The sequence below is a fragment of the Anas acuta genome, chromosome 3 (assembly GCF_963932015.1).
Source record: "Anas acuta chromosome 3, bAnaAcu1.1, whole genome shotgun sequence".
Lineage (NCBI taxonomy): Eukaryota > Metazoa > Chordata > Aves > Anseriformes > Anatidae > Anas > Anas acuta.
Window position 1 is genome coordinate 111,549,316 of NC_088981.1, and position 144,179 is coordinate 111,693,494.

The 144,179-nt window shown below is 38.3% G+C and overlaps 1 long non-coding RNA gene across 2 annotated transcripts; it reads right to left on the reverse strand.

Annotated features, from left to right (window-relative positions):
* Positions 1 to 103,617: 103,617 nt before the first annotated feature.
* On the reverse strand, positions 103,618 to 107,169 carry LOC137853111 (uncharacterized). Of its 2 annotated transcripts, none has more exons than XR_011094248.1 (3): positions 107,086 to 107,169; positions 106,602 to 106,759; positions 103,618 to 104,512 (listed from the first exon to the last, which is right to left on the reverse strand). It is a non-coding gene; the product is annotated as an uncharacterized lncRNA (long non-coding RNA). The 2 variants fall into 2 exon arrangements; XR_011094249.1 differs by lacking the exon at positions 107,086 to 107,169 and adding an exon at positions 106,873 to 107,066.
* Between the last annotated feature and the right edge of the window lie 37,010 nt (positions 107,170 to 144,179).

Below are 144,179 nucleotides of genomic sequence, written 5' to 3' on the forward strand. Positions count from 1 at the left end.
TTGTCATTATCCTTGAAAAACAATACCAAGAGTAGGACTGGAGACTGAGCCTGGGAAATACTAATCCATAAATACCAGGCCAGAATTCTGTTGTAGCCTAGAAAAGCAGATATTGTCATCCTCTTCTGCTTACCTGTTTAATAGGTGTAAACAGCTGGGCCCATGTATCCAGAGAGAAACTCTGTTCTGTGTATATATATTTCCAGGATGTGCTTATCACTATTAGGAGAACATGTCCAAGGATTATCTTAAAAACATTTGCTTTCAGCCATTACTAGTGATAGGAGTCATTTCTTTCATGAAGAAGACATTTGTGCAAGTAGTTCTTGATTTTAGGTTTCTTGGAGGTTCTCCGTGCCATCTACCAATGCAGACGCTTTGATCTGTAGGCTCATTTTGACCTCAGCTCTTTCCGGTCTGTGACCCATCGTTTTAATTCCTGAGGCTGAAATTTTTGCATGACTAGGACATTTAGTACAGATGATAGGGAGCCTGGGAGATGCTTAGCAGCAAACAGCAAGTCCGACTGGTTGGCCCACTGGTCTCTTTGGACCTCAGTTGCTATAAAACCTGTAAAACTTCCTGCACTTACACTGGGATGTTGTGAAGACAGTCACTTTGCACTTGGAAGGAGTCTTAGGATAGACTCCTTTGTGCCCCTCCTCCAGAGTTATGCTGCTCTTCCACAAAGTTGACTTTTATTTATCACAAAAGAATGGGATCCATCAACTTCAGTTACAGTCCAGAGCTTCTTGGTGGTGTCAGGTAACATGTTTTCTCTCAGTTAGAAGAGTGAAGGTGGCCATTTACCTTGATGAAGCTGACAAGCTGTAAGTCGTTAAACTGCAGAAACTCTATTTCTGTCACTCATATGTCAGAAGTGATAGATTCACTGGGCACAGACCTCCAAGCACTTTGAAACTGAGGGCTTGGCTGAGCCCAAATGCTGTATCGTGTTAGCTATCCCTGCTAGTGTGAACATATTTGCTCCTTTAAGTGCTTCTATACCAAAGTATTCACTTTCCTCCCAGGTACTGGGTCATCCTGGTGAATACCACCTTATTATCACCTGATTGTGGTTTAACTGCATAAATGAGTAAGGTACTGGCAAAGCCTATGTTGACAATAAGAAAAATATAAAAAAATAAGAAGCTGAAGACATAGAGTTATAAACAAACAAACAAGCAAACAAAAAAACATCAAGGATCATTGAGTCCAACTCCTGGCCCCAAAATATCAAACCATATGTCTAAAGGTTGAATATTTATTAACTAGAAGTATTTATTATTTGTTAATTTAATTCTTTCAGTACTTCTCTGGAGGAAGATCGACCCATACCTGACAAATCTTGAGCAAACTAACCTTTTTGACTTGATATTCCTTGAAATCTAATACAATCAAATTCATAGAATCATGGAATATCCTGAGTTGGAAGGGACCTACAAGGGTCATTGGGTCCAACTCCTGGCTCCACACAGGACCACCCAAAAATCAGACCCCATGTATGAGAGCATTGTCCAAACACTTGAACTCTGGCAGCTCGGTGCTGTGACCACTGCCTTGGGGAGCCTGTCCCAGTGCCTGACAACTCTCTTGGTGAAGAGCATTTTCCTAATATTCAGTTAGGAAAATCTGGTCTATCCAATTCTGATAGACCAGAAGAATACAGAAAGAGGAAGATCCTGTAACTCTGCTATAAAAATATCTGTGTGTTCATGGATTCTGAGTGTTCCTTGTTTCTCTGTCCCAGAGACACTGGGAGACTCCTCCATTCACACAGGCTTCATTTTCCTACTTGTTTTCCACAACAAAAAAATGCAAGGGTGTCACCCAGAAAGGGATTTCAGTGGATTTTAACCATGGCCCCATCAGGACAATGGGGAGGATGAGGTTGTGGGGACTGAAGGGAGGATACCTGACTATCATCACCTGCAGGCATGCTAGAAGCACACACTAGAGAAGGGTCCTCTCTTATGTAGGATTAGCTAGCATTTGAGGGGAGAAGGTAGCTGTTTAGCTCAAAATCTCCTCTTCAGATATGCTCAAAAGATTTTTCTGATCTTTGTTGGCTTGTTTAGGGAACTCCTGTTTGTTTTGTTGTTGTTGTTTGTTTGTTTACTGGTTTGTTTGTTTTCTTTGACTGTATGAGTTAGTTTCTACACATCCTTGCTTGTATTTCTAGAGAAGATTTTATTTAGCATACATCCAAACTGCTGCTGCTGTGGAGCCTGTGGGAATTACACTGCATTTTCCTCTCTAGTTTTTAAAAGAACTCTAGTCTGCATATTACTGATTCATCTTTTACATTAGGCAATTCAAGAGCAAGAGGTGTTGGGAAGAGTGGATTAGATATGCTCTCAAACAGGCCTTGGGGAATTTTGCAAGAAAAAGGGAACTAAAATTAGTTAGGTTGTGGTTCTCATCACAGGTAGCTCTCATGGATGGACAGCTTTCATTATTGGTTTGTATATGCTTTACAACGATGAATACTTGGTTGAACCCCTTCTGCAAAGTGATTATTCTGTGTCTCCCTCAATAATAAAATAATAATAATAATAATAAATAATAATAATAAAGTGAAAGAAATAAGACATTTTACACTGCTAGATGGTGAGTCTGAAGCAGCATCCAGAATAGGTAACCCTGCAGTAAGAAGGAAATAAGGCCACATTTTCTCTTTTTGTTTTACCTACAAGTCCTCTTAAATCTGTGCTATGCTTGCAATGCATTTCTTCCTCTGCCAAGAAGACAAAAACTGGCTCATTCACACTAGTGTCAGTGAAATAGTGCAACTAACGTCAAACTTCAGTTTTTCACTAACTTCTCTATCCAGCCATTGTTCCTTTTGTACCAGTGACACCAGCTATTCTAACCCTTGCCTGTCTAGACAGAAGAACTTGCATGCAAACCTTGCTGAGGATTTAGTCACTAAAGATGCTTTTTGTGGGTGTATATCATCTTGCTTATTCCATAGTATTAAGAATGGAAAATAAAGGGTAATAACATGGTAGTACAAGAACTGGAGAAACTGGTGCAATCATGTTTTTGTTCATAGTGTCCTAAGCCTACACTGAGGTTAAGTGAATATTTGAGGTGGCTTCTTGACTTGAATGGATTAGTAAGATTTGTTCCATTCTTAGTGACTAGTGTGGCCCTTAGGGCTTATATACCAAGGAAATGAGTTTCCAGTATGCTTGGGTTTACAGCTATCAGTGTGGGCTGTCTTACTTTTATTTGACACTCATGTATGATCTTGAAGTGAATAAGCTGTTAAAGGTCCAAATCTGTGGACAATAAAAATTATATTCATTATCTTTGTGAAATGTTTTATTACAGCGGGGACCTCTATAAGGACCTGACAAAAATGGGTCAGAAAGGTGGCAGATGAGCTCCGCTATGAATAAATGTGCAGTGGTTCATCCGGAGAAAAAAAATCTAAACCATGCCTCCATGATACTGACAGTCACAGTCATTTCAGAAAGGAGATCCTGGCATCACTGTTGGCAGGTCTTGAAATCAGTGTTTTAATGTGCAGTGACAGCCAAAAAGCCAACAGAAAGTGAGGCATTATCAGGGAGAGTACTGAGGAAGAGATCCTTTGCTGCTGTTCAAAACTTTGGTTGCACATACACTATGAGCACTTCTGGTCTCCACATCTCAGGAAGGATGGGATGGGGTTACAGAAAACAGAGAAAAGGGCAACGACGAATTAAAGCTAATAAAATCATGAAGAATAAACTAAATACAGAACTCTTATTCACAAAAACGCACAAACAATATTCACAAACAATAAAGCATTCATTGAAATTTGTAGGACATCAATTTAGACCATTTTATTACATTTGTTTTTCTTTTTACACAGTGAGTAGTGAAATTCAGAAATTTGTTTCCAGTAGAGTGAGGATGTCTGTGGTCTGCTCCTAGCAGACAAAAGAATTGCACAAGCAGTACAAAAGAAGGCTTTCCATCAGCTGTAGACAGTTTGTAGCTATGGGATGCAGCGACATTGTACCTTTCAGCATATAGTATATTTTGTAGCCAAACAGCAGTTGTTTTGCTTAATTTAGCCAATCTATACCAGTAAATCAAACGGTGCTTGGTGGTTTCCTGGGTTCCAAAACTCAACCATCTATACTATCAAGCTGTTAGCATGGATCTTGACACATCTTTAGTGTGGTCCAATTAGCAGACTCCAAAATATTTTTGGTTGTATTTTGGGAGTTAGTATGCACCAGGGACCATTTACAATGGCATTTTGGATACAGTCACCTTGGTGTGTGATAGGAGAGTCTAACTATATGGATATGACCAGATAGCTCCACTTAGTCTCGCAGTAACTCAAGGAGCAAGCACTGGCCCTGTATAATTTACTGGAATAGGTGTAACCAGAGTGTTGAAGATCTATGGTTTAAATATTATTTCTGCCATTTGACTATGGGTATTATGGGTCTAAGAACAAGAATCATGATAGAGCTGTACCAAGTGTACATACTCTGCTGAAGCTGTCATACAATGTATGTGTAGCAAGTCGGGGTAGTGAGGCTGATGTGAGAATGAGCTGCTTATTTCATGTAATGGCATTGATTTTTGAACTCTGCCCTTGGTTTTAATATTGAAGGACTTGGGAACAAATGCTGTTGCTGGCCGAAGCCATGTTTGCCCATTGTGTAACCTCATCCATGCATATCACTTGCATAACTAATTTTTGCATCAACACCTTGCCAAGCCAGCTGTCCCATTTTTCGTCTGTATTTACTCACTGAGGGTAGTTTTGGACAGCATTGGCTCAGTGATCTTGTAGAGTAATCAGTTACTAGGCTCATGGATTTTCATTGTACTGCTTCTGGGAAATGCCCAAAGATTTCTTTGCAGAGTCCTATACACCCATCTCTGATTCCTTCTGTAGCCATGAGTGAACAGCTGCTTCCAAGTCTGTGTAACCTACAGAGCATGACTGTACCATTTGTGCAGGATGACAATTTAAGTGAGGAAACCTCTTTGATGGGTCAGCAGGGGGAAAGCAATATTTGAATAAAGCTATAAATGACTGTCTGAGACAAAGGCACTGTAAGAAATTCTGGAAGTGTTTCAAACAAGGAAATAAAAAGATTTTGAATTTTAAATTTGTCTCCTGATGGTTGTTTGCAAGGTGAATGCACATCCAATAATGAAGGAGCCATCCACTGTGAAATCTGGTGTACATAAGTTGGGTGCTGACATCCTTTGTTTATCTCCACTAAAATTACTTATATAAATCAATTTACAGAGATTATATTGTGATGGGTGGAACCTAACAGAGTTTTCAGATGTCAGGCTAAATCTTAGCCTATCAGAGGGACTAGAGCACCATGTGTACAGCAGAAGATGATGAGCAATTATTCAGAGCAGAGCTTTCACCTTTAAGTATCTTTGAAACATATGTGTTACTTTTCCCTTTTGGGTAACTCAAGAAATATCATGAAAGATTTTAGTCTTGGATCTGATCCACACTTAGAATTGCTGCACCGAGTCAGATCCGAGGATTATTTGGATTGGTTTCCAGTTGCTGTCCATGGGCAGCATTAAATCCTGCAAAGGGATGCCAAACAACCTCACTCTTTCCAGCAGTCAGACATGGAATAGTCTCCATCCATATTCAACAAACACTGATAAATTTAAGACCTGGAAAACCTTTCCAAAATGCTCGGTGTCACCCAGGAATGATTCAAGATAGCCTTAGAGTAAAAAATGTCATGTCTTTTTTTATGTCTGTTGAATTCCCTCCTTCAAGAAATATTCTTGCCTTCAGAAACCAACATGAAATTTATAGGTATGTTGCAATCAGTTCTAACAGTGTAGGTGGGGATGCACTGAAGCATGTCACAAACACACATGAAATGACATCTCTTAACTACAGTGTGAACAGATCTGACTGTATAACAGGACCCACAACCCTCCCATTCACCAGGTTTATTACCAATCCTGGTGTGTTATCGCATTGTTTTTGTCACTTCCCAATTAACAGCAGTTTCTAGGGCTGCAGAACGCATTGCTCTGACCATTAAGAATCACAAATTCTCTGAAGATGCATTTATATATTTAGTTATTTTGCAGTGGACTAAACACAATTTTGAATTTTCCAGGTCACAAAATGGATTATATCAGTAATTCTATTGCTTGAAAATATTAATATAGAAATTATTTCTGATATCTTTCCATATATTGTGCATGCTACTCCCATGGGAAAGCCTAACAATGCACATATACAACAATTATTTTCTCACACAGCAGACAAGCACCCTTGTGATTTAAAGTTGTTCTTTCTAGCAAGAGAAATGACATTGCTGTAAGTGTGGCGATACGTATTTCCATGAATTTTGGACGATGGCACTTCTGGTAAGTCCTGAACCAGCTTGGAAGATACCTAAATACATGAAATCAATTCATGTATAAGGAATTAGGTCTTTTACATGATTAACCTACACAGTTTCACAACAAGCTTTCAGGTCAGCACCTCCTACAGATCTAATTCAATAGATCTCAGGATTGGCAGAGCTGCACTCTGTCCTGGTTATCCCCGTGGGAGCTCAACAAATTGAATTATGCTAGATGCTGGAGACTGAGCCTTCTGCTGCAGAAATATCTGCACTGAAAGATTCTATGCTAATGCACAGCAGATTGGATCCATCCAGGCTGAAATTTTGGGTTAGGGCAGAGGCATGTAACTGCAAGCAGTTGTGTTGTTGCATCTTAATTAGTTACTGCTCCCCAGGTGAACCACAGTAAATGGGAAGGTGCTCTCTGCTGCTCCTTTCCATTCCAGCAGAAAATGCATTGGCATTAGTTACCAAAACACCAAGAAGTTTTGCCTCATAACTGCAGCAGACTAACAACATAGGTCTTGAAAATGTTAACTTGATTGCTCTCAGCCTGTATTCCTCTTAAAACTTCAATCTAATTGAAAATCTGAATGAAAAGCTGGCAAAGACTGAGTCTCTGTGCACCACCTTGGCTGTTTTCTCAAACCAATGGTCTATAAAGCGTGTTGTTTTTTTTTTGTGTGTGTGTGTATTTTTTTATTTTATTTTATTTTTGACTAAACCAGACCTTACAGTAATTTTTACTGTTCTGTGAAGGTAAAATAAAAAGTACTAAAAAGATGTATGCCTCCCATATCTGACCTCTGCTAGAATTCAACTGGGCATTTTTCTGAAGCATTTACTAGCATTTCCTTAGATGACTTCAAAGAAAAACTTAAGATAGCCTAGAAATAACAGGAGTGTGAAAATGCTGTCCTTTGAAAAGGGTAGCTTTACAAATTCAGAAAAAATTACCTTTGATTCCCATAAAGCTAGGTTTCAAAATGCTGCAAAACTTTGGTTGTGCCTGCCATACAGCTAACTGTTCTCTTATTTGAACTCTGAAACAAAACACAGATCCTGGATAATTAAGCTGTGTATGAGTGGAACCACAACATACTGAAGTGCAGTCTGATGGGTCTGAATATTATTCCATATCTTTTTCACCTGCACCCAAATTAGTTGTCTTAGCTTTCAAGGAATATCAAGGCAAAATGTTTAGTTTACTCAGGATTTGTCAGGTGTGGGCTGATCTTCCAGAGGAGTACTGAAAGACTTGCATTAAACAGTAATAAATACTTCCACATAATAATTATCTCTCTTGTTGTCCTGGATTTTTCTTATGTCTCTTTTTGGTGTGGTCTGAGTAAGATCCACAAGGCTCTAGGTCTACTCCAAACAGGGATGCTGTAAATGGTGTTCTTTACTCCCTGTAACAGTATGTACACAATCTGTTTGTTTTTTTTTTTTTTGTTTCCTTGTTTGTTTGTTTGGTGTTTTTTTTTTTTTTTTTTTTTTTTTTTTTTTTTTTTTAAGTCTGAATATTCTTCACTTACTGATTTGAGTAGAAATTCCTATGTATTTGCTAAATTTCCAAGTATGAACCATTTCTGTACTTGAAGAGAGAATTCTAAGATGCTATAAGTAAATTGTGGATTTTATACTTAAACCATTAATTTACCTCATATCCATAAGTATTAAGCAAGAGTTCGCTTCTGAGGCTGTTCTAGATGTATGTAACTCTTTTTATTATTTTTATTTTTTTCCCAGGTATAAGCTATTTAAGGCCAAATATTACCTACTTCTTTTTATGCATTGAAAAGACAGAAATAACTGCTCTGGCTATCCTTGCTTGCAGTTTGAGGAGACGCAGGAAGACAGCCTTTGCTTCACTCCCTGCAACTCTGCTGGTGCAGCGGTGTTCAGCAGCCCTGGGGAGCTGCAAAGGGAAAAGTCATTCATCTAGTTCTGATCACAGGAGAAGCAGGTAAGAAAAACGAACAAGTAAACAACAAACCAACCTAACCCAAAACTTCTAAACTCCAGGGAGTTTCATAACAAAACCTGCCTTGAGCTCATTTTCACTTTCATTTCAGGAATTTGACCCCAAGCTGGATGGCAAGAAAGGCTTTTTTTTTGCTGTGGCAGGATGCTTGGTGATGTGAAATCTCAGCAGACTAGCTTACTTGGGTCAAAATGGTTTGGGCATTGAAAATGAGCATTTAAAGCTCTCATGATCTGGGGAAAATAGACCCTTGGGTTTCAGATCAAAGAGCCCTACAGAGAAGGAGATGTACCAGGAGGTCAAAGCTGGATAGGGGTTCCTCTGTGCCATGAATTCACAACACTTTCAGTAACTGCAAACTTTACGGAATTGAATATCCTTGAAATCCTCGGTGTTCCTCAGCCTTCTTCTCTCCCCTTTCCCCACATCTCTCTGTGTTCACAGTCCTATGTTTACCCCTGCCCCGTTTGTCTATTTTTCTCTTCTCCCTTATGCCCTCACTGTGAGGTGTAGCTGCTGCTCTCTGAACCATGGCTGTCTGCAGCGAAGGGATGAGCATTCACCTTTGTCTGTCTCTCCTGCCAAAAAAGTCTTTGTTTCCTCTGTAGTGAAGGTTTAAAATTCATATGCATAGGCAGGAACTGAGGGCAGTTTTTAAGAAAAAGATAAAGCAGTCCTTGATTGTGTGTTTTCTTAGGAAGAAATGCCAACAGGTCTTGGACAAAGCATGAAATCTGACATTAAAGAAGGCCTGGCTGGATCTCTGAAATGATCTGCTGCTAAACACCGCTCAGAAATCCAAGGGATATCTGTGGTGGAGGAGGATGTGGATGAGGTAGTGCATCTCTCTCAGGAAGCCATCCAAACCACTATAAAAGACTTTGTAGTGTCTGAGATTCTAGCACACTCCTCAGTAATTTCTTTCATTGCTTAATTGAGCTTGCAGTTCAAAACAAAAAACAAACAAACAAAACAAAAAAAGCGGTGTGTTCTCAGGCTGAATTGTCTAACTTAATGGAATCAAAGCATAGCTGAAGTGGCAGGGAACCATGGCTGCCCCTGTCCCTCCCCTGTCCCAGCAGGGTGCCCAGCCCCACGGCCCTGGGCTCGGGGATCTCTCCCAGGAGCAGCCCCCAGCCCCTCTTGGGGCAGCCTGTGCCAGGGCTCCGGCACCCCTGGGCCCAGCAGTGCTGCCTGAGGGGCAGGGGGAGCCGCCGGGGCTCCAGGCTGGGCCCAGGGCCTCTGGGCCTGGGCACCGCTGAGCAGAGCCCGGCTCCGGCCTCTCCACACATTCCTGTGGGTACTGACTGCCATGGGGGAGCTCCCCTGGAGCCTCCTCTGCTTCAGGATGAGCAGCCCCAGTTCTCACAGCCTTTCTTCACAGAAGAGCTCCCATCCTTTCAACATCTTCTTGGCCCTTTGTTGGACCTTCTCTAATATGTCAATGTCTCTCGTACCATGGATCCCACGTATGGCCTCACCAGTGCTGTAAACACAACTTCTGTTGAAACATTTAATGCCACTAAGGTCGCCTTACTGATAAAAATGTCATCTCCATCTAAGTGTGTACAGCAATGAAAGTGTTCTCTTAACTTGGTTCATCTGGTGAAGTTTCTTCAGTGCCTCAGTAAGTAACTGCAAAACTCTGTGTAAAGACATACATAAGCTGAAAAGTAATTAGAAGAATTATTGTGGAAAAAAATGTCTTCAAAATGGACAATAAATGTGTTTAGCAATAGCATTTAGCACTGACAGTCCCTAAACTGCAGCTTGCTAGAAACTGCAAGTCTATATCAGGGGAAGGACTATTTTATTCTCCCTTGCTTTCTTGTTCCCTTTTCTGGTGCTCATGCAAAAAGTCTTGATAGAAACATTGCTAAATGAAGGAGCAGTTTGCTTTGACATGGTATGACCATGCTTGTGTGTCTTTGCCTGTGATGTACTGTTGATGTGCTGCTATTGTCTATGTACGATTGATGTGATTCCTAGGACTATGGCTATTTTCAGTGTCCTCCATCTCAAAAAGAATCTATGCTTCAAAGGGAGAAGACAAGTGAGGGTGTAGAAATAAGGCAATTACACAAGAAATAACAACAGTGAAGAAAATTAAAAATAACTAGGACTATTTTAAGGGCATGTATACCACAGGGTAGGATGTTATTGTGATGGGCAAATCAAACGGAGAGGAGCAGGGGGAAGGGGACAGTATAAGCAGCAGTGTTTTTCTCTTCTTAAGGACAATGTGTTGTATCTGAAGGTGAAATGCAGGATACCAATATTAAGTATTAAGGATAAATTTGTTTTGAAGAAACACCAGATGCTTATTAAGTTTCAGTGGAGAGAATGTACATAAGATAAAAGAACATTACTAGCGACGACAATAAAGAAACAGAAGTAGGATGTAAAAATGCAAATAAAAAACTCTTTTTGCAGAGTATATGGTTTATTACAAATAGAGAATCAACCCATATCTGAGTGAATTGTTAGCAAAGGATGCCTTGCAATAACATCCTACAGATCTAAATTAATGAGACCACTATTAGAAACAGTAGTAGAGAAATGTTAATGTTGCAATGAACATTTAAGCTAAGAATATTTTTTTCTTCAAGCTGTACTTTGTCTGAAATGTGTCCCTCCCTTCCTCTCTAAGTTTAAGGAACATGTTATAAACCAAAGAGTCTATTTTATGTCTACACATCTAAAATGTAAAACACCATACCTAGCACTGACTTATAGCTCACTTTTCTGCTATTCAAAGAAAACATAGTCAAGCAGCAATAATGAGGTAAAATGGCATCTCCATTTCAAGTGAGATGTACTCTTCCTGGGCTGTTAACAGAGAAGACACCCCTGACCCTGTGAAAGGCTGAAATCAAGAAGACCTTTAGCTGAATGTGCTGCTTCTTTCATAATAGTGCCTGAATTGTAGCTAAAGTCTGCAGCCATTAAAACTTCCCCTTGTTTGATCACCTTGCTGGTATGTGTTAATGCACTCATTATTTTTTTCACCTTGGTAAAAATGCAAAAAATTCTTGAACTGGAAACTTCTCCTGACTGAAAGCTAAGCATCACATTCAGGTATGTTTGACTAGCACTGCATTAATATTATGGTATCCAGCAATAATGCAAAAACATACTTAAGATTTTTTACACCTGTACTGTTTTGATGCTTTCTCCTACTCAGGATGTTCTCGTGTGACCAAGAGGTATAGCAGGTCATGGAGACCCACTCACACAGGAAATGTGTTCAAGAATTTGCTAACTTCAGATCTGCTTTGATGTCAGCTGGACTGGTAACTAAAAGAAGAGTATATATCTGCTGCATGTAGTGCTTCATGATGCTCTAAAAGCACAGGAATAGCTGCCCTGCTGTGTTTCTCCCTTGGCCTTAGTCAAATGGTTGTTTTGAGCTTCTACTTCCCTGCATTTTTCAAGCCCCTATAAGTGTCTTTCAGCCTTTGAAGTATTTCTAAGTCCTTGAATGTTCTCACATCAAGTGCTACAGAAATGCAAAGCATTGCTAGCATATGGTAGCATGCTCTTGATTCTTGAAGGATGCAAAAGTCTGCATAGCAGAGAAGGAAGAGCTGGGAGGAGAGGAGTTACAGAGGGTATAAAAAGCAGCCTCCTAAAAATGAATTCTGATGAACTATGTCCATGTACTATTCTTGACTGTGCCTACACTTGAGGCTTTATACCTCACACTTTCAAGTACAGTGCTTCGGGAAAGGGGGACCCACAGTTCTGTGAAACTGATCTCGTGACTTGCCTGAATCAAGCAGCATGCCCTGTCCTACTGCATCTCAGATTGCAGTCCCTGCTTGCACTGCAAGGAGTTGTGATCTCTAACAAGACCTGCAGTCAGAAGCACCAGAGCTGTGCATCATCTTGTTTCATGGTAGACTGGGGTTTATTTCAGGGGAGAAGCAGAACCAGAAGAGGCAAACAAAATGTTCCAACTTTGGAGAAACTAGATTGCTTAAACACTTCTAGAATTAGAGCAGTTCTATAGTAGGAAACGTGCACAAGCAAATTTATTTTTTTTCAATCCAAAATATTATCAAATATTCCATTTCTTGTGTTTTGTTGTTGTTGTTGTTTGTTTCATTTTTGTAACCAGAGCTGTGCTGAAAGAGGTTCGTTGCTTATAGATATGGCTGAATAAACAACTAAAACTGTTGCCTGCAGTTGTAAAGCATAAAGGACTATATTGCTATCTCCCACTATCTCCAATAGACTGGCACCCAGAATGAGCATTGAGACATTATCAGTTTCTTTTTTTTTTTTTAAAAAAAGCGTGTTTTACAGTTTAGCTCCTCTTAGAACATTTATATTTCCTATTTGTCTTTATAGTGCTAGAATTAAGCTGGAAAAAAATAGTTTGAGACCCTTCAAACTCCAGATAACAGCTCTGATGTGAGCCCAGCAAAGAGCTGTTTTTTCTTGGTGACAGTGGCAGATTCAGACCTTCATTTTGAAAAGGTCAAAATGAAGGCTTCTCTTCTTGCCTTTGGTGTACTAACATATAATTTCTCCTTGGTATTTCTCCTCTGATTCAAAGCAGCAAACTCTTTCTCCTTTTCCTGGCTTCAAGAGGTGATCAAAAATCAGAAATAATGTCTATTTCCATGGGAAAGGGTGCGCCATATGGGACTCCATCAGGTTTTACAGTTACATCCCTGGCAGATCAGTACACTTCATTAAATCAGATTAATTTCTCCTTTCACAGGGCTGACAAGGTAAAAAATTCATTTTTTATGAAGAACAGAGTCTCTGCTAGTGTGGGTAATTTTTTCCTCCAGCAGGGATGTGAGTAACACAGGCTTAGGGACTACAGCTGCACTGGGGTCTGCAAGTCAGGTGCAATGGGCTACAAAAATCAGCCTTGCTGATCATAGCTGGCTGTTGAATCGAGCTTGCTAAGAATCATTGTTATCTCCAGAGCAAGAATGCATCCTTCCTGCAATGCTACAACAACACAGAGTTGCACAGTATGAACATTGTGAAGAAAGATTGAATGAAAGGAAGGGCTGTTTGGGACCAACATAGTGGTCCCAAACCACTATGGTGGTTTTCACCGCATAGTGGTGAACCACTGTGTTCACCACATAGGTCAACATAGTTCCTCCGACTCTACTACATTTGGCGACTTTCAGACTATGAAGTCTAGAGATAATTATGCTTTTGTTCATCAAATTCATCTTTAAAGAGAAGGGCAATGCACTTTTCAGGCATTACTGTGAGGTGGTAAAAAGGCACCCTACTTGTAAGGTGTACAGTAAGTCACTGTGGGCTCCTATACAAACATGACAGTTATCTGCTACCTGCTGATATTTCTTTGTAACTGTAGCTCTCACCCTGCTCCTTAGGCAAAGATATATTGCTGTCTCTGCTTACCTGTTTGCAAAGCCCTGGGAAACAAAAAGCTTCCTCTTCACAATGTGCTAATGGCTCACTAACTCTCAAATCACTGCAGTTCTTTAACAAAGAATAGCACAATCCAGCAATAAAGGAAAGTAAGTTTATAGACAAAGTGTAATTAGAACTGGCAAAGCTGCTCTTTGCTATTCAGCAGCATACTTGACTCTGTTTTCTCGTTGTTTACTTGTAGTCTTTATTTGTCTGGAAGAATAAATCTGAAAGGGAAGAGGCACAGCATTTTATTCAGAAAAAAATGACCCCATGTTGACATGTAGAAATAAAAAGAACAGAAATTGTTGAACACTGGAGATCTGGACTGGGGTAAGATAATGCAACCCCTTGGCTTTATCATTATTTTACTGATCGATACTCACAAGATAGACTCCCAGGTATACCCAAGCTTTGTGTTGATGCCCCCCCCACAACTTTTTTTTTTTTTTTTTTTTTTTTTTTGCCAGGTTTGGTGATAGCTTGTCCTCCAGGGTGTGAGACACTGGTGTCCATGTGTCCCCAGCAGCTGTGTCTTGCAGATGAGCAGAGACTACTAGGTGGGAGTGTGCTGTTGCCTTCCAGCCATGGAGCCACCCCCTGGACAGCTGACCCGAGTAAGGTTGCTAAGGCTAGCTACTGCTTGTGAAGTTGGTTGCAGACAGACTTGTGGATCCTGACCATAATATATGTTGTTTGTATCAGGGGAACAGAGATGGAGGGGGAGAAAAAGAGGAGATTGTAAAGCAGAATTCTAAGTCCTTCTCAGGTCCACTACAGTTTATATACAATGTTTGCTCTGATAATTTTGAGATCCACATTTCCCTTTGAAGCAATACTAAAACCTTTTCATTTTTCCTGCCTCATCCTTGGTTTCTAATCTTCTCCATTCTAGTTCAAGAGTAACAAACCCTTTCACTGGTTTGCCCATTTGCCTCCTCCAGCTTCTTTGCTGCATTTCTGTGCCTGTCATTTGCAGCTTTAAATTTTCTGCCTCTTGTGAAGTGTGTTATTTCATCTTAGCTAATTTGTTTTTCAGGCATTTGGTGTATCATTTTTCTTAAACCAATGATTATGTAGCTTTTTCTCCCTCCCTCCTTCAGTCTCTGCTTCCCTCCTATAATCCCCATCTTCCTGGGATAAAGGCTATTTTAGTCTGAACGCCAGCTGAAACCAATCCTTTCACCTACCACCAGCAGATGCATCTGCTATCTTATGTGCTCTTTCAATCTCTTCTTCAAACTCTATTGGTATCTAAAACTGGGAACACTTTTCATTTGCAAATGGCTTCAGTTCTCATGTTTTTTATTTGAATCAACGGCTTGCTTTCTATAATTTACCATAGCATTCTGATAGAGATGTGGCTACAGAACACTTCCATTGACTCACCAGAGGAAGCCTCTGAATTTTAAGCTCTTTGAGGCAAAGGGAATGATTTTATGTCCTAGTTCTGCAAAGCGCCATATGTAGTGAAATGCACAAGATGGAGAAAAATACTCTTGGAAAATGAGTGAGAAAGTATTTGAGTGGAAATAGCATAGTGGATGTTTAAGACCACCTGGGAAATCAGTGACCACTTAGCTTGACTCCAGTAGGCTAGAATGAGTAACAGGGAATTGTAAGAATAAGTATTTTTGGGGAAATGAACTTGCTGAGCAGTAAGCACCATGAATTTGAGACATTAATCATGTCTGACAAAAACAGTGGGTTCTTTTTATATTACAGGGTGGGTGGGTGAAATGCATGTGGTGGATATTATCCATCTTTTTTGAATAAAGTGTTGCATACACTGCAATCTAAAACATTCTATGGAAAGATGATTGTGTGATTAACATTACTTAACAGGAAAATTACAAGAGGTAGCAGTATCTGGATCACAACCAGAAGTCATCTATGACACAGTCTCAAGAATAAATATGGGATCAAGATTTTTTCAGGTTATTTCTTCTCAGAATTCAACTCTGATTAACATTGCAAATCGTACCATGGTGGGAAGTGTTACAAATGGCAGCCAGAAAGAAGATCAAAATAGCTACTAAATACCCAAGTGAGAGCAGAAAGGAGGAACTCCTAAGTGACATGAAATTCTAAAATAGAAACAAGGAATGTGATATATATAAATGCTCTAGAAAGATGACAACTAAGTTTTTTTTTTATTTTTTTTTCCTAAAAATCTTTAGAAAATACTGAATTACAGACATTATTTGAAATAGTGTTCTTTTAAGAAAATTAAGTACTCTGCAATCACAAGAAGATTGCTTCAGAGCAGGAAGTGACCTAGTTATAGTTTTGTTTCTGAAAGTCAGAGATCCTTCAGCTGATTAATATTTCAGCATTAAATAATGTTCATGCTGCAACATTTAATGTTCTTGTATCTCTGAGGCTGTTTTCAGAATTCTTTGGTTTGCAAGTACACTTGGGGAAAAAATCAACATGAAAAAAAGTTTTAAAAAATGAGTTGTTTAGAAGTCATTAATTTACCTTAATTTAAGGTTTTTACACATAAAAGAACTGAAAAAAATGTACAAGCCTAATTTAGCTGGGATTCCTCTTAATACGGGACATGTGAATTTGGTCATCAAAATCTGAACTAGATACTCAGTTCTCATTACAGTCTCTGGAGATGAACAGATATCATTGATGTCTACAAATTACTCCATATATCTGAGGTAGGTATCTGAAAAGAATTATCATTGGATGAGATGATTTAAGTTTAATAACTGCTGTTCTTCAACAGGATGGTGGAAGTAGGCTGCTTGATTTCAAATCTGTGGGATGAAACGCTTTCCTTTAGTGCCTTATCACTCTATGTTTTCTTAAATTTATCAGAAACATTAGTTCACTATCTTCATAGCTAATCATGATCTATCTTTTCTCACAGCATTTTTTAAGTGTTGTTGTTGATTTTGGTTTTGGTTTGTGATGAAATAAAAGTAACTGGTGACATCCTGGACGTTTTGCGGAATCCAAGTGTGATGTTAAGCGTTTCAAGTCAAGATCAGCAATATCTTGAGCCCTTAAAATAGCAATCTAAAGACAAGCATCCAGATTTGCACACTTACATTTAGATCTCTTGAAAGTGTGTATGTACATGTGTGCTAGGTGTCTAATGTCCCATAACAGTCAGTAGAAATGAGATGCCTGAGGAGATAAATCTGTTTTTACACCTCCCACAGTGTCATTACTTTCAGCTACAGCTGGATCAGGGAGCTATTAATGACCTGTGAAACCATCAGAATCTAAGTTTAATTTGGAAAGGTACTGTCCAAGGGCTTGATGCCCTAGTTGAACAACTGGATTTGAGGAGGGAGTTTAGATATCTATCATTTGTAATGAGCAGATCCTTCCCATATGTTAGCAAGCTGGGTATTATGGGTACCCAGATCATCCAGAAGAGCTGTACAAATGCATTCATAAGGATGTAAAGTGGGCATCAAGCACTTTCCTTGGAAGTTGCTCTTCTTCCTGGTGTATAACAACAAAAAACAAACAAACAAACAAACAAACAAAAACCACAATATAAAAATCATCACCCAGAACCACCTGCTTACAGAAGAGAGTGGAAGACGCGGACTATTTTGCACACTGAGAACTGCTTCATATTCTGGGTTGGAAGGTGGTATAAAAATCTTTCAAGGAAAAGGTTTAGATAGACTAGATTTAATTACAATTGAAAGGCAGTAGGGAGGGAATTCATAATCAAGAAAATATAGTGTTTCCATATAGTGTGCAACTAAAACCAAAAATGCAACAAATTAAAAAACGAACTGGTGTTACAGGGATAACAAGAATACTTCTCAAATTGCATTAAAGAACTAGAAAATGATATCAAACATCATGCTGCAGCATTATTAACATCTAGCAATAACTAGCTCAGAAGCCTTATTTGAAGGATACAGTGGCTCATCTCAGTCTGAGGGATTCTGTACTCATGTCCTTTTCAGTCCCTGGCTCTGACTGTTGTCAGAGATGGCATTTGGGATAAGGTGTGCCTTATCTTGATGCAGAATAGCGATTTCTGTTTTCTTAGATCATGCAGGAACCAAGGTCATTTTCACATCCTTCTTGAATGTTGTTTAGATACCGAGAATAATTCTTGAATGGGGAGAATGTTTTGACTGCAGATTAGGTGTAGAAATGGTAGACGTTCTGTCAAATTGGCAGTAGATGAGAACTGAATAAAGCGTTGCAGAAGGTGAAGAAAAACTGAGTGCTAAACTGATGAGGAAGGGTTTGTTTGGCCAAGCAGATATTTTCATTTCTCTTGTAACTTTTGCACATTTCCCTCACCTTGTCTTGTTCTTTAGCATTAAAAGAAAGAACATTTTTCCTATTTTACATGCAGCCATCATAGTTTTAGTGCTCCACCCCCCCCAAAAGGGCAGACTGATTAAACCCTTCTGAGGTGATATTCTGAGTTGTGTGAGATACAATTTCATCAGTTCTCATTGTATCTGTGTTGTATTCCTGCTCTTTATTGTTTTAGCATTTTCTTTGAACTGAGGTTATTCACTGCATGGTAATAAACTAATCTTTCCCTGGTTTGTACAGTCACTGTCATGAAAAGTAAAGTCCTGTGCTATTGCATTGTACCAGCTTCATTTCATCAGGCCAGCTCAGTCACTGGGTATTTTCTTCTGTGCACCCTGGTGTGGGTCGTAGCTGTGGCAATGGCAGTGATGATGCCATCGATGATGCCAGTGTGGCAATCATAACTCAAACTTCCATGGTATTCATGTATCAGTCATAACTAAAACATCATGTCATATAGAAAAGGGGCAAGCTTATGTAGATCAGAGCTGAAGGAACTTCTTTCATTAACGATGGGTGTTTTAAGCAACAGCTTCCCAGGACCTTATGAACTGTGATATATTTTATTGGATAAATACACTTTTTTTTTTTTTTTTGTAAGGTTCTTGTTGTTTTCTGATCTCTGGCACTACTGGTTTGAGTTGCACTGTATTCTATAACTTTGAGATTAGTAAGAAAGTTTTTCTGTTTTTAAAAATGGTTATTTCCCCACAAGGGCAGGGAAGAACATTTCAGGGTTGAAAAAGAGCAGAAATATATTCTTCAGCAATCTGTGCAACTCAATGGTTAACAAAAACTCTCTTGCAACTAGTTTTAAATTTATAAGGTGCTCTGGATAAGGTAAAAGTAGAGAATATACAATTGTTCTTCCAGTGCTGTAAGCCTATGGGAAAAATACTGTGCTCTGATGACCTACAACTCACAAACTTGGGTAGATTCAATAAGGGAAGAAATATATGAGTTTTCTCTTTTTGGTGTTGTTTTGCAGCAGAAAAAAAATAACATAAATGTTTGTATTTCTTTGACAGGTTTAGTCAAAAGCCCAAGGGACAAGCTTTCAACTGGCATAGTGTTATAAAAGATAAAAAAGCAGACATATTTTCTATGGAAAAACAAACTCATCTACAGACAACAACAGGAGACCTAGCCTTCTTATTTCCCCAAAATCTGTTTAGCGCAGAAGCATGTGAAGCAGTTTATAGACATCTCATAAAGGACAGATATACTGAGAGAGAAAGCTCCTCTGTTTACATTTCTGGCTTGAAGGGTATTACTGCCAATGCTACTTAGTGCTATCTCCAGATACTGTCAATATCCTGTATCTATCTGAGAGCCTTTTGATCATAAAGACAGAGGCAACAGACAGGACATGGGCTTTATGATAGAGTGTGAAACTTGATGCTACGTGGAAGTGGAGACCACCCAAACTTCAGTTCAGAGAGTTAGGCAGTAATTACCCGCCACCTTTAGAAACTAGGAACTGGTGGTTTTAAAAATAACAAGAAAAACAGAACAGAACGAAACAAAAACCAACCAAAAATTTACCAACCAACAAAAAATTTACCAACCAACATCTCAGTCAACCAATTCAGGAAAGTTATACAGGTGACATTAATGAGCCACTGAAGGTGGTGTGCCCACTTGTTTGATTTTGACCTAGGAGGAGTTTGCACTGTTCATATCATCCCCTGCAGCTTGCAGGCACCTCTCAGTTTTCCATCACCTCTCCTGCCTGGGGTACAGTGACCATGGCGTGGGAGGCCCTCGGTGGTTCCAGGGTAAAGAAAGACAGGCAAGGGTGGGTTGCAGATGAAAAAAAAAACGTTTGATTTCCACTGTGATTGATGAGAAGCCTTCACATCACCAATTGTATTTATCTGAAACATTTCAAGCACTTACTTCTTTCTCAACTGGGAGTTGTCCAAACTACAACAACAACAACAAAACGAAAAACAACAAAACAAAACATGAGTAATGAATAAAACCACATGGGTGAATAGAACCACAAATGGAATGGAACCACATTAGCAGACAGGCCATGGAGCTGTGAGGATCAAGAACTCGGTCCCTCAGCTCATATTCTAAGTCAGTTCTACTCTGGCTATCCTCTGTGTCCTTGGGGATTTGGTATAGTCTTCTGTATAAATTCCTCATCTGTAAAATAAGTACATTAACAAGGCTGTTATCTACATATATTGTAACTACTTTGAGGCAAACATTGTCTCTTGCTATTTGAATATACAATGCTTTGCATAATGGAGCTTAATCTAAGTTCCTTTAACGTATCTCTGCTGAATAATAATGATTAATAAAATTGAGTAAATAATATTTAGAAAAGATAAAATGAGTGCACTGATTTACCTTTTTCTTCATAGGAAATGAAGTGAAGAAATAATTGGAACTGAATAGCAGCACCTATTTAAAAGTGATTAGGGAAACCTGTTATATACTACAACATTAAACTTCAGATTTTCTTATCAAAAGCTTTTAATAGGGTTTGTATTTCAGCTAAATAAAAGAAATTATTCTCAATGGAAATTATTTTTTTCTTCTTCTTTTTTTTTTTTTTTTCCCTAAATGCATACCAATATTCTGAATGCTCACCCTGTAAATGAATTCTCATCACAAAGACATACATAGGATTACTCATAAATATGTGCAACGCAACCCTTTTATCTGTCTTCTCACAAGATGTCCTCTCACAGAAAGAAGGTTGAATAGTGTATTAATAACAATATACATGGGCAATTTTGAAGGAATAAGGAAAGGTGAGTGATTCAGATCCTACAGATGTGTTTGTATGACAACATAGTCACTGTGGGGTAGGATTCATCTCTGGTCTAAGCAGTCATCTGGGCACCCTCAGTACCCAGTGGCACCCCCACAGTAAGATTCCATTTCTTTTTGGCAACCCACCAGTTTTAGGGTGCTCTCCTTCTCATTGGACTAGGACAACATGTCTGTAATAGTTAAAGTATACAAGAAGCAATTTTTCAAAGCTGTCACTAAGGGAATTTTCTGTCTTCATATGGCATAGACACAAGAGAACCTTACACTGTGTAGTTCAGGTATTTCTGTGGTGGCACAGAGTTAGACATGTATTGATCTGGCTTGTGGGGTGTCCTTGGTATTTATGTGCACATGTAGCAGCAGCTATATCATTGTCTTTCCTTGATAAGGCTGCTTTAAAACTAACACATGCCTACATATCATGCGCTCACACAGCTTTTGGTAGCATGGTCATATGCTGTGGATTTCTGAGAAAACCCTCTCAGCAGTTCTGAAGTTGTCCTCCCAGCATGATTTTTCAACAGCAAGCACTGCTTTGCTTTTTTACAGAAAGCTGAAAAATGAAGTATCCGATCCTGCTTTGTCATCTTCTGCCATACCAAAAAAGCACCCAAGTAACAAAAAGTAGGAATTCCCTTCATTTGCATTCTCTCTCCATTATATATGCATTTTTGCCTTTATATTCCCTTGCATAACTAGGAAAAAAGATCAGTATGGGAACAAATTCAGCAATTCATTTGCAGGTTTGTGACATTATGGTTGAACACAGCCTATAAAAATGGCAGAAGGTGTGCTGAACCATTCAGAGACACCTGCTGTCCCGACTGCTAAAAACAGCCCTAAAGAGCCAAAGACTATTATGGTTCTTGAGTAGGAAAAATGCTCCTGACTTGGCCTCCTGCTGCCTAGCCACATCTGTTCTCTTCTAAATGCTGGAAGCAAAAGAAAAGTCAATGTGATACAGGAGGATTTTGAGTTCTGTGTATGAGATGGTAACGTGTCAGTGAGATGACACCTTCACCTTCCTCTTGTTTAGAGTACAAAATCTGTAGATGCAGGGACTGTTTCTAATTACGTTTGTACACTGTTGAGGAAAATGGGGTCTTGTGCTAGTCTGAATGTAGCTCATCATGAAAATGAGGGATGACAACTATTGGGGATTTGGTTTCAGCAGTTGAACTTTGGTATTGGATCGAATGCACAGATCTTGAATAGTGGAGGCTACAGAAAAGCTCTCTGCAGGAAGAGAGGGGAAACAATAAAGAGTTTCATGAGAGGCAATGCTGAAGGTCACTGGAGCAGCAAAAGAAAGGTTTCCTTGTTCAGGTGAGTAAGGGAGAGCCAGAGGCTGGGCCAGGGGCACACTCTGAGTTCAGTTTTGACTCCAAAAAGTGCTAAAATCTATTCAACTTTCATTGCTCTCATTTCAGACATTCTGTAAGCGCAGAAAAGGACAAAATCAGGGTTATAAAGTAGATTGAAAATTTAATCTCCTAGTTCTAATGAATGAGGGGCTGATGTTCAGATGACATGAATCAACTGAATTACTCTTTTGCATCAACTGCTTTAGAGATCAGATCTGACCCTTATACATTTTGCTTAGAAATGAGGCATGATTATTCATAAAGATTTTTTTTAAGATACAACTTGAGTTTACAACTGTCTTTATTTAAAAAATGTTGGTTTGAGTTCAAAAATTCTGTAAATATGTAAGTATACTTAATACCACAACTGTAAATATGATTAAAACCACAGTATTCTTAAATTACATGGGTGACTATGAAAGTCCACTTGGGAGGGTTTGAAATTCCCTCTTTAGCCAACTATAGGCCGTGGACAGGTAGCAAATGATTCTTAAAGTTGTGTTCACAGTGGTCTTTTAATGCACAGTTTTTGTGCCTTCCTGAATGCATCATTAGTGCATTTTGAGTCTAAAAGCATCAAAGAATGCTCTTGATTCATTGGCATTACAGCTAGATGCAAGCAGTGTCACAGCCTCATGCTAGACGTATCTGAGCTGTGTTTATACATAGTCCTTTATCATGGGTATCCATTTATGTTTGTGCAGAATGCAAGACAAATTGGAACCATAGCGCTTAAGAGTCATTTCTCAAAATGACTGCCCCAGGTATGCTAAAGGGGAGAATTGTTCCTCTCCTTTGTTTCTTATGAACCTGCAAGTGCACATAAAATTTTCTGGGCTGTGATCTTCTGGGAGTGATCACAATAGCAGCAAATTTATGGGGTATGGAAAGACCCTGCTCAAGGAGTTTCCTTTTGGGACAGTCAGTGCAGCAAAAGCAGGACTGAGAGGCTGAAATGATAGCTCACTTTCCACCTAGGTGTTGTTAAGCAGTGACCCTTAGGTCCAAGTGTGTTTCCCCATATCTATTTTTAAGGGTGATTAGCAAAACCAAAAAGGGACATGGGGGAATTGGATGATTTACTTTCGAGGAAATTAGTCAGATTGGAAAAAACATCTGTTCTGAAATGGGAGTGAAATATCACTACAGCAAAACCGCTTAGATTCCTCATCTCAAGATTGAAACTTGGAAAAAGGTAAATTTCAGACATTTACAATTGTTTTAATAATGCTGAAATTTTTTATTCTGATTTTAGGCTTTAACAAACATCCATTATGAATTATGACATCCAAAAAATTAAAAAGTAAGTTATTTGAAAATGGAAGTTCAGAAACTCTCAAAATGTACTATATCTTTATTTAATCAAAAAGACTTTTTATTATTTTTTTTTTTATTATTATTTTTTTAATGATGAAATACTTTATTTGGAAAGAAAAAATGCTCTGCTGAAAAATATTGGTATGGCTCCAAAAATAACGTGCACTTTCAGGGTTTTCTTAGAATGGCTAAACTTAGAGCTACACAGTTCTTCAATGCTGTTAATAATTGTACTGATAACTGTGCTGATGGAGTGTTTGCAGACGGGCACACACAGAGCTTTGGCTCTGGACGGATGTAAATAAGGGGAAATGAAGCTGGGTGAGGCTGAGGTCCAACTCTAGCTGTGATTCTCAAGGTAGGAGGAGATTCCATCCATTCTGTTCTTCTGGCACTGGGTGAAGCTTGCAGGCCATTAATTTTAGAAAGACTATGACCACCATTTCCAGCCCACCACAGTTTGTGCAATGTAGCATCTGTATCTGCTTTCATTTACATATGCATATGAATTTCATCCCTGACTCCTTCAATTAGACCAGTACTGTGATTTTCAAATTCAGAGCTTCACTCAGGAGGTGCAGATCATAAAAGTGATTTTTTTCCCCCTGCTCCTTTTGTTATATTCATTTCAGTCACTGTATTACACTTTGGTTTTTGGCTAGTGGCATGTAACAGTTTGCTCTTAAAGATGCTTTCTCCCCACAGCTTTGTTACCTGGGAAGGCAAGTTTAGTCCTGTGATAAACAACTCATAAATTTTCAAGAGCAAAGATCATCATTTGTTTTCAGTCTTAAATTCCCAAAATGTAGAACCAAGATGAGACTTATAATCATTATGCCACAGAATAGTTCTTCTTTGGCCTGTGACTGTAAATCCTGATTAAGGGTAATATGAATCTAGATGCTGTAATTACAAAGAGTCTATGCCACTCTATTGCATGTTATCCAAGAAACTGCAAGGAAAATAAATCAATCTTACTTTTCTCTGCATAAGGTTCATTTATTTTTTTTTTTCCTTCTTGTTATGTCAGAAAGTGAGATGTTTGCTATAGAAAGGGATATGAAAGGGAGATACCTGTGCTAACTTTAGTTTCCCAGGCCTCTCATTGATGGCTAGAGAAGTACTGAGGTGTTTATGCCATCTTTGCTACACAAAAACTAGGTGTCGTGGATGAAATGAACAACTATTTGGACCACTGAACCACTGCAGTTTATAGCCTGGCAAAACTGTATCAGTCCTGGGTTTTGGTTTCTGAGAATTTTAGTTTATTTTTCAATGTTAGAAAACACCTTAGAATTTAGGTGTTTCATTGGCTGCTGTTCTACTTTCTGAAATAAATTGGTAGTTCTCAGTAATATCAGGATAAAAACACCAAACTATTTTGCAAGGCATTCATCAATGGAGAATCATAGTCAAATAGGAGTGTTTCTCATGGGGAAAAACACTCTATTATTATTCCTAATGATCTCCATATACCTATAAAATTCTGGTAGATAACAACTGAGGCTGACTTACACACTCTGAGGCAGCTGCAATTACTATGATGAAAAGTGATGTATGGTACCCTATATCAGCTTCTTACACTATGCCAACTCAGACAGCATGTGTTTTAATACGGTGAGACAAAATTAAACTTCTTTGGAACAGTGCAATGAAGCTGCATACAGCATACAGAAGACTGCATCTGAGGATCGACTGCTTGAAATTAAAGTTGGAGTAATGCAAATTATAAATCAACACTGTATATGAAGTGAGACTGATTGACCACTAGAATGGGTTACTAAAACAAGTAGAGGTTTCTTCATAAAGTCATTGACTGAATGTGAACAACTTTGTAGAACGTGCTCTGCAGGCAATCAAAAGTCTTCAATGATACATGCAAGGTAATCTGGATCGCCTGTAGTTTTTTTTTTTCTATGGGTCAGACCTATGAGCCTCTAAAGTTTTTCCTAACATGACAGCCTTTTCAGCTGAAACACTGGAATAAATTGTTGAAATCTGTGCTATGCATACTTGCATTGTTTGATTTTGGAACAGTTTTATCTTTTTCTTTTCTTTTCTTTTCTTTTCTTTTCTTTTCTTTTCTTTTCTTTTCTTTTCTTTTCTTTTCTTTTCTTTTCTTTTCTTTTCTTTTCTTTTCTTCTTTTCTTTTCTTTTCTTTTCTTTTCTTTTCTTTTCTTTTCTTTTCTTTTCTTTTCTTTTCTTTTCTTTTCTTTTCTTTTCTTTTCTTTTCTTTTCTTTTCTTTTCTTTTCTTTTCTTTTCTTTTCTTTCTTTTCTTTTCTTTTCTTTTCTTTTCTTTTCTTCTTTTCTTTCTTTTCTTTTCTTTTCTTTTCTTTTCTTTTCTTTTCTTTTCTTTTCTTTTCTTTTCTTTTCTTTTCTTTTCTTTTCTTTTCTTTTCTTTTCTTTTCTTTTCTTTTCTTTTCTTTTTTCTTTTCTTTTCTTTTCTTTTCTTTTCTTTTCTTTTCTTTTCTTTTCTTTTCTTTTCTTTTCTTTTCTTTTCTTTTCTTTTCTTTTCTTTTCTTTTCTTTCCTTTCCTTTCCTTTCCTTTCCTTTCCTTTCCTTTCCTTTCCTTTCCTTTCCTTTCCTTTCCTTTCCTTTCCTTTCCTTTCCTTTCCTTTCCTTTCCTTTCCTTTCCTTTCCTTTCCTTTCCTTTCCTTTCCTTTCCTTTCCTTTCCTTTCCTTTCCTTTCCTTTCCTTTCCTTTCCTTTCCTTTCCTTTCCTTTCCTTTCCTTTCCTTTCCTTTCCTTTCCTTTCCTTTTTTTTTTTTTTTTTCTTTTCTGGTTATATAAAAATAAAAGTAAATAAAATATTAAAATTCCAAACTAACACAAACACATCAATTATTTATTATTTATTATTCTTTTACATCTATGTGAAGAACAGATACTGAGTGAATGATTTTATATGAAGATGCTTGAAGTTAATTTAAGAATAACTTTAGTATTCGTTTTACTGAGATTCTTTACAGGAGACATCACAGTTTGCTGAATTATTAAAGATACAAAGAATTGTCAACACAACACAAATTATGCTTGAGCTGTCTGATTCCTCAAGAACTGGAAGAAGTATTCAGCTCCAGATTAGACATTTTAATGTAGGTGTCTACATGTCTAAGCTCTCATTAAAGCCACTGAAGAACTAACTTTTATAGTCAATTGTAACTGCTATAAACAAATGATCAGAGAGATGGATTATATGCTTCTTGAAGCTGGTATTTACCTTTGGTCAGATAAATCACATTTTATATGTAATTAACTGTACTGATTAAGAACATGATTCACTTGCTGAAGGAGACTGCTAGAAGCATTTGAGAAACTGCCAAATCTTCTCTTGCCACTCCAGAAGAGCATGCATCCCTGAGAGGTCCTGTATTTGCCCCTCTTCTGTAGATGCCTGGGAACCCCTTGGGTACCTGAAATCACTGTAGATACCTAAGTTTGGGTAGTTGACTAGAGAACTATTTTGTAGACACAACTACATCTAAGTGATTGAGACTGGAGCTGAACCCAGATGTAGTAAGGGCTAGATCCAGGTTAAGTGAAATGACTGGGTTTTACTTTTCAGTACAAAGGGTATTTGTACATTAGTAGCTCTTTGTGTCTCACCTTAAAATAACACTTTCCCAGTTTCCCAGCACACAAACAACAGCACGCACATCACCTATGCTTAGAGATGGCCATGGCCATGAGTGAATTGAAAAGTGGAGGCTTACAAGCTTGGATGTGCTTTTCACCTATGTCTTTCCTGGTGGCATCTGCAGATCTGAAAATGAGAAGAGTTCATTATGGCCACTCAGCTTAGTCTCCTGAATATCACAGGCCATAAACTTTAACTTTTGACCAGGGGGAGGTAGGCTGCTAGACTAAATGAATTAGTCTTTGCTTTTGTCATTCTATTTAGCCTGTTCAAAGACAGTTATACAGTGAATTACAGTTACCTGAAGTTGGCTTTAGGTAGTTTTTCTGCCCCTTTTCCCACAGAGAGGTTAATTGTCCCATTTTACTCTAGTTTTTCATCTTTTTCTCATTGTTGCTGTATGTACCATCTAAAGCAAATCTGTGTACACTTCAGAAAGTGTCTAGCTTCTTTTTTAACTACTCTGATAGTGTCCTTCATTATTATCATACTCCCAGGAATTCAGTGTGTAAAGACCTGACCAGAAAGCAAGTACAATTCATAGACAGCTAAGCTATAGTTTTGTTTATTATTATTTTTTTTCATTTAAAGACAGAATTCAATTTATTTATGTATTCATTCAACAAATTATTCACTACCTGAGAAAATTCAGATACATAAAGGGTACTTAAAAAAATGTGTATCATATATATCTGTAAAACTTCAGTGAGATTTTTCTTGCAGATCATTCTGAAGTTGCTATTTATATATATATATATATATTTAAATCTGTTTATTACTAACCCCTATTAAACAGAAACTGTTGCCACAATTGGGTACAGAACCAGATGTAATGATACATCAGTTTTATTGTCTGTACCAACAGTTTTATTATCTGTACCAACAATATCAAATGATTTTTTTTCATAACTCCATTGGGCACATATTTGTTTTTAATCTACTTTTGTTCATGTTCAGGTCTTTAAACTATGTTTTGTTTGCTGTAGTATTTCCACCAAGGAAGTAGGATAGATTTCTTTACCATGACCTTGGAAGTTAGTCATTTTAATTGTTCAGCATAGAAATACATAGTCTGAGAAAATGGTGATGATTCAAAAAGATTGGCAATGTTAATGGATTTTCAAGAGGAAGCCACAAGCAGCAATGTGGCAGGGTCATTTTGACCTCATCTCTGTCTGTTATCAGGATATGTTATCAGCGAGGTCAGTAATGAAGGGAATTGCACTACCTCTCTGTTGTACACAATGTAAATTAATCAAGGAGAACTTCCACTTTTGATAGCTGGCAAGCACTCTGAAAAATGCAACCTCATTTCCTTTAGGGCAACAAGCAAGGAGGATTGCTATTCCTCATTGCCTATATTCCTTGTCATCTTTATTAACTTGCAGCTCAGCCCCCAGAGGCCCTATCCAAAATGGGAACCTTGTCATTAAAAATAACATCTGAATATATTCAGATAAATACACATCCTGCCTTGCAGTGATTGCAATCCAAATGCATAAAGCAGAAAAAAATAGGGGGAAAATATAGGAAAGCCCCCTGAAAATTCCAAGTGCAGTAACAATACAATGAGTACCAAGAAGGAAGAAAACCTATATAAGCAAAAAACCAACATGGAACATAAATATTAAATGAGATGAGGCTGGAATATAACAAATGAATGTGTTATCAAAGGAATAAGATCCTAGAATAATGTCTAAAACCTCCAGATCACAGATTGTATGGTTGACAAAATACATGTCAGATTGTTACAGCAACAAATCTTCAACTCTCAGGACAGGAAAACTCATTGGAACTGAAGTAGCAGGAGCACCAGAATGGCTACAAGCACTCTGAGATTAGGAAGGACAATATTAGCAATTGTTTTTTAAAAATGAGGTAATCCGAACCATGTAGAAATCTAGTATCGCAAAGAGGTGGTGGAATATTCCAGATCAAGTTCTGTTCATACTTCCAGATGCTCTTTATTTGTTAACTTTGCTAAAAAGGACAACAAAACCCCACAGTTTTCTGCTGAGGTCTAGCACAGTAAAAGCACTGGTTAGCAAAAGGTGAACTTTTTCCTTGGGGAAAATCCCTGCTAGCTCAATACAAATATACTGCTTGAATTTTAGGGATTGCTTCCACCTAATACATTGCAATTGCATGTGCACATACTCCCACACACAAGAATGCAGCAAGTCAAATTGAATACATAGTTCTAAAATCTATAGACAACAAAAACAAACAAATCTTTCTTTTCTTATATTTTTATTTATTCAAAGCTGTGTCCCATACCAGGTTCTTTCCCATAGGCCAGAAAAAGTTGTCCCCAGCAATCTCTTGAGCTGTTCTGACCAGGGAAGGTAATACCTGTTCATAGCGTGCACAGGAAGATGGATTAGAAACTGCTGAATCTGCACTGCATAAAGTAGCAGTACCTAAACTGGAGTCTTGCAGGCTCTTGCATGGCATATGGATGTTTCCTCATTTTCAGGTAAGTCTCTGTGTTCTCTGAACTGAGAGCTCCTTGGAGTGCTGTTTATGCCTTTGGATTAGCAAGAGTAGGATAGGATCCCTTATGCAAGATAGCCCTGGGTTTGCTTCTCATATAACAACTCAATGAGGGCACTTTTGGAAAATAATTTCTCTTTAAATTAGATGGAGTGCTCCAACTTAGATATATGAAATGATGCTTTAATTGCTCAAATAACTCTGGTCTCATCTGATTACCTTTTACCTTCTGGAAATAATGTGAGATGCTTTGAGGCTCAAGTCTCTTACATACCCTCCTAACTTGCAGTTAATTGGTGGGCTGTGTCATAATTGCTCTTGAATTAAAATACCTTTTAAAAGAACATTTCAGTTCCAATGTCACCCGTTCCAGTATGGTTACACAGCAACAGCAGTAAGTATAGCAATGTAGTTATTTTCTAATGAGTTTTTACAGTCATAGAATTGAACAGCTTTAGGTGTATGCTTAATTTCATACTTTTTATTTATTTATTTGTTTCTGTCTGATTTTACATGAGGATTCTAGTTGTTAAAAAAAAAAAAAAGCTGGCAAAGTTCTTAGCACTGAATATATGCAGATGGCAGTTTCAATTTTCCTCATGCTTCTTTACTCATCTATTTGTTGTAATAGACCTTGCTTCTGCATTATTGACTTAGAATGCAATTTTAGAAGTATATATGAAAACTAATAACATCATTATATTTTCAGCTGCCATTGAAGAAATTTCATGCCTCCTCTTTGGAGCAATATTAAGACTGAAAATACAGCACAATTACTATGACTCTGAAGGGCACAATGGTAGAAAGATTCGTAAATTGTAAGAAATTCAAAGAAAAAAGAAAATTACTATATGATCTTGGTACTGCCGGCTACTGAAGGGTTTAAAGACCTCCGGGGAAATGGGAATTTCATTTGTTTTTACTTGTGTACAAGCCTTGTGGGTAAAAAGAGAGAAAAATAACTCTAAATATCTGAAAGGTGCAAGTTTAAAGGAGGAAAAAGCTCTAAAGCCTTTATTAAACAACATGAAAGAATAACTTGTTCTTTGTGCAGTGAATCCACCCCAGGAGCTGTTTTCCTTTGCATGTGTCCTGCTGCTGTGAATGGTTAGGTGCCAGCCAACGTACAGATTGGCAGTGGAAAATTAGTGTAAAAGGCAGTTTGAGGGGATATCTGCAAAACATAGGTTGGCTCAGAACAGTGTGCGCTTACCAGGACTCCTGTCTGCCTCTTCATCAGCTACATTTGGTTTAAGGCACACCAGGGTATGAGGTGAGATAAAAGCTATATGGTCAACTCTCCTTCACATTCACATTGAGTCAATATGATTCTAAAAATAAATAAATAAATAAATAAATAAATACAAAGAAATTATTAAAAAAGACTAGGTTGCCTGCTAGAATAGGTCTGTTGCTTTCCTTTTCACTCTTTTCTAGAGTTGTGTATCTTTTTTCTCCCAACAGTGTGGAAAAAGTCACAGCCCTAATGATAATGGTAATGATGGGGTTACATCAGGCTGGTGGCCAGTCGCTAGTGGGGTTCTGCAGGGCTCCATTTTAGGGATAGTTCACTTTGATGTTTTCATCATTTTCTATTCGTCACTCTGACTTGGAGGCAGAACTTGAAGGTAAATTAAATAAGTCTGTGGATTAAAAACAAAACAAAACAAAACAAAGCACAATAAATACTGCTGAATCAGCAGTGTGCCCTGGTAGCCAAAAGGGCCAGCTGTACCCTGGGGTGCATCAGGCATGGCATTGCTGGCTGGTCAAGGGAAGGGATTGTCCTGCTCTGCTCTGCGCTGGTGCAGCCTCACCTCAAGTGTTGCGTGCAGTTTTGGGCACCACAGTATTAAAAATATGTAAAACTATTAGAGAGTGTCCAAACTCTCTAATAGAATGATGTTATGAATATGGTGAAGGGTCTGGAGGGCAAGATGTATGAGGAGCAACTGAGGTGCTTTGGTCTGTTCAGCCCAGAGCAGAGCAGGCCGAGGGGAGGCCTCATGGCGGCCTGCAGCTCCCTCACGAGGGGAGCGGGGGGGCAGGCGCTGAGCTCTGCTCTCTGGGGACAGCGACAGGACCCGAGGGAACGGCATGGAGCTGGGACAGGGGAGGGTCAGGCTGGGGGTTAGGGAAAGGTTCTGCACCCAGAAGTGGTCGGGCACTGGGACAGGCTCCACAGGGCAGTGGTCACAGCACCGAGATGCTGGAGTTCAAGAAGTGTCAGGACAGCACTCTCAGACATAAGGTCTGGTTTTGGGTGGTCCTGTGGTGGAGCTGGGAGTTGGACTCCATGATCCTAGTGGGTCCTTTCCAACTCAGGATATTCTATGATTCTATGATTTTATGAAAAACTATGAGAAAAAAAAATCCAAAACAAAGAAAAAAAGCAAAAGGTACAAACACGAAATAAATAGTGAGCATAGTATAGAACAATTTTATTTTGCTTCATGATAGTCAAATTAATATTCAGGTTTACATTAGAAAACAAAACAAGGCAAAACAATTCTGGAGAAAATGTCTCTGTTGGGATTTCTACAGCAATTGTCATTATTTTATGTGCTTATTAGCAAACATTTTATTGCAACATCATGAGAAGGAGAAACAAGCATTAATATATTTAGAATTTTTTTCTAAAAGTATAGATTTAAGATGCTCCCATAGTATCACATCTTCCCAAATCAGATTGCTTTAAAACCACATTTTAGAGTACAACTTACTGTTTTATGTTCATAGCTCAGTAAAACCTTGTACCGGGTCTGGCTGGAATGTTAACTTTCCCTGCAGCAGCCCATACAGTGCTGTAGTCTGCACTTGTAGCTGGAACAGCAGTGCTATCACACCAGTGTTGTGTCTACTGCTGAGCAGTGCTGGCACAGCATCGGGCCTCTCTCTAACCCTCGTAGGGGGTGGGCAAAAAGTGAGAAGAGAAACATCACCAGGGCAGCTGACCTAAACCAACCAAAGGGATATTCCATACCATGTGATGTCACACTCAGCAAGAAAAGGTGGAAACAGGAAGAAGAGGGGAGGGGTGGGCTCTTGTTGTGAAAACCTCGGTCCTCCTCCTGAACACCGGCTATGTGCATTGAGGCCCTGTTTCAAGGACGTGGTCAATCATCGCTCATTTGTGGGAAGCAGAGAGGAATTTCTTTCCTCTGCACTTCCACATAGCCTTCATTTATTTTATTTGTTTGTTTTCCTCCCTTCTTTTTATTTTCCCTCTCCCTTTTCCCCTTTCCCTTTTTATTTCCCTTTAGTTAAATTGTTTAGTTCATAATAATCTTTATTTAATTATGATTATTATTTCCCTTTAATTAAATTATCCTTATCTCAACCCGTGAGTTGTTCTTTGCTTTACTTCTCCCCCTCCTCATCTAAAAAGAGGGGGAATGCGAGAGCGGTTGTGGGGTTTAGCTGCCCAGCATGGTAAAAACACCACAAACCTAGAATATGAACTTACAAAAGCATAGTGTTTGCTTTTTAAATTAGAAGCAAAAATCCTCAAAACTAAATACAAATTGAGAACAATTGTTCAGAGACTAATTAGATCAATTAATCACTTATATTATTTGAGAACAAAAGTACCTGGTATGCAGAACGTTATTTGTGGTAGAGTGATTGCTTTAAAAGGAAAGAGAAGGAATATTTTCAAGTGCAAAATAAAGAGAGTCTACCAGGGAATTATGTTATATCAAAACAAATATTTTTAATTAGTATGTGCAATGCTGCAAAGCTGTAGGTTTTGGTCTTAAGGTTGTAATTTAAAGGGTTTTGTACCTCTCCTTGAAGGATGAGGACTGAGAGGACAGAGACTTCATGACTGCCTTACAAGAAATGTTCCTTTTCCCAGCTCTTTCTATTATTTATCTGTTCTCAGAGTGAGCTCATTCTAGTACAAGTAGTCTTTTTGCTTCACCTATGTGTCTTCCATAAAAACATCTGATGCACCTTGGAGGTATGATTGCAAGACCTGTTGGTTCTCTGATGGTCTGTATTCTACTGAATGAGTTTTGTAGATGAGCTGGTCAGTTTTACATTTTTTACCCATGTAGTGTCAGCTTGTTCAATATACATGTAGATATAGTTCTACAGGTAGCTGGCTTCTGTTGGTTAGTTTATTGCTACCAGAATGCTGATTAAAAGCTTGGAGGGAAAATTCTGAGAAATATTATTTCAGGACAGGATCTTATTCATTGAAGGTATATTTACATAGTGATTCCTGCCCTTAGCATGGTGATACAACCATCAGTGGGATCTTCCAGCACTTACATGATATTGGGTGATTGTTTTGGTTTTATAATAGATTTCATTACAGTGAAAGGTAACATTCTTCTTGAGGTGATTGAGGTGGGTGTCCTGTATTCTGGCAGGAAAATGTAGTGGTGTCTAAAGGTCTGCCTGTATGCCAGAAATATCTGAGCACTGACTTTGCAGAGCATTTACATGTATGTTGGTCTGACTGCTTAGACTTGGCCTCAGAATAACCCTGTATATAATACCTTCCCTTTAATTGGGCACCCAACTTATAGTCCCCTTGAATATTTGACACCTGGAAGATTAGGCAATCACTCTGCTACCAGTGGAGAGGGGTAGGTACTCTGGAAGATCTGCAGCGTAACTTATTTTTTCTCTGCCTCTTAAATTAGTAATGCAGAGACCCAATGGTACATGTTAGGTACCTGAATCTATTGAGCTTCACATATTTATAAAGGCAGTTGCCTGCTTGGCCAAAGCAAACATAGCTTCTACTGCTAAGGAAGCAAGAATTTTAAGTTCTACTCATCTAGAAAGGATTAAATTCATATCTAGATACCTCAGGGTATCCTGCATAAATATCTCTTTCCTTCTTCTCTTGAAATTAGACCCCTTGTATGTCCAGGAATAGGGCCAGAAGAACAGCAAATAGGAGGTGCCTACCTCTCCTGTGGTTGGTAGGTCACTTTCTGGTGAGAGGACACATTTGGGGTTTAGTACTCAGCTCCTGGTTTTACCCCGTACATACACGTATCACCAAGTAAGACTAGACTGTCCCCTCAAATTTTGTCCCCTCTGCAGGGTTCCTTAACTAACAGGCTAAGATCAGACTACTTCCAGCTTGGACTTTTTCTGATCATTCTTTTTCTGATGTTTCTGCTCTTGTCTCAGCACCAAATTGCATTGGAGAATATGTTCATATTTATCATACTAAATTCTACTTCTTCATCCTCTCCTCCAGACTTTAGTAGTCAATTCCCCATCAGGGCAAGGCCTTCCATGTTATGCCTGAGTGCACAAAAAGGTAGGTGACTGTGCAGAAGAATTACAAGATGCTAGCAGAAGTTGTGAGACTAACACTTCTTCTGATATTTAGCACCTGCAGATTCTCTGAGGAATTCAGGCAAAGTCCTGCTTCCTGGTGGTCTAGGTTGGATGTTTCTGGATCTCTGGGACAAAGGCAGAACCCAACATAAACACAAACATACCCAAGGGCCTGTAGATGTAGCTATTATGTGCCCTGGGAAGTTTCAATCTGAGCAGGAGGATGCTCACCATTTTTAGGTGTCTCCAACTAGATTCAGCAGCTTTGAAAAATAGTTGGGATTAAATCCCACTCTGCAAATCAGATGGGACTGAGATATTTTCGTCCTGGCTTATGTGGAATTTAGGTGGCTTCCTTTCTATTTTTTCTGACATAGACTTGTGTGTGTGTGAATACACAGATGAGGTATGTCATGAGAGGTCTAGTGGCTTCTGCTGCAGAAAACAAAAATGCTGCTGAACAGTACAAATCCTAAAAAGGGATATTATCCAGTCAAAATAAAATACAGAAGTGGATGAATAGTCAGTGATGAAAATTGATAACAGCATAAGTATTTCCAATCTGTTTTTTTTTTTTTTTTTTTTTCAAATGCCACTAAAATGTTTGAAATGGTTAACTAGTAATATTTCATAGTTATAATTTTTAAATTGACACATTTTTCTGCTCTAGAAAGCCCATGATTTCTACCCTCAATTTACCACTAAAATGTAGCCTTAATCAACAGTTTCATAACTGTAGCAATTCTGGGGAAAAAAAAATAAAAATCTCTCTATCACACTACAGATATTTTACTTCCTGGCTTTGGATGAAGACTACAAATATGGATTTCATGTCAGTTGTACAGACATTGTCAGCACTATGTTTTGAACTTGCCTGCTTGCTCATCACATTTTAATTAATGAGGGCATGAGCCGAAACAGGTGTTGGTAACAGAATAGGCAGCAGCTGGCAAACAATTTTTAGATCTGCAATTAACTCATTTATACTATTGTTCCAGAACACAGAGTTCATATAATTTTACAGAGGAGATTATTACAGGACCTAGCTGTGAAGGCACATTAATTTTTCTTTCCTTTTTTTTTTTTTTTTTTAATAACATTTTCCCAGGCTTGTTCTCATGTTAAAACTGATTGAAAAGTTTAGGCTATTCTTTTTCCAGCAGTAGGCAATTTATATTACTAAAACAATCTAATCAAGGAACTAAATGGCCTTTGAATAGAGAACACTGAATTCACTTCATTATCATCTCTGTTTCTAGAGTGAAAGCGGCATAAATTGCTTTGGAACTAGAGCTCAGCAAAACCCGTCTCCAAATCTGTATCTCTATAAATTGCCTCAAAATGAAAGTTGTACAAGTTCAGCAAAACCTACAGTACATTAAGAATCTAGTTAAACTTTAAACTTGCTGATTGAAGTGTCCCAGGATCTTTAAAGAGTATAACTGATTTTACATGCCCTTGTTGCTACCCATTCCAAGACATTTCAAATACAGCTTTTCTATTATTTTTGGTAAAAAAAAAAATTCATTTAAAATGTGAACCTTTGGCATTATATGGAGTGCTTGCCATTCCTCACTGGCTTAGAGACAGCTGTCTAAAATTAACCAGCAAAAACTCCATTAATCCATTAAATTATAAAGGGTAATAACTTGGTATTACTTTGCTGTCTGTACGTGATGTGTGTATCATGAAACCAAAATCCATGAAGACACCCGAGAGAGACAAAAGTCTGAGGCACACCAAAGTTCAAGCCGTGTTGGGGTGGAGTCAACTTTATTCATAGCTGCCCACATGATGCTTTGTTTTGCATCTGAGGCTAGAAGCTTGATGTGTCATCATCATTATTTTAGCTATGGCTGAGCACTGCTTGCACAGCATCAACAGCATCAAGGCTTTCTCTTCTCACACTTCAGTGAATAGGCAGGGAGTGTACAAGAAACTGGCCAAATGGATATTCCATGCCATGTACATCATGGTCAGCAATAAAAACTGGTGGTGGAAGGTGTTATATCTCTGCAGGGTAGCCATTCCTTAGAGACTGGCTGGGTCAGTCTTAGAGACAGTCTGCTTGTGGGAGCTGGCAACTGATTACCTTGGCATCACCTGCATTTTATGTTTTTTTTTTTTTTTTTTTTCCTTTTGCATTTCCTACACAGTCACCCATCCTACCTTGTCTCAATCCTATTGGATTCAACAATAGAATTAAACTGCATGCTCCAAGGCTTTTCAACTTATACGTAAAACTTCTCAACTTGTACATAAAGTCGAGTACTTGACTTATATATAAAAATACTGTAAGCATAACTACTTCTGCCCTCAGGACAATTAAAACATCAACTACATCAGCACCACAAAATCATTGTCAGCTGTTTCCTGGTAATTCTGTGAGAGCTGTGTGGGCTTCCCCTTCCTTATGAGCCCTGGAGAGGCAAAAACAAACCTTGGCATCCTTCAGGCTGGTCAGCTTGCTTGTCAGAGAAGTAAAACATCTTGATGTTGGTATTGATGATTGCTATAAGGCAACCATGGGAATTAGGAATTTGTGGAGCGCTGAGACATTGCTCTTTGCCTGCAGGTAGTTTCCTTATTACTTTGTTTTGCTACCAGCCAAGATCCAGCCTCAGTGGTGTTGCAGCTAAGATCAGCCAGCGAATGAACCAATGTCAGAACACAGTCTCAGGCACCAACTTCCAAATATCCGCATTGTTTAATCATTAGCACAGTTCCTGGCATGCTTTCTATGAGTGCTAATTAGCAGAACCCTGGACAGTAGCCTGGCATTGTTTGGGGATCACATTTCTCAGAAATTATTTCTGCTGATAATTTGAATTTAGATACTTTGTTTCAGGAAAAAGAGAGTTTAGATATGTGAACATCAGTAAAACCTTGTCATTTGACCTCGGAAAAATATCCCTAATCATTTTACTTAATGGTACAGGCAGCATAGCTTGGAGGATCAATGAAAAGTGAAAGCATCATGTGAAATTGAAGGTTAAAGCTGTGAGTTATTGTATGAACACCACAGCATAGTGTAGCACAATTTTTAAACATGAAGAATTTATATGCTGGATGACCCAAGAGGCCAAACAAGTATTAGCTGTTGTAAGTAATATTATTCTGTGCACACAATCTGACTGGAATAATTAACAGAGTAATGGATTTATGTTGTCATAACACGTTTCCATTTCCAATTTTAATTTTAATACATTCACATATCTTTGAAATTATGATAGCAGCTGTAAAATTAGTGCATTTCTTTATTAAAAATGCCTAGATAATGTAGTTCAAAGAAGAGTCAAGGACAAGATTTGTTGGGTAGTTAGATATGTAAAGAAACACATAGTCGTTGACTGGCATTTCCAGTATGCTTTGGAAAGCTCTCCAGGTACCATCAGTCATTTAGGATTACAAAAAACTTGAAAAATCTGCACTTAAAGTTATAACAATACTGTTCTCCCAAGTGCTTAAAAAAGAAGAGGCATATGCCTAAAAAGAGAAAGGGAGGAGTCTGTGTTCAGGTAAGTGAACCCAGGGTTTAATCCCACTGTCCTCCCATAGGTTGCCACACACATACTTACAAATGGAGACCTTAATGCATAAGCAGGGTCACTGAGTTTGCCTGGGGTGACTCCCATCCCTTAAGTTTACTGCAACAGTCTGTAACTCTAAATGTTTTAAACTGTTAAACCCCAAACCCTGCATTATGCTGATATAGAAAATTATTAATTTGTCTTTGGAAGAGAGCAATGACATGTTTTCATCCACTGCAATACTGATGGATTTTTTTTTTCCTTTTAGTATCTTTCAGTGAATATTATCTTCTAATGTTAAAACATTACCAAAGCTATTAGTTTGTACTACTCATAGTTACATTTGTAAGTGAGGAAAGATTTGAATAAATCATCTGTGTAATATTTTAGACATTTGAAGAGATTCTAAATGCTAAAAGACTTTAAATAAATTAGAATATTCACAAGAAATTCTGAGCCCTGAGTTTAATATAACAACAACAAAAAAAATTAATAGTTCACTTAAAATTCTAGAAACAAAATTTAGAAATTAAAAATATAATTGACAATAGTAAATTGATAATTGTCAACATGATATCAAAGAACACCTCGTAAGAGTTGTAAAGAGTTGGACTTGCAGAGTTGTTAAGAGTTGGACTTGACGATCCTTAAGGGTCCCTTCCAACTCAGGATATTCTCTGATTCTAAATTTCTGTAAGATCTCTGGCTGAATATGAGGGGGCTCTTTATTGTGAGGATGAAAGCACTGGAACAGGTTGTCCAGAGATGTTGTGGAGTCTCCTTCTCTGGAGATATTGAAAACCTGCCTGGATGCCATCCTGCACAATGTGCTCTAGGTGATCCTGCTCAGCAGGGGGGTTGGACTAGGTGGTTTTAGAGGTCCCTTCCAACCTCGACCATTCTGTGATACTGTGAAAAAATATATGTTTTTTCTACTGGGATTATAGCTATAACTGATAAAAGAAACAAGATGGAAATAAATTTCCTCTAACTAGAGAAGCCCTAGTTTTACTGTTTTGGTAGAAAATCTTTTCGTTAATTATTCAGGTATTAAATACACTAAAAACTGGCTCAATGATATATCTCAAACCGGTTTTATTTATTAACTAGTATCTGTATGACAGCTTAGATAATTGTTAAACTGCAAATAATAGTTTTATTAATAATTTAAAAAATATGGCAGAATCCTTACTAAAAGGCTTACTGCAATCTGACAGAACAGTAAATGTTGAAAGTAAGTTATATATACTGAATTATTTGAATGGCTTGGTTTCAAGCCTGGAGAATTCAGCTTTCCCCACAGCAAATCTACATTTGATTAACTGAATAACTTTCTTGACTTGAATGACTGTATTGACTGGATCTCCATTGTTTACAGTGGAAGCGTTGACATTTAACATTTCAGTGCAGATAAACAGAAGTAATGCAACAGGGAAAGATAAAGACAGGCTTTGTCTTGGCATGTGGATGCTGGCTGAGATCATGAGGAGTCGAGGGAGATTTTGGTGTCCATTGAGTTCACCACAGCAAGCAGGTTGTCATGCATAAGAAAGTGATCTTTCCTGTGGATTTCATAAGACTATTGCAAGCTGTTTCTAGTTACGGGCCCCCTGTATTAACATAGATATGGAGGTAATATTAAAGAGAATTTAGGGGAGGATCCAAGGGTTGGAAATCAGCCTTACAGTATAAGCTTTGTGGAGCTTATCTAATTCACATTATATCAAGAAAAAAAAAAAAAGAAAAAAAGAAAAAACAAAGGAGGTCAATTAATCTCTATGTACAGTTTTTTATAGAGATGCATGGAAGTAGTTGGCTTCCAAGCTTATGGACAAGAGCTTAACAGTAACCATGGGCTGCAAACCAAAGTTAAAGAAAATTGATTTCAGATAATCCACTCTTGTACTTTGTGTAGTGAGGACGGATAAACACAGGGGAAGCTTACTGGGGGATGTAACTGAAGGTACTGAAATTGGAAAGACTTTAAATAAGACTGGGATCTTTTGAGAGAAATTATTTACTCCCTGAGCACAGTAATCAGGTGAGAGGTTTGTGCTGGTTCACTGGATTTTATCAAGTCTTTCTGGGATGTAAATACTTCTAATACTTGAAATACTTCAGATAATGTATGCAATTACTTAGCATACATCAGGGCTTTCAATAGTCAAGAGAAGCAGAGCTGAATTAATGCTTGAAAACATAAGCAGTTCAAGTGACAGCACAATGTACTCTATTTCTGTGAAGTATATTATGGTAGCCATTAATTTGTGACACAAGAGTGGTATAAAGCAAATATTCTGAAAAGTCGCATTTTTTAAAGTTGAATTTGAAACAGATGCCTTGGAACTCAGCAACAGTTTTTGTTTTGAATTGATGCCTTGATGTGTTATTATTTAGTCTTTCTAAGAGCTGAAATGAGGAGGCATATTATGCTGACAAGGAAGAAAACTTTCACTTGCTATTGATGTGTGATTTTTAAAGCACAAACATAATTCTGGTACAAATTTATGGAAAAGCATTTTGAATAGCAATAATGGAAAAAAAAATAGTTCTTTCTCTACTACCATATATTTTCATTGTGGAAAATTTAAGATACAGAAAATGCCAACATGCTTTGATGTAAAACCTCCTATGAAATGTAATGAATATCCTGATGAACCTCTGGTCTACACCACTATATGCAACATCTCCTAACGCTATAATAGCAATTACTTAACAAATAGTTAAAACCACTACTGCAGTTGGAATATAGTGACCTTGTTGCATATATCAAGTGTGGGCTCTAGCAGTAGTTTAGTGTCCTTGAGTTAATTTTGCTCATTTGTTACATGGTTTAGTGCAAGGTGGGGGTTGGTTTTTAATTGTGTTAAAACCCTATTCTATCACTATCACTAATTCCGCTGGCACACATTTATTTTCACTTTATTCAGGTTCAGTTGTTCTGACAAACCCACTTTGTCAAGTTGTTTTACAGCTTTGCCAGCGATGTAAAGTAATGCCTGCTTATGTCAGCAACAGTGGGGCTGCCTTGTTTGGGGTAATGTGGTAGCACAATGAAAAGGTAATCTTCTTTCCTTTTGCCAGTTGCTGAGTTCCTAAATTACAGTACGTAGTTACAGCTCTCTTTAAGAAGCATTTTCCTCTGGATCCCACACATCCCCTTGTCACAATGAGAGCTATTCTGGACAAAGCACTGCAAACTCCTGAGAGCAAACTGCAGTGCCTAGGAGCCCTAATAGGTCTCTTGAATCTACATTTTCTGTAATTAGTTTCTTTTAGTACTAATAACCTGAAATGTTTCCTAGAGAGCTTTCATCCAAACATCTGGGGGTACTACAGGAAATCAGCATGGGGTACGAGAGTTCCCGACTGGCTGTGTCTGCTTATCAGTGTCTATGTCCCCTCCAGCTTGGGTACAGCAAACTGGTTCCTCTTGCAAGAAATTAGACTGTGGAGGTGAACAGATGCTCAGAATGTGCTTGTGAAGTTTAAGTTGTTATCAGTAACAAAATGATAAAAGGATTTGCTAGACTGTGTTTTCTGTGTTTGCCCCATTGTTGTGAATGGTAATTCCCTCATTAAGAAGCTTTAGTAACTAGAGGTAATGTGGCACTTACCAGTATAATAGAAACCACGGTCAATGAGACAAATATAACACAGTGGGACTCTTAATTGGTTAGTGGGTAAGAAGAAATAGGAAGAAAGAAGAGATTCTATTTATTTCCTTCACTCTTGTGTATCCATCCCCTGCTTTCATTTCCATAATCTGGAATAAAAAAAAAAAAAAAAAAAAAAAAGGCAGCACAAATGTGTTTCTATAATGGGACAATAAGGGAAGAGAATTTATGGTCCCATTATATATATAAGGTGTGTATATAAAATATAAGGTACCAATTTGTAGTGGGTTTACATGGCAAGGTTTTGGTAGCAGGGGGCTGTAGGGGTGGTTTCTGTGAGAAGGATCTAGAAGCTGCCCCATGTTTGGGAAGGGCCCCACTGTTTTCCATAGCTGAGCCAATAAGCGATGTTGTTTTGCATCTCTGTGAGATCATATTTAAGACAGGGAAAAAAACACTGCGCCACACAGCAGCTGGGAGAGTGAAGGGAGTGAGGAACGGCACCAAGGTCAGTGTAGAAGGAGGGGGAGAGGTGCTCCAGGCGCCGGAGCAGAAGTCCCCTGCGGCCTGTGGTGAGGACCATGGTGAAGCAGGATGTCCCCCTGCAGCCCATGGAGTACCACGGTGGAGCAGAGTTCCATGCTGCAGCCCGTGGAGGAGACCACGGTGGAGCAGGTGGCCCTGCACCGACGGAGGCTGCCGCCTGTGGAAGACCCCTGCCGGAGCAGATTCCGGGCCGGACCTGTGGCCCGTGGAGAGGAGCCCACGCAGGAGCAGGTGACCTGGCAGGAGCTGCTGCCCGTAGGGGAGCCAGGTTGGAGCAGTTTTCTCCTGAGGGATGGACCCCGTGGTATGGACCCATATCTGGAGCAGCTCTGGAAGAGCTGCTGCCTGTGGGAAGCCCACGCCGGATCAGTTCGTTCACTGCATTAAACAGTTCTTGAATACTACAGTTAAAGGACCTTGGGTGGGACCCCACAGCACAGGGGACGAGAGTGACCGAGAAGGAGCGGCAGAGAAGAAGTGCTGTAGACTGACCATAACCCCCATTCCCCCGTTCCCCTGCGCCGCTCGGGGGGAGGAGGTGGAAGAGGGTGGATGGGGGGAGAAGGTGCTTTTGGTTTCTTTCCTTTGTTTCTCACTTCTCTAGCTTGTTAGTAATGAGCAATAAATCTTACTATCTGTCTCCTTATGCCGAGTCTGTTTTGCCCGTTACAATAATTACTGCGTGATTTTCTCATCCTTATCTCAACCTTTGAGCCCTTTTCACATATTTTCTCCCCATTCCTCTTTGAGGAAGGGGAGTGAGAGAGCAGCTGTGGTGGAGTTCGGCTGCCCACTCGAGCGGAACCACGACACAAGTTAGTCCTCTGTCTTCTCTGTGTTGGGCCTGACATGTAGATCCACAAGCGAGCAGTGATGGTGATTTTTCCAAATAGATTTTCTATTATTCAACTCCCTCCTCCAAAAAAAAAAAAAAAAAATCAATTGGCCATTGTTTGTTTGTTTGTTTGTTTTCCTTTCCCTGGTGGTTCTGCTGTTTTGGTAAACTAATAAATACCCCAGAAAGTAATAATTGCTTCTGTGCAAGAAAATTCATGTCAAAACCTCCTCTTTCTAATCTCGTCCCACCCTTAGGTGGGCTGCCTCTCTTCTCCACAATAACATGTACAAGCTGACTCTCTTTGAGAGTCATTCTGCTTCTCATAATTTGTCTGTCTACAACAGCTTCTTATTTACTACTAGCTCCTCCACTTCTGGACTGTGCCATTTCAGTTGCCAAGTGCTCAAATGTCCTCTATAACTCTGTTAACATAATAAAATCTTCCAGAGAAGCTCTCCCACATCCAGGTGGTGGTCTGCTTTTAATGTCCAAAGTAAATGAGCTCACTGCAGGCTGCTCTGTGGCACACCGAGGCGCTGACTCAAACGTGAGATTTGTCTATCCCAGGTGTCATACAGCTACGATGTGGGAACTGTTTGCTGTCCCCTACAGCAGATGGCCAACATAAGTCAGAGCAGTTGCAAGGATACAAGTGCCTAATTCACCAAGAGGGGAGGCAGTTTGAGATGAAGGGATCAGTTCAAGGTCCTTTAACTGTAGTATTCAAGAACTGTTTAATGCAGCCTTGGGTGTTCTCCACACCAGGGAATTTCTTGACCCATCCTCTGGCTATGAACTCTCAGGCATAGTCTGATGTGTCTATATTATTGAACTGTCAAGGCTCTCAAGACACGCCAGTAAATATAATAGCAATGTTACTGTGGAAGCTAAGTTAGCTCCACTTCTCTTCCACTGGTCACTTCTCTTTTTTTCTCTCATTCTTTTCTGTTCTCCTTCATAAATCTGTCCCTGAATAAATCCCAGCAAATAAGATTACTACTCAGATGGCTTCACCCATTTATTTTATTGAAATATATCTCCACAATTAAAGTACTTTCTACAAGAAGAAAAGCAAAGGGGAACCCAAGGCCTGTATGTATCTAGACCATGTTCCATTTGAGTTTCCCCAGTCCTTGTGTGGGCTCTGGTGCAGGGCTGAGGCTGGTATTGTCCCATCCAGGCGAAAACCATGCTCTCATTTAGAAAGTTCTGAACAGACCTGAAAGCAATGCAAAATATACGCACTCTGCTGTAGCTATAGTATTTTAATTGCAGGCATCTGCCATCAGAGTAGTGCAGATATGGGTTGAAATGTTTACTTCATTACCCCCTCACAAGATCTTAATTAAGCTAACTGGAGATTTGAACAAAAGGGGATAAAAAGGCATCAATTATGTGTATTACGGCACTGAATAGGGCTCTGAAACTCAGACCCGAACTTCCGTCAAAAGGGGCTGTTCAGGAGCGCTTATCCAAAGCTGGTGATTGCAACCAGTCATTTTCCACACTCTGGGGTAAGACTGCATTCTTCTTGCAGCAATAACAGCCTTTCATTTTGGTAATTGTGGGCTGTTTATGCAGCGTGAATGTCAGTGGGGAGATGTCGTATGATCTGACAACATCATCCCACAGTGAATGACAGCAAAGATGTCATTCAGACCCAGTAATCAAGCTTAGGGAGCACCAAATTCAAAGTCAGGTGTGGTGCATAAATATTAGCTTTCATTCAAAAGCCCACATAAATTTAAAATTCTGAAGACATGGACGTATTTATTGATAAATATGTACAGCAATAATGTGAAGCAAACTGAAGTACTTCTGAAGGAAAATTGGGTATACCTGAGGTATAATAATTCCTTGCTGCCTTATTCTGCCCAAATCTCAATCAAAACCTGTTACAGCAAGTTAAATGGGTCTAGTATGAGAAGTTCTTTGAACAGCCCAGCCAACCTGTATTATACATTCATGCTTGGCAAGACAACTCTTTTATTAAATAAAAAATATTATTATGATGTTATTTTTTAAACATTCATTCCTTGAAAAGGTTCAGAATTTGTATTTTTCAGCCCAATTTGGGTTCAAAATAATTTGGAAATAAAGCAGTCTTATGTTTCCTTCATGTGGGCTTTTATCAGATTTTAGATATGCTTTTTAAGATTAATAGTATGTTAGATCTTACTGTGTATAACAGTATGTTAGTTCTAACATAATAGTATGTTAGATCATAGCAAAATGATAGGCAACACAATTCCATTTAATTATAAAATTCTAAATAGAATATTCTTTTAGCACACACAGACCAAAAAAAAAAAAAAAAAGCAGAGCTACTGAAAGCTTTCAGCAGTACATTGGTTTTGAAAAATGAGATTTCATCTGAATCAGGTAAAGAAACAAAATTGTATTTGCAACAGACAGTTTTGATTATTTTTTTTTATCAGATTTGACAGTGAAAAAATACTGTTAAAAAGGTACATAGTTCATTTGGATTCTTCCATCAAAACACATTGGTTTCAAGACTTTTTGTAAAAATGAAGGGTTAGGTTAAGGGTATAGCAGACAGACCATTAATTGGCCTGTAAGAGAGTTAAACCACCTGTTTCACAGTGACATTATGCCTGGTCCAGTTTCATCTGCCATTGCGACAATCACACAGTAATTAAAACTAGATGAGATGCTACTAACATAAACCATCTGAACATAAACTTATGGTGTGGCTTATATTAAATGGGATTCTATTTCCATTCGTTGCATGATACATTTTCCAGATGGGTGGTTGAATTGAAACCAGTTTAAAACATTTCAACTGCAGTGTTTTTATTTAATGTTTGCCTCATTCTTTCCTATTTAAATACAGTATTAATACTAGTTGCAGTTAGGAGTACCAACCAATATGAAGCTTACACTGTGCCATGTGTTGCATAAGATTTTCTTTTTGTGTTGTACTTTGCAATGATTTTTACCGTTGACACTGATAAGGACAAAAAGAAACCAACAGAGGTGGCTGCACAAGCAACAACCAATAAAGATAAAGCTCTTGTGTGCGTTGAGATTTTTACTAGGATGAGCAGCATTGTAAACAACTCATAAAGAAGAGGGAGCATTGATTTGGGATATGGTTTAGTGGGGACTGTTAGCGCTAGGTCAGAGGTTGGACTTGATGATCTTGAGGTCTCTTCCAACCTAGAAATCTGTGATTCTGTGATTCTGTGTGTGATGTAGTCCCCATTGTTATACATGTATTCATCTTAGCTAGTTTCATTTAAGAAGGTGGATTTTTCCTGTATTCTGAAACATGAGATGGACTTTTTACGCAGACTTCAGATGAGTCATAAACTGATGATACTGTTCAAATGCTAAAGTTTTGATTTATTCAATTGCTCTCTTGAATAACATTGTACTGCAAACATTGACAGCAAAGTGGACCAGTTGATGTAGTCTCTTTCCAGTAGCTCTCTAGCCCTGAATCTTTCCTCCTTTAAGGGGAGCCTGAGGTACATAAAAACTTGAAGAAATCTCAGGAGAACTAAATTGTATTTAAAAAACTGAAATCATGAAATCTATCTGATTTCTGTTGGATTCACTTATTAAAAAAAGGCATGGTGACATTGTATCATGATTCCCTGTGCTAGCATTTTCAGAATGACAAAATGTTTATAACTTCTTTTGAAATGATTAATTCAATCTTTTCACTGGTATCACACAAAAGTCAAACTCAAATGAAATATTTCAAATGGTTTACAAAAGATGTTTTATTTCCCTTCACAAACTGTCTCAGTACTTATGCATCCTTTGCAGTTTTGCAGTGGTTTGAAAAAAAACTAGTTTTCAGTCATCTGAAATTAATCTGCTGCTTTCTGTTGTTGGGTAAAAATCTCTAATAGGATGGAATTAACAGTTTGGTTGGTAAATTTTAATATTCATTTATTTATTTATTTGTAACAGGGGCTGAAGATCACATGACTGTAGACACAATTATCTTCTCTAGGTGGAAGGTAATGAACAATTTGGGTTAATGACCCTCACAAATTCCTAGATTTAGCCAATCTTGAGACTTCTCCTAGACATATACAGTATGGAGATTTGGCCTACAGTAAAAATGCAGTTTATATTCTGATCTCAAAATGATTAGAATACATTAGCCATGCAGAATGACTACCCAAATTCCATCGTCAATCAAGTTTTCAAACAACAGACAGATGTCAAAGTTAGGAGGACTGGATAAGAAGTTAGTTCATGCATTTTTGAAGACCGTTCAGGATTTTGCTTTAATGTGATGTAAAACATAAAATGAAGAACACCATAAATCTTTGTGTAAAAGTACTGATTGTACAAAGTTTTTGTTTATGAGGTACAGAATTTCCTTTCTCTCTGACACTTATGCTTGTTTTGAATTAAAAAAAAAAAAAATAGAGCAACATCATATGAATTAAAACACCCCCCACATACACACAAAAAAAAAAAAAAAATTTTTTTTTCACTGCATGTTTTTCATTCTTTTCTGCTCACAGATGGTATTCTGACATTTTTAATATATGCTGGGTCTGAATTATAGTTTCTCAGAACATATTGATGAGAAACACCAAAAACTTATTTAATCAGAGAAAGAGATCTGATGTCAGATTGAAAAAGATCTGCCAGCTTTTACTAAAAAGAAAAAAAAAAAGTACCTGTAAATAATGAAAAGAGAGCCTTATATTCCTTTTTCCTCTTCTCAGGAGTTTACAGTTTTTGAAAAAAAAAAAAAAAGCTATACAACAAGTGAAACCTCTGAGATATGTCAGGTTTTATAATGGTTTGTTTCTATTCTCCCCTCTCTGGAAATTGTGGGTGCTTTTTGCTGCTAATATTTTTCTTTTCTGCAGGCACTTTGTATCAGAATCAATTCTAGCAAGGTGGGAACAAGTCAGGCCTTTATTATATAACACATTGTTTTCTCTCTGACTCCACCAACTTCAAGAGAACTTAGACTTTTAAAATTGTTTTAATGGGGAAAATATAGTTACAACGGTCTTTTTTCCACTGTGGATACTCAGGTGTTTGTCAAGCTTAATTTTACTCGTGTAGGTAGTCAAATTAATTTGGACTATTTAAGTGACATTAATTCTGCTGAATTTTGGATGTCTAAAAATTAGCTGTGTACTCACAGAATTTCTAGGTTGGAAGAGACCTCAAGATCATCGAGTCCAACCTCTGACCTAACACTAACAGTCCCCACTAAACCATATCCCTAAGCTCTACATCTAAACGTCTTTTGAAGACCTCCAGGGATGGTGACTCCACCACCTCCCTGGGCAGCCCGTTCCAGCGCCTAACAACCCTTTCAGTAAAGAAATTCTTCCTAACATCTAACCTAAAACTCCCCTGGCGTAACTTTAGCCCATTCCCCCTCGTCCTGTCACCAGGCACATGGGAGAACAGGCCAACCCCCACCTCACTACAGCCTCCTTTAATGTACTTATACAGAGCAATAAGGTCACCCCTGAGCCTCCTCTTCTCTAGGCTGAACAAGCCCAGCTCCTTCAGCCGCTCCTCATAGGACTTGCTCTCCAGGCCCCTCACCAGCTTCGTCGCCCTTCTTTGGACCCGCTCAAGCACCTCGATGTCCTTCTTGTAGCGAGGGGCCCAAAACTGAACACAGTACTCGAGGTGCGGCCTCACCAGAGCCGAGTACAGGGGGACGATCACCTCCCTAGCCCTGCTGGTCACAGTGTTTCTGATACAAGCCAGGATGCCGTTGGCCTTCTTGGCCACCAGAGCACACTGCTGGCTCATATTCAGCCGACTGTCCACCATCACTCCCAGGTCCTTCTCTGCCTGGCAGCTCTCCAACCATTCCTCTCCCAGCCTGTAGTTCTGCTTGGGGTTATTGCGCCCCAGGTGCAGGACCCGGCACTTGGCCTTGTTGAACTTCATGCAGTTGACCTCAGCCCATCGGTGCAGCCTATCCAGATCCTCCTGCAGAGCCTTCCTACCCTCGAGCAGATCGACACACGCACCTAGCTTGGTGTCATCTGCAAACTTACTGAGGGTGCAATCAATGCCGTCATCCAGATCATTGATGAAGATGTTAAAGAGGACCGGCCCCAGCACCGAGCCCTGGGGGACGCCACTAGTGACTGGCCTCCAACTGGACTTGGCTCCATTTACCACGACTCTTTGGGCCCGGCTATCCAGCCAGTTTCTAACCCAACGAAGCGTGCGCCAGTCCAAGACTGGTCTTCTTCATTTCCTCCATAGGTAACGTGCATTGAAGTTACCTCCAGAGGATAATTCAGCCTCCTTGTCTGAGATGCATTTGGGGAGGAATGGAGTGGTGTGCACTCCATTCACTTACCAGTAACTCCATGCACTTACCAGTCTTTTTGTGCTATCTCTTCTGGCAACATGGAGAACTAACCCTGGTTGGATGCATGCTAGTTAGTTAAAGAAACATGAACTCTTGCTTCTTGGAAACAGAATTGTCACACAAGGTTTTGCAAGATTGCTCTTTTTAGCAAAGATCAGCAAAAATTAAATTATTTCAGAATTTTCATTTCGTATTGGATTCAGTAACCTCATTTTTCTCAGCAATTTCTAAATATTTTGAAGATCAAAAATATTTAGAATTCAGAACATTTATGTCATGAAATCTAGACTTTCAGCACCTATCCATTATCATCTGAGGGAGTGTTTTCAGACTCAATAAAACAGAAATGTGAATTTATTTTGAAAGTGGGGCAGCAGGTATTACAATTTATAATTTTTTATCTTGGATTTTAGCATAGAATCAGGTCTCGTACCTTTATCAGAACTAGCATTTTCCAATAGTTCTGGGTGCCCTTCTACACTGAAATACAAGATTTCAGTTAGCAGACTTGATTTTCTTTTAACACTGTATAGAAACACATTACATAGAATCACACTGAACACAGGCAGCCTTTGACAGCCCCAACCAAGCTTTCAGAGCAAGACCTTGAAGTTTTATTGACCTTGTCCTGGAGGCAATGCCAATATCATTCTAATGATTTTAAGAACTGGAGATGAACAACTTGAGGACAAGGCTTGTGAGAAATCGATTTGGTACTTAGAGAGGTGATAGGAAAAAGGTTCAACTTCCAGAATTTCTGGCAGCACCAAGCAACATTCATGTGAATCATGGCATACTTCCAAAAGACAGCACATTTCTATTCCTTCTACTTTATTCCTTATCCTAAGAGATGCTATTCAATATTTAGGAGTGATGACAAAGCACAGAGAGTGGACGTGAATAGTAAGTATATAGTAGCATGATGATTACAGGCAAATTTAGTGCTAAGTAAAGAGCTGTGCAGCATACTACAGAGAAAAGACAACTGCAGGAAGCACTGTTATCTACAAAGTTACCCACCAGATCTTAACAGCAGGTAGCAAGATTTGTTTTTTATGGGAATGCTGCACATTTTTGTAGACCGTTATTTCTTCCAAGACACTTAATATAATTGTACTTATTCGTTGATATTTTCCCGAAACTTTGGTCTTGCTTCCAATATTTTCCACAAAGCAACATTGATCCTTATGGAATTATGTTGCAGAAGTAAAGTGGAAGAAAAATCTTCAAAGCATCAGCAGATAACATTTTAGAGGTTTTGAAAATTAAACTTTTTTGTTTTGTTTTCAATGAGATCTTTTCATTAGAAATTGACCTTTTTAAACATCAGTAAAAAGGACGGGGAAAGAGGTTCAAACAACATTCAAAAGTGCTTCTGAGTATATGAAAGTCTGTGGATTTTTTGTTTGTTTGTTTGTTTGTGTTTTTGTTGTTGGTTTTTCCCCAAATTATAACTTGTTTATTTTGCCAACTCTCAACAGCATATATTGTTTCTCCACTGGCATTGAATTTATCTAATAAGTACACATAAAAACATATATATATATATAGTCAACTCTACAAAGAAATCAGTTCCAGATAAAATATTAATTAAAATGGAGCTTATTTTAGGGTGGAAAGGACTTGTTTTTGAGAAAGCACTTTTTACAGACTAGGATACAGGAGAGAGAAAAGACAGGTTTCCAGGTGCCATCAATCTACATAGTGTCCATGGACTTTGCTGCTCTCTACAGAATTATACAGCTGATTAATATGTGTGATACGTGCTTCCTTTCCATCTGAGAGGTGATCTTAAGGTATTATTCCCCTCTGGAACTTCTGGAAATTAGCAAAGTGAACTGGGGAAAAGTGAATGGATCTCTACCAGAGAGATATAATAATCTGGCATTTGGCTTTCTCCCTTCTCTATCCATAGACCTGCCAAGCTTGTGCTGAGCATGAGCGAGGATTAGGCCCTCATTTCAAGCTCTTCTCCCCTTCATTATTTTGCACCCATCTCTCACTGACCTTGTGTATTTTATGCCTTTAGAACTGAGTGGTTCTCTCCTGGTGTTTGACTGCATGTTGCAGCTGCATGTGGTCATCTTGCACTGTGCTGGGACTCCAAAACAGTTCAGCAGCAGATGTGCCTTGCAGCTAGGGCAATGCTATGCCAGAGGACTGATCTTTGAAAGTTGTGAAGAGCCATGCACTCCATGCTGTAAGACTGCTGGTAGGACATCCATGATGTGCTATAGAAGGAATGTATTTCATAAGACTCAGTTGCCTGTTCTGTGTCCATTATTATATGATACAAGCCAGGACCCTGTATGATGGAATTTCTGTATCCTGAGAGACCTCATTTATCCTGATGTACTGAGGATCAGTGGTGGATTAATGGAGACAAAGACTGAGGGAGGGGAATACTGTGGAGAAATGGAGTGAAGAAACTCAGCCTGACCACTGGGCTAATATTGCAAATTTATTCAGGTAGAGGATGCCTATATTGATACCAGTAGAGGTTACACTGAAGTACTGCTGGAGAGCCATTGCTGGTAGCTGGAAGACCATGTGGGGAAATTATCATTTAATTTGCTATGCCTTATACTCTTATCCAATATGCATTTGCTTACAGTCACTGCTAGTGTCAGGACACTGCTAAAATGGACTTTTCATCTTGCCTAGAGTAGGTATTCTTATGCTCACATGTGGATACTTTGCAAATTTTTACAGCAAGATCATCCATCTGTGATTTTCTGAAGACTTACTGGGGCCTTCAATGTTTCCAATTCATCTCTGAGATAGTTGCTTCGAGATATGAAATGCTGCAATTTCAAATCCTTCCAAGGAAAAAGCTATTAAGGAAATCTGTCTGGTGAACAAACTATTTTGTAATAAATTTTGACTGCTTTTCAACTGTCCTCAGCCTTGAAAGTCCAAAATGTTTCAGAAACAACAGAAGTATGTTTACAATCACAGATTATGCAATTAATAGCTAGTGACATTCAGGGAATAACAGTGTGTCTAGTTTCCAAAGATAAATATTTATAATGTAAACATTTAATTGCTTAAATATCTTATTTAACTGCCCTTCACTTCCATTGCCTTGTCTAAACATTGCACAGAACGCTGATGGCACTAATTTCTGAAGTAATAAATTGATAACTGTGTTGTGTGCCACATTACTTCCAGCTGATTTAAAAATCCTCAGTGATTAATAGGAAAATGGCATTCACTGGTGTGGTGGTAAAGAAAGTAGATAAACTCTTTTTTTTTTTTTTTCTTTTTTTCTTTTTTTTTCTTGGTAGTCCATTGCAGGCTGTGAAAAGTGGGCACAAAAATCTACCTTTACTGCCCAACACTGAGGTTGGTGAACTCCATTTACATATTGACTAGAAAAAAATTCTTCCTCCATAAAGATGGACATGAACTTTCTGAAATTCAGACATGGATGATGACAGTCTTCAGTATTTGCTGAGATTGGTCTGCTTGAAATAGCCTTGATTTCCATAAGGGTACAGACACATGTTTTTATTATCTTCAGTTTAATTCAACAATTAAGTATATACAGAAGATAGCCTCAATGGTATACTGAGAGAAGGACCACAGCTTAATGTCTTTTTTTCAGCCTTCAATATGGCATAGTCCAGCATGACTCGACTCCTGTTACTAGTGCACTTCTCATGCATCTTAGCAGCAATGCTGATGTGCATGATGATGAGCTGTCATCCTACATCTGTTTGCAGATCTCTTCCGTAGGGGGGCCCCAAACTCTCCATAGCACTGGGGAATTTACAGTCACTTTAGTTAGGCAGAAAGGCAAATCCTGTAAACAATAAAGCAATCAAGGATGTTGGTGTTAAAACAAACATACAAAGAAATTGTTGAAAGAATTTGTTACTTTTGATTCATGAGATCAGATCTAAGAAAGGACACTTATTTATGCATTTTGCATAATGGTATTCCTGGATATAAAATCCAAAATCACCTAGAAAAGTAACTACAACAGTGCAGACAGGTTCCTTGCCCTTCTGGCCTCTCTCTTTGTTTATGTTCTTCACTGTAACTTTGTACAGCCCATGTGGGTGACCATCTGTGTTCCCTGTCCATCGTGTCCACAACCTGTAGTCCAGGTAAAGGCACAATTCACACAAATTCTTCACTCACTGGCCAGACACTTATAAAACATGTAAGGGTGCCATATCAGCAAAAATTTAAAAAGAGAGTATCTATTTAAAAAACAAGCAAACAAAACTAACAACACAAGTGCTACTGATTTGACTCTGATATAGTACATTTTTAACCATTCTGTGTACAGGCAATATTTTTACTCTTATGTTCAAAAAATCTATTTTTATTTCTGTCTGCGTGCATGTACATACAGCACATGCACTTATATTTGAAATGCTAATCTGTGTACAGACAGCCAGTCTGAGAGACTGAGGTCACACCACCAACTTTTAGTAATCCTTTGTCTTCATTTTCCAGCAAAGTGCATTACAAAACCAAAAGAAAATGAAACAGGGTCATTAAGGATGGGAGTGGATTTGAGGAAGGCATTTGATCCAAAGAAAAACAGACACAGCCTAAATAGTTCAAGGAAGGAATTGTCTGAAATTAACGGTACATGAAACAGTGACTGCATTTCTCTACCTGGATATGCTCCTAGAAGAAATCTAAGAAACGTGGCAATAAACAGAAGTGTCAGATAGAGCTCTGAGGAGGGAGAGTAGGGAAAAGTTTTAAGACACAAGACAGACAGGGAAGTAGCATTTGGGACCTGTACTGGAGTTCACCTAAAAGGAGTTCATACAGTTCATCCACAATGTAATGTGGATGATATTACTTCATTCATCCTTGAAAAAATCCTGTAATTGCATGTTACATTTCAAAGGGCATGCCATTACGTCTTAATTTAGTGACAGAGAATACCAAAAGGAAGGGAAAGAAGATACAGGACAATGTAAAGTTTGTTAAAACGAAACCCTCAGCTGAGATTTGCAAAATATCTGGATGCTGTTTTCAGATTTCTGGCATTGGTCCAGACAAGCATTAGGAGGACAGATATAATGGGAATGGCAAGTTGTCACAGAATCACAGAATCGTGTCAAACGTGATCAAGTGATGGTGGCTTAATAAGAGACCTGCTAGTAGTAGCATTGCACATGGGTGTTCTTAAGCTGCTCTTGGACCAAAAGCAGACTTGTTGGCACCACAGTTTCATACTGAGCTTATAATTAGGTTGTAATTTGGATCACAGCCAAAACTTTTAAGGTGGTGGAGAGAATTGCGTACCCTCCAGTTAGAGCCTAGATACTGTACATAATTCATAGATGTGTTTAACTTTATGGATTGCCAGTATTCCCCCTGATGTCTTGTTTAGGAATTGTGCCCGAATGTTTTCTAAGAAAGCACTCTGGTGTCAGTCCTCTCTGTCCTGATAGGAACATGTTCTTATGGTTATACAATAACTCAGTGGGGTGTATATCTCTTACTTGTGGTCACCTTATACCAGTGGAATAGAGGTAGTAATAAGAAATGGAAAACAAACAAACAAATGAACAAAAAAAAACACACAGACTAAAAAACAAAACAAACAAACAAACACAAAAAAACACAATACTGCTTTGTATTTACAGAACTGCTCAAAGATCCTGACCCTGACTGCACATACATCCAATATATTTCCTTACTAAAGGCAAACTTCAAAGGAATTCAGGCATCAAAATGGAGAATCATAGCAGATTTTTTTTAGCTTACTTAAACTCAGTTTAGTTATAGTAGGTTAACAATAGATATTAGAATAACAATAACATATTTTCTTCAAAATTTTATCATCATAAATAAAAAATTAAGCAACTCAAGGTTGAATCAAGAGCAGAAAACACTGAAAAGAGAATCTGACATAAACATCATTAATGTTGGTATTCTTCAGTCCAGACCTTGCCACTAATTATTATGAACATATTTTTGATATTTTATTCCTATGTATCATGCTACTATCACAAAATTTACTCATTATTTTTCTTTTTATTTATTTACATTATTATTTATTTTTTAATTATTTTTAAATTCAGAACAGAAATAAAACAACTAGAAAATATAAAATGTTAAACAACAAGTGATTGGAAATGTTAAGTCCAGCCATCCCCAATCTCTCAATAGAGCCCATATTTTTTTTGAAATGTAATTTACAAAACAGTGTCTTTAAAGTGGCTTGTGTATCCAACCTGACTTACCGCACAAGCATCCAGGATCTTCTTATATGCAGAAGCACCTGCACATACTGGGATTTCAGTACTGTTACTAATGCTAAATATCAGATGAAGGTCTGGATGGTTAGCTTCTGTGGCAGTACAAAACATTAAGGACTAGACTTAATTCCCTTTAGATTGTGTAGATGGTAGATTAATTATTTTTATGTAATTTCCTTTAGGTTAAGAACACATAAATGGACAGTTATATTGTCAATTGATATGTGTTAATAAGGTAAAATGTGTCAGTTATATTCTGAGCTAAAATGCTAATACAGCTATATGCATATATTAAACATAACATTAACTGATTGTGGCACTACAACACAGCCTTCTCTTTTAATACTCCTTTTTTTTTAATATTCCTTTTTTTTTTTTTTTTTTTTTTTTTTTTTTTTTTTTTTCATTCCAGATACAGCTAGCATGTTCCCAGGCAATTTCTGAGGCATAGTTTGAAACTCAATATTAACTTTAAATTATATATCTTGTTTTGGAGGTTAAGAGTGTTTAATAATTGGGACAAAGCATGTACATTCCATTTCATCTCATATCCAGAAAACAATTCCTGGCATTGCTTGTTTAGATTGCAAGTAGAAAAGTAGCCAGGGTCTTCTAAACTATATGCATCAGCTTGTAATCTGTCAAATGGAACAATAAAGCTTTTCTCTCCCTCTAACATATCAAATTGCTCTTGCCTTGGTGACCATCTCTTTTATTGGGAATAAACATAACCTCACACGGCACTATTCTGATCTTTTTGGAGTTCTAGACAACACAGAAATATAAATAATTAACAGAAATAGTAATTACAAGGGGCCATCTGTCCTTTTGCAACTGTTTTACATGCTACAGAATGTTAATACGGAAATACATTTATCCACTTTAATAGACATCTGGAGCACAATCATCCAGCAACCACTTGTATAAAAGTTTCAGTATAAAATAATTACCAGTGAAATATGGTAAATAAAAACTGTCTTTGAAAACATTGAAACTGAAACCAGATTCTTCGAGCTTTAAGAATTAACAAGGAGAGGACTATGCAACTGCCAGGTTTTCCTGTAGTATAGTGTTTAGTGTCTCTTTTTCAGACAATATAACTAATCTGCATATAAAACCCACTGGCATGAGCACAGACTTCAAAAGTTGGGACAGAATTATAGTGTCACTTAGGTTGGAAAAGACCTCCAAGTTCATCAAGTCCAACCATTAACCTAACACTGCCAAGACTACCACTTAACCATGTCCCTAGGTACCACATCTACACATCTTTTGAAAACCTCTGGGGATGGTGACTCAACCACTTCCCTTGGATCACATTTTCAGCGAATGATTTTTTCCTAATAACTAACCTAAATCTCCCCTCGTGTAACTTGAGGCCATGTCCTCTATTCCTATAGCTTGTTGCTTGGGAGAAGAGACTGGCCCCCACCCCATTACAGCGTCCTTTGAGGTAGTTGGAGAGCACAATAAGGTCTCCCTTGGAGCCTCCTTTTCTCTAGGTTAAACAACCTCAGTTCCCTGAGGTGCTCCTCATAAGACTTGCTCTCCAGATGCTTCACCAGATTTGTTGTCTTTCTTTGGACACACTCCAGGTACCTCGATGTCCTTCTTGCAGTGAGGGGCCCCAAACTGAACACAGTATTCAGGGAATAGTCTCATCAGGGCCTCATACAAGAGATACTCAATCTTGATATACTTGGTCCAGTTTCTTTATCCTGTCCTTCTTTCTTTTTCACGTAGTTTGTAATTTTAAGAATACGAATTACATTTCAAAGGTCGTCTTCTAGCTCTTTACTAAGCAGATCCAATGATGCTGACTCCATTCTTTCCTCTCAGTACTGCTTAACATTCTGGGGTTTGCAAATAGCTCATGGGACACAGTAACATCCAAGAGAACAAAAACTATGACAAGAAGATGAAGGGCACCTGAATTGTAATGAGATATCAGACCTGCTTTTAGATCAATGGTGTCATTAACTATTGAGCAAAATTTGCCTACCTTCTGTCTGGAAGCAGAAAATATAGCAGTGCTGAGACTTTATTTCTGCATAACGGTGTTGCCAGGAATGTTGATATAGAATTGGTTGTTCTGTGATATATATTTTTAAACATTGGCACAAAAGGGCAGTAGCCAGTAGCAGTCAGGCTAGACAGCAGGCTACTGAAGTCAGTATGTCATGTCCATATGTATTTCAGAGCTCTAGCTCAGTCTCTTAAAACTGTGAAAAGCAAGTAAACTTTCATCTCTTTGTCATGCAGAAGTTACTGGGTTATTTTCTCCTGCCTCCAGGCAATGAATAATTTGCACATGCAGTACTGTCCAATTTGTGATCAACAGAGGCAATTAAATAGAATTATTATTTTTTTCCAGATCCATTCTCACACATTTACTGTTGAAAGTTAATTTAGTCTTTAACCCCAATTATTTAAACCCCAATTATTTCAGAAGGCCTTTACTCAACTGCACACTGATTAGTTACAGAGAATGTGCTGTTGTTGACAATAAAATGAGCAGGAGGAGAACAGAACAAAGCAAAATAGGTTGTCTTGATTACATAGCAAAGATCACCTCCTTCTGAGATTTTTTGATTAATAACAAGGATACCACACTTATTAGCATCTCTTACTGGCCAATGGCACTTTCTGTTTTAGGAAGTTTTCTGTTTGTCATTAAGCACTGATTGATGAAGATTCTCTTTCCAATAAGAAAAGTCTCAATTTGCATTCGGTATGGACAAACCCCTCAAAGTGTGGAAGGGAAACTGGTAGCTTTGGTAGCTGTGTGGTTGTCTGCATTCAAGTTTTAGACCTTGTGTAGCCAGCCCTCTGTTTAGGAATTGAGCTAGTTGACATAGATGCAATAAGTCCTCACATATTCTGTGTTGATAGTAAATAGATGTTTTTGAAGATTGCTCTTAAGTAAGAAATTAAAGGGGGAAAGGGACTTTAGATTATATAGTCACTGCCTCCTTTTAAATGGCAATTAATTAAATCCAATAAAATACCTCTATAGTCTATTAAAAATTGATTCACTGCATAATTTCTGCCTTTACAATTCTTTCTAAGAGTTGTTGGTTGCTTTGAAAAACTTCAGCAGTCTTGTGTATTAAACTAGGTGACTTCTCTCAAGAACAGCCAAAGTATTGAGAATGCAAGGTAGACTAAGGAAGCCCACTATCATCAAGAGCAAAAAAAAAGTCGTTCAGAATGGCCTCCAACTGAGTCACAGTGATGCCTGTGACATCCTAGTCATAAGATCCATGCACAATTCAGCAGAGAATAAGCACAGGATGAAAATAGCTATACCTCCCAGAATAGCAACGAGGTGACTGACAGAACGAGGTTTTGCTTTCCTTTGTTATGAACCAATGATTAGGTAAAAGTCATTTTTATGGAGAAGAAGAAAACAACAGCAAAATGGACTATCTTCTGAGTGAAGCTACTGTAGATATTTGTATAATCTGCGGAATTATGGCATCTGGGAACGTGATAAGTAGGTAATTCTGCACAGAGTACTGAGAATGACTTATTCCAATTAACACTCTAGGAGTGTGGGCTCAGTCCCAAGAGGTGTTTATTCAGAGCTGCTTCTTTCAGGATTCCCGTACTCTTAAACATGCACTTCTCTCTACTCATGGTAATAAGATTTTGGTGTGTCTTGAGACTGATTTCTTATGAAATGCTTCTGTTATCTCCCTGACTTGGCCAGAAAATCAGAAGAGCAGGATTAGGGAAGTAGGAAATTAACTTCAGATTCCAGAAGTTCAGCTCCGCTTTTTGGCTTGAGAATTATAAAAAGAATTCTGTGTTTTTAATTGTGTGTTTGGAAAGATGTAGACATCTTTAGTGACCTACATTTTCTATTTGCTTCCCCTCCTGAGTAATTCTTTTTTCCCTTTCTTTTTGTTGTTGTTGTTGTTAACATCCATTGACTAAAGCAGAGGGTCTTAACTGTCATAACGAGGTTCACAGCAGAAAGAAAGATAAGAAGTATTTTTCCTTTACTTCTCGTTACATTTTCCTTTAAAATAGAAAATCTTTAATAAAAATATTAGAGGGGTTTAAAGCAGATTCTAAAATAATGGGGATTTAAAAGTCTGTGTGCACATGCATAATCCTCTTTAAAATCAAGGTGAGGATTTGACTGTACCCTGCCAAGCTTAGGGACATTTGGAAAGCCCAAAATATCAATGAGATTTAAAAATGAGAGGGGGAGAAAACTGGATATATTAGAGAAAAAAAAAAGTTAATTAGATTGCTAATTAAATGCTATACAGGATGCAGTGATTAAATATTTATAGGAATTTTTCTAAAGATGTTCTCTTTCAGAACTCAGTGAGCCAACCTGGATGTCATTTTTTGGAGCCATTTAAAGTGCTAGTTCCTTAAAAATGTCCTCCTGCTTTCAGCAGGTATTGCGCTTGCAGGACTTAGGGCAAGGACTTAGTGGCAGGACTTAGTGGTGTGACAGTCATTGCAGAGATTTCCAGCCCATTCTCCCTCTCTTCTCCCAAAGGATCTCTTTAGTTACTACTACTTTAGCAACTGGATCCTGCCGATTTAATTATGTACTGCCCAAGTGCTGGGTGTGCAGCATGGTTCCACTGTAAGGCCTCATAGGTGCATCAGTGGTACCATTACAAGGTCTGCAGGAGTTTCTCTCCAGGTACAGTAAATGAGTTCTTGCATGACTGCTATAAATAATTTGCAGTGCAGCCTGCCTCAGTGCACCCCATAAAATGGGAATGATGCCATTCAGAGGTCATCAGTGAGACTTGCTATTAAAATACTGGGATATCTACGTGACAGTCCCCTTCAAGTGTGAATCATTATTGCTGATAACACATCCCATTTTTGGTAAAGTTCTATACATAGTTATTTGGGACATCAGTGAGACAGCATCACCTTCTCCACTGTGCATCAGTGTAGAATTTGCTCTTCAGCGCACTGAAAGACTTTGCAAGCATTTTTTTAGTGTTTCTGTAGAATATTATTATGAAATGTTTTTGAAGTGTCAGTAATACCTCTACAATCCTGGAGATAATGGGATAAGTTAGACAGACATTTGTTACAATCATATTCTTAAAACAGCTTCAACTGCATTTCCTAACATGCACGTAGGATACATGTATGACAGCATCTATTTTGGCTGATATAATAGTAGCCAAACCAGGGATCCGAGAGCTAAAATGTAGAAGCTATTACTTTTTGAAGTTGAGATTGCTTTTGTCTTGTCCTATCTGGGTTAGAGCACAAAATGATTCTGTGATACGTATTCTTCAGAGCAATATCTTGTACAACTATAAAGCTGTTTTCTATATGCTGTACTCAACATTTTGAATAATTGAAAAAAGAAGCTGATAACTTCTGCTTGCAGAAACACACATACAATGAAGACAGCTTTTCTTGAATCAAAATATTATTTTTAAAACAAAAAAATAAAATGACATTAAGTTTGAGGCAGAACCTTACAAGGAATGCAAAATAACTACCACAAAAGGACTATCTGTAACCTGAGTCACAGGAAACATCAATATAACACATAGTTCTCACCTATGAAGTTTTCTGAATCATCTCTGTTAATTTTGTTTTGCAGAAACATAGATTTCATGACATTGTATAGAGTTTTCAAAATTTCCAATTCCATAAAACAACAATAATAAAATAATTCAAAAATATTCACTTCAACAACGATTTTTTAAAAGAGATCTTAATTTTAATATTTCTTTATTTTTCAAATTTCATTTTCAAGAATAAATGTCTGAAATTGAAATAATTGTAGAATTCAAAATATTTTTGTTTCTGTATTTTACTGCTCAATTCAGTAAAATGTATCTGAAGGGTTTTATCTCAGTTCAACCAATCTTTTTTCATGAGCTTGTACTTTCCAGAGCTATCAACAAACCACAATAAATAAATCAGTCTTCTACACTGATCTACCCCAGTGCAATTTCCGACACCTGCAAAATCGAAATACAATTGGTCTTCTTTGTTCCATTTTAAAACCAGCATGTGACTCATTTTCAGCTCTGATTGCCAGGATATCATTACCACTGTCATTTTCAGTCACCACTATTTAGTCACACTAAATTGCAAGCATCTGTATATTCTTATATGCTTTTGATGACATAAGCATCTTCAGACCGGATGGTGCTGAAGAACTGAGCAGAAGTCACCAAGAGTAGAATTGCCTCTTGTCTCATGTATGCTCACAGTATCTGCTGGGAAACAGGCTAGAAAAAGCATGAAGGAGGGCAATTCAGGAGCAGGCAGGAGCCTTGAACTGGGTTTTCTTATGCTATATTGCTCTCCTCATTCATAGCTTTGCCTTCATTGATCCCTCTCTCTTGTGAATTTTATACATGATATCTTCAAAAATCAGGCCACTCACAACAAAAAATACATATTTTAAGCTAAGGACCTACTCTTGTTTAATTTGATTATATTGGTCAATGTATATTGTCATAAAATCTATGTGGCACCAAGAAGAATTGAATGCTTATACTGTATCTGTCTTTGCTTGGATACAATCAATAGGTACTCACTAATCTGTTCTCATAAACTTCATCCAACCTGCAAGACAGCCCATCTAACTATCCCACGTGGACTTTGAAGTGACAGTCAGACTAAAAGAATGGATTAAGTTTGTACTTCATCAATTCCCATTGCTCTGATTTTTTCCAGAGTGCTGGATTACTTTCATGGCACCTTCTATATTGTTTGAATTCTTATCAGATGAATATGGTACTGGAATATTAATGACATTGAAACTACATTTTTGGTCAAAAGCAGCAAATGTTGAGAGTAAAGCTAAACAGTCAGTGAGATATGAATACTAGATGGATGATTCTGTGATGCTTGCCTGAATAGAACTGATGTTCACCTGTGCTCTGGGGAGATCAGAAAATATTTTATGGATTTTGTTGCCTTACTGGTCAGGCTACAATACAGGAATTGCATAGATTTCTCCTAAATATGAGCACAAGTTGCAAAAACAGGCATCCAAAATATTGGCACTACCATTTCCTGGTCATATCCTGGCCAAAGAATCTGGTACTACCAATATTCAAACGTGCATGAATTCAACCATATAATTTTCATCATTGCTCTGCAGCTGCTCATGTGCTGAGCTATTTTCAGGAATGGATTTCAAGTTATTGCTGTCATGTAATAGCCTTGGGAATTCTCACATACTCCTTCAGGCCATGACCTTCCTCTGTGCCCAACAGCAGTGATATTACCCTTTGCTATCATCTGATATTGCACCAACAGAGGTGGTGAAGCTTGTCACTGATTTCACTTAACTATTAACTGAAAAGAAAGTACATACTTCCTAAAGCACAAGCTGTTTTTTTTTTTTTTTTTTTTTTTTCTTCCCCAGAAACCAGTAAAATCCCCCTCCCATATTTAAAACAAAAAATGTTTTATTGAATACCAGGCAAAGTATTTGGTTGCAGTTTCAGGAGGCCATATCAACACCCAACTTACTTCTCTACAAGGAGTAAGAGAAGCAGCCTTTTTCTTCATTCAGATCTCTCATCTGAAGTGATGGACACCAGGCTGAACTGGGTTCAGTTTCCCTTCCTCTCAAAGATGGTTAAACACACAGTTTGTGCTTCATGGCTCATGACAGGCAGCACCGTTGATCTCTGCAGCTGATGCCTTTTTGCATTCAAGGCTTAGGTGGACTTTCCATAGAGTCCAGATCCCCTTGAAAAACCTTTGTGCTGTTAAAGCTTGTGCTGTTAGCTGAGCATTTAGAAAAGGCAGTGTATCTAACCTGTCCTCTTTGCTTTGGTTCTTTGGTGAGGTACAAGTCAAGCTCCTTTCCCCGCCTGATCATTTCAAAGAATATTTTGTAGTACAGATACCATTCCACTCCTATCTAGGGCAGCCTGATCTTGAAAAAACACTATGAAGGGATTTAATGTTCAGATGTAGAGAACACGACCTTCCATTTTTAAGTTCCCATTTAAACACCATGTATAATTAACCGAATGCATGGGGCTTCATGTACTTTGGAAGGCTGAGGTTACACTGGTGGTGCAAGCCTGGGGAGACAAGTTTGTTTTCCTGATATGTGTAGACCATTGAGCTGCTTTACAAGCCACAACTGTAAATGAGTTTTAGCTACCCTTGTAAAGTTTTGATATGTGCAATGTGATAATCGATTGTTTGACTTGAATGATTGATGCTACTCTGAATAGTCAAATAGACCATCAGCTTCAGCATGTTTGTGATTCTTATTTGCTTTTATCCTTTCACCTAGAGATGGTAAGCAAACGCTTGAATACAGTGTTACCAAACAGAAATTTCCAACAAGCTCCTACTATTATCTTTTTATTTAGAAATTATAAACAGACAAGGAAAGCTTAAGCCAGTGAAAGCTCAATATCGGATGATTCATACGTACTCACTTTGATAGTCTTCCCTGGATTTGGAGACAAATCTTGCATTTTTAAATGACACCTTTCTCCTGAGGATCAGCTTTAATTTCTGGAAATGAAAACAACAGCATTGCAGTTTTCCCTGCTAGGAGTTTTTTGAGTACAAGGATCTGAATACTCCTCTGCCTCTGCCTCCTGGACCAAGGAGAAGAGATAACTCCAATGACAGTTGCAATTGAATTGGTCAATTGCAGCAATTTTCCAACCTGATCACTTGTGTCAGGTGACCATCTGTGAGCTCTCATGTGTAGTTTTAATTGGGAGCATTCCTTGCAAGGCTAGTGCATTGCATAGCAGGAATGTAGTCGCTTTTGTCATTTTAGTATTTTTTAGAACCATTAAGTAATTCTTTAAATATTACTGAATGTGTATGCATCGTAAATTTTTGAATTCAAACTATGGCTCCAGTGAGATTAATAACAGAGTCCCCACTGAAGTCAGCAGACAAGAAAATTTATCTTGATCAGTTAGAGGAGAAGGAAAAACTCAAACATAAGCAAGACTTGTCAAAAAATAAAAATAAAATTGTTGATTCGTCATAAATTTAGTGAGGTTCCATGAAAAAAAGAGAAATATGTGGAGGAAAAGCTTATTTTTGCATTTTCAAAATGACTTATAAAGATACATATATATATAAAATTCTGTTTGCATCAGCTTAACATTTGGTGTGGATTAGTTAAGCAGTTGTTACACAAGATGTACAGCAATCTAGAGGATGGAGAATTGACTGAAGAAGCAAAGATTTTGACTCTTTGCTCTGGTATTGACTTATCTCATCCTACAAAATGCTTTAATCTGGGGGGTTTGATTTTGGGGAGCCCGATCTGAGAGCTCTTCTTCCTGCATGTGAGGATAAACACACTGATACAGAAATTCCTTGCTGTGCAGAGGACAGCTCCTGCAGAGGACTATTGCTAAGAGATTGTCTGCGGGCAGTCATTTCCCCAGAGCTGGCACAATTTGCAAGAGGCATTCAGTAGATCCTTCTCTCCATTCCCTGTCAAAAGAAAGCACTTTCTTCGCTTCATTTGGCAAGGAGCCGTTTCAAGTCTTCTCAGCACTGCAGGCAGGAATGAGATCAACTACCTTAGGATGATGTCCAAAGGATGACAAAACCCACTTCTGCAGTGGCAGCAGACTTGGTTCAGGAGGACAAGAAGGGCTTACTGTGAATTTGGGGAAAGGACTGAGGAGCGTTAGTGAGATTCCAGCTAGCTTAGAATGGGTCTTGTGGTCTTTGAAGGTTTAACAGGGGAGAAAACTTAAACCCTCACTCCCAGGTGGTTGCAGGTGAGAGGTGCTTTGGGTGGGCAGAATCTGTCCCATGGTGGAAACAGCCAGGGAAGTTAACAGCAAAATATCTCAGAACTTAAAAGCTACAATTTCCTTTGTCTGTCCCATGTCCTGGTATAACCATTCTTAAACAGTTTTTCCATGGGGGCTCTTAGTTCAGGTAAAGAAACTCCAGAGGACTGGTGGTGAATACAACTCCACCATCTTTCCATGGGTGTGGGCACATTTCTTTGGCTGCACAGCCAGCTCCAGCTGCATGCCCTGTTCTGGCAGCAGTGTTTCTTTAATGATATCAACATTCTTTTTTTTTTTTTTTTTTTTTTTTCTTTTTTTGTGTGTGTGTGTGTGTGTGTGTATTCCAGTTTTCAATTTCTTCTGTCATGCTTGGATATCTGTTCACCTAATTCAGTGTGTGCAGTATATAATCTACACACTCTGCATACAATATAAGACCTTTTTAGAGTAACAAACTGTGACTGTATTTTTGAAAAATGCAAGAGAGAGGATAATAGAATTGGCCAAGTGCAGGATTCAGTGCAATTTAATATTCGGCATAACAGAAATTCATTCAATCTAACGAGAAGCTGAGAGGGAATGAGAGCAGGTGCCAATGGGTAACTCCAGCACTTCTCTCGGCAAACCACACTGTTGCACAGAGATGCCAAGAACTGCACATCAAGGGGATGGCAGAACTTAGTGGACATATTTCTGGGGAGATGAAAAAAAATATACCCCAAATCACATTGAAAACAGCATCACCAAAAAATGGAAACAGCCCTGTGAGATTCCCTGAGGAATCACAGGAGGCTGGAGAAGAGCTGTATGTCTTGTCTAGCAAAAAAAGAAATTACAGTTTATAAAGCAAATGTTTCATCCTGGAGTTCAGATTGTTACCATGATTGTTTTATGGTATTTTGTTCTTTGGAAGGATGGTATTTAATTTATTGACTCTCCTAGGAAGACCCTTTGCTAGGAAGTTTATCCAATTCCAGTCCTTCCCCTATTCAGGCACTTCCATTCAGGTTCAGATTCCTACATCCCCCTTTATCTAGAACTGGCTTCTAGGGGACTGTGAAATCTGAAACAACATGGGGCGTAAAGACCATTGCAATCATTTTGGCTTAGGTGCCCCAGTTCTGTTATGTAGAAGGTGCTGCCTGAAGCAGAACAGAGCGTGGTTCCCTGCCCTGGGAGTATCCAGTAGGAGAGAAGAATCAATAAATTGCTTCCCCAAACAATTGCATTTTGGTCTGTAAAGTGAGGCTGCTGTGCTAGCAGAGCTTAACAGTTGCCTAATTATTTGCAGGTACAATAGATATTTCACAAAGTATGAAAACAAACAATGAGGCTGGCTCCTAGGTACTTACAGGGATGCTCAGCGCAACAGGCTGAGCTAGAAGTGTCTGAGAACTTAACGTGCTACTGATGTCGAGAGCAGCCCTGATGCACTTGTGTTACAGCGAAAGAAAGTGTCCTGACAGGCCTGGGATAAACTGCAAAGGTCTGATACTTGATGGACTACAGAGCGGGAACCAAAAGAGAATCTCAAAAAGGAGAATATTGTCACAGTGACAGGAACATTTCTCAAGCTGTGGGTCTCCATCTCTGAGGCAGGCATTAAAATGGGACAGCAAGCATTAAGAGAGATCACTCGCATAAATCCTGGTGCTGCTCAGGCACCAAGGCAGTGACTGTGCTCCTCCAAGCCACAGAGTGAGAAATGGCTGCAGTGAGGGGGAAGAAGAAATGAACTTCAGACTTAAACCTGGAGGGAAGGTAGCTCTGGAGATAGAATGGCAGAAAGATGAACCTGCTGCCTGTGGGTCTGGGAAACACTGGTCTCAATACAAGTCAGGGTGAGTAAGAGGGAAACAACAGGGAATTTGTTCGGAAGGTGCACAGGAATCAAGATGCAAGATAATAAGGACCTGACTGAGTTCTGTGCTCTGTAAACAGCCAGAAAAGAGACTGTATGAAGAAATAGTCTGAGATATTTTACTTATTCTAATTATCCATATAGAGAGTTATGTTAGTTTAACTGCAAAGTCATCCACCAGTGATTAATCTGGCATTTGATTTGGGAAACTGTTTCAATGAGTTTCCCTGTTAATATATATATATATATATATTTCCTGGCCATTATTATACATTATTATTATTATATATATATATTCTGGTTACTGTAATGCTCTAAAGCTCTAGGCATGGAATAAGGTTCTTGTGCATTTGATGCCATACCAATACAGGAGTCTCTCTGTCTGGAGACTGCAAAATTAAGACAAGAGTCAGGAGGTGGAAAGCTCTATTAGGGAGCTATGCTGCATACTACAGAATAACCAAAGAGCATTCCAGGAGAGTAATAAAAAAATAAAATAGTGAAGAGAAACACAATGAACAGAGGATTCAGAAAAAGAAAAAAAAAAAAAGAAACAAAGAATGGGGAAAGGTACAGAAAAAAAAAGGAGAAAATCAAAATAAGAATGGTTAAAAGATGGAAAAACATTCAGAAAAATCATGCAAACAATAATTGGTTTTAATTGGAGTTCTGCACAGCGCAGAGAGTTGGCAGCACCTGTGTGTTGCACCATTGGCAGCTCTGCAAAAGGAACAGCAAGGGCAGCTCGTCTGTTCTTCTCTTATTCCTCTAATGAAGAGAGGCATGCTGCCTGCTGGAGACTGACAGGGGAGCTTTGTTTTTTCATTGTTAGGTTTATTTTGCTGCCTGCTTTCAGTTTTGCTTTGAAACTTTTCCAGGAGAATTTTTTTGTACTCTCACTAAAGCTTTCACCACTTTGCATTTTCCTATGTATTTCTTAAATTATGATTATATATATATCATTATATATAAATAATACTTTATATATATACATAATTTTAAACCCATTTGTTTTATTTTTAGCTTTTATATACTCCTTTACTTCTTGGTGAAAGTTAGAAAATAATACATTTAAAATTGTGATATAGAGTGGGAGGAGAAATCTTCCCTGTTCTGAATCTATTGACTTAATTCTATACAAGTTATAGCTAAGAGAAAAGATATTTCTGAGCTCCCTCAGGAATGTTATTACACGTTTAATTCCCTGGTACATGTTTTGTGTGGTGCTGCAGCAGTTGCCCAGTGTCATTCTGGCCAGCATCTGGCTGCTCTCTGTCATCTTGGAAAGGTTGTGGAAACTGGGCATCCCTTGCTGACAGAAAACAGAACAAAACAAAACAACAAACAAGCAATCAAACAAAAACTATTGTTTCTCTCATCTGTAAACAAACAAACAAAGAAAAAAACTGCCACCACCAAACAAATGAACAAACAGGAACAAATGGCTGGTAAATCTTGCCTTCTGCCCGGGAAATTCCTGGAGGAACTCTCCATGGAAGCCATTTCCATGTGCATGAAGGACATGAAGATGGCTGGAAACAGCTAGATTGGATTTACCGAGGTCACATCAAGCTATATCAACCTGCTTGCTTTCTGGGATGAGATAAGGGGCTCTAAGGACAAGGGGAGATAACTGGGTGCTTTCTATCTGGACTTTAGCATTTCATTTCACACGGACTCCCATGGTATCTTTGTAGCCAAAATGAGGAGTTGTGGGCTGAATGGTTGAATAAGTTTCAGATAAACTAGGTGGGCTTGAAGGCTAAAAGGGCAGCAGTCAATAGTTTGGAGTCTGATTCAGCTGGCTGTGAAAGGTATTGCTCAGGGATCAGTGCTGGTTGATACTTTCATTAGCAAACTGATAAGTGGGATGGAGAACACAATTTGCAGGTTTGTGAATGTTAACAAAACGGGATAGTGACTGGCTGGCTAGAAAGCAGCCTTGCAGGAAAGGACCACTGGGTTCCAGGGGGAAGCAAATTGAACAGGGGTCAGTGCTGTTGCAGTGATGGAGCTGAACTGAAGCTGGAGCACATGACTTACAGAGGGAGGCTGTAGGATTTATTGCTGTTATTATTAAAAAAATTTTTTTTCCAAGTAGGAATCAGAATGCTAAAGGAGGGATTTGGTTGCATTCTTCTGTGTCCTAATAGATGGCTGAGAGCAGAAACAGACACACTTCACAGGTGCACACAGCAAGAGACACAGTGGGAACAAGTTGCAACAAGAGAAATTTCAATTACACATTGGGAAAAAAAGTTCTTCAAAATGAGTGGTTAAGCACTGGAACAGCTTGGCAAGACAATCTGTTGAATGTCCATCATGGACTTTTCACAAAAGCTGGACATTCTTAATCAACTTCATCTTACCCTGAAGATAGTTCTTCTTTGAGTAGAAGCATGGATTAGATGGCTCCTAACATTTTTTTATTTTATTTTTTTTGTAGTTCTATTGTGTGAAGGAGCAGACTTCTATGACATATTAATTTCAAAATAAAAGTCTGCCAACAATCAACATTGCCTAATCCAGCCACTAGAGAGAGGTGGGAAAATGAATCAGTCCCTCTTAGCATTTGACATATCTATGCAGTAAATACACTTATGTAGAACAAATCATACAAATGTTGGCTAGAAGAGTGCTTGGGAATGACCTAATCCAATATCCAACCTTTGCAGAGATGTTTCTGACAGCATATCATGTAAACCACAGCTTTGCTTAGCTGAATTTTGAAAACCTCTGACTGGAGATTCAACAGTCTCCCTTGGCAAACTATTTCAGGACTGTACTACCCTCCCGTGAAAATGGTTTCACTGATGTTCAGCCTGAATCTCCTAAGCTGCACTTTATTGACATTGCCATATGTTTTGCCGCCTATCATTACTAAGCTGAATTTGGTTCTGTTGCCTTTAAAACCCACCTTCAAATAGATTGTAATTAGATCTTCTTTGGATTTCTTTTTCCAGATTAAACAAACTCAACCCCCTTCTTGAAGTTTGTATGCTGTAAGATCCCAACATTTTTCCAGTTTTTACATACACTTTGTCAACTTGGGGACCCAAAATAGGCACACTATTGCAGGTGTGACTTTCCTATCAGCAAGCAGAAGAAGGCTACAACATCTACCCTGCTGGCCATGTTCTTAATATTGAAGCCAAATATGCAGTTTGACAATCCCAAGCACAGAATTTTCTGCTGTTTCCTTTCTGAACATTATAAGATTTCTGCTGCCCCAGACTCAAGTTTATCAAGCTCCTTGTGACTTAAGTTTTACTGTCATTTGGCATATTTCCATCCACCCCATCTCACCTGCAAATTTGCTGAAAATGCATTCTGCCAGCTCATCCGGGTCATTTATAAAGATATGGAATAATATCATCCCAGAATCAACCCCTATTGAATTCCACTTGTTACTGGTTGCCAGCTGGATGCTGAACTATTCATTACTGCCCTTTGAGCCTGGTAATCCAACTAATATTCAGCCCATTGAAACCCATTCATCCAGCCTGCACTTTCCTCAATCACAGAAAATGCTTTGCAATCAGATGTCAAAAGCTTTTCTCAAGATATTTTACAACTGCTGCTTTTCCCAAGAGTCCTTGCTCTGGATGCTGAGAGTCAGCCTGAAGCAGGAGGCAAGGCTTAGGCAATGAAGAAGGAATTATTGATATCACCCCTTATGAAAAAATGGAGGAGGTTTTCTAAGGGAAGCTGAAGTCTCACTACTTAACCACATACCATATTGCCCCAGTCAATGTGATGCAAACTGTCTTGACCTACCTTTTTTTGTGTACATGACTGTCCCAACTAGCTTTGGTCTGAGATGTTTGGTTTCAAAGCCAGTGCTGGAACTCACAACTATGGTATGTGGGCAGAGGAACTGCATCACTTTCTGCACTTGACTGCTGAAATGCTGCTCTGAAAATCCCAGTGTGTGCTGAGAATGGGGATCTCATCTGGAATCTCATCTAGGGTTTAGGACACCGAACAATAACTCTTTTAAAATTAGCTTATTAGCTTGACTTTGTTGTCCAGCCATATTTGAATAGAGAGAAAGAGAACCTCCCTCCAAGGATGCAATTCATCAGAAATCATTTTTGGCATTCCTTTTTTTGTAATCTATATGTTTCACAGAGACGCTTGAATTTTTACTTTTTTTTTTTTTTTTTTTTTTTTTTTTTTTTTTTTGAGGGCAGAGGGGTGTGTGTGTCTTTTTTCTCTAGATAAAGAAAACTCACACAAAATAGTGCATTCCAAGGTACAACCAAGGACAGGCCCATGTCACACACACTTTGCTGTACTGAATGCTGCTTTTTCTTGCCTTGATCAGGTACTCGTGCTTTCAGCTTGAACATAGTATTCAATGTCCTTGAGAGAAGAAAAAAAAAAAGAGTTTAAACAATTGCCTTACTTATGTAGCTTGAGCACAGCTGAAAAGTGATGTGGAACTTACTTTCTGGACTGCTTTTCAGCACTATCAACTAAACAAGATAAGATGCTCTTCACTTTTCCTCTTGTTGTTTTAAGGACTGGGATGAGGATGGAGGATAGAACACAACTACAACTCCTATGTCGCATTGTCCCTTCTTCATTTGCAGTCACCACATACAACCAGATTCAAAGAGGTTTCCTGTTAAATCAGATGCATCTGTGTTACTTTATTACTTTTTGTGAGGAGTCTGCATCCTCAGCTGGTGAAAACTATTGATCCAATTCACCTCAAAGGCTGGCCCAAGGTTGTTACAAGCACATCTCAAACCCCTTGTAGCATACTTTTACTAGTACTACTCTACACACAGAGACCATGAATATGTCCATCACACAGACATGGTTATTCAACTCATTATGCAGAAGAAATCTCTGCTTCCTTTAGGTAATGTATAAATAATGTGTCCTGAGCTACTTGTGTATAAAATTGAAACTTGATGAAGTTGGATGATGCTCATTTGAAAGCCAGATTTCCTAGAACCAACATACTATGCTGAAAGGATGTGTAACTAATCCTACTCCTGCACTTGTATGTAGAAAGTACAGCAAGGTCACTGCTTCTCTGCCCTCTTAATTAAAAAGCAGAGCAGACCTCATGATAGGCAATTTGTCCCTCAGGCCCAGAGATTTGCTTATCTCTTGCAAGCTCAGTAGCCAATACAGCTTTTATCCAGAAGTAGGATGAGAAGAATTGAAGAGCTAGACCTCCCACCTCTGATAAGCCCTGTAATATGCCTTAAAAAAATGAAAAGACATCTGGAAGATGATTTCTAACATAATATAGGATGAACAACAGTGTGAGGCATCTTAACAGCACTGAAGCATAAGATCATAAGTTGCCTGAGCTCCAAGTGAGCCCAGGGCCTCCCGTCACCTTTTCAATTTGTTAATGCTTGCAGAAATAATAAGTAAGCAGCAGGTGGAGTCGGCTGAGCCTAGGAACTAATAAACTTATCTAAACAAGTGCAGGATTTAGCAGGTCTCTGTGTATTTTACTGCCAGCTACACCATGCTTCAGCTATATGAACCATAATACATTCCACTGGGATCAATGAAATTGTGTTAGCACATCAATAAAATACTTGAGGATCCAACACTTATAAATAGTTCCCATGGTACTACAACTCCTTGCTTGCCCTGCCAAAAGATAGATCTCAGTAATGCAGAAGAAATCTGATCCCAATAAAGAAGTCTGAGAAAAACAAGTGGAGACTTTCTACTACCCTTCTACCCTTTATTCTAATGTAGCTGCTGTACTTCAGTCACTTCAGTCAATAGTGGCTCTTTTTTTTTTTTTTTTTTTTAACATAATCTTTTTGTTTGTCTTTGTGTACAGAAAATGTTAATATAGTAATGTTGGTCTGTATTTATTTCTGTAATAATGGACATTCATATCCATTGTGAACATGCATACTGAAATTATGAGGGTAGGCAGATACCTGTCTCTGCAAATAGTGAAGGGAACTGTTTGATCAGTTATATAGCAGGGAAGGAGCAAAGAATAAAAAAGTGATAAAATTGTATGGGGATTGGGCCAATTAATCCACAGCTCTCACTAACAAGAAATAATGTCTATCCAAACATAGGAACTTCTGGAATTTCTTCCTCTGAACTAAATGTAAAATGGCTGCCAGATTCTTCAGTTATAACTGTGAGAGATAGGCTTCAGCCTATAGAAAATGAATGGAAGAAACAGCTACATCTAAAGACAATTTGAAAAATTCTTTAAATTGTAAGCAATTTTAAATTGTGAAGTCATGAAGAAAGGAAGACATTCTTTGCAAGAACTAAACTTCAAAGGAAAGACCATTGGGAACTACAGTTAGAAACTGTGAGAACAAATGGCCTCTTTCAACTATAAGAATCACAACTTTATTATTGTGATCCAAGGTCAGAGATGTAGTTTAAGGTTATAAGGTAGCTTATACCCTTTCTGGGAGGACTCACACAACTCATTTGACAAATGACCTGGACAACAGCCCCTGATAATTAAGAAGATGAACACAGAATGTGTGGATAATGCACAGAAAACTGTCTGGAGCATATTTGCTCCGATCTTATGTTAAGGAGGAAGTCAGCCATCAGCAAATGATGAATTAGAAGGGGATTTCTGAAATGGAGAGCTAACCTAAAAACAAACAAACAAACAAAAAACAACAAACGAAGCATGAACATTTATTGGGGTGGGGGGGGGGGGGGGGGGGAGGAGGAGACATTGGAGTGAGAAGAGCAGCAGTCTGAACCTGGTTTAGCACTGTCAGAAGCCAACTTGTGGAATATCACTGCCCTGCCCAGACTGGGCTGAACATCCTCCCTTGGGATGCCATGGGGACCTGGCACCCAGCTAGAGGGCATAGCACATTTAGAAATTTGTGGGTGCTTGTTAGCATTTGTAAGCATTTAGTATGGCAATTTCCTGTTGTACTACTGATCCTGATGATACCTCTCACCATTTGTCAGTTAATAACATTTCGATAAAAAACAAATAAGCTGCTTTCATTCTGGTTTGTCTTAAACTACCTAAGTAGTTTTTCCCCTTCAATACTCTCTTACACCATCTCTGCCTGTTATTATGTACATGTAGTAGTACCTTAGTACAAGCCCAGATCATCTATCTCCTATCCAGGTTTAGGTGCTGTGTTCTAGGAGATAAATAATGGAGACTCCACATTTCTGGAGCTAAATTGGCCTCCTATGGAGAAATCCATTTGCATATAGCATGTATTTACAGACTGACTTTGTTATGCTTTCCATACTCTTACTTCTGCAGTCTGTGCACTGCCCAGACTAAACTTCTACAAACTCTCCTGAAGGCACAACTCCCATCAAGATGATACTTAGGGATAAAGAATGAGAGCAGCTAAACCTCTTGTCCCTACTGTCCCACAAATGACTTTGGTTTGATGTTCTTCCTCCTCCTGGGATATGTTATTTCAACTTACAAGTAGATCTAGCACTGAGCAAGGTTCTTACACGTGGGTTGAACTTGAACCTGTCAAGGTCCTTTCTCATTGAGCATATTTGTTCTTAAGGAGTGGGGCTCTTTCTCTCTTTTTTTTTTTCTTTTTTTTTTTTTTTTTTTTTTTCTGCTGGTGACCTTGGCAAGCTTGAATGTAGCAGTGTTAAAACCAATGCCCTATTGCAATAAATATTGCACTGTAATTTTGGAACAGCCATAGCATTGATTTACACTCATAATCAAATGCCACAAACAGACCTGCACTGGCTGAAGAAAAATGACCAACAGAAACTCTTCCTTTCTCTGTTTTCTTTCCTCTTATTTTTATGATTCAAACTATGCATATTTAGAGTGCATGCAGTTCTATTCCTTGGATCAGTGTCACTCAACAATGTTCAGGACAAGCTGTGTCCTTTGTTCAAATGTTAACAGGTACGATTCTTTCTTGACTGGATTTTGTTAAAATTGGGAAAATTAACACTGGCAAGTTGAGAAATATTGATTACACTTTTCCCAGCAAATATACTGGGGAGAAATCTTTCTGTACCTATGTATTCTCAGAAATTCTGCTTTCTAGCCTTTGATTGTAACTGTGCCATAATCCCATTGCACTCCTTTTCCCCACGTTTTCAACATTATTCTGTTAAACGTGGCAATTCTGTGGAGGGTAGATGTCCTGTATAAAGTTTAACATAAGAAAGTAAAACACTTTGACCCCAACACTTCGGAAATGTTAATTAACACTGTGATTAACACTGGAGGGTAGTTGGAGTGTTTTCCCTACAAAACATATGGTGTGTAAAGATATTGGAGCTAACTGAAAACTGGCTTGAAGACTGGATGAATTCTACCTATCAGAAAGACTGGTGTATCCTTGACTTCCCTGTTACAGTGGTTTACTTAAAGCCAGCTTGGGTTATTTATATCCTATAACTGTTATAGACACAGCCTTACAGTCAGCAAAGGCTCAGAAAGCAGAAAGAACCACAGTATCTTATTTTCTTGTTGCTTTCAACAGAAAAATTGGAGTCTATTTCATTACATATATATCTCAAGGCAAAATGGCCAGGTACAAGCTAAGTACTGGCTACAGGCTTAGTAATATCCTTGTTTGTCTTCTGTGTTGCTTACTATTGTGAAGTCTTAGCTTTTCAGCTAGCTCCTTAAAAATACATACTTTTACCTGTCTTTCTGTCTCCTCTGCTTGTTGAGACCTAAAGCATAAAGAAGTGCATTAGCGCAGATGTGCTTTTGTTCAGGGTGACATAGCTGGTCTGCACTGATCTCTTACTGTTAGAGATGCACAGTAATGGATGAGGGCCTCTGCTGGTCTAATAGCATCATAAAAATTAATAGCACATACAATTTGCTGAACCAAAAAAACAATATTCAAAAGCAGACTTCAGGTCCCTAAGTAAAAAAGTGTTTTAACCCTCTCTCCTTGGGACTGAGTGGAGATTTCCCCAGCTGTCTGCAAGCTTATAGAGCAAGAAACTTATTTTGGACTCTCTGCTTAACCAGAAACTTGTCTCATGATTATAAATATTGCTGAATACAAAAAAATGTCTGAACATAAGTATAAACTATCTTGATGAAGGAAGTTCCTGTTAGAACTGAAGGAACATCTTGCTGCAGTGAAAAAAAAAAATAGTAATAATCAAAAAATTCTTTTCCCTGAAAATATAGAAATTTTGTGTTTGAGACAAACCTGGAATACATCTTCCTTTGCAACACAGACATATTCCAATCTGAAGAAAAATCTCAAACCTCCCTCAAGTCTTAAAAATAGTACAGGTCATCATCCCACTTCATGTATTTACACTCTCTTTTACATTGCAAAGCAGGCAAGCATGGGAGATCTCTTTTCACTTCTGAAGTGGCTGTGGCTTCAGTTCAACCTACTGATCAGGCTCAGAGAGCATTTCTACAGTGATCCTCTAATAAAATTGATTTGGGCTGTTTGGTACAGGTTACAAAAAGGTTTCATGCAGACTCTTTTCATAAGTGTAACTGGGCTTTTGAAAAGCAGGGGGCTGAAATAGGGCAATGCTCTTTTTCTTCTTTCTTTCTTTATTTTGAAACCAGCTGTGGAGCTGTCAGAAGACTGAAGAGGTCTTTTTGTGTCCTTTTCCACCTGTAAAAGATTATTTATTTTTTTATTTACTTATTTTTTCTAGTTTACCTCTTGCAGTTAGTCATGAGCATGTTCATTTTTCCCTGATGTACATGGTAAAAAGAAAATAAATCCTCTGTTTATCTATGAGTTCCTGTCTCAGCTCTCAGTCATCTTCTCAAGTAACAGCAAAAAACATTGAGTGAGTCTAAGGTACATACTAAAGGAAAGACTCCACTGAAGAAGCTGAAGCGTATTTCTAATCTTGTCAGTCTCACTAGGGTGTGAGGTAACTTGTGAATCAATATATCTAGTGCATGACAATGTTGTCTACCATTCTTAGTGCCCACCACTGTGGAAACTCAACTGGTTGGCTTCAAGCACAAGTACCTTCAGCAACTGCTGTTTCTGTTTTTCTGTGATGCTGGGCTACCACTAACTTCAAAACTTGCACATCTATTTGCAGACATTGAAAGATCAGGTGGTGGGATGGTTTAGTCATGAGTGATTTTCAGTCCTCATTTTATCTTGGTCTCCTCAGCATGTCTGCTGTAGGTTAATGTGCAGCCAACAAATTACTTCTTTATGTCTTCAGTAAAATTCCTACTGACCCTTCTATGCATGGACACACTGCACTTTGTCTGTGCATCCTGCTGGAGTCAGTACGTGTTCATGCTATGCACCTCCTGCCTCCCTTTCTCTTCACTCCTACACACATACTGCTCTGCAAGGCACCAGCTTACAAGAGGGTCAAACAAAGGTAGGGACAACTGGGGGCAATGCAATGGCACAGATATTCGTATTCTTTATAAAGTTTCAGGCAGAATAATTAGAAATAGGCAAAGTGGATTAGGCAAAGTTAAAGCTGGATGTGAACATTTTATTCATAAATAGAACTTTATAAAGAACCACGTCAAGGTTCCATTGTGATCTTAAAGACTTGTGCTCCTGGTCGCTTTTGAACGTCTTAAGAAAGCCAACTCAAAGTACAATGATTTGGTTGGATCTGCACCAATGTCTTTCCATTGGCCAGCATCATTACTCTCTTCTCCTTAATCAGTCTCCTGCTGATGCATAAGATCATGCAAGTAACTCTGAGAAATGATATTGAAATATACAGAGGACTTTGAGTTCACTCAAAAGGTGTGGTCAATGGCTCGATTCCAGGTGGAGAAGAGTGGTGAGTGGCGTTCCTTAGGGTTGATATTGGGACTGACGCTGTTTAATGTCTCTGTCAGTGACAGGGTCAGTGGGATTGAATGCACCCTCCTCAACTGTGCTGACAACACCAAGTTGTGTGGTGTTGTGGTGGTTTTACCGTACTGGGCAGCTAAACCCCACAACCGCTCTCTCACTCCCCCTCCTTTAGATGAGGAGGGGGAGAAGTAAAGCAAAGAACAACTCACAGGTTGAGATAAGGATAATTTAATTAAAGGGAAATAATAATAATAATTAAATAAAGACTACCATGAACTAACAATTTAACTAAGGGGAAATAAAAAGGGAAAGGGGAAAGGGAGGGGAAAAAAAGAAAATAAAAAGAAGGGAGGAAAACAAACAAACAAAATAAATGAAGGCTATATGGAAGTGCAGAGGAAAGAAATTACTCTCTACTTCCCACAAATGAGCGATGATTGACCACGTCCTTGAAGCAAGGCCTCAACGCACGCAGCCGGTGTTCGAGAGGAGGACCGACGTCTTCCAAACGAGAGCCCACCCCTCCCCTCTTCTTCCTGTTTCCACCTTTTCTTGCTGCGTGTGACATCCCATGGTATGGAATATCCCTTTGGTTGGTTTAGGCCAGCTGCCCTGGTGATGTTTCTCTCCTCACCTTTTGCCCACCCCCTAGGAGGGTTAGAGAAAGGCCTAATACTGTGCCACTGCTGCTCAGCAGTAGACACAACACTGGTGTGATACCACTGCTGTTCCAGCTACAAGTACAGAGTACGGCACTGTATGGGCTGCTGCTGGGAAAGTTAACATTCCAGCCAGACCCAATACAGGTGTAGTACCTATAAAGGGCCTACAAGAAAGCTGGAGAGGGGCTTTTTATGAGGGCATGTGATAGGACAAGGGGTAATAACTTCAAACTGAAAGAAAGTAGATTTAGATTAGATGTAAGGAAGGAATTCTTAACTCGGAGGGTGGTGAGGCCCTGGAACAGGCTGCCCTGTGGCAGCTGTGGATGCCCTATCCTTGGAAGTGCTCAAGGCCATGAGCCACCATGATAGGGCTTTGAGCAACCTGATCTAGTGGGAGACATCCCGGCCCATGTGAGGGGGGTTGGAACAGATGATCTTTAAGGTCTCTTCCAACCCAAACCATTCTGTGATTCTATGAACTTCACTGTGTGTTATAGCCATTGCTCACTTCTTCCATGCTGCCAACAAGAGCAGAAGGCAATTCCGCAGCTCTGGATAGATTGTATAGTGTCCATCTGCTATAAGCAGATGCAGTGAGGAAGAGCCTCAAGCTAAGGGAGTAAATCTCAAACCAGGAAAAAGTCCAGAGCAATGCAGAGCTGAAATACCTCACTCTGTTGTGGGAGGGAACAAGGAAAGAACAATTGGAACAAAGAAATTTAGGTCAAGAATGACTGCTTTTTTTTTTTTTTTTTTTTTTTTTTTTTTTTTTTTTTGTTCTGTTTGTTTTTATATATTTATATGTCTGTTGCTCTGAAGCCTCACAGATGTTGAGGTTTGACATACTTGGGAAATTTGTAAATGATCATTTTTGTTTAAGAAATTAAGTTTCATTAACAGTGAGTGATGTATCCATTTAGTATTAGGGGAAGAATCCACAGTAGTATTAAAAACAGGTATTTTGATAATTTGGTTGTCAAAACATTTTACTTTTCCCATCTTCTTCACTTTTAATAATAAATAAAACTCTTTTGTTGCACAAAAACAAATAATACACGTATTTTAAATAACCCAAACAAACCGCCGTGTGAATCTTATGCAGGAAAATTCAGTTTGAGGTTTTGTTCTCACTCAGAACAAAAGAAAATTAAGAATTAAGATTTCCCGTGGAAGTTGTTTTACTTTTTTTCCTGCTTAAATCTATTTATGCATTTTCCCAAGTATTAAGCCACCTGTAAGGGAAAATATTTGTTTAGAAAGCGTACAGATGTTATTGTTTCAATTCTCCTCTCCATGGCAACATGTGTGGGCACTGAAAGATAATTTTGGGTGGTTTTACTTCCTTTTTAATTGCCTTTTTACTGATTAAGTTTACATCTGTTCCCTATGTGCAGGACATTGTTTACCGCTCCTCCAAATTGTTGTGAATTTAATGCAAAAAACTACCTGCAATACAAGACTGTGAGGGCTAAATTCAATTCAAATTATTTCTGGAAGTATTAAAGTTGTCAAATAATTAATGCCTCTGGAAAAATAAATGTAACCAACCTGCAGGTACACTGAGGTTTGTGAAAGTGGTGGTACTATGTACAGTCCCAAGGTATGAATATACTGGTTATAACATAGGCAGTCCTGCACTTTACAGCAATTTTTAAATTAAGATTCATGGAAAAAAAAATCATAACAGCTGGAATTTTAATCTATTTGGAGTGTTAAACACCAATATAGATTTCATAATGGTTATTAGTAGAGTGAATCATTGTCGCTTCCACTGTGATGTGGGCTTGCAAGATGCGTAAAACTTGGAAACACACAGAGACAGAGATTAGTATAAAGAAGAAAACTACACAATGAGCACATTGAGCCTTGATAATTTTTAATGTATATCTAACATTATTCTCACCCATCCATGAGCTTAATAGAAATAGCTATAACTCCTGCTGAATCCAGTGTCTAAGGGAAGTGATAAGAAACGATAAAAGCCAGACTTCAAGGTTATGAAATCTAGTGATGCACCATTACACTGCAATTAAAAGATGCTAAAAGTGACATTCACAATCATTCAAAAATGAATAGAAACAGAGCTAAAACTCATATTTTTTTAAGATAATTTTTCTCCTCAGCTCTCACAAAAGAGTCCATGTTTGAAGAAACACTCATTTGAGGATATGAAAAATTAGATTGCATGTTTTCTTTTTCATCTTTTTAATTTTTTTTTCTTTTTTATTTAAATGAAATAAGGAAGGGAAGAAGCCCCTTTTAATCAGCAAGTTTTAAAAACAGGCTGCTGCACAAAATGTAAGACATTTAATTTAGTCTATTTTCTTATCCAATATAGTAATTCACAAGCCATAGAGTCCCCATGAAGATGTTTAAAATGCAAATTGTGCTCACATTATTTAATCTAATACTTTGGATACCTGAGGGCTTTTCTGGATCCCAATGCTTCCCCTTCTTTGATTATGCATTCTGCTCAGGCACAACAGCAAAATCCTCCCACCAGTAACAACAAAAAGTTAAGCATGAGATCTAGATTGTGTTTTTCTATGGGATCCTTCTCAGACTGTTTCTCAGGTATTTCTGTGTACCCATCTCCATAGTCTACAAGCTGTGGGCTGTGGCCTTCAAGTACTTTTCCTTGGGTCCTAATAGTCCTAAAATACCATAACAGCAGCTCCACATGTGGCATAGGCAAAATAGATAATTTGTCAAGATTTACATTTGGATAAACATAAATCAAAGGATATCAATGTGTTCACGTTTAATTACAACTAATAATTAGTTTGATTTATTATTTCTGCTTAATTGCACTGTGAACTATGTAGCTCTCAACTACATATCCTGGCCTCTCAGTTACACCCCCTACTCCCTCCTCTGTCATGATACAGCTGCAAAGAAAATCCTCCATTCAGCAGGCTCATTCCAGTATCTAGAGTCCAAGGTTACGTGTATGACTTCAAAAAAAGCTGGAGCAGCCAAATAAATGTCCTCCTTCAGCCATTTACTGCAATCCTAACACTGACCCTAAAGTGTTATGGGATCACAGTACTCCTTCAACACACAGGTGGAAGTTAGCTCAACTAAATCAACAGCAGCTGTAATGAGAGGGGTGATATTATGCTGAAGCAGATTATAAACTTGTTTCCTCTGTGCCACCAGTAAATCAGAGACTCCTACCAATACATGGGTGGGAATGGATGATGGAGATCAGTGACTGCTCCAGCTTTGGCGGATAAATGTGACCATTCTCAGAGATACACCTGGGACACTCACTATCCTTCACTCCCATTTCCATCAGATCAGAGTGCCAATTCCTTTCCAGAGACACATTGGATGATAGTGGCTTTATTGAGAAAAGTTTTATTTATATTTTTTTATAGTAAGATCACTGAGGTCAGATAGGCCACAGTTGTAAATATCATCCAACACAAGAAATGCTTGTGAAGAAATGCCATGCTTCTTCATGCCATGAAGAAATACTCTTCATGGGTAGGAGGTGTCACACATGGTAGTTATATTCTGCCATTACAAAAAAATTTAATAGTATCTCACTTCACCAGAAATCTCACTGAAATAAATGATATTTCTAACAAGGAAACCCCCACTTATGAAGCTTGAGCGAGGCCAATTGTATATTCTCTGCTGCGCAAAAGAAAGTCAAAAGAAAATGTTCCAGCTGAACAACCTGGTGTTCTTAACTCCTCAGGGCTCAGCGTCCAGGTCTGCTTTGCCAGTCCTGGAGTCCAAGATAAGTCTTTCTTTTACTTTGAAATTTAATAAGAATGAAGTAAGCAATTATTCAAAATGCTCCCCTTAAGGATGTCAAAGCTCTCTAGCCATTTGCAATTAGCTTGAGGAGGGCCATCAGTATTAGACAGAAGCTTGTATCTGTAGTGCTAAAGACTTCATCTTGCCAATATCTTCCAGACGGAAATATTCCATTGGAAAAAGAAGACCACAAGAAACAGAATGAACATTTAATATCTAAGCCCTTCTTTGGAGAGAGTTGACTCAGGCAGGCTTGAAATGAGGCCACTTGGAGGGTTAAATTACAGCTCAAGGAATGACCAGGTCAACAGCAGCTGGAAGAATGAAGCTGGTGAACTAGGAAACAAAAGGGAGAAACTTCTTTCTAAAAGAAGATGAATATTTTCTAGGAATGTAGATTGTTTCTTTGATAATTGACATTTCATTGCAGTAAATTATCAGTCAGATCTATTGTATAGTTGTACAAATACCACTTTGTTTCACAAACTAGTTAGAACTTGATATGGAAAGGTACAAGCACTGTAAACAATGATAACTTCAAGACATATCAAGTTCTGCAATATCACCTCATGGCTGGATTTTACCCATAATTGCTTATTTTCCAGAAAATGAAAGAGACATGGAGTGTGAGAGAATACCTAGAATTTCACTGGGTTTCTCTCTCTCTCTCTCTCTCTTTTATTTATTTATTTATTTTTATTTTTATTTGTTAAGATCCTGGGAAGCCACAGTATGAATGCCAACACATGTTATAGGTCTTATCTGTTACCCAAGGAATATATGCATTGTATCAAGGACATTTTATGCTCTGTTAACTGCATATTTGCAGAGAGAGGATTATGTTATACCCAAACAAGTAATGCCTTCTGTGCATTTCAACTGTCTGACAGGAACATTGGGAATAGAAATATCAGAAAGAAAAGAACAACTAGATTGGGCAGCAGGATTACCCTGGATTTGAATAGAAATGATGGAGGACAGACTGGAAAGGTGCTCATTGGGTACACTGAAAAATGCACAATGGTTTGGAAAGGATAATAAGATATTAATGGGATGACATGGCAAACACCAAAGAAATAGGAAGGCTTACATCTTCAAAGGAAGAAAGAAAGCAAAGGAAGTGCCTACAATTGTTAGCTCATGGAAAAGCAGAGCACTGCTGCAAATCCATTCTCCAGTGAAGTCAGGATGTTTGAAGTGCAGTTTGAGATCATCTGATCCTCACAATGCATTGCAGAAAATAAGTAAATAATAATCTTAGTAGTAAATAACTGTAGTGGAAAATTGTGCACTTTTCCCCAAGAGAGCTTTCCAAGTTTAGAGCATTACAGTTATATGTGCTGATTGAGGAGAGGAAGGATTGTCATCTAGTCAAAGTTGGAATATGGTACTTAAAATAATGGTCTAATTTTAATACTACTACTAATTTTCCTGAGATTGTCACAGTTCAGCTGCACTGAGCATAGGTGTCTGATACCATCTGAGGTATGCGGAGTTATCAAGGGCTGTCCTGAGGCTGACATCCCAAAATGCATGAGTCTCCTGTAGGCTTGATGTCACATCTGCCAGTTCCATCTGAGTATCTTGGAAGCCTAAGGCATCTCAAAAGACATTAGATGCCTAGGTATCTAAGCAGCTAATGCTACATGGCTGAATTGAGCCCCAGTGTGTCATTGCACTGTAGATTTCTGAAACAGGTAATGGATTTGAAAGGCATTCTCTTCTGGAATTCAAACCACCAGATATTTACTGTGAAAGATGGCCTCTGTGGACAGGTTTCAGTCTGTGGTTCAGACAACAAAATACAATGGTCTGTGTGTAAATGTCTATATGTAGACCAAGTAAGTGTCTATGCCAGCTAAGAGCTAACCTAGTCAGCAGAGCCTAGAGAGTAATTCAGCAGATCAGTCACTAGGTGACTCCTTTTGCGAGATCAGAAGCACTCTGCACACCATGGACTGTACTGATTAGATATGCATTGACTGTAATAGGAGCTGAGGCAGCTGCATGCCTCTAAACACTGATCTCAATTTAGTTGTCTCTATTAGTTATGGTGATTGTTCCTTAGTAGGTGTGATTCAGTTGTGTAAACAGAGGTGCCATCTGGGACGGGTTAAGGTACTTGTGACATCCATAGGGATGGGGCTAGTACATAGGACATGGGACAAAAAGGAGGGGTACCCCAATAGGTGGGGTATCCAGGAATTTCTGGTGGCACTGGATGTCTATGTAAGGGTAACTTGACCTCAGCCGTGGAAGATTTAGTTTTGAATTTCTCTGAGTCTTCTGTTTCTCATGGTAGAAAATATTTTTGACAATACATGTTTGTTTCAGTTGCCTAAGGTTAGGCATTGGACATGACTGAAGGCACCACTGAGTATTGCAGGGCTCGCAGATAAGACACGGGACTTGCAAGAAACCGGTCCTCTCTGAAGTAGGAACTGGAGGCCAGGTGGGCCTCACAGCACCCAAAATGAAGTATCAGTTCAGCTGTATGTATTTAGGAAACTGAATTGTCCCCAATACTTGTCTATCACAGAGGATGCTCTGAACTAACATCCATTTATTATTAAGGGTCATACAAACACTTGCAAGAGAAACAGGACTTTTTATAGTTCTATTATCAAAATATCTATTTATTTATTTATTTAATTTTGAAATTTAATTAATAGAAATGCCTCCTTTCATCTCCCAAGTCCCATCAACTGTCAGTGAGGCAAGATTTTAAAGATATATGTGTGTTTTGTGTATTTGATTTTAGATGAGTTCCCTAAGAGAAATGTTCTGCTCTTCTATTTCTGTTAGCAGAGTTGTGTGTTTTTTTTATTCAGCATCTCTACAAAGAAAGGATTTTTTTATTTTTTTTTCTGAATGACAAAATGCAGCATTTTTAATAGGTGAGCAGATGTTGGTGGGAGTGCTTCAAACATACACTTGAAAATGTTGCACTTAGAAATGAAGTTTGATAGCTCTGAAAGGAAAGCCCAGGATTTTTAATAAATTAGAAAGAAAGGCTTAGTTGCACAAGAAACGTTGTAAAATACTGTGAGGATAAATACTGCTGCAAAGTTGGAAGGAAGCCAGAACACAGTAAGCCAGAAAGACAGAAGAGAAGCTAAATGAGGGAGAGAAAAAATAAGACACTAAACAAGACAGCTGATAGGAACACAGAGGAAAAAAAAAAATACAAACACAGACTTCAGGAAAGATGTAGCAACTGTAGCAGACACATAGAGGGATGGTGAGAAAAAGAATACACCCCAAACCTGTTCTACTGTAGCACCAGCTGGTTGAATAGGATGCATAAGGCGAGGGTAGATTCACAAAATACTTCTTTTTATAGGAAAACTGGCTTCAGAAATCCGTATTTTCTCCTGCTCCCACAACGTGGTTCCTGCACATATCACACATATCCCCACCTCCTCAGCAGCACAGCTTGGAGAATTTTGTTCTGTTATCTTTTTCTTTTTCATTTTATTTAGTCTTTTTCATTTATATTTAACTTATATGCAACCCACATTTCTACAACCCTGGTTACAGAGCAGCTTCACAATGAGTGCCAGTGTGGCAGCTGTGGGATGCAGACCAGGAGAGGAAGTAACACACTACCTATGTAGAAGGGTGTGGACTCTGCAAGCTGCCATGGTTTTGCCATAATAGCCAACATATCCGAAAACACATCTGGAACCAATGAATCTTTCTTGCTCCACTCTGTTTTTCTCTCCCCAGAGCTGATGCTGGAGGAAAGCTTGCGATGGCACTCTAATTCCTGGTTACTTCCTGCTCTCTGCAGCAGCCCTCATTGCAATACCTACTTCATCACCAAACACAGTGGTTCCAGAAAATCAGTCAAAGGCTTGGATTGTATTTTTCTTTAATAATATTATTTGTCCCTACCAGGTAAAACAGTGGTAAGAATGACTCATGGAAAATCAAAATGTATCTTGAACAGCTGTTGCTTGAAAGGACGTCATTACAGCTATTGTGTGTTCTTCTCAGCCATGGCAAAAGTTATATTAAAAAGGAGAATGTGAAGTATTTAGAAACATTTCAGAAATATGCAGTTGATAAAAAGAACAGCACATGGTGTGCCACCCTGGCTTTAAGTGCTGAAATCTCAATGCTGTAGCCACAGGCTGATATGCCCAGGTTCTGATGTAAGGGCTGTCCTCCAGAAGCAAATGTCCACTGCTATCAGCATCAACAGTGAAATGATAAAAGGAGAGAAATGTGCCCTTTGTAATTGCAGCCATTATCCTATAGCCTGAAGCTCAAAGCTACTGGTAGTTGACGTGTACCTACTTCCATGAATAGAGTGAGGCACAATCAGAACAGGCTTAATTCAGCAGCATTAATATTACCTACCAACAAAAGCCTGGCAATGTCAATGTTTTAGGAAAGCTGTTGATTATGGAGTCTAAAGCAGGACATGAAAGAAATGAAGACAGAAGCACTGGGGACTACAATTCAAGGAGGAGTTGAGACAGGGTGAATGATAGCATAAATAATAACAATAGCATAAACAAGTTTTGATTGCATTTTTATATTGCCAGTCTTTCTGAAACAGGATGAATGTGTACAGTTCTCTTGAAAAGTAAAGATGCTAATTATGTAATGTTGCTAATGATGCCAATGAGAATGCACTGGTAGGCTCTCTCCCCAGAGACAGAGGTGATTATGGCATCTTTCCTAGTGTTAAAACTTTTACGGTGTTTGGCCTTGCAAAAGGCCCTATCAAAGAGCAATCTAGGGTAATCAATAATGAAAGTATTATTTGCTTCTTATTGCCTACACTTAATCCTATAAGCAGAGTTAGTGCCTGAGACCAGCACTGCAGATGTGTTGGGCAGCAATACCACAGAAGCAGATGAAGTTTATTCAGAGCATTGCGCAGTACAGGTCACAAAGCTTCCTGTAGCATGAGTTTGGTAAAAAAAAAAACAAAAGTGTAAAGGGAAGAGGAAGGAATAAAGACATAAATATTTGGATGCACTTGGGAAAGTAGCAGAGATTAAAATGAGTGCATGAGGCTGGATGCCATATGAAGGAAGGTTTGTTCCTGGCACAAACAGGTGCTTTGTTTGTACACCTATAGAAAGATAGAATTTTGTGTTCCTCCTGTACTGTCCTCCTATGAGTACAGACATTTTATTCCTCCACAAGGGGAATAAAAAATAGAGTGCAGAACAGTTGAAAGCTAGAGATAAGGGAAACACTCACAGATGGGGACAACTCCTACTAGCTCAAGGGTCTGCTTTTTTTTATTTTTATTATTATTATTATTATTTATTATTTTTTTAGCAACTGTTGTGAATTAAAGGACAAATAGGCACTTTTGAGGTTTCTGTAATTTTTTCTTGAAGACTGCTTTAAAAGATTTGACATGACTGACAACAGCCATAGCAGAATCTGGATCTTTGAGCAAGTAATCCACGAATATGTCTGTGGTCTTCCTTACATGTGACCACAGTGTTGGTTACTGAAAGCACACAGTGCCCTATGTTAGTGGCTAACAGCAGGTGCATCATTGCTCATCTTCCATATGCTGGGATAATGCTCTATCCACCGTGTGGAGTACTGGTGGGACATTCACTGATCTTAAAACTTTTGCATTGTTCTTTCCTTGGGACATCCTACATATGTGCCAAAAAGTTCTCTCCATTAACCTTTGGGGATTATGCAAAAGCAGTAGGACTGAGTCCTATGGCCTTTGTGGTAATCTTCTGACTAAAATACTCAGAGCACCTTGACAAGTATTGGGAATGTATGGATCTGCTGAAACCTCTTGGTTAAACAGATGAGCTCCCGTATTAAGTCATTTCCTTGAATACAGGAAAACTAAGGTAGAGTATACCATATTTCAGGCAAAACAGGAAATCATAATTGAATCTAGTGCATGACCATGACACTGGAATACTTAGAAATTAAATTGGGAGACTACTAGGATAATAGTCGAGTCAAAACTCTTCTGAGTTTCCACCAAAAACTTAGTTTTGTTTGTTTTTCTTATGAAATAGTAAACCAGGTCCTAGTTTTATCATCATCTGCCTTTCATCAAGACTGAGTGCAATATGACTTTAAAGTAGCCATTGTAACAAGTACGAATTTGTCATATGATGCCAACTTTGCTTAAAAATCTGGATGAGACAAGGGTATAATCAGGACAAGTCATGGGCATCAAAGTAAAGTAAGGTTTAATCTGACAGCAAATTGGAAAGTTCATGCATTTTGCTCATTAAAATACCTTAATGCTTTGAATAGGATCCCATACTGAGAATACTGTTACTATACATTAATTATAAGTACCTCATGGGAGTTATAAGTGCAGCTTTCTTCAGTATTACCTTGGTGTCTAACACTGTGCTAATACCACCAGTCTGTTATAAAGAGAGTACATAGTTAAGTGTTGAGCTTTTCACTTTTTTCTGATCTGTGTGATGATGAATGGTTGTAGGGTAAATTAAGCTGCTGTAGTAGACAAAAATCTTTGCCTCTCCTAACTCATGCTGACCTCCAGATTTGTTGAATTCACTGACTTCCAGCCTGACCCTCCCCTGTCCCAGCTCCATGCCATTCCCTTGGGTCCTGTCGCTGTCCCCAGAGCGCAGAGCTCAACACCTGCCCCTCTGCTCCCCTCGTGAGGGAGCTGCAGGCCTCCATGAGGCCTCCCCTCAGCCTGTTCTGCTCTGGGTTGAACAAGTCAAGGGACCTCAGCCGCCCTTCATACACCTTCCCCTCTAAACTTTTCATCATATTTGTCGCCCTAATAGCTTTATTTCCTTCTTACATTGTGGCACCCAAAACTGTGCATGGTACTTGAGGTGGGGCCACACCAGCTCAAAGTAGAGCTGGACAATCCCTTTCCTTAAATGGGGAACAAATATATAAATACTGCACAGAGTTTATCTTATTCTTTACAGAGATCTGTCCCTGTAATTACAGAAAAGTATTTACAACCATTTTTATGCTTTAGTGTTTTTTTTTTTTTTTTTTTTTTTTTTTTTTTTTTTTTCCAGTTTTTAGTTTTAGTACTATCAAGCACAAAAATAACAAATTAGGAGAGTTCTAGGGAGTCTTGACTCTCTTCCCGTGTGTGTATGTGTTATGATGAAGGGTTGAAGACAGTCCTCCTACATCTTGTTTTGTCCCCAAAAACTAATTTGAGCCCCAGACAGAAATTGTATCTACCTCCTTTTTTCAACTGCCTTTCTCTATAGCTAAGTTTTTAAGTGCTTTCCTATTTAACCTCAAAGTTTTGTGGATAAACTTTTCAAAAATATTTAACCATTAGTTCAGGAAGGTCTGTTTTGAGGAGGCAATTGGCCATTTCCTGCCTAAATCACTGCTGCAATGCAAGGCTGATAGATGGGAACCTTAATGCTTCTCAAGTTCCCTGAAAAAAATTTGGAAGTCTGGAGTGATTAACAACTTCCATTAGGGCCATCAATATTGTCTTTTACATATTGTTTTAGTCATTAGTGTACTTCCCCAGAAAGAAGGGAACTTAGGAGCTGGCAAGTTTGGAAGCCGATAAAGCTGATTTCTAGTCAGGATTCTTAAAGCTATTAATTACCTTTCTGTCTAGAGAACACAGACAACATTAAGTGCATAAGTCTTTGTACAAATATTTTAAAAGAAAATACAGCCCGAGAAAGTTTAAAATATTTCACTGTAACCAGACCCAACAGTGAGACAGAGGAAGGAAAAGGGTGGGCAATTAGGGAATTAGGGCATTAGGGAATGAAGTTATACTATAAAAAACATGTTTTACAGAACACTTTCTGGAGGTAGCTAGGTCTTATGTGAGCTTTCCTTTAACAGCCTTGGAAAGACCTCTACATTTTTCGCCTGTCTGTAAAATGGAGATCATTCTTACCTTCTCCAGGGACACTGAATTCCAGGACATGTGTATTTTGGAGACTGTTGAATGAATGACTGCAACCGATAACCTAATTTTTTTCTCCCTTTTTTTATTTTATTTTATTTTTTTTCCAGAGGATATAAAGCTTTATTTATTTATTTATTTATTTATGTCGGAAATCATCAGATTTACTGAGGAATTGATCTGTTTTGATAAAACTGTCATTGGTGAATTTTGGCAGGTCTGTAAGTGCTTTCTGGAGCACAGTGATCTCAGATCATGTTTGGTCTATAGATCAGTTTTCTCTCTTTGTTCGGTCTTTTGGCATTTGCTGGTGCATTCCTCTGTCTTTTCTTGGAAAATGTCAAAATTTCACAAATCTTGAAAATGTTGGGGACTAAGAAAACAACTTCACCTGCCTGAACTACTAACCTAAACTACTATAAGCATGTCAGAATTTTCATGTGTATGCATTTGGAGTATTAATTAACTTATGAAACAACACTGTGACTGCCCAGAAGGACGGTTTTAGAGGCATGTCCTGATATTGTCATTGACCTCATTCTAGAATGGACTGATTCACTGTTGTAAAAAGTATTCATGAAATTAAAAAGTAACTTATGAAATTAAAGTGATAGCAACTTAATTTCTATATAGTAGTAAACAAATACAGCAATTGTTCTTAATCATATTGTTGTCTTGTGTGAAGTTTTTGCAGCTATTTGCAGATAATTATACTTCACTTGAATGCCTTGAATTTAATACTAATTTCACCTCTTTGCTTTATATATAAAGAGAAAAAAGGATAACAATGCCATATGTTTCTCATTTTTTAAGTTAACAGGTAAATATAAATTCTAAAAATTAATCTCCTAGATATCTTGTTGTCATACAACCAATAGAAACTAAAGTGTGATTCAGTTTACCTTGAATCATAGAATCATTTAGGCTGGAAAAGACCTCTAAAATCATCAAGTCCAAACATTAACCTGGCACTGCCAAGCCTAACAACAGACTGTAAGCACCACATCTACACGTCTTTTGAATACCCCCAGGGATGGTGACTCAACCACTTCCCTGTTTCAATGCCTCTCAACCCTCTCAGTGAAGAATTTTTTCCTAATATCCATCTTAAACTTCCCTTTGCAGAACTTTAGGCCATTTCCTCTTGTCCCAGCGCTTGTTGCTTGGGAGAAGAAACTAACCCCACACAGCCTTCTTTCAGGTAGTTGCAGAGAGCAATAAGATTTACCCTGAGCCTCCTCTTCTCCAGACTAAACAACCCCAGTTGCCTCAGCCAATCCTCATAAGACTTGTTCTCCAGACCCTTCACCAGCTTTGTCGTCCTTTTTGGGACATGCTCCAGCACTTTGATGGTCTTGCAGTGAGGGGCCCAAAAATGAAAAAAAAACAAACTGAAGTAGATACTTACATTTAATAACTTGAGCTTTGAGTTGTGCTAAGATACGCACTGGAAAAATACCGTTCTGAAACAGTAATGATTAAGATATAGCTTGCTTATTTTGTCTCATTTTCCTGCTTGTGACACCTCTAAAAATATGCTATTTTTCACAAATGCAGCTTGCTTTGTAAAACTGTATGCTGTGGGCTTGTGACAGCACAGGCTTTTTCACTGATGCAATACCAGTTTTCAAAGTGAGGAAGTAAAATAAAGGCAAACTAAATTTATTTTAATTATTGGGTAACAGTAAGCTAGAAGTCCTTGGTTAAAAAGCTTGCACAACACTTCTTTACAATTATAATGTACTCATAACCTTGTTATAAGCAAAGTACTCCTATGTAAGTGGCTTTTTTCTCAGTTTGTGTTTGTTTTAACTCTTAGTAGTAATAGCAAATCAGTGCTTTTCAGACTGTAAGGTACATTTCATGCATAATTTTTAAGTTTCTCTATTATTATTATTATTATTATTATTATTATTATTATTATTATTATTATTATTATTATTATTCCAGTGGAAATACCACAAGGATAACTAGCTACCTCCAAAAGCAGCTGCCCCTGAGAGCCTTGCCAGCTAATATTAGTCATGGTCAACAGCACTCAAGTGCTTTGCAGAACACAATTACATTTGGAAGCAATAAATCTGCATTTCTAATAATTGTTTATATAGGATGGAAATAGAACAGCAGAGAGAAGTGTTTGTAAATAGAGCAGATTCTAGTGAACACACATTACACAAATCTTCCCTGGAAAATAATGAAGCTGTGATAGCTGATTTCCTGACTGTGAAACTACTTTGATTTGACATAATTCAAGTTTTCAAGGACCATGCCAATGAGGGCAGAGGCATGTTCCTGTTATGCTCAGTCACCCACTGCTGGAGAAGAGCAAAGTCAAGGGCTGTGACTGGTGGTTTGGAGGACCAGATGCGGAGCAAAAGGCCTGAAGAGATCAGATGGTGTGGCTTCACAGGAGCTGGGGTTTGCATCATGTATAATACTCACCCACAGCAGGAATTTGGGAAAGTGCTGCCCAACCCTGTTGTCTGAGAAACATCTGTTCTCATGATGGAAGCTCAGTTCATGCACAGAAAATAGAGAAAAACAACAACAAAACAGAGTTGCTCAGGTACAAACAGTTCTAGATATTAAGGACCACAGACTACTTTTGTCCAGTATGAACTTTTTCTAGGCTATGCTTTAAAATTGAGACAATGTGAACATCCTAAATAAATGGGCTTATTGAAATGTTGGCTTGTGTGCCCAGAGTGATAAATGTGAAAAAAAAAATAAAATAAAGGCACGTGGAAGGTTTTTGTTTTCTTTTTTTGATATTAAAAATTGTTCAGGAAACTTAACTTCAGTGCTTCTACTCAAAAATGTTAAACTTTCTGAGGTATCTATGTGCCACATATGATTTCAGTAAATGGAGTCTATGTGGTTAAAATCCTTCACCCAGTGATTTCAGATCCTTAATGTTGATTGGATATGACTTGCACAATGATTACTAATAATTACTAATAATTACAATCAATTCCTAATAATCCAGTGACCCCATACTGTGCATATTTTCTCTACTTCCATGATAGACAAAAAGGAACAGCAAAAATGGGTTTACTGGAATTGAATTTTACTGGTTTACTACTGACCTTTGTTAGTTGTCTGAGAGCACATTAAATTTGCCTTTTTTTTTTTTCTCTTTTTTTTTTTCTCCTTACAATGGAAACTGTCCTTTCTTGCGACAGTTTGCCCTGGCATTTCTTTGTGGTATAGCAAGTGAATACAGGATCTTTACCTGCCGTTGTCTCTTTGCCTTATGGAATTTCAGACAGGATGTGTTCTCTGGCAAACAAAAAAGCTAAGCTTGAATTCAAGCAGAGGAGAAAGCTGTTTGTATCTGCAGTTGCAGCTATTAATGAATGCCTCCTATTTTAGCAATGACCAACTATCCTGCCAAGTGCTGGTGGCTTTTTTTTTTAGGGCTGGGGCAGGGCAGGGTAGGCAAAGGGTGGTGGAAAAGAAGGAAGGAAGGGAAGGAGGGAGAGATAGCTTTGTCACTGTTTGTAGGTTATGAAAACGCAATATGGTGTGCAGTAGATGAGTTTATAGCTACTGATCTAGAGATCAGTTGAATCCATGAACATACATGAAATTGGAAACTGTGGTATTGTGTCATCCTTCCCTGTTTTTTTAAAGTACATGTAATGTTTTCTGATCCCAGACTAATTTAGTGAAAGTCTTTGTACTGTTTATTTAGCAGGAGACCAAGTCTAAACTGTCTGGTTATATCAGGGATTTAGATTTGCTAAATTTTGCACTCAATCAGCAGAAGCAATCCAGTTTCTCTGCAGACCCACATTAACCTGCCTCAGACTACAGAGTACTGTGACATCATAACGCTGCAATGTGTCCAGCTTCTTGGAGTATAGAGTAGAGAATTTGGGGTTGGAAGAACCTTTTTTTTTTTTTTTTTGAAAGGTCTTTTAGTGGCTTCTAAGCTTTGTGCTGCAGCAGTGATGCTGTTGCTCTCTGCAGTTTCCAAAGAAGCAAATATATCAGCACAAAAATGAGCTGCACCAGTTGCTCCCCTGTGGATATGTTCTTCATCTGAAATGAGTTATCTCGTTAATGGAAGGAAAAAAATGGAAAAACTGAATGGTTTCTGGAAGGTGCAGGGCAACGCATTTAGGCTGGTATCTTTTTCATTCTGCTGAGTGGGGCAGTGCTATTTTGCCTGACAACCAGGCAGCTATCAAAAAAGGTGAAGGGAAAAGACAACCTCTGAATTAAATGCACTTCTGGAGTGGGTTTAAATTTGTTGCACTGTTAGTAAAGAGAAATTTTAAGAAGGCCAGATGCCAAATTGGAAAGGAGTGAGAGCTTAGAGCAAGTCTGCTACCAGCTCAGAAAGAACCTATTTAACTTGTACATCGTGTTCTCTTGTGTTCAAACCTGTCCTTTTCTGTATTTCTCGAACAGCTGTAGCTTAGGTTAGGCATTCCACCAGGCAAGTCCTCTCTCCCCTTCTTCAAATCTTCCAAGTGAGCTACTGAATTAATCTGCCTATCTTTTGCATTTTGATAGCTTCAGGACCAGGTGCTTAAAGGTGTTTAAAAACTTGGAAATTCAAAAAAGGATAAGAGTACCTTTTAAAAGCTGCCCTTAGTGACATGGTAACTGGCAGATTCTTCTGCTTTCACACTCAGGTCATACTTTGCTGTGAGCTGGTAAATTGCAATTTCAAACATAACATGTTGTTAGCCTTTTAAATTTTAATAGGTGAGAAAGAGCAGTTGCATCAGAGAAGGAAAACACTCACCAGGTGGAAAAAATTTGAGTTAAGGAGGATCCTTATTAATCCAATTCTAGGGTTACTTGATTCTGCTGATTGCTGGAATTTGTTCATTGTTTGTTCATTTGTTCCCAGCTTACCTTTAAGGACTTGCATTAGCTGTTGTAGCTACAATTGACCCCATTCTTGATAAATTAAATTGCTGTTCTTGTTCTATTCAGAAAATCAAAACAACTCAGGTCAAAAATAAGCCATGACATGTTGTAGTTATCTGCATTATTTAAAAAGCGTCTAAAGACACCATGTTATTTCGTAAGTATTCCTTTTATTTCATAAATGGTTATAACCAAAATCAAGCAAAGAGAGCAACTGCCAGTGGAGATGTATTACCTTATTAATGAAGAAAAACAGAAGTCTCAAGATCCAGTCCATCTCACTTGGATTCCTTGCATGCATATAAATATGACACGTTCAATAAAGCAACCTTCGAAAGTAGGTGCCTGTGATCCCTGGTGGGTCAATGGAGCAAGACATGTGGCCTAGAAGCCTCTCACTCTGAAGGTCTGCTAAAAAGTGAAATGGAAAAAAATCAAAATATATGAAAGAAAATTTCTGTAAGCCTAAGATGTATCTGGATATATTCCATAGCTGCTTACCTCTGGTGCCTCAACTATCTCTCTCTGTTGACTGGGTAACTGTACATAGAGGGGGTAGTGAATAATTCATTGCTATGTTGGTCCAGATGCCACTGTAATAGGATTGCTACAGGGAGCTATAGTAGGTGGACCATAAAGGACCTTTGGTATAGAACTGGACATTTGTCTCCATCACTGATGCCAAGTTCTTAGGAAAATTCAAGGACAAATTCATAATTTCTATGGATGGCAGAAGTATATATTGTTTTAACAGTTATCACTAATGAAAGAGGAGATCAAAGAACATCAAAATACCTTCTTCAGCTGACAAACTTCAGCAGCTCAAGAGAAAACCTTAATAGAGGTATGCAGGATGTTGTGTGCTGTGTTATAATTCCCTCATTCCTTTCTGTTTCAGGCAGAACCTCATTTATTTTTTAGCTGTTCCTGTTGAATGTCTTGCATACTCTGCTACTCTTCTCTAAGTCCTTCATTCCTTTGGAGATGCAATTTATGGATTTGCAGAGTTGTGTAATAATGCTTGCTATTATTTTGTTGTTCAAGGCAGTTCCTAACACCAAATTTGTCCTGTAAAGCATTGAGCAGGCACTTCTAATTCTGAATTCTCTCCTCTTGGTGGGAATAGCTAATGCAGAGCTCATTGGATTACCCTCCTTTTACCTTCATTGATCATTCTCTGTTTTGGTCCTGACCCATGAGTTTGGACACCATATTTTTGACCTATTTATGCAGACAGAGCAGGGGAGGGAAAAATATACCCCACCTGCAATTTTAGTGCCCCTAGGATTAATGGATGATGTTAGCATTGGATCTGAGGTGGCAGAGAGCTATATTTTGCATTGCTAAAGCAGATGAGATTGTCCTTCAAAAGATCATGATCATACAATTTGATCATGATTTGAGACATACACCTCCAGTCAAGTAGGATGGAGACACTGATCATAGGTAAGAGTGAGGGTTTTTAATCGGTCTCAGCAGACACCCTCATTCCCCACATCTGTTATGCCATAACATCTCACTTGCTATGTGATTGCATGGATAACTTGTAAGCCAGATGCCTTAACATGAGAGCAGTAGTCACAGCAACTGCTGTGATCCTGTCATTCTGTGTTACAGCCTACTGGGATTTCCCTTCCCCTTTCTTTCTTGAACAGAGGTATCAGAGATTCCCTGGTGGGAAAAGAAGAGAGGGTTTGACAGCAAACTTGGAAACAGCAAATATCAGAATGCCTGAGCTGAAAATCAAGCATTTGGAAAATGTGAACATGTGATACAAGAAAATAAATAAATAAAAAAATAAAGTATATATATATATGTGTGTGTGTGTGAGAGAGAAGAAAACAGGAATATGCCAGCAACAGTCAAAAGTGAAAGCATCCTTGACATTAAAAGAATGCCAGGCAATGGGAAGACCCAGGAGACAGTTAGAAATCAGAAAGAATTAATGAATATATCTCTTTCTGCTGAGGATTTTTTTTCTCCTAAGCCGACTGTTTCTCATAACCACATGAAATGTAGTACCTTTGGAGGCTACAATGTTAAACTTGTGAGAGAATTCATTAATAACCTTCTTCTCTTCCAGTGCAAGGGACAAACTTTGCTTTGAGCTGTGATGTATAAATCAGAGTCATTTTCTTCTGTGTCAGGGAAAAAGCAGCATTGTAACATTTGAATGGGTGAGATCAGGATTAAGTTCAAGGTATTTTATCTGAAATATGGTATCTTATTTACTGTGCATCTTGCTAGGCTCTCGAGAACTGCTCAGCTCATTATGACATGGATCAGTTTCCTAAGGTTTTCTGCAGCTCCCCTTTATCATTTCAGGCAATGTTCCTAAATTCTCCCATTTCTCAGATCCCAAGCCTTTAACAGTTGTGTGTTGTGTGCAAATATGGATTATTTTTGACAATATTGGCTGGCTGGCTGGCAACCAGATTTTTCTGAGCCCTATTTTTTGTTCCATAGCATTCTCCTTTTGCACCAGTTTTAAACCCACAATTCATTATCACAGTAACTTAGCATTATGTCAACAGATAGAAATACGTGATCTTCAAAATGGTTGGAAAAGCCTGAAACAAAGTACTTGCATCTCAAAGCGAATCTGTTTAATTTATTTATTTATTATTATTATTATTTTTAATTTTCTGTGTTGTAAAGCAAATACAATGTCACAGAGGAACTGAAAAGAATAAACAGAGGTCACGGTCCTACCGAACAAATGCACTAATACTGTATTTTAGTATGGGGACAGAATAAGTCTAAGTTAACCATTCACTTCTTGTCTATAACATACTATTTTAAGCGATACAGGTTTTAAAATCTAAATCAGGAAAGGAAGTGGAGAATGTATAGTAGAGAACAATGCAGCAATATGACAGGAAAATGGATTAGATAAACCTAATATACCTTTTCCAACTCTAACATCTGTGATTACAGAAAATAGTGCATCTGAGCACAGTTGGGGCCTATTGATTTCTCTCTCTGGTGACTTAAAATGACAGAGAAAATTTTCCTTCACCCTCACCAAACCTTCTCTGTAGAGGGCTTGAAATTTTGAAGGAACATCTCTATCCTATTATTCTACATTAACTTTTCTACAAAAATGTAACTATCTACATATGCACGTCCTATATTTTCTGAATCTAATGTTATTTTCTTTCACTGCAATATCTTGTATAATATATTTTGTTTGATAAAAAGGGTATTTGGGCTCTGCTGCACTTGAATTACCAGGTTGTGAAGTGGCGAGAGGAGAGGGAGAGGGCTTACTCATTATAAAAATAAAAATCTCAGTTAAACCCTCAGCAACACAGAGAAATATCTGACATCTGCCTACATATGCAGGACAGATGCTATGTATTTGTAGGGGAACTCTTAAGTTACAATTAAGGTTTCTTCCTAAAGAATGTAAAGTTCCTTCTGCCAAAATTTTCTGGAAAGACACTAAAGGAGCTGCAGCTAATTGCACAAATACCTGGAAATGTTTCTATTCTGCTCCTTTGCTGATTTGGAGCACTACCAAAATATCTGTAAACAGGATGCCAGTCCTAACACTGGAATTCAGCTTTAAAACGGGTGAATATTCAAGTGTAATATTCTGATGGGAATGACTGTCCTGCCTTCAGCCAGAAATCCAAACCTTTATACTGCAGATGTTCACTAGCAGAGCAAATGATCTGAAAACATCAATGAAATCAATGCTTGCTCCCTGGTTAGTATACGGAATCCAAGAGCTGTGACAGTGACAGTACACTGATGTGAGGACCAAGACATGGACAATGCTGTGGGTATATTTTCCTTGGTCCAATTTGTCAGTGAATTCCCTGAGAAGAAATCAGGCTTTCTCTGAATTGCCCCACACAAACTGTCACCAGGTCTACGTTGCAGATATCCTTCAGCTGTGTTATCTTTATCATTATAGCATTTTATCATGGCAGAGTAATTTTTAAAATTGTGTTTATTTTTCCACTCTTGAAATCTGGCAACATAAAGGTAGTGGGGGGTGAAATATTTTGTTCTGGTTCCATGCTCTGTTTCAATAATCCTTTGAAATTTATTTTCTGAGAAGATAGGAGCCTTTGTGTTCATCAGACTACAATTTTATTTTGTCCTTTTCCAATCTCTGTTGCAGTTAAAATTAAACTTTGACTGTGTAATATGTTAATACTTGATTCAAGAGTACTTCACTGCCTCAGATTCCACAGAAAGGATACATCTGGTGAGGAGGTGGTATGAGACCTTTTCCTCAAATCCAGATTTGCCTTTTCCTCAAAAGGATTGGTGCAGGCGTTGAGTGAACTCCAAAGTAGGGCAGCACACAGCTCCCTTTGCCTCTTAGCACAGGCTGCAGTGCATGTGCATACCCATAATCTCTGTTTGCACACTGAGCAGGGACAGGGTTACTCTGTGGCCCTGAGGCCAGCTGGAACACCCCTTCTCCAAGCTATTTGAGCTATTCATTGGCAAGATGGCCAAATACAAATGTCTTGTTGGGAGTGGTTCCTGGCTCATACTAATTCCTTGCCAAGCCCAGGGGTTGTATGGGACAGTGCACATTGAGAGGAGGGAAAGCCAGGTCAAGAACATCCTAACAATTTAATAGTACATAGGTTGGAACTGAGGGGCCTCAACCAATGTCCTAGGCACTGTTCAGCTGATTAATACAGAAGTTGACTTAAAGTAGGTACTCCCATAAGGTGGGAGTAATCTACCTGTGAGCCTGGGTGTAATTCTACCAGGTATGACCTTCTAAGAGTGTGGCAAGGTCCTGGACCAATATAGTCAGTACTGCATGCAGCAAAGCTTGGGGCAAGAGGTAGGATGCCTGAGGTCAGTCTGACCAATGGACCTCACTGTAGGTCTTCTGCAACCATCTGAGGAGTTTCAGAGAGCATCAGTCCTGAAGAACGCTGGCTGAGATCATGAGCAGTTCCACTAAATACATTACTTTAAGAGTAGGTTCCAGTCCAAACAAACAAACAAACAACAACAACAAACAACACAGGAAAGCACGAAAATAAATCTTTACTTATTAGATCAAGTCATAACTTTAAAGTACCCAAACTGCTGTAGGTACACTGATGAAATGCTTCCACAGAGGGACAAAAAATTATCAATTCAGGATAACTTTTAAAATACATAAAATCCATTCCCCTTCAGCACAGTCCTTTAATGAATATGAATGTCCCACTGATTGTAAATAATAATTTAGAAAAAAATATTTGTTTCCTGATAGTAATACAAAGTTCATTAGTAGCAGGGTTGGCAACTCTGTCCTCGGTGGACTGGATAACTTCCCTGAAAGAGGTCTTACCTGACCTATTTCAGAATGGGTTGTGCAATAGTTTTTTAATACCTTACAATGCCTTGAGTGATTGTACTACACAAAACTAACCTCTTGGTTGTTGGGTAAATGCCTCATAGATCTCCAAACATGAACTCTATTGGGAGTTCATAAGGAGAATTAAGTGACCTTCCTCATATGTTCTCTTACATCTTTACAGAGACCTTCTATCCTGGAAGTATGGCTCTGGGTAGACATGAGCACCACCAGTTCTTTGAGGGAGATGTATTTGCAACATGAGAGGGGAAGATCAGGAGCTGCAGAAAGGCAACTGAGCTCCCCGGGCAGGACAGCTCTGCTGAGTCGTGAAAGACAAGGGCAGCTAACTCCTGCTGAGCTTGTGACCATGCTGGCAACATATTTTCTCCAGAGCTGAATGGGAACAGTGAATTAAGATAAAATTCTAAGCTAATTGGATCAGGCTCTTAAAATCACTAATAAAGCACAGTGCGCAGCCTCTTATTGGATTATACAGTAGGCACAGTGACTGTCATGCAGCAAGTGAATTCTCACTTTTATCACAAAAAAGGCAGCGAGGACTTCAATTTTTTTCTCTTCAGGGAACTTTTTCAATGTCAGCTTTATAAACTTCATTCAGAGCCAGAGAACAGTTTAAAAATCTAATAATGGCAAAGAAAACTTTTCAAGAGAAATCCCTTGCAAGTACAGTGCCATTGTTGTTCTACATTTTCGTTTGAAATGCCAGCAAGAAACAATTAAGGAGCAGCACTTGTAATGTATAATTGATGGTTCGCAGGTATCTAGAAACTTAGAGCAATTAGGCCCAGGGTGCAACATTACTTATTCATCACCATCTGGAACTTATAACTTTATAAGCCCTGCTATGGTTTATGTTTGTTTGGCAGAAATGGCAAGCTTAGTGTTAAGTGCTGCATTATGCTGCAGAAGGTAAATATTTAATAGTGTCCCGACATAATGCAGCTGAGTGGGATAAGATGAACATGTTGTATGGTCAGAGTGGAGAAGCAAGTAGATAATGCAAAATATAAGGAACACAATGCCATTCTGAAAGTAAGAGAACAGAGAATACTTCCAAATAAATCTGCAGCATTTCTATTGCATCGATAGAAAGATGTGGCATTTATCTTTGGTCTCAGCATGCATTATATAGTAACAGCTGTGATTCAGCTTTAGCTATAATTCAGATAACTGAAAGATCTGTTTCTGTGAAAAATCTAAGAATCTCCAACTCTCTTTCACGTTAAAGTAGAGTCAAACTAAGGATGGATGGGAGTTTTTGGAGGAAATTTTGTCTCCCTAAAACATCATTTCATTGAATATCAAACCTTTTTACAAATTTCCCACTGGGAAAACAAAAACAAAGCCCTAAATCCAGAAAAGTTAATTTAAGTCTTCAATGTTTTCTAAAGGATGAAGTTCCTTGTTGGGAACAGAACTAATTTTTCTTCTATGTTTTAGCACCAATTAAAATCAAAGAGCAATGCTCTAATGAGTGAAATGTTCTAGTTTGATCTAACCCAATGTTCCCAAGATCCTGAGATCACAGGGATGTTCAAGAGATTGGTTTGTTTCCTGACTAGAAACTTTGAAATTCTCATGGTTCTATAAAACCAGTTTCTGCTTAGCTCTGCTCTGTCCAATCCACCCCAGTTCAGCTCAGAAGACATGGCAGTCATCTCCAGCCTGCACATGGGGAAGAATCCTGCAGCTAACAACCTGGAGCTTATTACAGAATCACAGAATTTCTAGGTTGGAAGAGACCTCAAGATCATCGAGTCCAACCTCTGACCTAACACTAACAGTCCCCACTAAACCATATCCCTAAGATATTGCTCTGATTTGCTCTGATTTAAAGAAGTTTGATAAGATCCATTTGTTTTTCTGCTCTATCACCTGCCTCACAGATCTTGACAAGTCCAGTCAGACTGTGTTGAGTATTTTGTAGGCAGATAGGTTGTAACACTATGGCTTAATGGCTTGTCTACGGACATTGAATGACCATCAGTGCAAAATGTTTATACTAATAAGATAAAGGTCCCATTTTAACCCTTTACACTAAATAGGACCATTCAGTTGATACCCTACCAGCCTGAAGTCCTTTGGCATGCCGTGCCTACAACAAGCCTCCTCAGCAGAAAAAGGACCCACTGATGCAAAACAACTGAGTCAGTTTTAGCTAGCCAGACTAGCTAATATGGTCAACCCTTTGGAGACTCACACAGAAATGTTGTGATGGGAAGAACCATGCAAACTCTTTCCTTGTTCTCTTAGGGACAGAGCCACAGTGAGTGTCATAGTGTACTGACCATGGGTGATCAGAAAAGAACTATGTTGTTCTCATCAATGAATATAGCAGCAATATATGAGATTGGTGTTGCCTCATCCACAACATCAATTGAGCACAATTGTTCACTTCCACATGTTAATTTATTTTTGCTTAACTACCATTTTGTATAAATTGATATTCTTACATTCTGTTGATATACTTGATTTGTTTCAAATGTCCTCATCTAAATACGGTTATACAAGCAAACTCTGGCACTTCTGCAACTAGGCTAGTACATCTATACTTTCACTCTCTCAAACAATTCTGGCCCATGAGTCAGTCTACAGAAGAACGTAGTATAATATTGGCAGCTTCAGTGTCAATTTTATTTTTATTTTTTTATTATTTTTTTTTACAGCTCTAGTTCCTGGAATCCAGGGGTAACATGAATGTTTTAGTTTTCATGGTTAAATAGAAGAACAACAAAGAACAAATCTGACCTATAAATTCTAAAATCCTGAAAGTGAATCAAGACAACACTTCTACTTTGGTTGTTATTGCTATAATCTTATAATATATTAGGGAGCCCAACTCAAGATGTGTAAGTGTTGGAGGATGATAGTAATCAGACTCCTCAGTGTTTGTCATTTCAACAGACAATATTACAAAGCTAACTGAAGATCAAAGCAAATGAGAAATTTACTTTTGCTTTCTCACATACAGTTGCAGAAGAGATTAAAAGTATGCATGATTAGTATAACAGCATAGAATCATTGGATTATTATTCTCTGCAAATGCCTTAAGCATCATTTATTAATATCACTGAAACATTTAACAGCACATTTTATAACAATTTACAGGGAAGGAGAATCACAGTTTTATCTCAAACATAATTTTAACCAGGTAGATGATTGTGTTTGGTGCAAGACAAACATTGGTACATTCTGTTATAAAAAACATTTTGTGTATGAGGACTGAGCACGTGGAGATAAATTGTATGAAGCTAGAGAGTATTAGTATTTATCGCAGCAGGTTCAGGGATTACTTAAAGTCCTTCCAGTCTTGACACTTCTAGCATCTCTGTGACACTTTATAATGTTCCCTCCTCCTTTTTATTTATTTATTTGCTTGTTTATTTAAGTATGTGGCCTTAGAAGATTTTGCAGAAGATTTTGCTCTCATGAATCAAATACAGTGCGGCAGTGATGTCCAGACTGGGTGCTGAGGGTCTGAAGCAATCTGATATTGACTGCCATCAGCACCAGCCCTGGAAAAGAAAAAAGGAGAAAGGAGAAAGGAAAAAAAAACCTCTTTGTGCAAATACATTGTGCAGTAACACTTGTTATTTTTTAGCAAATAATGATATTGACTGTCAACAGCTGTAGAGAGATCATCAGCTGCCCATCTCCTCTATTGGGTGTCCCCTGGTTATTTTTAACTGGATTCCTTTTCATCATAATCATCTAGAGCTCTGTTGTGCTGTCCTCTAAAATCTAGCCATTGTATCACTTTTCCTTGCGCAGCATTTGTTACACAACCTTTTTTTTTTTCTTTCTTCCCCAGCCTAGTTTTATTTGTGAAGGTCGCAGAGGACTGGCTGCAATAAGAACCCCAAAGCCTTCTCTTTCTTTCTGAATTGTTCTTGCTAATTCAGTGTCGATTGAAGATTGATATAGCTCTGGAGATGAAAGTCTCCTGTCTCCCATCACAGCTCAAGATTCTCCTCAGGGCACTTTTGGCTTGACCTAAGGGTTTAGGTCTAAATCTATTAAGTCCTTCACCATTTTCAGATGAATCTCATTACTGTAAGTTTTGGTAATGGTTTTGTACTCTGGAAATCAGTACTCTTAAAACTGTCATCTAACTCCTTCTGGTCACTTGGCTGAACTCACAACTGAGAGCACTCACAACTCAAGAACTCACAACTGAGAGCACTCAGAAAGACAGTTCTATTATTTTTTCGTAATCATCCAGTTGCTGAACTGCCCTTTGAATCTTCAGGCACAGCCATTGTCAAACTTACCACTACAAGAAAAGTGACATCTCCTTTCAGTTCAGCTGTGTTCAAGCAATATCACTTGTTTAAAGCTACTCAGGGCCTGGAATACTTCAAAATCCATATACAGGGATCTAGATGAATAATACCTTTGGAGTAGACAGGCCACACTGCCTTGGATAAATTGCTTTTTCACATGTACAAATCAAGCAGTTCACAGTAAGAGAGCAACAACAAGGCCACAGTAAATCTTGTTGGGTCAGTCTCTAGTTTATCACAGAAACCTCACTTCCCCTTCAATACTTGTATTAATGGAAGGAAGAGTATCTTTTTATTAAAATACTTTTTTTTTTTTTGTATGCAAATACATATGCAAATGCACAATTTCACAATTTAATAAAGCAATAACTGAGTATTACAGACTTGGCAAACAAGGACACTGTCTGAATACACATTTTTTTCAGTATATATTTGTATAGGTGAGCTCGGGTTATTTGTGCAGTTTCATTTTGAAACAGTATTATTATTACTATTTAGTCCCAGATTGACTTTTTTTTTTTAATCATATTTGATCATGGAGAGATATGCCATTTCACACTGTGTACTACATTCTTCCAGTTTTTCCCTGGTGTTCCAAATACACTTCTCTGCACTCTTTTGTGCAGCTTGTTTTCAGTTGTTTTGGAGTACTGGAAGATGTTTCCTTTGCTTTTGCTGGAATTCAGGGCCTGCAGGTTGACTTGACATTTGTGCAAGAAGTTCAACATATGAACGGCACAAAGGAATACAAAATCATAGTCATCTGGGTTGGAAAAGACCTTCAAAATCATCACTCCAACCATCAACCCGACCTACTGAGCCCCATCATTAGACCATGTCCCTCAGTACCACATCCATGCATCTCTTAAGTAACTCCAGGGATGGGGACTTCCCTGGGCAGCCTGTTCCAATGCTTAACCACCTTCTCCATGAAGAAACTCTTCCTGATACCTAATCAACTCAACTGAACATGAGGCCATTTCCTCATGTCACCTATAACTTGTCACCTGGGAAAGGAGACTGACACCGTCCTTCAGGCAGTTGTAGAGAACCATGATGTCTCTCCTCAGCGTTCTTGTCTCCAGGTTAATTAATGGCAGTTCCCTCACGCTAAATCTGAGGGCAGGAATAGACTCTTCCCGGTGTCTTACTACTGGTATGGTAGAGGGAAGAGGCCATCACATTAAAAAATATAAAAAAATAAAAAAAATCCCCAGGGATTTCCTTCTCTTCTAGATTTAAAAACAGGCGTTTAAAAACAATACTGTAGTAAACACCTGATGATTACAAATTTAAACCATTTAGATATTTTTGAACCCACCTTTGTCACATATGTTCTTCAAAGACTGTGACTGAATGTCTCTATGGCCAGAAGAGACCTCCTCAGGTTTGTAAAAAATAACAAACTCTCTCCCTGGACAGAGGATACGATACTAAATTATTTCACACTGGAAACTCCTTGCCAGCCTGTTCTGATTCCTGAGATGGTAGTTATAGAAATGAACAGCAAAGAAAAAAATATATTTTATATTCTTACAGACATATCAAAAATACCTTTTTCTTATTTCATAAGTTATCATGAGCCTGCTTACTCAGCTGTGTAGAAAGGGACTTTGGTTGTCACTTTTGCTCTTAAATCACAGAACAGAAATAAGTAAGAAATCACTGGGCTGAGGCTGGAGCTGTGCAGCACAGCATCTAATAATTCTCCAAACATATGACCGAAACTGTGGGCAGAACAGCCAGAAATAAAACCCAGTGCACATTAATGCTTTTGTTCCCACTTTGCCTTTTCAAACACTTACAAAGCTTTCCTCTTAACCCTCTGTGTTTTCAGCTTCATCTCCGAAACACAAGTTTATAATGAAGGCTGGGAGGAGGTCCCATTAAAGTAAAACCCTGCAAGCATGTGCTTAATTATATAAGAATGTGCTCGAGTCTGTCCCTACTCAACAAAGTGCTAGGTGTTTGCTGAAGTATTCAGCTGTCTTGAGACCTTATTAACGGATGTACAGATTTACACTGAGGCTGTCTTTTTTAATAAAGGTGAATGCCCTTGGCTTTATGCAATCCTATCCAATCTAGGCTGACTGAGCTTTTGGTGTGATGAGGAGTAAAGGGCTTTACAGTCATTCTGTATCTGAATTAGCATTGCTCCAGGTTTGATCACTGTTTTGTTAAAGGTCATGTATGGTTTTTCCTAACCTTTTTTTTTTTTTTTTTTTTTTAAAAAAAAAAGGGAAATGAGAAAAAGGCTTGATATTTGTCTGCTGATTACAGAAACATGGTTTCTGTTTAGGAATATTAAGGTATTTGCATTCAAATTTAAAACATAAAAATATGTTGCATCTGCCCAGTAACAGTACTTGGTTTCCTAACCAGGTTTTCCTCTTTTATCTGGCTATGAGCATACCACAGGGAAACATTCTGTGTAAGCTCTAGAGACTGTCATTCTGTTTTTCAGCCAAGTTTCACTGTCAGCTAAGAGTGCTGAAGGTAATTTTTATTTTTATGGCTATTCCATTGCCTGAGATACCTGGGACAGCATAGTGGAACCTATTAAAGCTATATTTACATCCTTGTGTACATCTAAATATGAACATTAGCAGTCTGACACCTCCTTCATTGCAAACCTAACCCTATTTCACACTTAGTAGAATTTGAAAATTGAAATGAGAATAGCTTAAGCAAATATTTTACTATCAGGTTCCGCTCAGTGGCAGGTAGACATGCAGACACCCAGACATGCTGGTGACAGGTCTGCTGCTCCTGCCATCAGATCATTTCCCTTTACCTGGCAATTTTCTTAGGTAATGGAAATTGTCATTTCCCCAGAGCAAAGCAAATTTCCATCTCTCAAGAAAATAGATGTGGCTCCTGTACTGGGAGGTCATAGGTAGGAAGAGATCCTTCAACAGATGGTATTAGACTAAATTCTGTATCTTAACCATACCAAACATTTCCAAATAATTACAGAGACAGTAATTCCAAAGACAAGCCTGGAGAATCATAATGTTCTTTCCTGACTGCTTTTCTTAGCTACCTTTATTGAATATAGGCTGTTGTAACAGATGCAGGCATTCAGATTGACATTTAATTTATCCTCTGAATTTAAAAAAAAAAAAAAAAAAAAAAAAGGATGATAAAGTTTAGTTCCAGTTAAAATGCCAGCACTCTGTCACTAAGCCTTACTTCTATCAAAGTCACATTAGTATTCAGCTGTTTATAATTAGCTGATCTTCCCATGCAAGCTACCTCAATAAACAGTTTAATAACAATGAAAAGAACATGTGGGCCTACCCTTCTTGGGGAAGAACAATTAATTATGTTGAGAAATTAAGCTTCAAACAGATTACTCAAACAATATATTTCTCTTGATTTTAAGTAATGAGCTGTAAAATCTAATCATTGTGCCTCCAAGGGAGCTGTACTCTTGGGTTAGAGCAAATACCATTTGGTCCATCTACCTAAAAGACTGCTGACAGATAGGGCATTGTGCTGTTATCTGTCTATACTTAATTAGAGATGTCGTATCTATACATACATTGTCTACTGAGCATTGAGGACATATATAAATAAAGATGTTTATTACAATAAGGACATACTAAATGTAGCCAGAATAGAGTGATGGGTAGAAAGATGTTGATAAGAAATTCAATTTTATAGTTTTTCCAATACACGGTCTGTTTCTGGATTAATATTTTGTTTCATTTTAAAAACAAACAAACAAAAACCCACAAACTCATGCAACCAACAAATAATCTAATCCCAGAGATAACAGAAAGGATGTAGAATTCAGAGGGGAAAAAATGTACTGTTCAGTTAACTGGTATGTAAGTTCCTGATATATGCATCTTGGCAGATACCGTTAGTGCTCAGACTCTTTTGTCACCCTCAGTATTTCTCATGAACATAGAAACTTAATTGGAAACAGGATTCTTAGCTTTTTTTTTTTTTTTTTTTCTTTTTTATGAGATTTCACAAATCACACATGCAGACTACCTAACATGTCCTGACAGATGACAAGTGGCATGTTATAGGCTGTATCTGCTACAGAACAGCTTTTGCACAGCCATCACCAGTCCTACACAGCACTCATTGTATGCAATTACTTGCCCATGTTCAATGGATTTGGATATTCTTAAAAAGCGCCTTGCTTTTCATCACTAAGAGAATGATATGCGATCTGGGCTACTACAGACAGCTGCTTGTTGAAATAGTTAAAATAAAAAATAAAAACAAAAAAGTCAATATTTGAAGTTAAATCTTTGGAAGCTGTGACTGTACATAATATGAAGAGAATAAATTTTATTTTCATCCGAGATTCCTTGTTTAAAGACATATCTAGCACAAAAGCAGAAAAGATAAGAAGGTTCGTGTGAATTATGACATAGCATAGCTCAGAAATCATGGCCTTATTGCTGTGAATTCCTGGGAAGCCACAAAGTGACAAGGAAGCAAGAAGGACATAAGACATTTTCATATTTTAATTGATAGAAAACTCTTTGTCTATTATGGTGGTTGTATATTCACTAAATAAACTGGTCTTTGATTTCCTAAGGGTATACTTCCAGGACAGTGAATGGTCCGTGTCAAAACCTAAAGCACTTGGACTCAATAAAGAGATGAGAAAGATTTATGTGTGAGTTGGGGATCAAAATTTGGCTTAGCCACTGAAATGGAGCATATCTAAATTGAAGTAGATGACATTTTCACTGCATTTCACACCTGTTTTTCAAACTGCTGTCCTCAGAAAGCTTATTTATTGGTCAGGAAATTCTGTTTGTCAGAAACAAGAAGCCCAGTGGTGGCTGAGAGGACAGGAAAAGAATGTGTCAAATGAATAATTACTCTTCGCTACTACAAAGAGCTGTAAAAGAGTTCATGGAACAAAATGAACTGAAATGAGGAAATCCAAGGGAAAAAATCATGGTGAAGGGATAATTGATATCAAAGCTCTAGATCTCTCTGTCCATATTAAATATACACAATGAAGACAGGTTACAGGGTTCTGGTAATAGAATGTTATCACATATGTCCAAATGAAAACATCTGGAGAGCTGTAGATTTAGAGCAAAGTTTCCCTTTTCCTATTTTCCCCACTCCCCAAAGAGCACTTTGTTTTTCACAGCACCAATCTGGAAGAGGTCAGGTTTCTAGAAGAACTCTTCCCTCTTTGCAGGCATCCTTAAACTGAAAATAATGACATTTGTGGCAGTACAAATGCACCAAGGGTAGAGCACATATTAATTAAGGCAGGTTCACAGAGCAGCAGTTTCTGCTGAAGCTGGCCATTTTTTTATGCTTTTATCCATTATAACTGCCTGTTTTCCCAGGAGACATCTTATCAGGCAAACATTGTTCTGGCATCCCAGAACATGACAGACTGTCATTAGATAAAGGGGAAGGTTAATAAAATAGAAATCCAGGTTACAAGCAATGTTTTAGCCAGAGGCATCCCATGGGTTGCAGCGAAGCAAACAGCAGACTAGTTAAATGCAGCAAATTACAGTCAGCAGAAGAGTGCCAAATATCCAGCTCTTATTTTATAACATTCACATGGCAGCAGAATCTCAAATTCCTTTTGTTGAGATCTTTGGACTGAGCTTGCTTTGGTCTGCAGATTCCCATTTCAATATCCTGGCACACTGGTGAGCACAGTGAGTTAGAAAGGCCTACCTCAAAAGCTATTATGTGAGGATAACATAAGCAAGGAAGGCTTTTCCCCCCCTTTTTTTCTATTTCTTTTCTTAAAGCAATGCTGGAAAGTCCTGTCAGAGCCTGTGGATGTCAAATGGAATCACAGCTCATAAGCCTAGAGCAGAGCAAGTAACTTCTATGATTGACCAATTTTCTACTTTACTGTGTTTCAGGATGATTCTGGCAACAGCAACTATTTCTGCAAAGCGAGTTTCTTTTTCTGCTAGACACTGTTGAGAGGCCTACAAAAGTGGCCATTGCCCCCTGTGAATCAATATAATGTGGAAAGGACACAGCTTAGTGGCCTAGAGCTAAGTTTTGCTCTTTTTTTTTCTTTCCTTTCCTTTTTTTTTTTTTTTTTTTTTCTCTTCTTCAGAGACCTCAGAGGAAGATTAGGATGAGGAAATAGAAAGATCGCAGGTTGCCATGTATGTAACCTGAACAATGTACCATGTTTTCTGGTCTTCATAGCAATATCAAGCCTTCAAAATATACTCGACTTGAAGAAAAAATAGTGATTGCTTAGATTTTATAATGCCATTTACAAATTTTGAGAGAGGAAGAGATGAAGTAACATTATGAGTATATACAGTGAGTTAGCACCAACTAACTTATCTTCAGCTTATGAAGAATCATAAGGAGAAAACAAGGAAAGTTTATTGCAGCAGTAGAGGAAGATCTTTAAGGGGATTGTAATTGTGTTATAGCCTCAGTGCTGATTTACACCAACTGAGGATTTGGCCTTACATCTCTATCCTGGCAGATTTGTCTTAACTCTACTGACAGAGATTTTCTGTGACTACATTTGGTCTGATTTTCTGAATTTAATTTTCAACCCCTATTGCCCATGAACGATGGTAGCTGCCATGTGCTGCTACTGCAGGCCCCAGTAGAAATATTCAAAAAACTCTCCTCCCTTCTGACATATGAAGAAAAGTCCTCTACCACAAGTCAGCTAGAAGGCTAACCTCTCATGGTCATAACAGGCTGGTGCACCTGTGGGGGTGGGATTTCAAAAGAGCTGATATAACTTCACTGTGTTTTCCTTCAAACTTGTGCTGGGTCATTTACAGTCAGGATTAGGTTCACATGGGGCTTTCCAGAAATTTGTTTTACTTCTGAGGTGCCCAGGGCAGAAGAAAATAGCAAAAAGCAGCCAAAGGAGATGCTGGAGAGAACTACATGCAAGTCATATTTTTGTTTTATTTTTGAACATGAGGAGGATGGGTGCAATTCAAGTGTATGACTGGGAATAGAAGACAGGAGGTGAATGCTTACAAGGATGGGAGAAACTCAAATGAAAAGAAGGCAAAAAGGTTTTTGAAAATTTCAACTGCAGTTGTCAGGACATTTTCCAATCTCCCCAAGTCATCACAGGAAAAAAAATCATTCCACTGTCACTGTCATCTAAGTTTCATATAAATGTCCAATACAGAAGAACATGCAATGCTTCTCTCCCAAGAAACTGATCCTGGAGACTTACTGCCAAAATTAGTATCTGTATGCATGCTTAACCCATTCTTTCTCAATATGATACCTGTATTCATATCATACCCTAGTTAAACCTGTGGCACTTATGTCTGCATGTCTGGATTTCCCTCTCTTACCTTACACTACATACTACAGACAATTAATTATTTTAACTCCTGCCTTGCCATTTTTTAGTTTTATTTTTTTGGTATTGCCTAGCACTTGTCACATCCTTTGGGATCCTTGAGGCTGCTCTGCACCTCACTTCTAAACTGAGGAAAATCTCTAGAAATTTGTTGGCCCATGTTGTTTTCACTGATACCACCTTGGTATTGCCAAGCTGCTTGGATAAATCAAGGCAGGAGGAAGGTGAGTGTGAAAGACTGCCAGGATGGTGGCTGTGAAGCTTGTGCCAGTATCTTACTGTTTAGTACACTACAGCTAAGTGGAGTGAAGGTTTAACATTACACTTTTGCCTACTGCTGTACAAGAGAAACTGGAATTCAAAATAAATATACAAGAGAAAGCAGAGCAAACACTCCCTCCAAGTCTACCTTTTATAAAAGCATCAAGTTTCTCTGTAAGTTAAAGTTTTAATGTCAATCTATTCAGCAGAGTGTTTAGGCATATATTAACCTTCTGGGTATACTTATAGCTCCTGATAAGGCTCCTTTATCTCTAAACAGGAATTAAGTACAGCTTAAAGTGTTCTCTTAAACAGAACTTCAGTATATACTGGAAGGTCTGTGTACAGTTTTTTCCTACAAAAGACTTTACTGACTTCTAACAGTTTACCTTATTCCCCTATAAGTTCCTGGTATTGCTTCTTTACAAAAGAAAGAAAAAATCCTCTGTACTTTGCTGCTGAAAAATCATCTTGATCTGATGTGCTGGTAGAAACTGGATATAAACAATGATAGGTGTATATATTCCTCCACAAAGGCAGTGAGAACCCATCCATATGGAATTTTCTGCTCTCAGTGGAAATGCTAATCGACATTTCTTTGTTCTTGCTGCATTATCAGCAGTCTGCAACAAGAGAAAAAGTACCATCATGCAGATTTGCTGCAGAGAGCAGCATGCTGCAGGATCAGGATGCTGCCCAGTAATTTCTGTTTTATTTTCCTTTCATCACTGTTGGTGTGCTAGACGTGTAAAATCTCCTGGAGGAGGTAAGCATTTCCAATGTGAAGAGTTCAGTTAATGCTCAGTGCTTATTTTACTGATTGTTGTTGGATGGACATAGTAGTGGACATATGGGCAGATAAAGAGGCTAATAGGTTGGAAACCTGTAGTTCAGCAACTACAGAAACCCTTTCTCTATTGAAACCCAGAATATGTGTGAGGTAGCTTGGTATGCATGCATACCTCTACTTTGTTACTTTTTTAAAGCAAAAGCAGTAATACAGACAGCTACATTAGCTACCACAATGGAAGTTCATACCACAGATTACATTTTCGTTTGATTACATCTCACATTTTAATACTCAAATTGAAGCAGCTTTCTTAAATAAAAGCATTCAACAAATTTTGCTTCTGAATTATACACAGCATAGGGGAAACAACAGCAAAACATAGTTATTGAATACTGCAGATATGGGAGCATGGTTTCTCTGAGAAACATAAGCTTTTCTAATAGCTAATCTTAAAGAAGTTAAGCAGTGATTTGACCACAGTCTGTAATACCTACAAACATAATATTTCTTGTGGTCATAGATGCTTCATTACAATAGAGGAATATTTAAGATGCAGCACCTAGAATCAAAGCTAGACAAATAGAAATAGCTGAATTTATGCACATTAGGGAGAATTACCATTGCAACAATTTAAAAAGCACAGTGCACTTTATAAGACTGAAAATCTTTCACAAACCAGAAGCTCTGAAAACCTAAATACAGGTATTAAACTCAATTAAATAAATGACCTCCTGCAGAAATGATAGTAAGATCCTGAGATTCTGTGTCCAGTGCTGCTTGGGAAATCAAAGGGTATAATCATAATGATTTTTGTCTTTCCCTCTCTTTGAGCTATGTTGTAGTGAAATCATTTACTGAACAGGATTTATATATATATATATTTATTCATAATAACCATTTCTGCATGATTCCTCAACTATTGAATAACTTTCACATAGATTTTAAGTCCCTTGACTTAAGTACATGGTTTGCAGAGGAGGTTTATTTGCCCAGTATGAAGCATATGTCTTGTCCTTTGAAGACATTCTATTTTAGAATGAATGCAGTAATTTAAAAACATGAGGCCAGCTTTGAGATTTTGACTGCTTTCTATATCTTGCACCAGTAACTTCCCTTTAATTGCTCCTCAAACTTCTTTTTCAACTCCAGTTTACCAAAATACTTTTCATCTTTTGAGATTCATAGGACATACTTACTGGCATACCACATGATTATTTTATAGATGAAAGACTTTTCAAGTTCTGAAATATCTTCTAACATTATTTTGGAAAATCAAAACTTAAAAATGTTTTGACATAGAAAGACCCAGAAAAGCAAAATGTTCTGCTTTCATTCCTTGCTAAATTACTTTGTGTATTACCTGGAAGGCTGGATGTTAAGGGTTATTTGCTCAAAGGTAGGTGTTGCTACAAAATGCAGTGTTGTGTAAATATATGCGAACTAGCTCTAAACAAATTAACTTGTGGAGTACTGAGGCCACATCAGCTAAGTAGAATTATTTAGCACAGCAGAGAATTGATCAAAATATGTATTTTTTAATTCCTCCAATATTCAGTCTAGTCCACTGACAGTTTTTAAGACTGCCTAAAGAGCTCATCATTTTAATGATATATCACCTAAATAGTGTAGTATAATCTCTGAAGAATTTGGTCATTATTGTATCATGTTCAGAAGTTTAATAGCCACAGCATGTTGTGAAGTTTGGGCTTGGTACAGGTGACCAACCAGACACTGATGGGGCCACCTATAGCACATTCCCTTCTGGGGTAAACTATGCCATACTTTGTGTTTCTAAAAAGCGATGAATAGTAGTAAAAAGTTGAATGAATGAGAACTCTATCAAAGCTTTTCTTTTTTTCAGGTCAACAAAAATCTGTAGACAATATTCCATCAAGAAACAGCATTTGATTTTTTGATTTGAGGCCTTTTTTTTTTTTTTTTCCTGTTGTATAATTAAAGGAAAAAAAATGTTCAAGCACTTATAAGTATTTGTCCACAAAGATCCCATAAAAATAAGAAATATTTTAGAACAACGCTATTAGGACAGAATAAAAGGATACTTCAGATTAGATGCTACTCAGTCAGTTCCAAGATCCTGTTTTATCTGTAAGTGCAGCCTGCAGGCTTAAAATCCTTGCAGAAAATAATTCATAATGGAATTGCTTTCTATGTGAATCTTATCACAGCATACACTACTCTGTATGCCTAAACTACTTCGGCATGAAGCCTTTTTAAAAGCCTTGGCATTGGCATGACACTGATAAAAATGAATGATTTACAAAATCATATTAACATTCATAAAGAGGAAATGAGGAAAGTTCTTGATTAAAAAGCTGTTTTTAATTAACTAGGGTCTAAATATTAGCTTAAAGCATGCTGATACATTTGTGAACATTATCAGAGTACTAATGTAGATAAAACTGTCATTTAAGATGGGAATCAACTTCAGAGACCCAGGGCTTGACTCAGTTGCCTAAACAGAAGTATCTCGTGCTATCTGAGATTTCCTGGAGTTTCCTGTCTAGCAGAATGTTGTGGTGTCCCCATATAGATGTCCTGAATACTCTAGGACATCTCAGGTGGTTCTACATGGATACGTTTAGATAAGAGTTACATTCCCAAATGTAAGTGGCTTGATTCAATTGTCAGTGTATGGGTATATAGGATTACCTGACACTCCACAAGCTCTTGCTTGACTTCTGGCTGATGCTCCAAAAGGACATGGGTTTCCTATAACCCTCATGGCACATCATAGACCGTTTGTGTAGATGTCTCATATCCTAGGATGACCCCAGTGGTGACAGATCTCTGCATGTGAATATCTGTGTCTAGGTTTCTCTGGTGTAAGGATCCACTTGATGAGCCAGATGTTACAATTGCCTGAGTAACTGTTTTACCCTAGTGCTGTTCATTGGTGGAAACACCAGGGCACCCAAGCTTTGACCTAATTAAAAATTCCTACACTAGGATATATAGCCTGAGAAGATGACTCTTTGTTATGTAAATTGTGATCTGACATTTATCTTCAACCAACATTTATGAAAGAAGCAAATATACCATATATTGTAATCCTTTGGTAGAATATGATATACAACAAAACTCAGGCATAATGTACAACTGCAGACCAATGAAGAAGGAATAAGTAGACTCTTACAGCAGCTGTATGAAACTAGACTCAAACAAATGTAAGGGTGAGGAAGAAATCAGCATCATCAGGTTCTGCAGTTCATGGGGGATATCCAGGATGCTGACATCTGCTGTGACAGCCTACCTAAGGAGGAATGACCTCAGGAGTCCTTGTACAATCAAAGGATCACCAGGGCACCAGAGAAGGTGAAATATCATTTGTTTAATATATCAGCTAGGGTAACTACATTTCATTAATTTATTTATTTTTATTGCAATTAGCTAGGTTCTGGGATCCATGCAGTCTGTTTTCCTCTGGTACAAGCAAGTATCTTGCTTAAAATCTAGTTAGTGTAACTTACTGCAGTAAGAGAATGTGTAGCACTGTGAACTTGATTTTGCCATTATTAGCATAGGCCATGGGCTTTGCATTGACCTTACACTGCAGGTCTCAACATTTTTCTGAATTTGTGTTGCCCTGAGCTGATTTTTGATTGTTTTAGCAGTAATGGGGATTATCAAATGATCAAGTAGAGAATCAGAGAATCATTTAGGTTGGAAAGACCCTGAAGATCATCAAGTCCAGCCATCCACCTACGTACCAAATCCACCACTAAACTATGTCCCTAAGTGCCACATTCACAAGTTTCTTAAATATCTCCAGGGTTGGGGACTCCATCCCATCACTGGGCAGCCCGTTCCAATGCCTAACCACCTTTTGTGAAGAAATTCTTTCTGATATCCACATTTCCTCATGTTCTATCACTTGCCATCTGAGAAAAAAGGACACCCTCCACCCTGAAGCCTCCCTTCAGGCAGCCATGGTCTCCCCTCAGCCTCATCTTCTCCAGACTAAACAGCCCCAGTTCCCCTGGCCCCACCTCATACATCTTGTTTTCTAATCCATTCACCACCTTTGTTGCTCTTCTCTAAAAGTGCAAAAGCAATTGAATATCTGTAGCTACTGCCTAACTAGATTTAACTTAGCTCTGTGAATACTATATATATTAAAGGTCTAAAATAGACCTGGGGGAAGGGTGAGACTACTGCATAACTTTAATTAATAGCTATTGCTAAAGATATACAAACTTTAGCTGGGAGCCAGTGAGGAAAGGCTGGATACACACACTGTGTTAGCAAACATTTAAAAATAACTCCAAGAAAATGCAAAACGGAAGACAAACCCTCATGATCTGTATCATACTCTTCTTAGCAAGAAATCTGGGACTCTGACAAACAGTTGCATTTCCCTCCTTGCCATTCTTGAGATTAACTGACACTGCCAGCCTCGGGATCTAAGGGGCATTGGAAGGATGAGAACAAGTCCAGAAAAAAAAAAAAAAAAAAAAAAAGATAATAGGAAGTTTATATGTAATAATTTTGACAGCATTAATGACATTCTTCTGTAGTAATTAGATCATTTGGCCTATAAATGTTAACATCATTGTAACTGGACTAATAATAACCCTTTTACTACACTGTAAAGATTATAAGTTAGCCTAACAATAAATCTAGGCTTCACACAGAATATATTTTCCCCTTTGCTGTAATAAGATTTGAAGTGTAGTAAGTAAACAAGAAAAAAAAGAGGTTTTTACCTTGCATGAAAAGAATGTTTGCTCTGAAGTTCAGGAAGGGATGAGAGGCAGAGCTATTGAGAACTTCTGAGTGAAGATGAAAAGAACAGACCTATTTCCAGATCATTTATTTTCTTCTGTATGGGGGTGACATGGAAATTAATTGTCACTTCCAAGGGGCTATTTCTGGTAAAATAGTGTGGGGCCTACAGCTGTGATGAGACATCAGTGATCCTTATAGTTCTTGGAATGTGTTAGGAACATGGAACTTTAACTAGGAACACAGCTGTTTTAGATTTGATAAAGAAAAAACTGATAAAGAGAAAAAGATGGAAGATAGTTTCAGTGAGCAGAGCTATAAAATGAAGGAATCATTATTAACAACAACAAAAATAAAAAGTGGCAAAAAAAGCCTAGTGAACTTGGACAGAAGCCCTTCATAACTAGAGAGACATGGTGGCAAGTAGTCTTGAAAGGATTGACAAAGCTTAAACAGCTTGAAATCAAGGTATCAGTCAGATAATCAAAGGCACGACAGTGAGTTATATAAATTAAGAGAATGGTACAAAGCAGGTAAAGAAACCAATTAATAATTCAACTGGAAATTAAGTATGAGCTTCAATTGAAATGGTAGTCCATGGCCACCTGTGGACCCTAGTTTAGCTGAGATGTCCACAAGCGTTGGCTACAATGCCACAACCAGCTAACATTGCCCATGGTAGCTGCATCAGCTACAGGCCAGCTGAAATAGCCCAGGTGTCTAAGTGGCACTAGATACATGTGTTCAGGCAATCCAGATGTACCACAAAACATCTAAATGTGATGCTCATACATAGATGCCAATACCTGAGGTGATCTATAAGCATCTATTTTGTTCAGTGGAGATCTCAGATTCAGTTCAGTTGCTCACACATAGGCATCTAGCAGTATTCAAGAAGACCAAGGGTTACCAGAAGCTGACACAGGATCTACAGACTTGTGTCCTTCTGAAGAGGCATCTGGGCACCTGATGTATCCTGTAAGGCCTAAACTGAAACTAGACGCCTATGTTAAGACAATACCTCTATTAAAAGTAGTAGCCAAGATGGTCATTCAGCTTTCCCTGAAAGAAATGCTGGAGGAACAATTCACCTACATACACACAGACATCTCATGACCTCTGAGGTGCCTTGAAGTATTTTACTCAACTTCACAAGCTGTCTCATTAGGGAATGAGTTTTCCAGAAGACCTTTTCCCATCTGTTTTTGAAAACAATTTAGATAGTTGAGGATGTCCAGGCACCTATGCATAATTAAAAAAATATCAAAAGAAACGTGACCAGTGAGTTAAGAGAGGTGATTCTTACCCTTTACTCTGCCCTCATGAGACCCCACCTGGAATACTGCATTCAGCATTTTATTGCTGTTTGAGTTACCCTACAGCATCCACACAACCTCCAAATGTCATGGATCATGAGATCCAATTTCCTGTGACATATCTGCTCACTCTGCGATTGTGTCCAAATGGTACTAAATATCTGTGCTCAGATAACTGATGTGAATTCTAAAGGAATTTTATCTGAACATCTGGAAGGACCTGAAAACTAGACATAAAGCATATGGAAACCCATCATAAGATCAATTTCCAGCAAGAACCTGCATCTCCTGAGGTTCCTCCAGCCCTGGATCATTTAATGCCCCAATAATAATTAATAAGCGATTACAGTTGATACACAGCTTTAATTCTCACTGCATGTGGTTGAAACTATTTCCTTATTTTTCCCAATGTCTGGTGGCAAAATTACAACTCAACCTGCACAAAAGAGGTTCTCCTTGGCAAGGATGAAACTTTAAGTAGTGTTTGATTGTCTCCCTGGTAAGATTAGTGCCACATTACTGCTCAATGCAGAGCAAGTTAATGTGCTAGGAGCTCCCACAGGTGTGTTGTTAGATGATGTATATCTTTAGTGTACCTTTAAAGATTCATACCTTTTGTCCAACAGAACTGAGGTTTTGTAACATAGTCTGAACACATATCTAATGTGGCTGATACAGGAATATGTTATTTCTTATAGCTGATATTAATAAAAATAGCTAATCTCATTCAAATGTCTTCTTTCTCTATTCTGTTCCATGGAAGCTCTAATTTAGCATTCTCAACATCTGTGATTCCCTGCATGTGAAATACACTTTCTCAATGCAGGCTCTTTATTTAAAGAGGCCTGTAGTTTGCTGTGTTGTATAAAAACATACTCTAGTTCCTTGAAAGAGTTAAGCAGATAGATTTTTTCTTTTCTACTGCAGAAAGCAATTAAGCATAAACTTAAGGTTCAATGAAATCAAACTAGGCATGCATGCAAGTGCTCTATTGAACTGCATCACATTTTAATTTTTTCAGGTTCTGTTGATGATGTCTTATGATGCTCTAGGCTTTTGATCCATAACAAAGTCTCTTTTACATAGGGCATTATAAAAAGAACACACACAAACGCCTAGGAAAGATTATAGAAACAGAATAAGAATGAACTTTATATTTCTATAATATATTCTCAGGCTCTGATATTTCCTGAGAACTGTACAGTCTCTGTGTAGTTCATAGCTTCAGTGTAATGCTCTTTTGCTCAGTTTTCATAGAAGACTGTGTAAAACTTGTGGTATCTGCAATATCCACTGGTCAAGCTCTCTATATCTAATTGCATTTGGTAAGAAAAATTGCTTTGATTTGAATCTGCCACCCAATAGCTTTAGTAGGTGACCCCTAGTTCTTCCTATACCAGAGGAGGTAGTAAGTAATGATATCTTATTGACTCTCCTTATTGTTCATTATTTTATGTCCTTCAGTAGCAGTCTCTTCTAGACTGAAAAGTTGAAGATAGACAAATCTTAGTTGCTCTTTGCAGGGAAGTCATTCCATCCTAGGAGTCATACATTTCACCCTTCACTGTATTTCCTAGCTTTATAGTATAATTTCTGAGGTACTATGAGCAAAATCTATCTCTGTTTTAGGATAATCATGTAAAGACAAAATAATAATTTACTAATAACAGGGCTATTTAAATCAATGTTGGGCATATAGTCCTACTTAATGATGGATGAGGATTTACTTCTAAAAATCTGGTAGCAGAAAAAGATATTGCTTTTTAAGTTATTTCTTTTTAGTACACAGTCAACATTTTATCAAGCACTCGTCTATCATAATATCTAAGGTATGTGTGAAGATCACCCACTGCTACTAAACTGTAGCCTGCACTTTATGTGCATAACAATATGTGCGTTTCAGCTGTCTATTTGAAAGACCTGACTACACACATACATTACTAGATCCAGTCATTCAGTTACTAAGCATAATGCTGTCTGCTTTGGTTTACCAGAGACAGTCCTGTGCATCTCACAGATATTACAGATATCACATATATTGCAGAATGAACACACCAGGGCACCGCAAAAGCACTTGGTATTTATGCCTACTCAACTCAGCTTTCAGTGTCTGTTGCTAAAATGTAGCCGGGAAGGGGAACCACTATGCTGTTCCACTCCACTGTTTGTCTTCTGGGTACAATAATTCAGTCCTCATGATCTCTTAGTTACTGCTAATATTGGTCAAAGAAATTAAAGAAAGTTGGCCAAAAATATGATGGATTTCTTTTTTTTTTTTTTTAACGAACAAGTATTTTTCCTCTTTTTCCCTGTTTATTTTTCAGCACTATAGTAAAATAAAGCCAAAAACTATCCAAATTCCTCCTGGAAATAAATTTTCCAGGTCATGAAGCATCTAAAATTTATGGATACTGTTTGATGACATATGACCTTGGAACCACAACATTAATTAGGATTTATTAGGATATTGAATAACCACCACACCAAGAGAAAAGGAACTATATTCTAGGAGAAAAGAAAACAAACAAACAAACAAAAAAAAAAACAGAGGTGGGGTCGTAAGAGATAAGTAGTTGAATCTGACCTTCAGTTGCAGTTATGGGACAAAAAATAAAAAGAGTAAATTTTGAATGCGTTAATAAAGATCAGGAAAATGGTTCTCACCAGGGTCATGGTATTGGTGAGACTGGTAGAGGAATATAATATAAAATACTAATATAAAATAAGCTTTAAAGTAACACAAATCCTGGACAATCTGCTGCAAAAGGTCACAAAATTCTTTTCAGGACAAAAAACAGTATGGTGAAAGATGTTTATCTTAAGACCAAAAAAGACTTTGATTGCATATAATCTACCTCCTGAGAGAAGATGATGCCACAGAGTTCAGATTTTCTGGTAGTCCAAACACAGGGATCCATGTTTTTCATGCAGCTAGGAAGCCCAGATTTTTTACATATAAGTCAGAGTGTGGGTGATGGGAAAGGAATGACATATGCCTTAGTCTCACTCTGATAAGTCTCATCACTCCGGGATGATGCCAGAATGCCATATAGACAGAGCTTAAACATTGGCTTCATTGCAGAATACATAAACCTCTGCCGGGAGGAAATACCAGATATAAAATGGCTCTTTAATTTCACAGACAAATTCCAATTAGAAATGCAATACACATTTTTTTTACACTGGGCGTGATTAATCACTGGAACAAACTACCAGTAAAATTGATGAATTTACCATTTCTTGATGTCTTCAAATCAAGAGTGGATGCCCTTGTAGAATTTATGTGATAGCCACACACATTAGTTAAGTGCAATACTTGTTACTGGGGTTAATACCTTTGATATTTTAATGGTCTGCCATACAGTGGAGGTCAAACTAGTGGTCTTTTCTGGCCTACAGCTCTCCAAAGCAGATAAAAAATCTTATTTTGGACAATATTGCTTTGGCCTACATGTGATCATCCTCTACATATTCTTATCTTCCCCTTTTCCTGAATTGTCTGTGACACAGTTACCATCATGAACTCAAGCTCCTGAGATCTGTTTAGGTTCCTTAATTCCCAGAGAAATGTATAGTGAATCTAATAGGAAGCTATACTAGATTAGTAAAATATCCTGAATGCTTCATTAGATTTGAATCCAGATATCTTTCAACAAGCATTAAACAATCAAAAGGGAGACAAAATAACTGATATTAATCAGTAAGGCTCATTTTAGGTAGCTTCTGTGTTGTAGCAACTAGTTCCTCATGGGAGCAAAATCTAGAAAATAGTTATTGGGTCACCAAACTGAATTTCTTTATATATTCAAGAGGTAGTTGAGTAGCTACTTGCATAAATCAATCAAACTTCATTTAAAAAAGACAAACTCCATTGTCCTACCTCTAATTTCACTTATTCCAAAAGCTGTTCCAGGACTTCCCTGAGGTATAGATACTCATCTTGAAATTTACAGCCCTCAAAGTCTATTAATAACTGTTTATTTATTTATTTGTTTGTTTTGTTTTGTTTTGTTTTTTATCCACCGTTAGCCTATTTAGTGCTTGGGTTTCCCTGGAGCATAGATGTCAGTATACTTAGACCAATAAACCATATTACATCTAGGCTTAATTTTCCTAAGCCAAACTCTATCTCGCTTCATTTAAAGACAGGTTCTCCATTTATAATATCACTGGATTGGTCTTTACTCATTTGTATTTCAGTTAGAACTGGTCTTTCTTAATTATGGATTATGATGATCTAACTGAGGTCTCAGGAGGTCTGTAGAATGCAGCATTATCTCAACATTTTCTGAAAACAGACAAGATTTGCATTTGCCTTTTTCACACCTGTTTCACATTAGTGGCTTGCAGTCATCCAGTGACTGAATAAGACACCTAGGTCCTTTTACTTTTTATTATTTCTGACTAATAAACTTCTACCTAATGGAAGAAATACTTGGTCCATAAGGATACAAACATTTACTTTGTTTTACTGAATTTTATTTCTTTTGTGGTACTCCAGTTCTCACAATCATCCAGTTCCCCTAATAATATCCATCTTCCCCTTGGTATGGGCAATGCTAAATACCTTGTTTTTATTAACAAATGCCAATTGTAGACTTTTTTTGTGCTAATTTCATTAATCTTCATGCTCTGTATTATTAGAAGTTCTGAATCCTCATTTGAGGGAATGAATGATGATCAGTGTCAACAAAAGTATGCCAGAATGCAAGTGGAGTAATTTCTACTGTGACAGCAACTATTGACTGATAGTGTTTGAACATTACATAGACAAAGATTTCTGTTGGATCCCTCGAAGGGATAAGAGAATAACAGGCTTCCGTTTCTATTCTAGTACTAACAGTAAATGTGGCCCATCGTAGTGGGGATAGTGTTGTCTAACTGAAACTTCTGCAAGGAAACCAATCTCCCCAAGATCAACTGACTGCAAAAGAAAGTAATTTACTCATTAATATACACAGACATTTGCAGAATTCCACAAGTAACTTATCATTCTAACTTCACGTCTTCCTAGTGGATTTAGAGGAGTCACAAATACCTGCAAGACACACAATACCATTTTCAAATTACACTTCCTCATTATAGTCTCGAAGTATGTGTTGACCTAATATATAATTTCATAATTCATTTGCATAATTGTTAAAATATTGTGCAAATGCTGTAAATATGGCATTTGTGCATACAAATGACAATATAGCTGCCTCTGCTGGATATGGCTATTTCTAATTAAGTGGTTCTGGGCAGTTACTATAAAGCACAGTTAATATGCAGATGTAAGTATTCACTAAAAAATAATGATTGTATAATCACAATTTTAACACAGGGGGGATGCTCTTACAGCTACCTAAGTGCTACCTACATTACACATCATAACGTACAGAGTGCATTACTGATTTTCTTTGGATGGAGGCTACAGAACTTAAATATGAAAACTATAATCACATTTCATTAAAAGCACTAAATACTTGATTTCAATGACTACATCTTTGTCACAAGGTACAATATTAATTGTTATTTGGAATCTAATTATTTCCAAATGTTTTTATTGTTATATATTAAATTAGGGGAGACTAAAAAGAAGAGAGTACAATTCTAATTGACTGCCAACTTTTAAATGAGATTGTTTCTCCTGAGACTATGGTGATTGGAACTTGCATTAGTAGCTCATTGAAGCACATATATTTCTTCTGACATATGTCATAGTTAGATCTTTTTATTGATGCAAAAATGCTTTTCTGTTTTAAGGTATCACTGCAAAAAAAAAATGTTTATATTATAATCATGCATTTTGCAAGACTCCAAATACTTAAACTGCTGCACTTAATGGGTATAATGCCAGCTGGTAATATTCTGTAGGTTTTGTCCATTGTTATCTGTTTTTTCAGTCTGCACACAAAATTTCAGTTTTTCAAAAATAGATCTGCATTATGTGTCTTTCTCTCCACTTATTAAATGCTTCATTATTGATCAGATTCTGTAGCAACAGAAGTATTAAAACAGTACTGTTATGGTAATACTTGCTTATTGTTCTCCACAGGATAAACTGCAAATATTTGACCTTGAATTACAGTTTTGGGGGGAATAAATACAAGCTATTGCCTGATGAAGAAAATCTGTATTATATCAAAAAAGGGTAAGATCCAAATCTTCAAAAGCTTTTAAATGCCTCATTAACATTTTGATTTCTGTTTTCAAGAGCAATAAAACATAATAAAACTCTCTATGTTGTAACATTCTCATTTGTGTTGATATCTCCCTTGAAGAATTACAAGTTAGAAGGATCAAACAATGACCTTCGGTTACAAGACTGCAACCTTCAAAACAATTTCACCTTTTCACTAAATCTAACACTGGAGTTTGAATATACTCACTTTTTGGTACATCTAGATAATCTTTGTTTTAGTCTGAAACAAATTGGTCCTCCCTGTGAGCAAAGGACCTGGGTGCAAGCCAGCTCCAAACAGCAAGTCTTAGGAGTATGCTAGCACAGTGCTGCATCCTCCTTTGCCAATTGTTAAAGCTTATTAGTCCTAAATTAATACTGCAGTAAAAATGTTTGTTCAGTTTCTGGTTTGAAATTGGTTTATATCAGTCTATCTTGGAGCAAAAGAATGAGCACCTAACTGCCTGCAAAATATTGTGTTGTGTCTTTAGCAGATAACCTTGATTCATATAGGATGACTACAAAATAAGATAAAAATCAGCATGACTAAAAGTGTGGGATTCATTTTGCCTAAATCCAGATATCCATTCTGTACTTATCTGCCTTTGAAATATTCTTATGGACTCTTGACAAAGACAATGGTAAGACATTTCTAGGTTGCAAACAATCTTGTCCAGAAACAGTCAACCAAAATAGGTTAAATGACCTCTATAGTTGCCATTTTTTCTTCATTGACTATATAGAAAAGGAAGGAGGATATTCATCTGAGGAATATCCAGTGATGCCCACAATCTGTATGCAAATCCTCAAACTAAGACCCAACACTGGCCAGCTGAATTGCTTTTTAGGCTCCGCAGATAGAATCACAGAATTGTAGAACTATATAATATCCCAAGTTGGAAGGGACCCATAAGGATCATGGAGTCCAACTCCTGGGTCCCCAGAGGACCACCCAGAAAATGAGACCATGAGTCTGAGAGCGTTGTCCAAATGCTTCTTGAACTCCGGCAAGTTTGGTGCCGTTATCACTTCCCTGGGGAGCCTCTTCCAGTGACTGACCACCCTCTCGGTGAAGAACCTTTTCCTGATATCCAGCCTGAGCCACCCCTGTCGCAACTTCAAGACATTTCCTAGATTCTATCATTCGTCATGAGAGAGCAAAGATCAGTGCCTGCTCCTCTGGTCCCCTTGTGAAGAAGCTGTAGATTGCGATGAGGTCTCCCCTCAGTTTTCTCTTCTGCAGGCTGAACAAATCAAGTGACCTCAGCTGCTCTTCATACACCTTCTCCTCCAAACCCTTTGTAGCTCTTTGCAAGTTTCTGTAACCCTGATAGAATTGACAAGACCTCTTCTGTCTAATTGAAGTTTATGCTCTTAGTGTCCATAAAGACACCTAATCTAGCCACCTAAATGTACATCTCTTAATCTTGAATTCAGTTGAGTTGTAGGGATTTGACTCAATTGCCTAGAAATAGGCACCCAGTAACATTTGTGATACACTGCAGTATCCCAGAAGATTTGATGGTACGAGCAGGACAGATAAAGGTCCCCCAGTGATCTGTGTCCTTCTGTACCATCAGGTCTGCACCAGGTGGGATAGTCCATAGTCCTTCAAATAGCAGCAGATGCCTCAACTTAAGCCATGCTCTAAGTATCAGAATCTGGCCTATTTATGACTGGTGAAGTCAGTCACTGAAGTGTCAAGTGTCTTGATGTCAGCATCAAGACAGAAACCTTCTTCCAGTGTTGGGAAATAAGGAGCAAAAGTCTAAAATCTAATCTGAAAGAGAATTGTCAATCTATTGCACCTCAGATGATTCATTGTGGAAAGGAGATTTGGGTAATTCTAGCTGGTCTGTTATTGCTGGGAGAGGTTTCTGGGAGGGATGGCTCAATGTTCTACTTTAAGGGTAGCCATCCAGGAAAGAAAACATTGATAATAAATAACTGGAAAAGCAAGGACACAGCAGAATCATCCAAGACAATTTGCAAGTCATGGTTCATGCCCTAGCAGTCATAGCATTTAAGAAATATCATTACAGCTAGGTTAGTCTTATGCATGGGTGTTGTTTGTTTTAATGTCTTTTCTGTGCACAGGTTGTTCAGCCTTTATTTCTCACCTGTCAAATTAGAAAAGTATCTCTTTAATGAAAGAATGTCTAATAGCACACCTCCAGCACTTTGGGAAAAATGCACCCAAGAGCTCCCTAAAAAAATCAAACCAACAAGATTAACCTGTACTTCACACATTTAATTTCCATTGCAATCACTTCAATGGCTGTTCCCATATGGGTGCAGGCAGAAGGAGTCTTTCCAAGATGTCTCCTCCTAGTTTGCACACAACTGATTTGGCTTAAGAGCGGTGTATTTGCCAGTGTCAAACCAGGACAGCCTGCACAGCTATCAGCCGTGCTGCCTCTCAGGAACAGGAATCAAGAGCTGCTGCTGGCAGAGAGCTGCCGACTCCATTTGCACGGGGCTTTCACTGCCTTTATCCCTGCAGAGCCTGTGTTAATTTCTGCTGGGGAACTGTAGCCTGATATAAAACTCTCCATTCAGATGAGCAGATTTGACAGATTTGTCTACTTATTAATAGACTAACTTCAGCAGAATTTAAGATGCAAATTTATTCTTGGCCTATTTTCCTTTTTGCACTTTCAGTCTTGTTTTCTCCCCAGTGCTTTTTCCCTGGCTGTTTACATTTCCTCATCTCTGATTTATATTAATATTACGAATTGTAATCCTTTAATCTCCCATAATTCACTAGATTAGCTTTTAAGTGAGAGAAGCTGGCAATGGGGCTAGGAGCATGTGGCCTTTCCTCCCACCTTTGTCCTTGTGCGTGAATTATTAATGGCACCCCAAAGGGAAGAGCCAGGCATGCTTCTCTTCAGCAGGCACAGCAGAGGACAAGCTATGACAGCAGAGAGAATAAAATCCTGGTATAGGGAAGGCTGAAACAGTATTTAACCAACTGAATATCTGCAGTTTCTAGATGCTACTAGCAGCCATTTTGCAATGAAGGTGTGTCATAGCAGCGGACATTTTGTGGGGGAAGCAAAGGCCACCCCAGCGGCCATCTTGTCCTGGCTGAGGGGAGGAAAATGTGTACTGCTAGAGGTAGAGGGTGGCTGGGTCCTGTATGTCACCAAAGCTTCTCTTCCTCAGGGGCCAAGTACTGCAAATACCTCTTTCTTCTGTTGTTGTTTAAATTTAGTCATCTTTTGGGGTTTGGTGAGAGTGCCAAGAGCCTGACAAGTGCAGGAGTGTACTTCAGACTGGTGAGTGGCACAGGCTGCTTCTCTCCTCAAGAGGTGCCCATGGGTGCCAAGCTGCCTGTGTCCCCAAGCTGGGTCCTCCCTCCTTTTCTATTTTTGCATCTGTGCTTGCTGCATCTACCCAGTTTATGAATAAGAGGCACCCGCTTTGAGCTTCCGTTGCCCCCAGAGCTCTGTACAGATGTCTGACAATCTCATTTCTGCCAGGGAAGGGCTGACAGGGGCTGCAGGCTACTCTTTGGTACTGTCATGGTTTTCCTATGCATTCACTAGCACTGAGCTTACAAATGCCTCTAGTTCAGCTGGAAACTTGAGCAGCCCATCTGACTGCATGCTGAGCTCCCTTATGTCCCAACCTGCTTCCTTCATCCCTGCTACCTTATTGACTCTCATTGCCGTTTTGGCTGGGAGAGTCACTTTGCCTAATGGATTTCCAGAGGCCTCTGCATACCCCAAAACTGCAGCATGGGCAAAGCAACACTCTCAGCTCATGCTGCAGCAGGAGGGGAGGGTGTCTCTCATGGGGGCTGGAGCACCATCAGGTGCGACCATGGGAGAGACACAGAAGGCCTCCAGATGCCCTGCAGTGTTAGCAGAGCTTTGCCTTTCTTTCTGACAGGTACTGCTGAACTGATCGGGATAGAACTGTGCTGGACTCGTAGGGCAGAGCCTGAGCCAGTCTATTTACTTGTTTTTGCTGTTTCATGGATCAGAAGGCCATAGGAAGTCATTATAGCTATTCAGCCTTACCTCCTAAGAAGCACTGACTGTAGCACTTCCCACTCTCCTCATTCACTTTTAAATGAGCTAGGGCATATATATTTTATGAAGTAATAAAACACACAAGCTCAGTTCAAAAACTAATTACTGCTAGGAGGTGATAGAGAACTGCTAATGCTGTGAGGCCTGGAGAGGGTGCTGATGGGGAGACACCAGGATGCTGAATCCACCTGAGTGGGTGCAGTCCTGGTAGCCAAGAGGAGCCTTCCAGTCATCCTGAGCCCTGAAGCAGGTTTGGGCCCTGTGGTATGGTCAGGAAGATAAGTTCATTTAATTACCATTGATTAGGGTCAGTAAAAGTACCAAAATGGATTCATCTGGTAGTAGTACTGTGAATTATGTCAGGGAAGAGATACTACTAAGTACATTTTCAAATGCACAAAGAAATCTGGTCAAATGAAAAATTGCTTCTTTTAATTGGAAAGTAAAACATCAAGAGATAAAATTGGTATAAAAATGGTTAGGCTTCTGAAAACTGGTAATACAATTACATATCCTAAATAAACCTCTTCTAAGGAAGAGGAGACTTCAGCATCAGTCTACTTTTAAAGACTGCTTATGCCTAGATTTATTTATTTATTTTTCCCCTCTGATGGCTCATAAACCTTCCATGACTTCAGCATGTAATATCCATGTTTAGCCAACAAAGGCAATAGGGTCTGATTGAGCAAGCATGGTATATTAATTCAGAAAGACAAGGTGTTCTTTTGTTTCCCTATCTGGTTAGGTGTGTGCTGCTACTGACTTTATTTAGAAGTGTTAACTGTTATGAGAGCTTTAGAAATAAATAAACCTCTTGCCACAAAATAGTCTCAAGATACTTAGAAATGTGTGTATTCTCCACTGTCATCATATGGCATCAGTTATATATAAAGCTTGGCTTTTTGTATTTTCATCAGGGAAGTGAAAATGTCAGATTTACTTACATGCGTTTCTCCTTGAGATGTATTTTTACATCATGTTCTCAAATCTTTCTTTCTTTGCTTTCTGAAGCTGAGGTCCACCAGCTGGTAAAAAGACACAGACAGCCGAGATCAGTCGGAACTTGAAGCCTACTGCTAACCAGCTAAGGGTCTGAAGGTGAAGATCACAACATGTCTGACCAAGTACAGTTTCCATGGCAGTAGCAGTGCCCTAACATAGAAACTACATCTCTAGTGCGCACCTAAAATAAATTCCAAAATACTCTTTTCTGAAAATTGGTGAAAACTATGGCTGCGTGTGAGATTATGTAAATAATACTCGCTGTATTTCTGCAAGTTAAGGCAGTTCCCTGTACTATTACTTTTATAAGATCTAAGGGTCACCTTAGCTACTCAACGTTTGCTGTGCCATCCAGAGTTCTTGAATAATGAAAATGATTCCTAATAACCTGAGTATTTTAGCTTCAGTGTTCTTTTCTGGCCAAATAATGAGGTCATGGATGCTTTGTCCTTAGTGGACAGATTTGTTATGCCTCATTTATGCTTTGAGGTAGATCAACCTACAATGGAGCATGAATGCTCTGACTGTCCTTCCTTCATTTGTTAGTAATTGATCTTTAGTTTTTTCGAGAGGTTTGTGTATATCCTTCCAAATTGTGTGAAGCGGGGTTTAAACAGTCGCTGTTTATCTAATACTTGTCAGATCATGTCTTTGCTGTTAAGTGGGGATATTTACATGTGTATGTATTCATGTAAATAAATAGCACTTTTAAAAATCTTCCTCTCTGGTTTTCTGATCAACCACTTAAGAGCAATATATCTTGAGTGTTGTTTTCTTTTTTTTTTTTTTTTTTTTCTTTTTCTTTTAAATTGCTATTTAAAGGATCACAACTTTTTTTTTTTTTTTTTTTTTTTCAGACTTTAACACACCCAAGCTATTGTCATATACATTTCTGCATTTTCTGATTGAATAGTGAGAAATCCAATATATGTTTTGTTTAATACAATTAATTTCAAATCATTGCATCTACATTAGTACATATTTGTTCTTATTCTAGAAAAAATAAAGTGTAGTTCATGAATTCAAGTCTTGATCTTCGAGAGGAAGGAATTTGCCTTCTGGAAAAGTTATAGTGGCTCACGTTCTCAGTTTTCCTTTATGATACTTGACAAAATCCAAATTAACCAAAGCAAAACTAATTTTTAATTCTTTAGTGAGCCTTTTAACCTTAGCAAAGTGGAAACAATGAAAGAATAAATGTAAGTACCATTTATAGATTGACAAACAGATATATAATATTGCTTGGACTACTCTATCTAATTTTTATTGTTTGTGATTCTCTTATGTTCTCTCTTCATCCTGACCAGTTGGAAGAACCTGTTTTCGTATCATTCAAAGCTGTTTGTTTCCTTAGCTGCCAACATTAAAGTTCAAAAACTCACCATGGTCCTTAGTCTTAAACTGACATACCCTGACTATAAAGTGGTGTTCTCAGTATCACCTGGACTGTAATATGCTGTGGCAACTTTCTTCACGGATAGACATGGAAAAGAGACATGGCTTTGTAAATAGAATGAAAATATTTTAATTCCTTTGACAGCTGAGCTGGTTGTGATGAAAGCCCAGTGGATAAAAAGAGTCTGGGGTGCCAAAACTAGGAAAAGAGGAGTTGGCTCTACAGTGTGTCACAGGTTCCAGATACACAGGGTTCATAATGCCTACCTCAAAGGTCATACCTAAAAGCTGTAAAATGGGAGAGGTCATCTGCAGGGAAAGGAAATTTACCTGTGGGGGAAAAAAAAAAAAAAAAAAAAAAAAAAAAAAAAAAAAGTGAAACAAAACTAAATCTAAAAAAAAAATAAATAATAAAAAGCTCAACTCTGGTTCATTAACTGCATGTGCATGTGTGCAGGGGACACAGAATAAATATAGCCTGTCATACCTGAAATAGAAAGATGGAGAAGGTGGTGTTGGAATAGAAGAGGCAAAATGATACATAGGGCATGACATGAAAGCAAAAGGCAAATCAAATGAAAGACTAGAATAAGAAAGAACGGTGACACAGAGTCACAGTGCAATCTTAACAAGCCAAAGTCAGGACACAGGATCATGGATGTTTTCAAGCTGTCTGCAATTTCCTTCAATAAATGGGCTTTAAAGGTTTGATAGCATTTCCCACAGGAAGGTGTGCAGCCCTGTTAAGATGTGTTGTATTGGCTAGCCACAGGTTCCAAGTCCCACTCCACTATAATGTGCTTTTCAGTTCAGAGTAAAGGATTTCTTATACTAGAAATTATCATTAATAACAAGAAGCCTGTCAGTTGACCTTTCTCAGCAAAAATATCACTGGTAAAATCTTTCTAAAATCTGACATATGTCTCAAATACATCACTTGAATCCTTCATTTGGGGCCAAAATCTCATCTTCAGCTACACGTGCATAATACTCATTAACATCAGCAGTAGCTTAACTCAAATTCAAGGTCAAAATTTGTTCTCTGTTCCTCAAAAGACTCTGAAGTTTTATGTGAAAGTTCAGGGTTTTATACATCAAAGAATTGTGGAAATGTTGGTTAAAAATGACCTCTGGAAATGTCTAGTCCAACTTTCTACCCAGTGTAGGAATATTGCCACCAGATCGTACATTGACTTTGTCTAAGTAAGCCTTGAAAACTTCCAAGGACTGAGACAACACAAAGTCTCTAGAAAAACTCTTCCAGTGTTGTACTGGAAGTACAACAGTGAATAAATGTATTTTGTTCCTGTTATTATTGGCAATGACTATGGGGAAACAAGATGTCAAATACAGTTTGATGTATTTGTCAAAAACAGTTGATGTATTTGGCTTCTGACTTGACAAAACAAATTAGCATTGACTTAACCTTAAGCAGATTCTTCTGCATATTGAAATGGATAAAAATTACCTAATAGAATTTTAAGTATGTATTTTAATATCCAAGGTAGTTGGCTGAAACTTTGCAGAGTTAATAAGGAGCTTAAAATTTAAGTATGCATTTGCCTACTACGGCAGAGTAATTTTCCTTTGTTAGTAACATGAACAAGAGTTCATTTTGGAAAACCTAAGTTTTAACTGAGCTGGGCTGTTGATACAATGAATGCCAATGAAAATATAAAACAAAGTCCTTAAAATGTGCTCTATAAAGTGATTGAAAGGCTTGATCTGTAGTTTTAGTGTAGATCTCAAAGGTGGAACTCTGGAACTCTCTTTGAGATAAAAGACTTGAATTTAGATGTCAACAGGCAAGTGTTTGTACTATGAATGAGAATTGCCTGATGGTCTGTGTCATTTCTGGTGCCATAGATTATCCAAGGCATCTTCACAGGGCTTTATATTACACAGCTCTAGGGAAGATCTAAACCCTTCTGGAGAGTTTGCTGGTGGCCAGATAGTTTCCTTAGACCCCTCAAATGGTGGCAGATACCTGTGCTGATATCTGACGCAGAGCATCGCTATCTACTTAGTGTACTGGAAAGAACCTATAGAGTGATTCAGCTCCAACTAACGTAAAGATCAGGTGTACACATACAGGTGCCTATAGGTACAACAGCTGCCTTAACTCCAACTGTAGTCAATAGAATTTTTAGGGATCAAATTCAGTTGCAGGCACACATTTGCTGAGTGCATTTGAGATGCCCGAGGGATGCTTGAGCTGTCTGCATGGGGCTGGAAGACGTGCTAAAGGATTTATAGGATACTCATATCCTTCTGAACTGGCAGATGGAGAGCAGGTGGAATATCCAAGAGCACCTAATATAAGGAGAAACCTGCTGGTTTTGGCACGGTGTGAGAAATGAGAAGAAAGATGTGGGTGTTAGACGTGCTGAAATCCTGTCAGCAGCCAGCTCTTGTTGCTGTCTCTATATCATAGAAACAGTTGACAGCACATATTGACACTTTGCAGCATAAAAATTCTCACAGTGTCAATGTTGCCCAACAGTTTGAAGTGTTGACACCCTAAATGATGCACCTCGAAGAGACAGAGAGAGAGAGAAAAAAAAAAAAAAAAAAAAGATAAGATGCTGTGAAGGAAGAGAGGGGAAGACAAAATTTATAAAGGCAGGAGAATTTTTTGCTCACAGTCTTCGATGGTTAGGGGAGTGAAAAGTACTTAAAGCAGAATGAACTTTGTGCTGTGAAGGTAATGGCTCTGGTGGTAAACAGTATGGATGATATGTGAGGACCTCGAGGAAAAGACATATAGTAAATGGTGTGGGGATAAAGTTTGAAGGGGAGGGGTCTGCACAGGCTGTGCCTCTAATGATAATAAGCAGCACCAGGGCCTGTTCACTGCCCCCAAAGCCAGCTGGCACTCTTTGGCCACAGCCTTGCTTTTAAACACTCTCTGCCTCCAAATGAGGACAGAGGTTTCCAAAATTCTTATTGGGAAGATTTCTGGACATGGATAATGCCTGTGTCTAGGGATGGCTACAGTAATGCTAGTTGACCAGTAACAACACCAAGAGGTTGTTGTTACAACTGTATTCCAGGGCTGGGACTTGTGTCCTGGTCCAATCTTATTCAGTAATTGATGTTCACAGTATCCATTCCCCAACAGCCTTTCCCAATAGCCCTGTCTTGGGTGCCAACTGATTCTGCCTACACTGATAAAAGCTGCTTTGTGCTGGTTGCCCATGGGGCTGCAGAACAATCCTTGTCCCACTGTATTTGCTAGTGCAAGAATCTGCCTAAAATTCACAGGCTTAGAGGAAAGAGAACTGAGTAAATTGGTAATTGGTAAAGAGAAAATTTGATGAGAGGAAGTCTCTTGGTCCCTGGGAAAATGATGGAAAACAGCATGAGGGACAACAGTTCCAGAATTTCTGGGAGTATGGGAAGGCCTATCAGTCCTTGATATTGCAGGAAGTGCCTCCCAAACAAGGGAGTGAGAAAAAAAAGGATCCTTCATCTAAAGCATCTGGGTGTGATTCTCAAATATCTTCTTACTCCCTTATGCTTGAACAACAGCATATATTCTTGGATGAAGCACTGTCCAGATTTTAGGTCTTCATAGGATTCATTCAGGACCCTGAACAGAGTGGAAATCAGAGCTGCTGCATTTAAAAATGGAAACAATAAACACTCTTGAGACCTACTTGTAACCTTCAAAGAGAAAATACCAAGTAATCTATTAGAGCTTTCATATTTTCATATAAAGAAGCCAAAAATATTAAATGTTAAAGACCCTCTTTCTTTGTTTTCTGTAAAAGTGATCTGTGCAGAGCTTGGTGGAGAAATTTTATTCTAAAGAATATTTTAACATATATATACATAAATAAATAAAAAATAACTATATATATACATACATATATATGATTAATTATTCAAAACAAACCTCCAGAATCAGAAAAGCCTGATTCCATGAAGCTGTCTCAGATCTTTGAACCTAAAAAGATCTGTCTTTTTTAAGATCATTTAGTATCCACAATTGAAGTCAATTTATCAGTGAGATGACCCTGAAAGTTTGTTCTGTGACAGCACTGGAGAAAAGACTTGGCAGGAAGACAAACAAGTTGTCATCGAAGCATCACCACATTTCCCGAGTAACATTGTCTGAGCTGAACAGTCCCTACAAAACGGTTTGATTGTGATCAAATGACAAATGAAGAATGATTTTGAGTATTTCTGAGTAGCTCTGCTCCTGAATAGTAAATCCACTTGTGTACTATCCAGGTTTATCATTAAGATAGCATGCAGGTATGACAAACTGCCTGCAGTAAACCCAGTTGGGTCAGATCAGGGATTTACAGTCTCCCATTTGACTGAGATTTATTTATTTATTTATTTTATTTTATTTTTCCCTGAAGACAGATTCCCTATTTAAGCAGCAACCCAAGACAAGAGATGATAGAGACACTTATGAAGGTGTATCATTTGTAAAAGCAAGGCCAAATTATCTTTTCCTGCCTTAAGTTACTCGGGTACATAAAATACATTTTGGAAAACCATAAACTGTGGGTGGTCTGACTTTTTCTGAAGCTCTCTTTGCAGTTTCTTGCTTTATTGCAGATTTGAAGAAAGTTTTAAGCACCTGCAAGCTTCTCCTATCAGTTAATCAAATAGAAAATCCAATCTCTTCCTCCCTTCTCACCTTTCCTGTTCTCACTAATAAATATCGTCTGGAATAGTTGTTAAAAAATCAGTGTATTTTATCTTTTATTAGTTCAGAATTAATGTGTGTGACCATGTAATCTGCCATAATTTCCTCTGGAAATTCAGTTCTTTTACACTTGTTATCCTATTATGTGCTGCTTTTCCTGGTAGATTCCAAAGTTATCATGCAATAACTCCGTTTCAGGGAGGCACAATCCCATCAAGGAGCATTACCAAAAGGAGAATGGGCACCCTGATTATTGCTGCTACAAAGCATGTAATACTCGGAGGGATTACTAATATAATGAACAACCTGAAACTCGGTTGCTTAGACTTGACTCAATAAACTAAAGAAGGAATAGTTCAATTTGAGGAGATCAAAATGTTTTATTCACAAAAAGCAGACAAAAATGAAGTGATTCAGTATCTCGCATTTCCCAGAACTTTCAGTTTGATGGAAATGACAATATTGTGTCTGAATCAGAATAATCAAAACGCGATGTGGGAAGGGATTTGGGCACAATCAAATTTCCAAGTATTTTGACTAATGTGCACTCATGAAGCTCACTCTTCTCTTATGAAAACCAAAAATAATCGCTCTTTGGTAGTCTTCCCCAGGTCTTTATGTATCCACAAATGTTTTCTATGTTTCTGCAGCAAAACTAAAGCACTTTGAGCATTTAATGTTTACATGAGAACTTATTGCTGAAGTAAGCATCCTGTAGTTGTAGAAATGACAACTTTTATTGCCCAAGCAATAAATTCACAGCCCATCATTTATGATGAATGAGGGGTTGACATTGCTTTTCCTGTGGGCTCAGTACTGTCTGGATCAAACACAGCTCAAGCCCCCACACTCCCATTTTGCTTCACTGACTTCAGAGGTCCATGAAGCAAACCTTTGGAAAATGTTCAGATTTCACTAGTAACGCATTTTTATTAGCTTTGTGTTTTTTATTTTTCTTTTTTAAACCTTGAAGAATAGCTAATTAGATCAGATCACTAATTCCTCTGAGCTAAGAAAATGTATTACTTTATCCTGTATTTTCTAATTTGAGCTCCTTGTGGCCTACATAAATGTTTTGCTTGCATTTTTTTTTTATAGTCAAGAAGGTCAGAAATAACTGCAGCCAATAAACAAAGAAGCAAACAATAACACTCTTAATAGAAAGATTTATGCCTGTGCCTGAATGCACAGTGCTTCCGGGAAAATTAGTTTTCCTGAAAACATTAATTATTCCTTTTCCTAAGTCCAATATAGGTTGAGTAAGTGCTCTGCTAAACCACCTTGAAGGCTACAGCAGTTGATGCAGCAAACTGCTAAGTTTCTGGGTTTCAGACTTTCAACAAATTGCATAGCCCTCAAGTCTACCTCAGGTGAGGCTGTTGCAGCTCCTGAGATCTTCACAGTCCTCTGGATGCTGCTTGTCTCCCATTCCTCCAGAAAAGGGTGGATTTGTCTCACCTGAAGGGTCACTACCACGTAGCTGCCTAAAGCTGAGCAGCAATCCTTGGGCACTCCGCACAGTGGTGAAGGAGAAGTGGGTGCTGTTGGAATGATATTCATCCGACCTCAGCAGGAGTGAATTCACCAGGAGTGCATTGCCCAGATCTCCCCTGCTTGCACAGTGGGTCAGTGGTGACTAGCCAGGTATATTTTGGCACTTTGTAAGACCAATTTTGGTAAGACCACTTTGTAAGTGTGGTCAGCACTGTGCTCACAGGCTTTACAGGGTCAGGATGTGTTGCCAGCTCATTAAGTCTGCTGAGAGGACAGAAGTGAAGCTTTAGGCCATTGTAACTCCATGATAGGCAGAGATGATCTGGTGAGTCTGCACACTGCTGCACTGTGTGTGAACCTACTGGCCCTGGTTTGAACACCTCCTCGCTGTCCTCTAGTTTGCCCAGTGTCTATTTTGGCAGGATGAATATGCCATTGGGAACAACCTTGCTGTGTGTAAGCAGTCTTCTGTTTTGCAAGTACTGTCAGCTTCTGTGACTTTATGACAAATTCCTGGTGTTTACTATTTTCCTGTTATTTTTCCTGAATATCTCAGTTCTCTAAGACCTTGCTGCATAAATGACTGAACTTACAGTTTGATATAAACTACAGTATTCTGACAGAGAAATATTTAAAAAGTCAGTTCTGCGGAGTAGCAAAGTAAAAACAAAGCAATCAAAGAAAATATTTCAAATAGTAGATAACTGGTGATTATTATTGTTAGGGGGAGCTAGATCGTGATACTGTTTCTTCCTCAGCAGCCACGGATTTGATGGTGATTTTTTTTTTTTTTATCGTTTTTCCTCTAGCAATTATAGGGAAAAAAAAAATCCACTTGCTTCCTTCTGCAGCTGACCCCATATCCTTGTGTAGCATTCCTTTACAAGCTTAAATTCAACAGTTCTTCACTCTGTGATTTTCCTTGCATGGAGTCAAGGGTTTGGTTTCCCAGAGATGGACCTGGCTGGGCTGCACTGTCCTGCACTGTTCTTCCCCATGGTGTTTGCCTTATTCAGCCCCTCTTCTCTGCCATACTGTGATGGTCCTATGGTCCCAAGAGGTGTTCTGGTGGTTGCAAAAGGTTTGATGTCCTGCACTGTGTGGGGAAAGAATGAAAAAGAAAAAAAAGAAAACAAACAAACAAACAACAACAAAAAAAGACATCTGCTTTCTGAAGCTTTGGTCACTTAAGTAATGGTAAGCTTCAACTGGCTAATCCCCACATGAAAGTGCAGGAGCTAAAATGAGTGGGGGATACTGATTTTCCCACTGTTAGGTACTGAATGTCTGATCAGATACCAGGGCATAGGGTGATTATTTCCTGCAAATCATAATATCTTCCATGAACCTTTACTCAGAACCACTGATTCTACTTTTAATCTCTTCCATTAAGACAAGCAAGGGAGATGACTACTTAGCAACTGCTCTGTTCAATCTCCATGCAGATTTTGATTGTAACTAACCAAGTTTGCCCTGTCAAAATGCATTTGAGCACAGAAATTGCTGCTGCCAATCTTTTCCTGGCAGCATCTGAACCTCATCCTTCCTATCCTAAGGAGCTCTGCCATGGCAGATTCTCACCAGAGGGACCTCCAGTTGGCAGAAGAACTGTGATGTTTTCTTTCATTTTTTTTTTTTTTTTCTCTCTCTCTGTTTCTCTCTTTCTCCTCTTTCTTACCTTCGTTTTTTGTTTGTTTGTTTTGTTTTGTTTTGTTTTTAACCTTCAGTGGTATTATTCTTTTTTTTTTCTTGCTTCCTTGATTTCCTTTCTTACTTTCTTTCTTCCTTCCACTTAGATAAACCTGTGATGTTCATTGATGAAGTTAATATATCCCATAAAACACGAATATGCCTGTTTTAAACAAGCAGCATGACAATTAGCAATTTCATCCAGGTATCATGTCTCTTACTGCTGTCATGTCCCAGTTTTAAAGAACTCTAAAACTGCTGGAAAATACCAAGGCTTCAATCCATGTGATGCCCTTTGAAATGTTAATTTGAAGGGGACAAAAACCTCTTAATTAGAAACAGTGCCGTGCCCTCTGGGTATGATCCCCTAATTTAGGTTTGCTCTGATGACATTGTTCTGCATATTTTGTGACTGGATCTGATACTGCAAGGTTTGGGATAGGGTGGAGTTTCTGATGAACAGGGCAGAACTGAAATTATCTCCTTCCTCCATTTGCAATTTAAATAGATCTCAGTTAATTGCTTGTGGTACAAATACTTTGCTTCCAAGTCATAACTGGATTCATCATGGCTGATACTCTTCTGTGTTGCACACTTGTTCCAGTGAATCTCTCTCCGGAAAATTTATTTGCAAAACTCCCAGTTTGTACCAATCTAAATGAGAAAAAATAGGTCTTCTATTTAACATTCTTTTAACTTGCGTCTTTGGAAACTTTGAAAACTTAATACATTTTAGTGTTACATGGAATCCCTATGAGGGGCTTAAAAGGTTCCCACTGGTGCATGGTTTAGCAGAGAGAGAAAAATATTGGGTAAGCAAATGTCCCATTAGTGACTAGTCTAGGTCAGTGGCTTCAACAGTTTAATCTCATTGTTAAAAGAAATAGTGGTCATGTTGTAGTATGAATAATTGATAGGTGCTTTAGTGCACATCAGAGAATATTAACTGGAAGAATATTAATAGAAGGAGAACTGGGTTGTCAGAATTACGAGCCAACTGGAACCAAAACTAACTAAAGCAAAGGCAAAAGATCTATAGCTTTTTACAACAACAGTGTCCCAACTTTTTATTTTTATTTTTTTTTCAGATGGGCACTGAATTTTCTTACATGTCTGCATGAAGAAAGGAAATCAAGGAAGCAAGAAAAAAAAATAAAAAATTGAAGGTTAAAGGCCCATCTTGCCAGCATGCCTGACTTGCTCCAGGCTGCTGTCAGGCAGAGAGGTTCCTCTTCCATCTGAATTGATGCTGGCTGGAGAGGCACCCAGCCTTATCCCAGAGGCTCCCCAGCTGTGAAGTTATTTTGCCTTCCTAACTGACAGCTCAGCAGCTAGTGATCATTCTCACTAACCTGATTTGAACAAAACAATCCAGGCTAGCTGAAATAGTTTGGGATTTATTGATAAAAGTAGTGCACATGCTGGCTGCTGAACAGGAACTGATAATTGTCAGGAAAATGACAGGGTTGAATACCCGAGGATATGCTGGAGTTGGTGCCTGCAGCCAGGGCAGTGGTAAGGAGCAACGAGGAAGATGTTTGCTTCTCAAAATGCCATTTTGAACTGCAGTTGGGCAGGAAAATTTGGGAACATGGGAAAAGTGGTACCCCTTTACAGACTCTCTGCTGTCCACTCCCTCCTCTACTTCTCTCAGCTCCCTTGTGGACCTCGACATATGCCTACAACTACTAATGTTAGTCTTTCAAAGGAGCCCTCTTCTGGCTCTGCCTCACTGACTTACACCTGCTCATCAAATATCCACTGTATCTGTTCTCCCTTGTCTAAAAGACCTAATTGTTTCCTTCCTCTCAATGATGGTTTATCTCCATAACTCTATTAATTAAATGCTTGGCCTTTTGAGATGCAGTTCTTAGGGATGCCACAATAGCATGAAGCTTTGTAGTAGGTTTGCAGTTAGAAAAAGTAAACAGATGGTAAAAAAGATATTCATAAATTTATTGAAATTATAAAATATTTTACTTATAAATATGTTTAAATTTATTAATTATTTATTAAATAATATTTATTTATTTATTTAAACAGAATTCCAGATGCATTTATCAGGAGCAAGCACAATCTTTTTCACCCTGTAGAAGCTGGCAAGAAAAGAACATAAAATGGAGATGTGTATGCATCTATGTTTGCATACTGCTTCCAGTTAAGTTTTGTGAGAGTTTCTGCAATAGAGAGAAGAAGAAAAAGAAGCCTATATCAAACAGAGTTTTCTACCATTTGTCATCCAAATGGCAAATGGGCAAACCATTTATGACCTTTTCCAAATTGCAGCTATGACCAGGAATGGCAAGCAGCACGAGGAACATATCTATGCTAGATACTATTTGTGTGCTTAAATGAGTTGACATAACTTGTTCTCCCACAGCCATTTCGCAGCAGGGTCATTAACTCAAGATATATTTGGTTGGGCCAAGGGGTAGCTTAATTGCTGATTTAGTTGCTTCATGTCCTTAAAAGTTATCTGCAGTTATCATTGCATTTTGGTGAAAGTTTCATTGATCCCTCCACATGCTTGGTGCACACTCAGGCCATATAAAGATATCACAGCAAGCCCAAATTTTCTCTCACCATTCCCCAGGGTATGTCAGATCCATGTCTGCAAAGCTTGCATCTCTGCAGCTGGGCATGAGGTGAGTTGTGACCTTTATTGTGTCATCCAGACATAAAGTGGGACATTGTGTGGGTTTCACCTCATCAGATGTAGACATCTACATTTTTGTCTGAGATGATCAATGCAGGCTTCCTTTGTATTGAGACATTTTTAGAGCAATATCCATACCACTCGAAAGTAAAACAAGCCAGATTAACCATTTTCTAAAAGTTCTTTTTCTATTTCTTTGTTTTGACTAGAAGAAGGAATCAGGTTGACTGACTCCAATTAGCATGCCCACCTATAGACCTTTAGCCTTATGCATCCTACCCATAGTACTTTTTTGGGAAACAAGTGACAGCCTACTCTACTACGCTGTGTTACTTTTCAGAGAAAATAATATTACAGGGAATACAAATAAATACCAGGAGGAGAGGGGAACATATGTTCTACGAAGCCATTAAAATGAAAGTTTAGAAGTATCTAGCAGACTCATGGATTGGACATCCTGAACTCAGTATAAAAGCAGTTACATCTTCACTGCAAAAGCTTATTTTGCCTAGCACAGCAGGAGTAGCATTTACCTGAGTCCTACATGGGATGCTGGACTATGAGTTCTGGATCCTGGCTTTCATTTCTGAGAGATAATGAGGAAGAGAAGATGCAAAGGGATTTTATAAAAACAGGCTAGAAGCCTGTGTGGCCTAATTCATATTTTAATACAGGGCATGCACGCTATTGTAGGACTCCTGATTAATTACATGTTTGCATCTAACTAGTAACAAAAGCTTCATGCTGGGGTGAAAAATAGGATGAACAATCTCATCAGTAAAGCTGTGGACAAATTTAGCACATGCAGTTAAAGTCAGATCTGCAATCCATTGAGCTTGGTGGAAAAAAAAATATCCAACTCTCAAAGAGTTGAGTAGGACCTAGTTTTGTCACCCTCCGCTTAATTATGTTACTCTCTGCTTAATTATATCCTGGTAGTATTGTAATGCTTAGAAATCTCTTCAGCATCCAGATGAGACTGCACATATTGGATTGGGCTTTTTTATGTCTTCCTCCGATGCAATTCTGAATCAGGACATAAAAACTGCAGCCAGATTCTCCTGGAGGATTTGACAGAACACTGCAAAAGAGCATTTGATTTTGTCTTTATTGCAGCACACATGAGTGCCTCCATCTCGTTAATGCAGGAAATGTGTTATCTGAGGGAGAGGAACCTGGAAGCTTGGAACATCAGTGATATGTTTTAGAGCCTCTGTTTTTTCATTTTATCTATTAGATGGCATGGCAAATTAAATGTCTCATCACGATGAAATAGAAGCTTTTTCAAATGTGTCCATTTGGCAAGAAAACCGTGTATTTTTGTCAGTGCACTAGCCTCAGTCCCACAAGGGGACCGACCATCTTCCAAGCT